Source organism: Uloborus diversus, unplaced genomic scaffold, assembly GCF_026930045.1.
Source record: "Uloborus diversus isolate 005 unplaced genomic scaffold, Udiv.v.3.1 scaffold_137, whole genome shotgun sequence".
Lineage (NCBI taxonomy): Eukaryota > Metazoa > Arthropoda > Arachnida > Araneae > Uloboridae > Uloborus > Uloborus diversus.
Window position 1 is genome coordinate 20,719 of NW_026558065.1, and position 144,179 is coordinate 164,897.

The following is a 144,179-nucleotide window of genomic DNA, read 5'->3' on the forward strand; positions in this document are numbered from 1 at the left end:
AGCCACAATGTTCAAGATGCTTTGTTCCAGCCTTGGAGTGCGTACAGCTCCGATACATTCGTAACGCAGCTCTGGCGTTACCATTTGCACGGCCGTACATGTAATGCATGTCTGCTTTTTCTGCATACGTAAAGTCACCCATCGTCTACGGCAGTACAATTGTGAATGGCGCTTTTCCCTACTGCGATGCATCATGTTCAACGGCGGCTAGAGATCTACTGCCCTCTACCGACAGAGATACCAACCGATCACTCCATTTCTCTTTCCTTTTATTTCCCCTGTTTACGCCTTAACGCGTCACTTGCGACTATACATTCCTATACAATAAATCCTTGTTACAATGTCCAGTACCTACCATTAAAGTTTGTACCATGAATTCGGGACCACCCTGTATTTGTTCACAATACGTTTTCATAAATAGTACAATTTTTATACAAAGGTAGGAAGTGCGGCAACGTAACAATATGTTTTCAATCATTTTTTGAGAAATTTCAAATACCGGTATTAATACCGGTATTCCAATACCACGTTTTAAAAATACCGAATAACGGTATTTAATTTTCGGTTCGGTATTGCAATCCCTAATCACAAGTGAAAAAATTTTTTATACAACAGACTTCCTTTAAACTCTTAGCACTGGCATCGCCGTGCGGGTACAGCTAGTTTTTAATATTTTAAAACAATTATTTTACCCGGTGCTCAGATTCAATTTCATTTTTTACGCTTCTGCACATAACATCACAAGTGGTGAAATGCCATTCACTGATGCCATTATCGCGGAGCGCAATATTTAACTCGCTTCTTTACTCACATGTACTGGCAACGATATGGTTGAAAGCAAGCGTAGAGAGCAATATTTAATTCGCTTCTAAATTTTCATAATCTGACGGCGTATAACAGCTAGCGTAAGCATTCAACGTGCCAGTGGAGTAGCGCGCTAAAAATCCTTAACTTGTGACATCATAAAGACCACGTCTTATTTGAAAAATCGGACATTAAAAAAAAATTAACTGAAAATTAAACGTTTTAAAATTAAAAGTTTTTCCTCGCTCCACCTTTTTTCTTCTTTTTTTTTTTTTTTTCTTTTTGCTTGTTCTATCAACTTTAGTGATTAAAAGTATTTGGGGAATGTTAGGCAAAGTGATGACTAAGGTGAATGAGCTTATTCAAAATGAACAAATTGAAAATTAGTTTTGAAAATTACAGTACAAAAAGGAAAAAACATTGTATTTTATGACAAAACTTTCATTGGAACAAAATTTCTTATTTTTGGCAATAATTTTAAGCCTTCAAAAAAAAAAAAAAAACTTATTTGGGAGGGGGGAATTAATTTGAATTTTGACATCTTGAATTCAAATTATGTTTTTCGCAATCACGAGTGTGTCTGTGTAGGCGTGTGTGTTTGTGTGTGGGGGTATGTGTATGTGTGTGTAGGCATGTGTGTTTGTGTCTGTGTGCTGGCATAAGTGTGAGGGTAGTTATGCATATGAATGTGTGTGTGGGGGAGGTATTTGTATGTGTGTGTAGGCATATGTGTTTGTGTCTGTGTGCAGGCATGAATGTGTGGGTAGTTGTGTGTTTGTGTAGGTGTATGTGTGTGTATGTGTTTGTGTGTGTGTGTGCGTGAGTGTATGTGTAGTTGTGTGTGTATGTGCGTGTGTGTAGGACATGGATGCAACCTGGAGATGGCTTTCGCTATAGGAGCAGCATCGTGAGGACCTGGTCGACGGTGATGGTGCGGAGGGTGGCGGTGGAAAAATAAAATGATAGCACGCCAAAACAGTCAAATGAAAGCAATAAGCAATAGTGATTGCTCAAAAAAAAAAAGTAGAAAATTTTCACTTTTTTTTTATGGGACAAAGTGAAAAATGAAATATTTTTCCGAGGAAATATTTTTGTTTTGATTATAAAAATTATTTTTGATCAAATGCATCGACAAATAAAATGCTGATTAAACAAATGAAGAGAAATTGGAGCAATAAACGAACAATTAATTAGTCAATATATGAAGAAAAATAAATGAGTAGGTAAAATAGTGAATGTATTAAAAAATAAGTGAATAAATGAATAAATAAGTGAATTACTAAATGAAGAAATGTAAAAGAATTAACTAATAAATGAATAACACGTAAGCGTTTTAATAAATGATTGAGTGAGTAAACAAACTAAGCTATTTCACTTTGCCCCGCATGTACTCGGCTACTTGAGCAAAATATTTCAAATATAAATAAGCTTAATATTAACTAAATAAATATTGCACCGTGTATTAGAAAGTTTCAATTAATATTCAAAATGTTAATAATAAAAACTTAATCATTTTTTAATGTCAAAAATAACTTTTGACTTACAACAAATATTACAATAAGAGTATCATTTTTCGAAAATTTCCTGTACAGTAAACCCTTGTTTTACGCGGTTTCGATTATACGCGGTTTAAGGTTTGACACATTTATTTTATTTTACACGGATGAGTTTCGGTTTTACGTGGATGCGGCAATGCAAACAGATAACATTTTCCCCTCTTTCAAAATCCAAACTCCTAAAGACGTGTAATCAACTGCATTTTGGCATGCTAATCATCGAGTTTGGGCCACTGGAGACATTTTATGCGACTGGTTCCAGAGCTCTTTCCAGAAGTAAAGTTATTAAACGCACACCGTTCAGAACTCACTGGAAGAAGAGCTTTTAGGAGTGCCAAAGGAGGACAAAACCAACGAGGGTACCAATGTCGTTGACGCACAACCAAAAACGTTCACAACGAAGATTTTGAGCCATTCCCAGACAATAGAAACGATCTTTCTGATTTGTTAGTGAAGAAAGATTCTATCGTGGAAATGACGCAAGTGATCATGGATACGTTAATGCTCTGCAAAGAATGACAGAGAAAAATTCTGAATGACTGCCAAAAGACGATCATAGCCAGCTCCTCTTTATCAACAGGACGCGAAATCAATTTATGCTTTCTCTATGCAGGTTGTGCTTAAAAGTCGATATAAGTACACATTAAACTTATTACACAATGAATCATCACTAGAATGAAGTACTTTGTTATCTACGGAACCAAATAACGGAACCCCCTATTTTAACACTAGTATTAGGTCTCCATTTACGCGGTTTCGATTTACGTGGCATTTCCGTGGAACGTAGACTCTACGTAAAACTAGAGTCTACTGCATTATCAAATGCTTTAATCTTTGGCGTTGATTTTTTTTCTTAAGTGGAATAGACTACATGTGCAACTACCTTGTTAAAACATTACTAGATATGTGGCACTAAATGGAGAGTAGATATTTCACCTTTTTACTACGTTCCGCTGCTTCACTCTGCCCCACATTCCCCTACTTTTAACTAATGAAAACAACCGCCTTTCTAATCGGCTTACCTTCATTGTTTTAGCATGAAATTAGTTAAAAACAGTTATAATTCACGTTCTGACTACTTTGGAACATTGGAACAAATTTTATCTGATGCAGAAAAATCAGGGATGTTTATTCTATGGATATTTATCCTAATTTTTGCGAGCATTTTTCCGTCCTGATATTAGAAAAATGCCATTTTCGGGACCTAAACTTTAAATTCGAACGGTTCGGTACTTTGTTTGGCGTTTGAAAACCCCTCTAAGTTCCTTCTCGGGTGCCCAAGTACCATGAAAACATGTCGACTTCTTACTGAGGTTCCATAATTTTAATTCCTTAAGAGTTTCTGTATAACTCGCTTGCTTAACCTTCACACTAAAAAAATTAGTTCCAGTAAATAAATTTTCTTTTCATTTTCTTTCTTGAAAAGTATATAATAAAATCACCAATACCATTTGAATACTTCGTGAAGAATAAATGCATAATTTTTGAAAACAAATGAAAAAAGTTGGACTTGATAATGGCAACTGAATATAAGAGTTCCTGCAAATCTCTGTCAAGTTTAAAGGTTTTCACCCATTGAAATTAGCTAGGGATAACCATAAGAAAAATAAATGTCAAGTTACCGGGGTAGTCGAGTTGCCAAAATTTCACTGTTGTTTAAATTTTTGAGTAATATTTTTAGCAATAAAAACAAGGTACAGTACGCACTAAGATATAGCTCATAAAAACAAACGAGCTGATGTGTGCATCACATGACTTCCTTTTACTCCGATTTAATGTCATTTTCTCATTATTGGCAGTTTTAATGTGATTCTATAGTTTACTCTCTAAATATCACCAACAGTGGCCAAACTGAAACCAGATTTAAAAAATAAATAAATAAAAATAAAAAATAGCCAAATTTGTCGCCCAGTTGGCAACAAAACTTGACGGCCAAAAGACTGGCGATATATTGCCAAGTGTACGCAAAATTGTAACACCACTTGAGTTTACATCGAAATTAACAATGACCCCCCCCCCAAATGGGCAAAAGACCCCCTTTGGAGCATCCGAATGCAACCAAAAAAAAGGTGCACAACTAGACCCCAATAGAAGTCTAAGTACCCAATTTCAACTTTCTTGGACATTCCGTTCTTGAGTTATGCGACATACATACACACATGCACACATACGTACATACAGACGTCGCGAGAAAACTCGTTGTAATTAACTCGGGGGATCGTCAAAATGGATATTTCGGGTGTCTGCACGTTCCTAGGCACATATCCACGTGTGATCGGGTTGAAAAAAAAACTCGACATTCATTTGGGGCTGAGCAAAATGGAAATTAAGGCCGATTTTTTGGTGAAAATTTTTCCGTGAATACAATACTTCCTTTTTTGTAAAAAGAAGTAAAAGGAAAAAGGTATGCTCGACCTTACCAGGTCACGTCCCAGTGTAAATTTAGAGAAGAGCTAAAACAGAGACAAAGGAAACTTCAAAACACAAAGTAAAAACACTTCTTGATACCGAAAAACAAATTTAATATAATTTCCTTATTGTGCAGTCTGATCGAACATTGAATATTTGTGCAGCCATCAAAAAAGGTATTATTTTGATAAAATTTCACAGTTCAGTTCAAACGTGCAAAAATAATTCCGTTGTCATATTTCCGATAGTTTTTGGTTGAAAAAGTACTGCCGTGGAATATGGAAGATTCTCATTCGGTTAGAACTAGAGTCAGCCGTCGATGTCGCCATTGAAATGATCCGAATCCATTCAGGGAATTCAGTCCCCAGGAAAGCACTCGAATTCTTTTCTTGCTAGCAAAACGGTCGACAAGGCGCACTCTCAGAAAGAATAGAAGACCAATTTGGAATTTGTGCTGAAGAAATTCTGCTCTTGTTGCAGAATTGTCCATGTTTCTTCTCCACGTTTGTTCTATACGGAGAATGTTTTTCAAATGGATGAGTCTTGTTTCATAATTATACTTTCGGTTAAGGTAAAGTTGAGGACAGAAATATAATATAATGGTTTATGAATGTTTTCTTTACTTTTTATGAAGCTGAAGTTCTGGATGCCTCGTAGTCTGGACGTCTGTGACGCGCATACCGCCTAGTTCTTTCGACAGATTTTCATGAAATTTTGCACAAAATTAGCTCGTAGCATGGGAGTGTGCACCTCAAAGCAATTTTTTCGAAAATTCGATTTTGTTCCTTTTCTATGATTTTATTTTTACCACCATTGGTGGATTTAATTCCTCTGCACCGAGCAAATTACCATAACGAAATGAATTGACGTAGCATATTGGCGAGAAAGTCATCATCCATTACTTATAAATATACAGGCGAACCAAATGACCTTTTATTTTTCTACTCCGGGCAATGCCGTGCATGTACCGCTAGTATATTATAGAGAAATATTGTTTTATGCTAGTCTTTTAAAAGTTTGCGTCAGTCTTGTCGATTACTTAAACTTCTGTAGTTTTCATCGGTGATGGCAACAGAATTACTTTTCTTTTCATAGAATGTTCTGCAGATGAGTCAGGCTTATTTTCAGTAAGCTGAATCTTCAGGTATTTTAAAATCTTCAAAAGAGATTTCTTTTTCGTCTTCCTTTGCAAATAATTCCGGCGCCAACTTGTACAGCAGTTCTATTCTAGTTTTAAAAAAAAAAAAAAAATACTAGAAAAAAAAATTATTGTTTGCCGATATTGTGTAGGTAAGAAGATTTTTTTTAATTATTTAGTAGGTGGGTGCAAGAACAACAAAATTTCAATTTTTGAGAGACTAAAGCGCGGAAAAGTTGCTATCGGTGAAGACTGTAAAAGCAAATTTTATTTGTTGAAAATGGATAATATCTTCCAATCACGCAACGAGCCTGAAAATTCGAAAAAAAAAATGTAGATTTTTTTAAATTTGAAAATACTCATTTTATTACATATGTATTTATTATATATGGGGGCTATTACATATTATTTATTTATGTATCGATTGTGTGCTAATTTTTGACGTACGTAGTAGTACGTCAGTATTATACGTTAGTATTATACTAACGTAAATATGGTTATTAAAAAAAATAACACAAATGTGTGTTAAAAAATTTACAAAAATTGATTTAAAAAAAAAATTTAATTCTACAGGTTTTCGAATTTTCAGACTCGTTGCGTGATTGGAAGACATTGTCTATTTTTTCAATAAAAAGGCATTGTTTTGAAGTCTTCACCGATAGCAACTTTTCCGCGCGATAGCGTCGCTAAAAGAAAAATTTTGTTTTTTTGCTCCGCTCTATTGAATATTTGAATAAATGGGTAGAATAATATAAAATAGAATAACTAAATTAAAAATATTAGTGTTGCCTTAAAACTCAAAAAAAAAAAAAAAAAATCAAAGCATATTTATAGTTATATTATTTTTTATTGAAAGAAAATTGTAGTTTAAAAAAAATGTTTTTTGCAGCAATAAAATTTAAAAAAAAAAGTTTTATTTTGTAATGTGAGGTGAATAGAAGTGCTGCACAAGTTGGCGTGAATTTTTGCAAAAAAAAAAAAAGAGGAGAAAATGGTGTAAAGTTTGTAGTTTGGTTTTTAGCTGGAATTAATGACTATTGTTCATCACAGGAAAAATATTCTTCTTCTGAGCTATCTGGGCTATTGCCTCTGGCTATTTGGCTCGCTACCTCAGTAAAGTCTATTAGGTAAGCTTTCAGTTCTTGAATGGTGTTGCGGCTTCTTTCTGTGGCTTCTGCAATCGATTTAAACCAAAAATCGTCTATTTCTTTAAAGTTTTCCGGATGGTCAGGTGTGCTATAAATATAAATGCAAGAATTAGCTTATTTTATCTTAAGTTTGAATTTGACACTTAAGTACGCTTGCATATCGGTATAAATAGTCATCAAAATTCTGCTTACACCACAAAAGGGTATTATAAACTATATTTGCTATAAAAAAAGAAAATAATTAAATAAAAGATATCCGTTCGTTTATATACACGTTGGCTATAACCAGAGAGCGGCAAAATAATAATAATTATAACAATAACATAATAATAATAAATAGATGAATAAGTAAAACAGTCAAAGTAATTTTTTTTAATATTAAACTTCAACAAATTATTTCAAAAATGGTCAGATCCTTTGTTTTTAAGCATGCTTTTTCCGAAAAACAAATACTTTTAAACTTTTGGAAACGACCCCATTGTTCTCGCAAAAGAGAAAGTTGCTGAAATGGTTAAGTTTAGATGCTTTTAAACTGTTTCAAGCTGTCAAGTTACCCTAAATCTGATTCCTCCAAATCTCCCCCATCTGATGACCCAAACTCCATTTTCTTTTTCTTCAATAAACTGGTTAGTTGAATAAAATGCTTACGCTTCTTCGGTTTGGGTTTGTTTATCTAGGGCTTTTGTCATTTTACTATCCGTTTCATTTTCGTTTTCATCATTCTGTTGTTGGTCTTTCTCATTACTTATTCCATTAGCCTTTTCATCATTAATTTCTCTCTTCACTTCAACGATATCTCTCTCAATCTCTTCGTCATTTTCTTTAGCCTCTCCCCACATCTTTGATGCATAATATCCTGCGAGGGCTCCCAGGCCAAATCCAGCTGCGAAAAAAGCGATTTCTGATGTCTTCATTCTGAAAACAGACATGTTAATTCGATTCAATGTCGGCAGAGCTAAAAAAAAAAGAACTTTGGAATCGTAATTAAAATCTATGCACTGAAAGATAGTTTAATGTATCAAGAAAATCAAATTTGTTAAAATTTGTCAGAGCTGTTCTCTATTAGTATAAATTATCATAATTTTTTAAGGTAAAGGTAAAAATTCCTAAAAGTCAAAATTTATTTTAAAAAAAAATATGTATTCAGAAAATATAACTGTAAACTGTAGCTGGTAATTCTGGCACTGTAAAGTGCAGATAATCTTTCCAGTCCGGGACAGAGGTAGATCCAAAAAATAAAATTAGAAAACTTGTCGGATGTAATGTTTTAAAACTTTATAATACTCAGACGTGACTGTAAAAGTAAATTAACTTACCTTAGTAAAAATGTGCCAAAATTAATTAGGAGGTTTTAAATTAGCTTTGAAAAAGTTCTTGGTTATTTTAAGGATGCTTCAGGTTTGATATTTGTGCGTGAAAGAAGGTTCAACAGTGTTTTGCATCGATATGTCAACAATGGATTTTTAATTGTTACTTATAACTGAAATATTTTGTTTTAAAACAATGTATCTATTGTAACAAAGAGCTCGCTTGCTGGTTGTTTGTTAGGTGTATCCTTTGTTTCGCCGACACGAAATACCCCTCCCCTGTTTTTCAATATTAATCATACTTTTTGATGTATTAAACGAGGGGAGGAAGTTTAAAATGTCGGCGAGACAGGGAACGAACTGTTTATTTTCTTTTTAAAAATAATTTCGGTTAATTTATTGATTATATTCAGTGAATTACCGCCCAATAGCCAGGGCTAAAGCAGAAATGCATGAAATATACAGCCAGCTCAGTCATTTCCAGCCGAGGACTGCAGTCTTCGGATAGTCTGCGCTAATTCTATATTCGTTACCAGTTTGTTTGGCTCTCTTGGCTCCCTTAAGAGGTTTCCCACCTCCAGATCAGTCAATTCCTATGACGGGCTGATGAGTGCTAATAAGCACGAAACTGCAGTCCTCGGCTGGAAATGACTGAGCTGGCGGTGTATTTCATGAATTTATTTATTGATTGATTGATGTCGTGTTCGCGAATCAGAAGGTTGAGGTTAAATTGCGCCATGGGAAGTAGTGGCCATCTTTGGCCAACTGCGGGATGTTGTGCTGGTATAGATCCACTCCTGGGGCCACAGGGGACTCCAGCGCTGCGAAAGCGAAACAAATATGGCCTGGGCAATCAAAACGCCGGGATTGGTCAGCACGCTGTCAGTACAGCTGCTGCAGTTTCAATAAGTCCTAGTGTCATCAGGGTTTATTGCCATTCCTTAATGAGGTCCTGTGTTGTTGTTGTTTTTAATCTCCCTTTGGTCTGACGGAGTCGGACCAAATCGATGAAGCCGTTGACCCTTATGAGATTTGACACTAACAGTGGACTGTCGAATATGTCGTTCCAGTCCAATCCCAGGCAGCTCAAGATATGCTGTGGTCATGCCTGGTCTTGTTGGCATTTAGGGCAGATGGGGAACCTCTTGGCGCTTCCAGAGAAAGTGAGACTTTTCAGATGTCCACTGGCGAGGCGAGACAGAAGGGTGTTAGTCTGCCTGTCACAGGGAAGGGCAAGAGATTGTCCTGGCCTATTGCCTTTGTACAAATTGTAAGATGGAGGTATTAACCATTTTTCTTTATTATTGGCTTTTTGCTTGGAGAACAGTTCTAGATAGGTGAGCTCCGAGGTGAAAGGTATTGGATGGGCAAGACTCTCTGTGGCAAGAGTATCCTGTGTTCTTAATATAACTACTTCCTTATGACACCACAAACGAAGAAAAGTGCGACTCAAGTCATGAAGAGAATTTCTCATCATTATCTATAGCTTTCAATCATAACTTTGAGTGTTGAAGCATGCATATTTTTCTTATTGGGAAAGTTTGGTACGAAATGAATAGAATCGCACTTATCTTCGTTTGTGGTGTCATTTTCTTGGAATTTTCAAAAACTACAGGCATTCTTTAATTGTCCTTTCTGACCCAGAAAAATTATTTTGTCCTTTTGAGTGCATTATGAAAAGTTGTTGATACTTTTTAAAAAAATCTGTTATTTTATTCTTTTTAGTGTTAATGTATTTTAGAAATAGAATAATTTCACCATCACGAAACTTCCCCTTATTTTTTCATATAAACGCTCGGTACTAAAAGGGAAAAAAAACCTATATTGGGCATTTCACAGTATTTGGCTGTTACGGACTCTACACTTTATAAGGATGTTTTAGCCTCCTACTTGCAAATAGGACAAATACCTCCTTAGTGCAAATAGTAAAGTTAAATTTTTTGTAAATGATTAGTCCTATATGTACTTATGTCATAGCATTGAAAAACGTTTAAATTTATGTTGAATTTCTAAAGATATAGGAAAATACGTAGCATGTTACGGACTCTACACTCAAAAGACATGGAAATTTTTGCTGAAACTATCTTCAAATTAACTGTGAAAGTAATAACTATTCTTACCTAATGAAGGTTTTCTACTATGTCTCAGTTTATCTATAATACATTTAAGCACCAAAATAATTTTTAAAAAGGTAAAAATATTTTTTACGGAATTATTTACTAAAGAGCTGCACGTTTATGAACATGTTACGGACTCTACATATTTGTCACGTTTGAATATTGTTTGAATTATTGTTTATAGATTCTAAACAGCAACAAGACTGTCTCATTGTTCAATAATGTCAATGATAGAATCAACTGCTATGGCTATTTCTTCATCATATATGAGACGGGTGCCTGCCTGGGGGGGGGGGTCATACTGCAGACTGTGCCATATAAGTTTTTTCAGGGGGTGTTTTGAGAGGTATTTTTTTCATTTTTGGGGAGAGGTTCTTGATATTGCGGGGGACAAAGGAGGGGGGGTCTGTGGGATATTTAGGGGAGGTGCACCCAAGTTCTAGTGGGTGGGGGGTGGCAGATTGAAGGTGGTCTTCTGTTGGAACAGATCAAGTGATATGCTGAATTCTTCAGTCTTAAATTTGTTATTTGAAATAATGGATTCTGATTAAAATTTTACTAGCAATTAAACTTTTACAGTAGAACTTTGATTATCTGAAGTGAGCAATACCGGACCGTCTTTGGTAAATCGAAATTTCTAGATAAACTTTAAGGGGGCGGGATATGTTAGGGAAAAGATCTTTGGCAACGATTTCGCTTAACCCTCGTCGGAAAGTGAGTTAACTTAACCCACTTTGGCAAACAGGGTCAAGCCTCTGATCTTAATTAAATCGGATCACGTGATCTCGAGCTGCCGCGAAACTTGTTTACATTTTGCATGGCCGCCGCGTCAAGCGCCATTCGAGCAATATGGGAAAAGTGTATCTTCAGTCTTAAATTTTAAATCATTTTAATTTTTTTCAACTACTGACAAAATGTCTACTTGAAATTTCACATTTCAGATCGGCATTTAAGATTGTTGAAAAAGTATTTTAGTGTGTTGGTGTTCATGAACACGATTCATTTTTATTTGCTTCAAGCTAAATGGAAATTTCATATGTCATTTATTTCTTTTTGAATTCCATTCCTTGTACATATTGACAGAAAATTCTGTTCGTTTTTTTCTGAAGAAAAGTTTCATTAAATACTACAATATTCTTCCAGTTTTAAAAGTAGCGAAAATCATTTTACAAACCCCCAATTTCTTATTGGAATAAATACATGTTTAACAGTTGTCAATAATTCGCCAATTATTTTTAATGCACGTAATAACTTTTGCCAAAACGCTGACATTACTTGACATAATTTTTTTAGTACCGCATATACAGTAGAATCTCATTAATCTGGACTAATAAAGGATACAGGTTGTCCAAATTAATGATAGTAATAGTTAAACAAAATTAACTATAAATTGAAACCAGATACCTATACTGTACACAGTAAAAATTACAATCCCCCAACTTCCTGTTATTGACACCATAATAAAGGCCTACAAAATACATAGCACATTTTTTCACTTTTCTTTTAATACAGTATGTACATCTAAATGACTGTTCGGATTACACGAAGTTCAGTTTAATAGGATCTGGATTTATACTTTATTACATTTTCCTGTGACATGAAAAAGTAGTTGGACGTGCTAGACTATAAAAATTTCTGGCGGGGGGGAAAAACGAGATTTTGAAATACGGTGAAAAAGTTTAACAAACTGAGAGAAGGGACCAAAATATATTTTCGTGTTAAAAGAATTGAATTAAATTACACAGTACTCTGTCCAGACTACAATATCATTTCGTGTTAACCATATTTTCTGTTAAGAGTTATCATGTTAAACTGTTTTCACTGTATATCCATAGATACAAGTTGGGGGATGATTCCTAGATTGAAAGTATCTTGATTATATGCATCCATCGAACAATTTCAAAAGACAGATTTTTGTCGCTTTAGACGGAGACTGAATGTTAGGACCCTTAAATATTTTTTAGTGTAATGAAGGACACCCATCAGCGGAATAACCTTTTCCGTAATCTGCAAGATACAGCAAACCAAGTTTTACTGCAAAACCATAACACCTTTGCATTTTCCAGTATTAAATTGAAAACAAGTCATTTTCGGTAAAAAAAATTCTCTCTCTTGACTTTTTAAAACTTTGATGGTAATCAGGGCTGCCGCTACCAGAAATGCTCCCCAATGCCAAATTTAATCCTACCCCCCCCCCCCTCCATGAGCCCCTATCTCCCCAATGCATAATTTTATTGCCCATCTGCTTAATTTAATCTCACACACACTTAAGAACTTCAAAATGAATAGTTTAAAATTGCATTCATATGTGACGTTGCATTGTTTACTTGCTTATAACTGAATATTGAAATTTTAATGTAAATTTTAAAATTGTAATTTGAAGTTAGCATAAAAATATATTTACAAATAGTGTAACCTTTATTGAGTAAAAATTGGATAATTTGTCATGTCTGAGGTAAGCAAAGTAACTATGAATTTTCAGTAAGGCAAAGTTGGACGGACCAAGGAAAAAGATCTGATTTCGAAATAAAAAGTTCTTTTTGTAAAAATTAAAGTAAAACTTGACTCAGGCACTTGTAAGATAAATCAAAATATCATTGAATGAAGTGTTGAAATTATTATCACACATACATACTACATTTGTCTTTTTCTACCCACCACCACCACCTTTGTATTCGCTTCTGGCGGTTTAGGTTTATCAGGTTGGTTTTCGCTTTGATCAGTTAGTTCTAAGTAGAATACCATATGCGACTCTAGTTTTAAGAAATTATGCCACCATTGTACTCAAAGATTTTTGCTATTTTTTCGTTGCCCAAGAGTATTTCATTCATATTTATACTATCGAGAAATGGTAATGTAATGCAAGTTTTTTTTTTTTTAGAAAGTAGCATAACTTTTTTGATGGAATTATTAACATTATTATTTGAAAAACAGCTTTATGACATGCGAGCCCCTCAAAGCTCCGGGCCCCGGTACTATAAGTCGACGGTAATTAGAAATATGGATCACACAAAATGTTTCATACCAGAATTTAAGAACATATACTTCATTTAGAAGATCAAAAAATTTGTAAATTACAGTACAACTATAATTGTTCGAATCAACCGCACCCCGTTCGGATTGTGAGATTTTTTTGAAAAGGGATGTATTTTAATCTACTTACTGTATAAATATTGAAAATCAGAAAAACTACTTTTAAAGAAAGAGCTTTTATTTAATCACTAGTGGTACCCGCACGGCTTTGCCCGTAATAGAAAAATTAAAAGGTCTTTTGGCTCGCCTTTATATTTACAAATAATGTATGGTGAATTTTCTCACCAGTTGGCTTGTACCCATGTTACGGTTCCACATTATGATAATTTCGTATCTCTCCAATTGGTTTGTGCCCGTGTTACGGTTCAGCGTTATGATAATTTCGTAATTTACTCATCCATCTTATGATATTTTTGTTCTTAAAATTGGAATAGAAAAAGAACCACATCGAATTTTCTAAAAATCGCTTCAAGGTGCACATCCCAATGCTACAAACTAACTTTGTGCCAAATTTCATGAAAATCGGCCGAACGGTCTAGGCGCTATGCGCGTCACAGACATCCTACAGACATCCAGACATCCTCCGGACAGAGAGACTTTCAGCTTTATAATTAGTAAAGAAGTAGATAAAGCTTTTCCTGCTAAGTACTAACGGTGGTGATGTTGCAGAGGGAAGGATAATAGCATGTGTCGAGACAGAATCGTTACTTTGCAAATCGCAACAAGTGCAATTGCCTTAATTAGTCATCATTAGTGATTCTTCATGAAAAAGTACCATTTGTTACTTGTCGGAAACCATTATGTATCAACTTATTTTTAATCACTTATTGACTTGAGAATATTCTCCAATATCTTTTTTTCTGTAGGGCAGAAATGGGACGGCGATACATTCTTGTTGAATAAGGAGGAAAAAGCAGCTCTTACTGATGCATTTACTGGACCAGCTAGAAAAGCTTTTTTACATTTTGTTTCAGAATTAATTTAGTGCTGTCTCAGTCCTCTTAATCTTTTTTTTTTTTTGCTATAGGGGCTCTTATTATCCTTAATGTCTAACGAAACAAGGCACAATTAACGAAATCAATAAAGATTTTTCAAATGTTAGATTAAGGGGCATACTCAACTGTAACAGAATTAGATGAAATCAAATACGATCGATTGTACTTACCAATAGCACAGCCAGAAATTTATTTTTCCCCACATAAAAGTAAATTTCTGGTTACTACTGGTCGACAGAATTTGATCAATTCGAACACAATCTAATTGAATATGCCTCTAAGATGGAATACAGGAACTGAAATATTGAATATTTAACGATTGATGCTGCATTATCTTTATGTATGCAAAATTAAGTAATTTAAGCTAAACATTAACTAGGAAGTAAAATTCAAGGAAAATGGACTTGGTTAGAAAAGAGCGAAATTAGCCAGCTCTGAATAATACATACGAAGAAGCAAATGCCATTCACAGGAAATTTTCTAAATTTGCAAAAATGTTTTACATCATTGAAACTAATTCTGTATAACTACTTTTTTGGCAAGTGCATGGCCGCAGAGAGCCAAGGCGGGCCCTTGTCAGTTTGGTTGCCAGGTCCCGATAAAACTTCAATAATTTCTCAGATTCCAAACTAGGGCCCTAGTTCCCGACTAGACGGATCCTCTGGTCGAGCAGCAAACGTTGTTCGCAAATTTTGAGATTCTCCCAACTAATAAAAGGAACAAATATAATTTAAAAAACATGCTAGTACCATTGTGATACTCTAACTCACTGACATTGTTGCTGTTGGCCATGATATGAGACTTGGGAGAAGTGCAGCGGGGTTTTGCAGAATGTTTTTAAAAGATAGTTTGAATTGATAGACAGTTTAAAATTTTATTAAGAGCCTGGCTGCAGTCCTACTGTTATTTCTGATTTGAACAAATTCTGTCAACTTTAAACAGCAAAGCATGCAACAAAAATTAGTTTCATTTGCTAATGGACAAAGCTCCTGATCCAAATGTGGAAAGAAAACTTAACCGATTTGAATAAGTCAAAAAGAAATCGGTTGATTTTTGAAAAAATTAGCAAAGAAATGTCGTTGTTTATCATCCGCAGTGCGGAGGAAATCAAAACAAAAATTGAAAACTTGATGAAACACTACAGGTTTGTGTCAATATTTGTTTTTTTATCTGTGTTTCTTACGTGTTAATTTATTAAATCACATGTATTAATAAATCATTGTAACATGACTGTGATTTTCGTTTTTTTCTCTCTTTCGTGCGATGCAAATAATCAATCATGCGTAATTGAGGAGAAATAAACTTTTGTGTATGCAAACTTTTTTTTTAATTTAGGCTACCAATTACACTACTACTTTATTTTGCACATTTAAAACGAAGAAACATGTATGGAAATCTTACTTTTGCATTCAGTTATTTTTTATTATTTTTCGCTAAGAATTGGGCTACTAGTTATTTAGTTCTTTGTTTTTGTTCGTGCATAACACAAAAACGCTTATTCGAACTAGTTTTTTATTATCAATGGAAAAAAAAAGAAATAACATGAAAATGAGGAATTTATTTTTCTCATTTTTTCTGTAGTGCACATAAGTTTTTAAAGTATTTTGTATTGATTTCAAATGAATGCAATTCTTGCAGCTATGCTTGATGATCACACTGTTTCAGGTCCATATTAAAATATCTTACCGGTGTTAGGAAAACAGAAAGTGTATATTCAGTGTATGTGTAAAAAAACTGTTACATTTCTATTTTTTAAAGCCTTAAATGTCCACTCTTTATTGGGAAAAATAATAGAGTATAACGTTATCTTATTTTCAACTGGTATGCAGTATTTAAAATTTGTATCCTGGCGGCCAATAAACATAAGTTTTTCGCACAGGGAAGCATAAAGTCCCGATGCGAAAATTCTTCGCCCACTCTTCATCAGACATTATATACTCCACGAACTGTCGTTTTTGTCCAAAGAATTAACACTTCTCAAATTAAGGGAGTGCATCTTATTAAGCAGCAAACTTAGAGAAGCAAAACGAAAACAAACTTTTGAATATTCTCTACACCAGTCAGTTTTCTCACTTAAAAACTGGTTCTAGAGTATTTTTAACCCGGATCAGCGGTAGCTAATGCGAACAGTGAGAAAAGGGAAATGGGTTAACTTTAACTCGGATCAGCGGTAACCTGGATCAAATGTTGCAGTGCGAACAGGGTATTACGCACGGAACATTTTTTCGAGAATCGCCCCATATATGTGGGTATATTTTTGTTTTACCAGGGGTGCCCTGGCCACCTGGGGGAGGGGGGGGGGGTTCATGGCGCAGACTGCACCATTGAAATTTTTAGAAAGGTGTTTTGAGGGGTAATTTTCTCATTTGGGGAGGGGATCTTGCTTTGGAGTGGGGTCATTTCGATATTTAGGTGGGGTGCGCTCTTGCTTTTAGGGGGTAGGCACCCCTAGTATAACTAAAGTATAGGCGATATATGAAATATTTGCACTAACGTGCAACCTAGCGCCACTGGTGAACTTCAGAGATGGCAACATTTCGAAGAAATTCAATAAAGGCAAAAGCAACAACTTTTACAATTGTTTTCAAACAGTAAAAATATTTACTCTAGAACTAAAGACAGGACACTTTTTTCAGTTCTATTATTTAAAAAAAAAAATTTTTTTTTTTTTTTATTTTACTTTATTTTTTTTAAGCAATAAGCAATCGTGCAGTCATGATTGCTTATTGCTTTCATTTGACTGTTTTGATGTGCTATCATTTTATTTTCCCACCAGCACCCTCTGCACCATCACCGTCCGCCTCACGATGCTGCTCCTATAGCGAAAACCGTCTCCAGGTTGCATCAATATCCTACACATACACGCATACATACACATACACACACATACATACACCTATTCACAGGAGCGGACTGGCCATGTCGGCTAGTCGGGGATCCCCGACTGGGCCAACCGTCGAGTGGGTCAATTTCAGCAATTTTTTTATTAAACTTAATACATTTAAATTCACACCTAACATTTTTTAAAGTGTCATAATAAAAAAAAATTCAAAACAAAAAACATGTAATTCGTTTTCTCTATGTGAAAAAAGTGTTTGGGAACAGGTTTATTTTTTTTTTCCATCCTTTGTAGGGACCAAAGAAAAGTCCCCCCCCCCCCACCCACCCACCCAAGTCTACATGTCCGAATGCTTTCCTCTCATCAACTTTCTCTCTATTTTTAGAGCTTTGGGGGCCATGGCTCCTGAGAAGTGGGAAGGGGTCAGATACATAGGGGTCCGGGACAAAAAAAGAGGGTTAAAATCTTATATTCGTACGTCTATTAACAAAAATTGAAGCGGCCTGCACCATTAAACAAGGCGGCCCCGGCCCTACCATAAATGCGTGGGTCATGTTTGGGATGTTGACACAAATGAGTAGGAGCATGCACAAAGGGGGGGGGACACCTGTCGGCCCGGTTCCGAGAGTGAAGGAGGCCCAAGATTTTTTTAATGAGGGGTGAAATGAAATCTATGCAGGGAGAAACAAGATGGAGGGGCACCCGTAAAAGTCATTTGTGACGAGCCCCAAAATTTGTTTACGCCCCTGGTATTTACTGGTTGTAACCGATTCAACTAAATACTGTCAGTTGGCAAGATATTTCATTGTCGTGAACAATTGTCCATACGGTTCCATAGCGGACATCCATCTTCAGCGCCAACATTTGCAATGTGACACTCCGATCACTTCTCATAAAGTCGTCTACCTTGTCTCTCGTGATGGCCTGGTCTCTCGTCATCACCTACACTCTCACGGCCTGCACGAAAACAGGCACAACATTTTCTGCAGAATTGTCATAGACACATTTCTCCTCATAAACGATCACCATACGCCGATGAATAGCTACCGGTTTCTCACCTTCCGCTGTCAGAAATCAGACAACATTTCGCTGCTCCTCAATCGTCGAATTTTGCAACGCGAACGCCATCCTGTCCTCATAGGGACTGCCCACTGATCTGGGACTGCCGCATTATTAGGACTCCGCTTTTTATAAGAGCCTTTGCTCTCTCCTGCGCATGCGGGGCTCCCGCGCACGCTCCGATCCCAGTCAGAATCTCCAATGGCATCCCGAGATGTCTCCCCACACTCTTCCATGGCGGAATATGCAAATATTTAACTGTTTCATTTTATGTCGTTTCGTACCTTTCATTTGATCACCCCTTGTAACAATAATTTATTCAAGTACATTCTCCCAAGCTATTGGAGGCTGTACATAAATTATGACATCACAGTTAAGTAACTCGTTGCATCTCCTCGCCTTTGTCACAAACTGCGACACTTCACCGTACCCTCGCTTTCTCAAATGTCACACCGCATTACACAACCATATTGTTTTAAAAAGTTTTTTCATCAAATCATGTGATATCCCACTTCTTGCTCCCTCCCTCCCTCCTTTTATTACAAACTGTAAAAACTTCGCGAACCCTATACCCCTCAAAGTATGACACAATTTGTGGTCGAAAAACGCATTTTTAATTATTAAAAAGATAAGCAAGAGCGGTTTATAAAGTTCAGCTTCTGTTTTTTTTTTTTTTTTTCCAAATCTTCCGTTCCACCGGAATTACTTTTATGCGTTCTGTTTTAAGTTCTAATCAAACTTCAATTATGTAATAAAATCTATCAATATTTTGACAATTGAAAAAACACATTCCTACGTACTACTTTTTTTAATAATGAAAACAAACTCTTCATTCACATTAGAATTAATACTATAACTTCAAAAATTGAATTAGGATGTCCTATTTTCTGTAGCAAACCTTTATTCAAAATGTACGGTTTAGCCCACGTATCAAACTTGTGCATATTTAGACCATTATATAACGGCAGAGAACAAAGAGATAATTATTATCATTATTTTTGACACGTCAAAATCGAAAGATTTCTCTTTTCAAGGACCAAAGTCGTATTTAAATTTGGGGATTAAAAAAATAATAATAAGTTCTCTTCATCAACTAAGAAAAACTGCAAGACGAACTTTTTAAAACACTACAAGATTCTCACTACAATTTTTTATACAATAGTTTGTAGCCAAAACATTTTCCAGTTAGAAGCTGACCATCGAGAAGCGCAAACGACCGACGAGAACTGCAAACATAGCGCTTGTCCTCTGAAAAATACGCAGGAAAAATATGCATCACAAAGAGAAGGAAATAATACCCGGGCAGGGCCCGATTAAGATATCGAGGGGTCCTAGGTCAAATACTTTTAGGGGGCTCAATGTATTCATGCTTTATAACTTTAGCCGTGGGCTGAAACAATTTTAGCCATAGTCCAAAGTAAATTCAGCCATTTGGGGACCCTTAAATATCGGGGGCGGGGGGGACCCTAGACCAGAGCATTGTTGACTTATTCAGTAATCAAGCCCTGCACCTGCGGAAATCGAACCGACGAGCTCCTTTCTTACACTAGAGTCCCTATATGAAAACATAGGGACTCTCTACTCACTCCGTGTAAGATAAAGCCCCCACCCCCTCTCCCTCAACTTTCTTCCTCCCTGTTTCGTACTCTCCAAGCGCTTTTCCCCTCCGCTTCTGAAAAATCTTTTTTCGGCTTCGCCTCTCTTTATGATGAATTCACGGGAAACGAAGCGAAGTCAGGAAGAACAATGATTGGCTGAGCTTATGCCGGTTAAATAGCCGTAGAAAAAGCGAGTTTCATTTGAATATGGCATTGGCATCTATAAAGGTATGTAAAAAAATTTAATTTTGTCAAATTTAAGTCTTCTGCCTCGTTGTTATTTTAACTCAATATTCAGAATTGATCGATTGATTTTTTAGCTATTTCATGCTCTTTGGTATTTTTCTGTACCTGAGCAAATGCTGCTGTCTGAACGTTATTCAGAATGTATATTTATTTTGCAAACTACTTAAACTGGAATTTTTAGATTGTATGGCAACTTTTATACATCCTTTGTATTTCACTTTTAATTACAAATTTGTTTCTTTTAACTGAAAAGTATTGATCTATCAGTTCTGTTACTGTTTACGCTAATGTTATCATTCTACGTCTATGTATATATTCTAAGAGCTATTATTTTGTCAAAAGAAAGCAATGTAGTGTTGAAGTCATGGAAGGTGCCAGGACTACAATATCAATGGCCAGGAGTGTAGAAAAACTTTAAAAAATCCAGAAAAAAAAACATGCGAAAATTGTTATTTCTTTCTTCTTTTTATGAATTTAATTATAGGGGCATTTCAAGTTATTTGACACGGGTGTCCATAACAAAACTTATTAAAAGGTTAAAATTGATATATATATTGAAAAAGCACATTCCAAAGGACATGAATGTCATATTTTTGTTTTTATTTACTTCATGTTATGCATGTAATCGCAATCAAAACTTTGATCGTTACAGACTACATTGAATTTTTCTTCAATAGTGACTTAGCTGAATCTCAAGCCAAAACTGGTGCTTGGGACAAGCAAAGTAAAGGATCATCTCTAATACAGATAACAATTTTAATCGAAAAATGCATTCCTTTAAAAATTATATAAGTTGTGAAAATGGTGATTGTCGAGGCCATAACAATAATTAGAATTGTAAAAAAGGTTTTGTTAAAATTTTTATTTATGCATTTTATGTCACTAAATTGAATATTTCCTAATTTCACCTATGGTGTTACATTATTCTAAAACAAGTTTCATGATTATTTAAATTCATTATTTTTTATTAATTTTCTAAATTTGGTTACGGACTCTACAAAACGTTACGGACTCTACATTTGGCTACTGTTTCAACACAGCTCTTTCTTTATCAAAATGAGCCTGCACAAAAATAAATAAATAAATAAATAAAAGTATAATATAAAATAAAAGAAAAAAATGAAAGAGAATTACAACTTATACTTTAAAAGAACGTTGACTTTCAGAAGAATTTCGACTACACAAGTGTATAGGGGGAGTCTCAGGGCACATGGGTCTGGCTCTCTACTTTTCTTTTTTTTTTTTTTTATCTCATCAAAAAATTCAGTTTGTAGTTTTATTTCTTACCATGAGTACATTAAATATTTCTCATCTCAGACAATAGGGAAGTTGCAACCTATTAAATGTTCATATTTTGGCTATTGCATATTGTTAATTGACCCTCAAAACTAAAAAATTCACCATCGCCGAATTTTAAAACACCGTGGTTGATTTTTAATGAATTTTGAAAAATCCACGCGCAAAAGTGCGCTCTTCTGAAACGTCACGAGCCTACGTCAGAGGGCGCGAATGGGCAGCCTTCCGCCGAAGATCCCTTGTTTTCGCTAGGGACATTTTGAGTGCGCTGATATTTTTATTTTTTAGAAATTCAATAATCCTTTTGAACACACTATGGAGGCCGGATTCGTTAAAGCACAATCTAAATAATCTTCCTCAAATAATATCAATGGTGAAATTCGAATATTTCCGAGAGGATGAGAGGTTTAATGTTCCAGAAACGCGAGGAGATAAGCCTTTTACGTTTCATCTTCGAAGTCGATGCACGTTCTTCGATTTCTCACATGACATGGGAACCGGTTCGCTAGCGTTTCTCTCCTATCGGACGTCACTTCCTATGCCATCTGACGTCACAGGCGCTTGAACTTTAAAAATTAATTAAAAAAAAACTACTTATCGTATCGCAAAAATTTTTTCACCTATGATGTTCATACATGTTACTCTATCATATAAAAATAAAATTGAAAAATCGAAAACTTCCCTATTTTCAATTCATTAACTTTTATCATATTAATATTCTAAAGGGTTACAGTACCTCAAAAATGATGAAACGATCAAAAAGAATTTTATTGCTTATTTCAGAACTAAAAACTATTCTGAACACAGGGAAAAAGTTTCATTGCTTTAGCTCAAATATTTTAAAAGTTATGAGTGGTTTTAGGCCATTCTTGCTATGTGTTCTTAAGCAAAAGAAAAACTTTAAACTGTTTTTTCTCGATTGTGGTATTTTTGTGTTTTCATGTCATTAGAATCCCTAAGGATTTTTTTCTATTAAAGATACCAGGGGTCGATCCAGCGCCAAATTGGCGCCGCTTTGCGGCCCCTTCACAAAATTCTGCATGGCAAAAGCGGCCCCATTCACAAAATTCCGCGTCGTAAAAGCAGCCCCTTCACAAAAATTTATAAAAAGGCAGCCTTTTCACAATATTTTTTAACCGCAAATGTGTACGCATCTACGCGGGAGCCTCTTCCACCTTCCCCCATCTTATCTTTTTGCATGAGAGCGTCAGAGGGGGGACGGCAGAGGGACACTTGTGATTGGTAGCTTGTTTTCAGGAAAATCTTAAATTTTACTTTGATTACGCAATATATATTTAGTATTAATTTGTGTTGAGTTTCAAAATCCAATTCTAAAATAACTTTACTTAAAATAAAATTATTTTACATGCTGTTTTTATATTTTTATTTGTTTTGAAGATCTTAATTTCCTTACATCGGCCATGGTAAACGAATTTTTCGCAAATAAAAAAAATTCGCGAATTTTACTGTACCTTGTTAAGAGGCAAACAAATAAAATTTCTTATATATTTATTAACATCATTAAATTGCAAAGTTTTAAACGAAATACCTAGTCTGTAAGAACGTCAAAAGTCAAAAAATTAAACGCTGAATGCTGGTGCAGTATTATTTTGGGTTTTAATTACTTTTAAGTTTTTCAAACACATACATGGAATCTTTAATGAGTATTTCACTTCTGTGTTAAGAAATATGTGATATCTTTGAGTCTGTTCATATTGTATTTATTAGGAGTTATCGTTACGTTCAGCAGCATGTGCAATTTTCATTGCTCTTAAAGTATTTGAGAGGGGCAAACAAGAAATCTGTTGTGAGACTTTCACCTTAAGAAAGTGTGCCTTGCATATGTATATTTGTAAAAAGCAATAAATGTAATGTATGTGTCAAATTACGAATAAAATGTTAAGGGTCTTACTTCCCCCCTCCCCCAGCGCATTTTCTCTTGACAGCTTTGAGGTATTCTTCAAGAACTTGCAATTACCCCTGAAACCTGTCTAGGGCTTTTCTATAACGATACCACAGCCAAAAATGCTTTAATATAATCTTTTCCAAGAAAAAAATCACAAGAAGGTCTTTTTTACAAAAATAAAGAAAATTCACAAAAATATTTTGCTTTTTCACAAAAATAACGAAATTTCACAAAAATATTTTGCCTTTTCACAAAATGGGGACCCAAAAAATAAAACCTGGATCGACCCCTGGATACCGCTTTAAAGTAATACTTTTTGCAATTGGGATAACATATTTGACAAAACTGTGCATTGGATTAGCATTTTATAAATAACTCAATTAAAATTACTCAAATGTTTAAAGCATGTTCGTTAAACCTTAAAAAACCTTTTTTTTTTTAAAAAAAAGAAGTTAAGTTTTTACATAATTAATCACAGAAAATTTTCTAATAAACTCATAAGCAAATGAATGCACAGACTTTTAGAGATGATAATAGTGATCGTTTAGCAAAAAAAAAAAAAATGTGTAATTAGTGCAAAAATAAAAAAAACCTTAGAGATTTCAAAAAAATGAAGTTTTTTTCAATTTTTTGAATTTTTTAAAAAAGTAGGCAATATTTTAAAATTTTGAAAATAAATTATTGATTAAGAAATAAGTATGCATGCTATGGTTTCAAAGAAATATAAAATTTACTTAAATTTAAAAAAAATGTTTGAAAGGTACTGTGACCCCATAACAGAACTTTGTGGACTGAACCAACCTGCCACAGTCCTGGGGTCCCCATATCACAAGAACAACTTCTGATACAATTTTAATGATAAATATTATCCAACATTTGTAACAAACAAATGTTGTTTTGTGATTAGAAGCAAAAACCAAAGTTTAAAGATCAATATAATCAAAATTGACAAACATCTATTGTTACATTTTTTTTTCAAGAATCAGCACAATTTGTGTTTTTAGCAACTTCACTAGTGCTACCTATTGTTTTTTAAGTTGTTCTAAAAGTTTTTGTGGGTTTTCTAAAAGTGAACCAACATACCCTAGGTTCTTGATCTAAAAAAAGTTATCCTGAATTTTTTCTTTACAACAAAAAATAAACTGCTAATACTTAAGAACTTCAAGAACTGGAGACGAATTCAATTTATTGCTTCATTCTTCACGAAAACCATTAAAAAAAATAAAGTTGCTTAATTATGAAAGTTAATCGATCAAAAATAGCTCTGCCAAAATAAGTTTCTGAAATTTGTTCACAATAATTGTACCATATGATTTCATCATAGGAGTTATAGACCTATAAGCGCTATTTTTTGTTCGTGAATTTAAAAAAAAAATTAATTAAAATCATCAAGGCTGGTCTAATGATCCCTAATTCTCCCTATTATATCCTGGGATGTAGACTGATCTGGTGGTCCTGAATTTCAGTATATTTTCATTGTTATATCATACAAAAAAAAAAAAAAAACACTTTCACAATAAAATAAAGGAACAAAGTAAGGCTTGTCAGATGTCATTTAGTATGTTAATATTAGCGCCATTAAACGAAAAAAGAGAGCTTTGGTGCCATACGTGATCATACATTTAATTAATTAAATGCAATTATTTAAACCAGAAATGAACAAAAATTTTGTTGCTTAAAAATATATGATTCCTGAAGCAAAAAATATTGCCTTTTTTAATTGGATTTACAGAAAATTTAACTTACCTTTAAAAATGCAATTTAAAGAGTTTTGGCTTAAAACATCTTCTCCCTAATGTGTCCCCCCCCCCCCTTAAAAATTTTTCAGAAATTTCAATTTACCGAAGATGGTCCGGTATTGATCACTTCAGAGTTTTAACTATTAAAGTAAAATTGCTAGTAAAATTTGGATTAAAACCCATCAGTTCTAATAACAAATTCAAGACTGAAGAAATCAACATATCACTTATTCTATTCCAACAGAAGGCCACCTTCAATCTGCTTCCCCCCCCCCCCTTAAGAGCTTGGGTGCACCGCTGCTAAATATCTCACAGACCTCCTCTCACCCCATGCAATATCAAGAACCTCCCCCCCCCCCCCAAAAAAAATAAATACCTCTGAAAAAACCCTCTTAAAACCTTCAATGGCACAGATTGTGACATGACCCCCCTTCCCCCCCCCAGGTGGCAGGGCATATTTTAAGGGAATTCGACTGTGTGGGTAACTCCAACTTCCTCGGAAGGGGGAGGGGGACTGTAAATGTGCAGTTTATGTTAGTTGAATAATCGTCGTCGTTTTGTTCAATAGGAAAAGAGTGTAAAGAACATAAATGCTGTGACTTAGTGTTTAAAATAGTTCAAACAGTCTCTGAGTTTTGAATTTTTTAAATTTCATTCATTATTATAGAACTATTCATTTTCATTTTAATACAACCAAATTCAAATAACATTGTCTTTTTCAAAGAAAGATTTCATATAAACCTTTCTTTGTAAAGTTCAACTACTGGTTTTCCTTCTTTTCGGTTTTTAATTTGCAGAAATTTTATGACGGATGGCCGCGGGTTGAAATAGGCCGTCCCACAGCCATTTAGAGCAATATTCAATCTTTTGTTTATTGTTTCAATTGTCATTCCAGCACGATGGTCAAATTTGACTATATTATGACAGGAAACTACCTGCTCCACCTGCATCGAATGGGGAGTTGCCACGATAAGTGTTTTAAGCAACTTTTTGAGTGGCCCTTTGGATATGACGAACATTTTCTTTAGTCTTGTGGAAGTGCAGGAACCAATGTCCGAAGAGTTGTCTGGGAGAGTTGAAATTTGATCAATGAGCGGCCAGCTTTCACGTACCGAATCCACAAATTCAGAAATTTCATTCGTTAACAATTTGGAAGGTAAATTTTCTCCGACGGAGATTATTTCTGCCACTGATCCTGCAACGCATAAGGCTTTGGCAGTTTCTAAAGTTTTGGCCTGTTTGTCAAAAACTCTATCTTTTAAGAAGATTCATTGATGATAGGACAATTTCTTGTCTTATTGATTCAAAATGTCTTGAAAATGTTGCGACATTAGAATTGACTTTCTCCCGACGTTCACTGGTGTGGTATGTAAGTGGGCAATTTCATTTGACTGTGTGGGCAATTGCCCAAAAATACCCCATTAAAATATGCCCTGCCAGGTGGGCACCCCTCACGTATATGATTGAAGAAATAGGCATAACAGTTGATTCTATCATTGAAACTATTGAACAATGAGGTAGTATCGTAGTTGTTTAGAGTCTATAAACAATAATTCAAACAATACTCAAGCGTGACAAATATGTAGAGTCCTGACATGTTCAGAAACGTGCAGTTCTTTAACCAGTAATGTTGTTTGCGGACTTGTAAATATTCATGTTGACTGGTCTGAAGAACTAGTCGGATTTTTTACTGATTTCTAACACTGCAGTATCTGTCGCAAGGTTCAATATTTCTATTTTATGCAAAGTAATTGTTTATGAGCTGTTACCCATTTGGTTTACAAGAATTAATATCTTTAGGGGATTCTGGATGACTTTCTTGAAACTCAAGATATCCTGGAGCTGGCAGACGGGCTCAACTTCGCTTCCGACGCTTTTCCCGAAGAAGCCTGGGGAAAAAAGTGTAATTGAATTTTCATGTCTCACTGTACCCACTCTTCCCCTATTCGTTGAAATGTAATCTCCATTTTGAAATATTTCAGAAGCAGGAATGTGTAAACGATCTAGAGACGTACCGAGTACTCGGTAACTACTTGGTACTTGGCCAAATTTTGATCAGATACTCGGCCAATACCGAGTAGTTGCAAAAAATTGAATATTTTCCAAGACAGATATTAAAATTTATAAAAAAGCGCAATCACATATAATATCCTGCAATCATTTACAAGTCAAATTTAAATTTTGAGAATAATGAAGTTTGTAATGCTTAAATGGAATAAATCTTTATTTTAATGTCCCCAAAGTTAATAAAACTTATTTATTAAAAATTGTGCGAAAAAGTAAGTATAGAAAATATGGAATTTTTATATTAAAAATGGATTTTTGCTACAAACAAAAATTAGTTATAAGAAATATAAAAATACCTTTGCTTAAAAAAAAAAAAAAAAAAAAAAGGAAATAAAACAACGTTAAAAGCACAGTGCAGACACATGTTTTGGCATTACAAGTAATTCCTTTTTCAATGCACAAAATGTGAGCTCATTTGAAGGCATCCGACAAAAGTCGGATTCTTTTGTCGAATGTCTTTACATTCTTTAGCTCACATTTTATGTACTGAAAAAGTCGTTCCTTGTAACGCAGAAACATGTGTCTGCAGCGTTCTTGCACATTTGTTTTATTTACTTTTAAAAATTATTTATGTTTGGCGGACAAGAACTATAATAGATTGGTATAATTTGTTTTAATTCCAACTTGATTAATCATGCCTTTTATATTTTTAATTTTAGAAATAACTTTTTTGTAAAAGTTTTGTCAAAAAAAAAAAAAGAAAAAAAAACATATATATATTTATACATAAACAAAATTTTTCAAATAATGCGTAATTAAATTTCAGCAGGAATTTAGTTTTAAAGACTATTATATGGACATGGAGGTCTATACAACAATTCCAATTAGTTCAAAATTCATCACATGTGTGTCGGTGGTTCTTCTTAAAACATAATTGGAACTTGGTAACTCGGCCGAGTAGTAAAAGGCTGAGTACTCGGTAACTCAGTACTCGGCTACTCGGCCAAAGTGCTATTCGGTACGTCTCTAAAACGATCTGTGCGAAACGATGTGTGTATTAGTTCCTTACAGTGTTTTTTGTTAGTTTATGTTACAGTTGAGAGTAGTGATGCGACACATTGATGTTGATGTTTTGGAAACATAGTTTTTTTTTTGTTGAAACATTGATGTTTTAATTTTGAACATCTATTTTTTTGAGCAATCACGATTGCTTATTATTCTCATTTGACTGTTTTAATATTCCTATGATTTTATTTTCCCAGTAATACTCTGCCAGCACCTCCATTTACCGGCCTCACGATGCTGATCCTCTAGCGAAAACCATCTACAGGTTGCATCCATATCTAACATACACACACTCATGCCTGCACACAGACACAAACACCCACGCATGCAAACACACACACACACACACACACTCATGCCTCGACACAAACACACACGCCTACATGCACACACACACTCGTGATTGCAAATTTGAATTCAAAATGCCATAATTCAAATTAATTTATCTTTTTTTAATTTATGATTATGTTTTCTTCTAATATGTATAAAATTTTCTCTGTGATTATGCAGTAGTTTGTATTTTTTATTTTATTTAATTTTTTATTGATTTATTTTATTTATTTATTATTTTTTTTAAAGCATTGATGTTTTTCCATCAATGTCCCACCATTAGTTGAGAGTGTATACGAACAAGGGCCTTTTGGTCAAAAATTTGCAAGAAAGTCTTGTACCTAAGGACTGACTGAATGCTTATTATTTCATGAACAAGTAAAAATTGCTTCTGCATTTGAACAAAGCCATTGCCTGTTTGGTGATGTTTTGACAGTGGAAATTTTAAGCCTAACCCCAGTGGATTAACCCTAAACTCCAGTAGATGGTGTTTATAGTTGACCACTTTTTCGTTTCCTCAATCTCCTAAAATGAGTCTTGCCAGTAAAACAGTTCAGGTACCAGATTCAGTTCAGCCTCCTCAAAATGAAGCATTTCCCTGCATGTCAAACATTATCAAAAAATATTATCAAATGTTAATGCCGCGAAGCTAGTTTCATTGTTGATGACATCAGGAGCATTACTCGATTATTGCCGATTATGTGTATGAGGATTACTAAATAACTGAATGAAATCATTTGAGATTTCTAACAATATGCTCAGTTATGCAAGAATGATCCCTAGCGCATTTCATTTTGCCATAAAAAGGGTTGCAAAGTAAGAAAAGAGTTACTCGAAACATTTTCTTAGCATTTTTTTGCTACATTCTTAGCATTTTTTTACTAGGGTGCTCTGCCCCTACTTGCTAATGCTCACCAACCCCCGAAGATTGCTTTGCAATCCTATTTGATTTGCAAAGATTTAAATTGTGAATTAGAAAGAAACAGATTAAAAACTCATTATGAGCTAGCTCTCTTTGGAACAAAAAGCACCCCTTCCCAAGGGTGCCCATATAGGGGGGCAAGGGGGAGCTCAAGCCTCCCTTTAGAAATGAGAACTTCCTTTCCAGGGTTCGTACGCCCTTGAAAAACCTTGAAAAGTGCTTGAAAAAAAAAGTTCATTTTCAAGTGCTTGAAAACCTTGAAAAAGTTTCTTAGTGCTTAAATTCTCCCAAAAATCAACGAACTGTGCTTAGAAGTTTTAAAAAAGTATTTCACCAATGCAATTTTCTGAACATGTGTTCATTATGCAACATCGCGAAAAATTGCTTCCGTGTTTGGGATTTCAATCCTTTTGCATCTTGTAAATATTTTGATGTTTTTTACAACCGAAAGATATTTTGACATATGGTACCTTAGATTAGTTTATTTTTTGTTTAATTTCATTAATTAACAAAGAAATTAATTTGGAAACCATGACAACATTGACCTTACTCGGGTTTCGCGGAAAATTGCTCTTGTGTTTGAAATTTCAATCTTTTTGCATCCTGCAAATATTTAAATATTTTGGCTAATCAAATGTTAGTTTCGCATATGCTACCTTAGATTAGTATATTTTTTGTTTAATTTTAATAAAAAACAAATAAATTTATTTCATGGGAAACATGCCACGTCGAACGAACTCAGACTTTGCGAAAAATTGCTTCTCGTGTTTGAAATTTCAATCTTTTTGCATCTTGCAAATATTTAAATATATTCACTAATCGGATGTTATTTTCATATTTTCATATTAGCATATTTTATGTTTAATTTCAGTAAAATATAAGTTTATTTTATGGGAAACATGACAACATTAAACTTAATTCGCGAAAATTTGCTTCCCTTGTTTGAGATTTCAATCCTTTTGCATTTTGTAAATATTTTTATATTTTTGGCAATTAGTAGTTATTTTGACACTGCTACATCAGATTAGCTTATTTTATTTTTTATTTTAATAACTAAAGAGTTAAAGAATTTATTACCTTGGTCTTGTTTAATTATTTGCTAATTTACTTTTGCAATTTTGAATGATTATCTTTACCTAATTTTTGGTCATAGCAGATTTTTTTAAAAAAAATTTAAATTTCAGCAGTTGAGCACCTAACAAATTAACTTAAAGTTTGTAATTTAAATATAAAGTTGATTTATATAATTTTATTTATAAGTACATCATTTTTTTATGTCTGCTAAAATAAATAAGGTGTATAACAGGGGTGGTTGTGTTATGATTATTCACTTGAAATCCAGTAGTGTTCGTTTTTATGCTTTTACCTCCCTATATCTCCAATTTTCCCCCTTTTCCTCAAATGTTCAAAATTACTACTTTATTAAGGTTGTGGGTACTTGGAGCTTACCGAAAGAGGCTTTAATCAGCAAAGGGGTAGATAGCTGAAGGAGGGTCATTCATCTTCATTTGGATCTAATAAATTGACCAGTACAAGCCTAGCTAGGCCTAGTGCCTGTTGCTGGTTATCAACAGGCACTGGGCATGGTATTTCTATGCAAAATATTTTGACTTAATAAACTATTTTATGAATTGTATGCATAGCAAAAGTTGTTGTTGTACATATGTATATTCAAGTAATAGGGGTCTTAGTTTTAAAAATTATTTCCCGCCCCCCCTCGCCCCATTTTGCTCTTTGAAACTTTCAGGTAATTTTTTATGAACTCACAAATCACCTGAATATTATTGCCTTTTTAAATTTAAATTCTAATTTCAACAATAACCCATTTTTTCCCAAAATAAAACTACTTTTGTCATAATATATGTCAACTTCTTGTGAATCTTTTCAATTTCGAAATATGGCTCTATAAATCTGAACTTGCACATTTATTGTCTATTGCAAGTTAATCAATGAAAGCTGAATCGGCTCAAGTTTGCATTCAGAGTATTTATCACTGCTTAAGCTGCTTTTGTTTATTTTGAAGTGTAGAGACTGGACTGTGGACTTTCATTAACTTTTCTTACTTCCTAATTTTTAAATTTACTCGAGGACAGTTGAAATGCCCTATTGTCTGAACAGCTAATAAATACATACGAATAATTGATTTGCATACTTATAAATGATTTGCAAACCTAATATTTTTAAAACTTAATAGTGAAAACTGAAATAACTTTCTGGGTAGTGTTTTTGTCCTAACCGCCCTTATATTGTAATAAACCACTGTATAGATATTGGAAATAAATGTTGAAACCTGGGGGGGGGGGGAGTGACTTCAAAACTCCTCTCTGGCAATGCCATTGAACTTGGGTATTTTAGTTTCTTCCCATAAAAGTTAAAAGCACTTATGAAAGTTTTTTTTTTAAGTATTAATTTGCTGATTCTAGAAAATATAAAAACCTCTGACTGCTGCAACCTTTGAAAAACCTCAAAATTAAACCTCTTGGTATCTGCTTCTCTTTATGACCAAACTTTTCAAACATTTTCAGAAAAAATTTCAACGCAGTAGATCTTTCATCAAAGCGTCTCTCGTTGTAGAAAAAGCAATTTTGCTTTCCTATACTTTTTTGTATTATTGCCTTATTTCTATGTGTTTGTAGTAAATGAAATCTGCATACAATATTTTTAGTACAAATTTATGATATTGCCTTGAAAACAAAATTTTTTACCTTGAAAAGTACTTGAAAAATACTTGAATTTTTTTCTGCCTAAAGGGTATGAACCCTGCTTTCCTTTAGTGCTTTTTTTCTTTGTAAAAATGTATAAAAATTTCCTTTCCAACCATTAATGAATAAGTTATTAAAAATGTCAAATTTTAATATCCCTAACCTATACTGAAATTAGTTTCCATGGGGAAAATTTTTGAGCCCCCCCCCCCTTAAATTTTGCATATGATCACCCCTCCCCCTTCCCCTGGTTTTAAAATAATTTGTACCAACTTGCAAAGCGATAAGGGCTAGGAGGCTCCTGAGCATTTCAAAACTGCAGTTGTGTACATTTGAGAAGTCGCTTTCATATTCGTGGTCTCTAGTAACATATTTTGTGCTTTAGCTGGGGGCTTGAATTGAGTTGAGCCTAATATTTTCCATTAAAATGGAAACCCTTAAAATTTGTGAATAAGAAGGAAGAAATAAATGAATCCTCAAGGCGTAACTATAGCAATGCCAAATAAAACATCAACAATTTGAATGGAGATGAGATTTTTCGAACTTGATTAGAACTGCTTGTAACTTTTTTTATTTGGAGACAGAAGCTAAGATTTTTAACCATAGATCGAGATAGATCTGGAATAAAAAAAATCAGCTCTTTCCAGTGGTGTCAAAAAAAAAAACTGTGAGACAATTCCTTTACGTTTTACTGATAGATTTTAACAAAGAAAGTAGTGTCTAAATTTCAGCTGAGCCTAAAAAAGTTCGAGCTAAAAACACATAACTTCCGCCGTATTTAAGTTAGAGCATTGAAACAAGTTGCGTAGAATGCGGAAAATTCTACCCTTTCCAACGATATATAATAATATGTGCAAGTAATTTTTACCCCTTTAATAAGCAATTTTTGGCAATTTACGCAAAATTTGAGCTGAAAAAATTAATTACAAAAAAACTAATTCAAATTTTAAAAACAAAACCCCAAGCACAAACCACCGGCACTCGAAGTAATTTTGTACAAAATTTCAAGGCTGTAGGTGCTATGGGGTCTATTGAACGCAGGCCTGCCACAGACTTCTTTTCAAAATTTTCTTTGACTTTACTTTTTTTTAATACAAAGAGAAAATGTTTGCATTGAAAGGGAAAAACAACATTTGTGCAACATAATTGCAGACATAAGTCAACATCCATTAACCTGGAATTTTTCTAAAATCAAGTTGGAAAACCTGGTCGGGGGGAAAATGTCAGGGAATTTCATTCTTGAACTTTTGTGGCAACCCTATTAAAGGCTTTGCGTTGATTGTTTTAAAGCATTTTCATACAAAGAATTTGAATCATGTAATTTTTAATATAATTATTGAATGTGTTTTGTTTTTGCCCTGCTGTGATTACTTAGAGAAATGGTATTTTTGATGATGAATAATTTGTGAACTAGCAAAAAGAAAAAAAAAAAACACACAATTGTATGTCTCGGTTCTTAAAGCAGTTTTGGGTGTAAAAAAACTTAATTGTATGAGATTCTGTTGAGAATTTCATCCTTATTTATAATCAGCACCAAATGTAATGTTAGAAACAGGGTTGAGTTATTTAAATCAACCCGATTTAAATCGTGATTTAAATCAAGATTTAAATCAAGATTTAAATCAATTGATTTTTATAAAAAAAAAATCAGTTGATTAAAAAAAATCATTGATTTCAATCATGATTTTTAAAAAAAATGAATTTTTAAGTTCAAAAGGGGGGGGGGGGGGTGAACTTAATGTGTATAAAGTTCAGAGTATTTTTAATAGAAAAACCAATAAAAAAGCAAATATTAATTGTAAACAACCTTACCAAAAGAAAATTGAACGGTTCATATAGTTATTAAATAAAGTAAATTAAAACCAAAGAAAAATAAAAAAAAATCATGATGCCACTAAAATTGAAACAGAAAAATTGCAAAGGATATATGAACTAAGATGTTTGTGCTCGGAATTAGGAGGGATTCATCTGTTAGGAGTTAAGCTATTAAAGGATTCATCTAAAAATGAGCTTGTCATACAATCCTCTTCAACATTCAGTAAGTCAGAACAGTGTTAAAAAATAAGATATGTATATTAATAGGACAAGAATTCAAGGGAAAAAAGGATTAAATAAAAAATAATAAAAAGCATTATTTGAAGGAAATAATTCAATGTTCTATGTTATTTTAAATTCTTTATTTCTAGAGTTAAAAAAAGTCTATATTATTTTAAAATTCATTTTATAATTTTTTAAGTAGAAAAGGCAAATATTTTAAATTTGATAGTTAAAAGATGTCTGGGGAATAAATTCATCTGGATATGGGGCTTTATATTGAAGCAAGTTTTTGTCAAACTCAGATATGCACTTGCAGTCCATGGTTGCCAGATGTGATTAACTACTCTTTTTTATATTTTTAGTTTTATGTATTTTTCAATTTATATATAAAAAACGAATCTGATTTAGACAAATTGAATAATTTAATTTGTTAGTATTATAAACATGCTTAATTAATCTTCAACTAAAAAAATCTATTTAAATAAAAAACATCCGATTTTTTTTTTATTTAAAAAAAAATCGTGATTTTTATCAACCTTGGAAATCCATGCATTGAAATATATAATACTGCATGAAATCTGTTTTCAAGCGTTCGTTTCTGTTCTTTTCTATAACAGGCATAAACTATTAAAAATTGACTTTTTCTTTAATATGCATGCAGTTACTTAAATTTGTTAACTGTTCTGTTTGTAAGAGAAATAAATAGCCACTTAATTCATCATTCATTTATGTTGTTGTGCTGATAATTACATCTATTATTTATCCTTTACACAGTGATGTGATTCCTGCCTTAATATATCACCAAAAGAAGAAAGTAAGGCCTTTTCCATGGAATGCTAACTTGAGCACAGGAACAACTTTGAAAATTCCTATCACCGCCTACATTAAGGTAAAATTACATTCATTTATTGTTTATACATGTTTGTTTAAAAAATATTATTAATATAAAGCGGTTATGCTCCAAAGTAGTAATGAAAGATACACACTGTGTGTGTGACATCTATGATTCATAATATTAGTGTTTCTTTCAAATCCAGAAAGGACAAAGAGCACTTCACTTCAACACAATTAAAAGAAAGCTTTTTTTATAATCGAAAATACAAAATATTTTGTACTCTTCCTACATCATTCTAGTGGACAAGGGAAAAGGATAGAATAACATTTCAATGCTTGCTGGTGGGAGTTTTTACCTTTTAAGAAAACAGATTGCTTTTGTGATTAAGTGTTGATAAACTTCAAAGGGGCTAGAAGGGTGCATTGAGGGATGCAAAAAAAAAAAAGGTTCAACAAAGGTTGCCTTAAAGGGGGTACATGTTACACTTTTCATAGCAGCCTCCGACGAATCTTAAAATGTGTATTAAATATTTAGAGGTAAAAAATGCATTCAAATCATATATATTGGCATTTATTTGTATTTGGAGCAAATTAAAACATACTGTAGGTAAAAATTTCTCGCCTATTCCTTTCTAACCTATGTCTGCATGATGGGAAGATAGGAGAGATTAACTCTAGTATATATTTTTAAATTACTTTTTTTTCTGCCTTTACATGTATATTTTTAGTATTTTGATATTGGTATAGTACTTTTTTAAAAATCTTTTGATAAGTTGCCTTGGCCTAAAAACTTAAATGTGGATGTTTTGCCAGATGTTAAAGTTCCTTTTTTCGTTACTGCACAACAGCACATGTAAAATATGTTAAACTACCTAATCTTCTTTTTGTTATAAAATCAAAAAATGATGTTTTCTTGAAAGCTTATAGATAATTTGAGTGGGAAGTAGAAATTTTTCATATGCCGGGAAAACTCTCTAATTGCTGTGTTGCTTCAATTATGTATGAGATAACAAGTTAATGACTGATGTATCAAACTTTAAACAATTATTTTTTATTGTGATAATACTTTTCTTTTATTTGATTCTATAACCACACATTTTGATTCTATTCCTTTAATCCCATTAAGCAGACAAATTTTGCCCACTTACTCTTTTTAAATCATCATAATGTTTTCAATGCTTTTTGTGAAAAATATTTTCCACACAGATAAATAAATAAGTAAAATAAAATAATAAATAAATAATATTAATTACTAAATAGATTTAAAAAAGTAACTAAACAAATCAATGAGTAAATATAAAAGTAAACAAAAAAGTGAATGTTTAAAAAATAAATTAATAAGTAAGTAAAACAAAATAAACTAAAAAATAGGTTGCAGAACTCAAAATTTTTGTCTGATATTATGGACTCCCTAAAACTACTTCTTGTATTGTTTGGGTTGACGCGTTTTGTTGCTAAAATATATAAAAATGCAGTAGCAGATTTTAGGGGGGAGGGGGGACCCGGGTACTCCCCAAAAGGAGAAATTAATTTAAGTATTTCACTTTTTTTTTTTAATTGACTGCTCTATATAACATGAAGAAATGTTTACAGTCATTTAAAAATAACACAAATGAGACAAATCTTATTTGAATAAAAGCATTTTTGTTTACTAAAGAAGTAATACTGAAGTCTGAGACCAGAGTGGCAATTTAACTTACTGGTTTCGAACTCAAAGGAATGTAATACAGCTATTGGTGTCTATTAATTCTTTGATGTCATCAGTAATTGACTTTAAAAAAAAAATGTGTAAAAATGTGCCTACAAAAGTCAGTTTAATCCAGGAAGCTATTTGAAAAATATATATATTTTTTCAATTTATAAAAAATGTAAAATGAAGTAAATCACGTGGTAGTTTCTTGGCAAAACCAATTGAAACAGTATGTAGTTTTTAAATTTTTAAGAACAAAAATCATCAACTGCTTTGAAATTCGCCAAGAAGTAGCTACTGAATTCTTCAATAAAACATATGTATTATAAAGCTATAATTTTCTTATTTACATAATATTTTGTGGTTAAAATATAAATTCATTTAAAAAACTCATATGATGTATGGGTTTAATTAATAACCTTGTCCTTGTGTCATAATCATTATGAAAATGTTCCTAATTAAAACCACTCATTTTCCCATATCTTGGTGAAATATATAGTGTTTAATTGACTTGAAATAATAGAAGATATTTTACCTCAACATTCAAAGTAGAAAAGTGCATAGTATTTATGTATTTAAAAGTATATTAATTTGCTTTAAAGGATGCTGAGGAAAAAAAGAAAAAAAAACATTTGAAAATCAAGTCATGAAAACTTCGCTATGAAAAATTTAAATTAGGGAGGGGGGAACTCTTTAATTTCTTGGGCTCCCTCCCAGGGTTCGTGCACTCCTCAAAACTCCTCCAATACTCCTTCAATTAGGAAATTTTTTTGAAGGACCCTTCAAACTCCTTCATTTTAGTTTTAACTCCTTCAAAACTCCTGCTTTTTTAGTTCGAGACTACATAATCTTCCTAATGACAGTAATTTAAAATACTTTGATAACTTTATTTTGTCAGTAGGGCGATTGATGAGTAAGAGTAATTTTGTATATTTATTTTTTTTTTCATGAGGATGTGATTTACAAATTGATTATAGACGTCAAAAAAAGTTGAAGGTGAAATTATTATTAGGTGACTAAGACATTTCATAAGTGAAGTAAATGTAGTTTTATGATTATTGCTTTTCCCTCCACCTCACTCTCAGCAGCAAAAGTCATTTTGTGTAATTATTATTTTAATATTTAAAAATACATAAGTAGATCTGATTGTGTTAAAAGAACAATTATTTAGTAAATTGCAGTTTTGACAATGTAAAAAAAAAGTCATCCACAAGTGATGTCATACCTTGAGGGGGAGACGGGTTTATAAAATTGTGACAAGGGGGAAGTGAGAAGGTGATAAAAAGTGAAATCAGGCAATTATTATAACAATATATGAAAAATTTGACATGTGACAAGGGGAGGAGTAAGGTGAAGTGTGACATTTTGTGACACAGGATGAAGTTGGTCAAATGTGTCGGGAAAAAAAGTGTGACATCATTTAAGGACAGCCCAAAATTACTCATTCGAAATCACATTTTACTCCTTCAAAACTCCTCTAAAACTCCTTCATTTGATTTCTGGAATTTAGTACGAACCCTGCCTCCAAAAAATATTTCTGTATCCGCCCCTGTAGAAATGAAACGTAATAGTAAATCCTATTCTTTGAAACTTACTGCTTAGAAGTCAAAAATTAATTCAAAGAGAAAAACTAAATTTACTTTGTCGTTATTTTGTTATCGAGTTAGATTATAACAATATTTTGATGTATTACTAGGAAACATTTGATAAACAGTTTAAACTTTTAGTTGGTTCTACAAATTTACTGAAACTTTTAACTTAGGGATGCACAACCGTTTTTTTTGAGTAAAGGTCTGACTTAGCAGGCATACTAGTGAAAGTGCATGCAATAAACCGACCGCCCAGTTATCCCATCCTGAGACTACAGTTTTGTCCTTGTTATGTACTCCTCAATCTGGAATAGGAAATAATCAAGCTGTGGAGGCAGATATCATCTCATTGAAGCTGAGAGGGGCCTGGCTTAGGGATGGTAGCTTACTGCTAAATACAGTAAAACCTGTTAAGTTGACCACCTGTCTAAGTTGACTGCTGTTTTTAGGCACAGAATTAGATCTTATCATATAATCAACCTCTATAGGTTGACCAGGATAATAGTGCACCGCAAGTGGTGAACTTACACAGGTTTCACTGTACCCAAGCTTTGCCTTCTATTTTAGTGTTTAACTACACCATGTCTGTGGACTCTCGCTGTTGAGCTAAATTTACTTTATCTACCAGTTTGTTGGCACTCTCAGCTTCAATGAGATGACATCTACCTCCAGCTTGGTTATTCTCTATTCCAGGCTGAGTTCATTACAAGGGCAAAACTGCTGTCTTTTGATGGGATAACTGGGCTGTCAGTGTATTGCATGTAGCTCTGCTTTAGCCCTGGCTTAGGGTAGTAACTTACTGCTAAATTAGTGAAAGGTTCCCCAAGTCCAAGAACCCAAAATAGACAAAAATTCTGTATAGGATTAATTAGCTCATTTAGGATTAATTAGCTCTGCTTTCAACCAATACTTGAAATTGAATGATGAATGTTGAATTAAATAATGAAATGAAAATTTAGGAACAGAATAACAGCCATAATGGTACGGCTATAAGAGTTCACTCAAATGCAGTAAAATTATAATACAGTGAAACCTGTGTAAGTTGACCACTTGCGGTGCAGTACTTCGGCGGTCAACTTAGACAGGTGGTCAACTTATAAAGGGCGGTAATGATTTTTTTTTTTTTTTTCATTTCTGGCGCCATGTATTTTGTTTTTTGAGTAATTTGCCCTTACTCTTTCTGTTCAACTAATTTTCATTGCTTAACATCATTGAAAGTGAAACAATAATTAAAAATACTATTCAAATAATTTTGATATTTTTTCCTTGTTTTTAACTATATTAGACATTGTAGTTTTAGGAATTCCATGTGTGCCAACTAATTTTCTCTGGCTTTCTCTATTTTCAAATAATTTTAATATTTCATACTTTTTATTAATCTCAAGCTCAACTAATTTTCTTTTTGAAGCCTTTTTATGTAAAACTTATAGCACAAAGAGCAACAAGCTCGACTCTCCCAGTTCATAAAGGCAAAATTAAAATGTATCTCTTAATCCCTAGCACCAGAAATGTGTAACTTTACTCATTAGCAGACCCAGATCTGCGTATCCGCAGTGCGAGGGGCCCGCGTCCTTAAAGTGGCTAAAGGGCCTAGAAATTGAAGGAAAATAGAAAGAAACTAGCACTTAAACTTTACAAATAGACACTGCTGGCCATTAGGGAGGGGCCCTACATATTTTGTAGCAGGGGGCCCAAAATGTATAGACCCGGGCCTGCTCTTTGTAGCACAATTCCTGTATTGCCACAACATATTGCAACTGAGAGAAAATACTTTGAATTTTTCTACTGACACCTATTTTCATTGAACAGAGTACTAAAAGCTATCTCAAATAGAACAAAAAACGAAAAACAAGTTTGGAGAATAAAGAGCAGCATAAGCTTTATGCTGCTGTTTAGCTAGTAAGATGCTAGTCTGTCATCAAAGCATTAAAAATATTCTTGGAAAGCTATCAAAAAGAAAATAATAATAATAATAATAATTAATAAATAAATAAATAGATAATAAAATAAAATGATTTTCTGAAGAAAGTTTAAGAAAATAAACCAAGTGGTCAACTTACAAAGGGTTTTTTACAATACTGCAAACCAAATTCGGCGTACATTAGTGGTCAAGATAGACAGGTGATCAAGTTACAGAGGTTTTCCTTCATTATATGAGATAGGACTAATTCTGTTCCTGACAAAAGTGGTCAACATAGACAGGTGGTCAACTTACAAGGGTGGTCAACTTTACAGGTTTTACTGTATTTATACTACATCTGTTACCATTTCGTAACACATTTTTCTACTTGGTGAGCCGAATTGTCTACGCAGTAATATTAAAGTTCATGACGTTCTTCAAAGGAAAAGCTTATATTAAAAAACACATTTATTTGAGATTATTTACACATTATTTACTTCTATCTAATTAAGCTTCTTTCAACAAAATAGGTGAAATTCTTCTCATGTCACCTTCATCGTAATAAACAAAATCTCATTCTATTTTTTCGCTGTTGCCACAAGTCAAAAGTAAATTCTTTGTTGCCTCGAGGCGGAAAGGATGATCATTACTTGGTTTCAAGGCTTATCTCCATCAACATCAGTGAAATAGTTGAGACTAAGTTAAAGCTCCTTAGTTGCTAGTTTACATATTTTGGACTCATTGTTGGTATTCTTATTCTTTCTTGATTGTAAAAAAAAATATATTTGTCTGGAAATTTCCTTTTTAGTCTAGGAGAAATGGCATTTTTCAAATGTACCTGCACAATACAATGAAACATAATGCATCAAATATGCTGTATGTTAAACTTTATGCAATGTTAAACATTGTACAGGGTTAGCATAAAAGAAGATCCCAGTTTTAAAAATTCATATTTTATAAACTATTGCACCTAGGGCTGTAAATGATACATAAAAATAAAGATAAACTGAATTTTTTTTTTGGGCTGATAAATGGGGTATGGCTATTAATGTTGGGAAATGTCAAGTGTTACATTTAGGGCATGAAAATAAGTGTACAAGTTATTGTTTGTAAGGTTCAGCCATTAGTCCGGCAGAAAAAGTTACTGATCTGGGAGTCTTAATAAGTCAGGATTTAAAGTTTAGCCAACAGTGCAGCATTGCTAGTAACAAAGCCAATAAGATGCTTGAGTTTATCAACAGATGTATTTCAAACAAATCTAAAGAAGTTCTTCTGCCCTTATATAGAAGTTTGGTAAGACCTCATTTGGAGTATGCTGTTCAGTTTTGGTCTCCTTATCTTAAGAAAGACATTAATGTATTGGAAAGGGTTCAAAGGCGGGCTACAAGGCTAATAAATGGACTTTCTCATTTAGACTACGATTCCAGGCTTAGAAGGCTAAAAATGTACGATCGTGAGCAAAAGAAGAGACCGAGGGGACATATGATTCAGTTGTTTAAATTTATTAAAATGAAAGATGTTACGGGGCTGAAGTTTAGCACTGAAAACAGGACGAGGGGTCATTGTTTTAAGCTGTTTAAATCTCAGGCTAACATGGATATTAGGAAAAATCATTATTTTAGCAAGGTAGTGGAACCTCGGAACAGCTTACCGGAAGAGGTGGTAATGAGCAAGGGAGTAGATAGTTTTAAGAGGGCCATTGATCTTCGCTGGGCTTTGTGAATTGACTAGGACCAGCCTAGCTAGGCCCAGAGCCTGTTGCTGGTCGTTGCTTTTGTATTTGTATTCGTAAATACTTAAGCATGCACATTCCGCACTAGCGCAGCCAGAAATTCGTTCAGGAAAGAGTTTTTTTTTGGGTCACAACAGTCCTTACATGCGTATTAACTTCTGTATTAAGATTGGCAACCAAGACCTCTGGTGGAAATGTTTTTACTCCCAACCCCTCTGCCTCCACCCACTTTGCTGGGTCACTGAACTTTATTCTTTTTTGCAGCAGGACTAAAGTTACTTTTATCTCTATTTTATTTTCACTTACTAATAGGAAAACTTAGCATTATTGGAATTAAAATGATTGAAATGCGTCTTTTCAGAAATTCGGAAAGTACCCGTGAAATGGAGCTGTCAGAAGAGAGTGGTATTGAGGGCAAGCTCAGCATTATTGATGACTTTATTGATCAGGTCACAAAAGTAAGCATTTTAAATATATAATTTTTAGCGTTAATGTCGTGCAATATAACTGTATTATATCTCTACAATTTCAACCATTTGCATTCTGCTGAAAGGATAAGGTCTATCAGTAAGCTGCCGCTTTTGATTCACAATTAACTGACATAAAACTCCTTGATTTGTTAACAGTAGAAAGACGGTGTTTTGCGTATACCTAGAAAGGCTAGCAGCGGTAACTTTGACCGCCATACTTAAAAGATTGGAAATTTCCTCCTTTCGGGATTTTTAACCATGGAAAAGATTTGTTTCAACATGTCAGAGTTTAATTTAACAATTTAATTGTAATATAGTCTGCAAATAAGTCTCAGATAGCTTTTTTTTTAATTTTGTGTTCGATCAAGTGAAATACACATGCTTTACACAATTGGCATTGAGAAAGAGCAAATTTGCACAAAAAAGAGGAAATTTTCTTAACATGTAATAACTAACAAGATACTTATTTATATGTAGCAAAATTGATCAGTGGAAGAAATTTCAAAATCATTAGAGGAAATTGGAGAAATATGAGTTCTGTTTATGGAATTTTCCACTTTTTTTCTGGTGTCGGACCCATTTCCCCTTTTCTTTCACTGCTTTTTATATTCTGAGCATCAGTTTTTATTAGTAAGGTTTCTTCTGATTCTAACTCAGAAGAACAATCCTTTTCTGCAAATCTAGGCTCCGAAAGTATTCGTAATAATCTCATGAAAGTAAATTATTCTCATCGCTAGGATTATATTTCTGTTCAGATAAGTCAGACTGTTCATTCGAACCATAATCTGTTTTAGATAAATCTGCAACAGTTTCAGGAATAATGTTCCTGTAAGTTTTGCTAGCCAACGGTTCTTCTCGACATCATAAAGATTAATTATGTGACTGAGCACTTCATTATCATCGGAGAAAATAAACGTCAATGCTTCAAGTGTTCACATGTTTTGTTGCACAAAAGAATTCCAGCAAACATTTTTGGAATTTACCTGTTTATATTTACATGTTTTTAGACCCAAAGTAATTTCACGTGTCCAGTCACATGCTTTTCAAATTTACCTTTCTCAACTTTGCTCCCTGTGCAGATAGAAGAAAACTGAAACCATGAAACCAGCAGGTGTTTCACATTTTCCTAACAGTTAAAAGAATTAAACCTGACCAGCAGGTACTACTCAAGCTCAAAAGAACATTACTCACCCTGACAACTAACAATAGTCCATAGTACACACAACTGATAAGCGAAAAAAGAAGAAAACGGATGCATAAAGAAAAGTTCACTTAGTGGTCAAAATGACCGTAGTCAGTTTTTTTAGGTAGAAACATTTATAGCTACTATAATAATAAACCTAAAGAAAAAAATACTGCTGTAAGATCTTTATAGATAGTTAGGAAAAGTCAATGGAGCAAAAAGAGTTTGAAAATTAAATGCAGCAAATATGAGCATTTGAAAATCGTTTGCAGTCAAAATGATCGCTTCCGTCTTTCTAGTGTTAACCCGTCTGACATGATTCTTTTTTTACTAGAGCAGACCATTTAATGGAGTTTTTCTAATTGTATTAACTATGAATTGTTTTGATGCAAAGTATTATTCTAAATTAACTTAGTGTAAATTTTAATTAGATTGGAATTTTAGATTGACCTCTATTGACCGATTTCTGAATTTTAAAATTATCTGGAGAAAAAAAGGCATGAATGCTGGACTTCTAAACACCTGCCATTTAAACTATGCTATTTTGCATTCATTTCATTTTATTTTTGAACTTTTTAGCTTGAATAAAGCTAATGTGTTGGGTTTACAATGACTGATCATGAGGCACATGAATAGGCTTCATGATATTAAATATTTGATTTTGTACGTAAATATCACAAGCAGGCTTGGAGTAATCGTCGATTACGTCATAATGATCTGCGTAATCGATTACGTTTTTGTGTAATCATAATCGTAATCTGTCAATGGGATAACTCTTGTAGTTGTAATCAAAATTTTAATCAAGCTTTTCTTGCTTAATCGTATCCGTAATCCAACGAAAATAAATAGTAATTAACACTAAAATTACAGCAGTTTCTCTATACCTAGAAATACGGCGGGGGTTCATTTTGACCCCAGCTAAAGAAATTGGTGTAGTTTCCTACATAATGTCATATTTTTAAAATGAAGGTGAAATAAACTAATTTATAATAATTACTGTTTATTTTTAGGATAGGGAATTTTTAAATCTATATAATGAAATATTTAAAAATATATATATATTTTTTAAATGAGATTGAAATATGTAGTGTTGTTTCAGCTTCATTAAGAACATTTTAGATATTTACAATAAATGAAGTGAATATTTTATCAAATGTTGCAGAAAACAGTTTTGAACCCTAATATTTAAGTAGATATATGTTTTTTTTTTAAACTAAAAGTGAAAATAACAAATAATTGTACGTAAAAGGTTATTCGTCTGCACAGCATTGTTTGTACAAGCTAATCTTTCCAATTTTCTACGCACAAATCGACATACAGATAACTTACAGTGGCACAAAGTTAAGTTTTTTTACCCTTACACTCCTTTGTTTGACATTTGTTTCTTTTTTTTACTCCATTGAATCTTGCACGTACATAAATTTACTCACATCTAGAACAAGTTCGTTTACATTTGGTATGTGTTCCTCTCTGAGTTCTTCTGCTGAACGTAATTAAAAATTCTTTCCTCGATACCTTCATTTGTTCTTGTCCTGAACAAAATTCAGGCATTTGTAGCTGTTCAGTCAAAATATTGTGGAAGATGTATAATATACTGGCCAGAGGCTTGAATGAATTTCCTCCCCATTTGATCTAGAGTGTCTAGTTCTTGCTGTCTTTTTACAATTTCGTCTTGCCTTAGCCCTCTTTTACAAGACAATACAGTAGAAGACCGTTATAACGCCGACCTATATAACGCAATTCTCTATAAAATGCACAACTTTTCAGAAGTAAACAATATGTTTTGAAGTTTAAAAAATCCCTCTGTTTTGCTTTGCAAGCATTAAAATTGTTAGGCAAATTAAATTTTAAAACAGTTTTTCATCTTTCCATCTTAATTCAAATTTTAAAATGAAAATTAGTGTTCGCAGTGAAAAGAAAATATCAGATGGCTCTTGAAAATGCAGCTGTTATGCAAATCATGAAGCTAGCAGAAGTGCAGGATTTTGATTGAGAAACATATTTATTTGTGAATGACTAATTGTAATATTGGTGCTTTAATACTCATTGCAGATAAATCTCATTTTGAAGTGCTAATATATAGATATATTCTGAATATTAGTTTCAAAATTTGAAATGATCTATATAAAGCAAAAACCTGATAACGCAAAAGCTCTGGTCCCAAGGTGTGCGTTATAACTGTCTTCTACTGTAATATGCTTTTTCGAAAACAAAAAGCCACGTAAATAAAACGAAGTGTTATACCAAAAATGAATAAAAAAACAAATCATCACCTACAATCATTCATATATGCCTAATATCTTTTCACTGTTCTCTTCCCTTTAGAAAGTATATTTCCAGTATTACGAATCATGTGACAGGTAGGTGTGATGTACCCTTTTATTACTTTTTGTTCGTTGCTTAGTTGGCAAAAACAAATAAAGCTTACAAAACAAAAATGTATTGCAATGAAATGTACTAGCATTTCTATTTTCTCAAAGGGGTCAAAAGGACACCTCCCGTAATTCTAGGTATAACCTTCCAATTGGGGTTCAAAATAATTTTTTTCCTTCAAATCTATATGGTAGCCTCAGAGCAACAGTAAAATATCTTAGTGTTATTCCTCGGATTAGATGTTTTAATGTCGCTCTGAGGCGACAATATAGTATCACACAGCATAATGATTTAGGAAAAGTCAAGAAAGGATTAAGAATTTAGTAAATATATAGAAGAGCAGTTAGCAAAAAAAAAGTTTGCTTGGGGTCAAAATGACCCCTTCCATAACTTTAGTGTTAAAGCCTTGTAATCGTGTAAACTTGACTTGCTGAAAGGGAAAAAATCAAAGTCACGTTTCTACGAGTAGTACTATTGTATGGAGTGAGTTCAATACAACACTTGCAAAATACTTCGAGTTGCTCCTCAAAGGCGGTTTGTAAATGAGTCATAAAATCGAGACCTATCTTATCTGACCTAGGATCCCCGGTGCCGACCGAGCATACAAGCTTTGAACAACAATAGGAGACGACTTGAATCCAGGACCATTGAATAAGCCATTAGGTTGTTAGTACCCCCGTGGGTGCTTTCAGCAAAGTCTTCCCTAATGCTCACAATTGGTCATGTATCAGTTTCCCTTTTCATCTGTTAACGGTTGGCAAAGTTAAAGACATTTAAAAGTAGAATGAGAGTCTTTTTTGTTGAAATTTAACTCATTGCGCATTTTAAGTAACGTTCCTGTTGCTGCTGTTTTCAAAAGAAACCATTCATTTATGGGCTTTTTTAAATTATTATTTTGAACTTGTAAAACTAGAAAGAATCTTCAGTGAGCAACTTATGTTTCGAGATTGATTATGGACAGTCAAGAATTTCCATGATAGACTCTTCCTTCACTAATAAATCAGAAAGATCAGTTCTATTGTGTAGGAATGGCTCAAAATTTTCAATGTGAACGTTTTTGGTTGTGCGTCACCGACGTCAGTATCCTTGTTGGTTTTGGCCTCCTTTGTCACTCCTAAAAGCTCTTCTTCCAGTGAGTTCTGAACTGTGAATTTAATAACTTAACTTCTGGAAAGAGCTCTGGAACCAATCACCTAAAATGTCTCCAGTGGCCCAAGCTCGATTATGAGCACGCCATAATGCAGTTGATGACTCGTAATCTGAAATCTTTTGGAGTTTGGATTTTAAAAGAGGGAAGAATTTTATCTGATTGCATTGCCACATCCACGTAAAACCAAAACTCATCCGCGTAAAACAAAATAAAGGTGTCAAATCTTAAACCACATATAATCGAAACCGCATAAAATAAACCCTTGTAAAACGAGGGTCTACTGTACTTTAAATTATCTAGATGTGCCCATCTTTCATATTTTGCTCTTTTCCTGCAACAACTCTATAATTCAAAATAAATATATAATTAATATTAAAAAATTTCAGGTTAATACGACACAATAGTCGCAATCATCATTGAAATCATCTCCACAATATTATAAGAAAAATCTCAAGTTTAATTAAATGTTGTTACAGCAAGTATGAGTATGTATCACAAGTCTGTAATCGTATAATCAAAATTGTAATCGATTACATTTTTATGAACTGTAATCGTTTGCTGTAATCGTAATTACTTTTTAGCAGATGATTACAGACCTCAAAGAATTCCTATTTTTCCTACTTTTTCAGTTTTTAGTATAGCACTTCTAATTGTGCATTGATTCTTATTTTTACAATGCCACACCGATAATTAAATTTTCTGCATGTTTTTATGCTTAAATTTTCTGCATGTTTCAATTTCAAAAAGAAAAGCAAAAGAAACAAGTGGATAATGAGCTTTTCATTGACTGACTACAGTAATTTCTGGAAGGAACACTGCCGCGTTTGCGTGTTTAAAAGTTAAATTTTCGTAAGTGACTTTTTTGCCTTTGCGGCGTTTATGATCGACTTTTCTTTTTATCGCCCCGTCTTCAGTCCTACTGTTTTAATGAATCAATAAAGAAATAGAATCTCCCGAATTCCGATGCAGTTATACATGGTGTCCGAATAGTCCTTGACACATTTACAAAAATCATAGAAAAGCAATAAATTGTCGTATGAATATGCAGTTTACGCCATAATACTTTACAAGTTCAAGAGTTTTTTTTATGACATCATAAAAAAAAATGTAATAATAAATATTTAGTTATAAATATTTAATAATAAATACTGCTGCCGTTTAGATATTTTTCATATTTCTTTATTTTTGCTCTTCATACATTGCTATATAGCAATGTATGAAGAAAACTTTCAACAACCTCAAAAATAGCTTACGAACGGTAACTTCAGAATTATTAAATGCTTAACTGTGCACAACAATGTCAACCTTTTTTGTGTAAAATACAAAGTACGAAATGTATTTTGTTACCTTACCGGGAGAGTGCAGCACTAGGTCTTTTATTATTACAAATTTTTTATGGTGTTATAAAAAAAATACTCTTGAACTTGGAAAGTATTTTGGGGCAAACTGCATATTCATATGACAATTTATTGCTTTTCTATGATTTTTTTAAATGTCTCTTCCTATTTTTTCCTACTTTTTTTTATTGATTTTTTTTCCTACTTTTTTAATTTTTGATTCTTTATTTCCTACTTCCTTCCTCCCCCCCCCCCAAAAAAAAAAAACCACTTCGGGGTCTGTGATCATAATTATAATTTCCTATTTTTCATGCTTGTAATCGTAATCGATTTCTCGTAATTGACTTCAAGCCTGATCACAAGCAATAAGCATTATTATAACAAATATTCTTTGAGTTATAATTTAAATATGTTTTTTGACCAAAGTAATTACAAGTCCTTTTAATTGGTAACTCATAGTTAAATTATTCCTTATTATCAAAATTTACTACACAGTTAATACATCTTTGATGTATTTTCTATTGTATTGATTGTGCTGTTTAGTTGCAGTTAAATCTCTCTTCCTCAAATAAGTTTATTAATGGGAAATTTCGTTTCTGTTCTTTATGAAAAAACTCCTAAGTTTTTTTTTTTTTTTTTTTTTTTTTAAATTTTTTGAGCAAGGCCCTTCTAATTTCCAGTACTTTGGCATTCTACAACAGGGGTCCCTAACCTTTTTTTACCCAAAAGCACAATCTAGAATATCAGCCGGATGGCGGGTGCCACTTTGTATGTTTTTTCTTAAACTGATTTATTAATAAGGCAATGTAATTAAACCTATAAAAATTGTTGGTTATTGGTAATATTTTATGTAAAATAAATAATTAATAAGTATTGTACACAAAATCTACAAACAATTATATTTTTAACTAAAAGTCTGAGTCTTAAGAGTCAATACGATTTTTTATCATTGCATTTCATTGGCCATTACTTCGTAATTAGGAGATATAATGACATTCCCTGCTAGTAAATTTGTATTTTTTCTTGAGGTGCTCACTGAAAAGGAAAGGTACAGTAACCGCCGCTCATATGAACCACGTTTGTTCTAAGCACTGATTCAATTGACCGGCATCCACTGTATTACTAGCATGAATTTAGGTTTAGATACTTCTGTAATACTGCAAAGGTAATGCAACTCATCTCAGGACTCCCCCGAGAAGTGTAGTCTCAAGCTCAGACTTAATCTTATCACAACCATACTATGTGAGAAATTTGGTTAGCTACAACTTGGGGCGGTAGAAAAAAAGAGATTGGTCGTATTTCGCTTTGCTTATAACAATGTTAGGTGTCATTTCTACTTTTGCATAGCTAATAGTTAAATGTGAGAAGTTTCGCACTGCATTTCTTTAAAACTGACATATTTTTATCCTCATGCAGCGGTAGGAAACATAAGACGATCAGCCGGTGCCGTGGTGCCTGTGGACATAGGGTTGGGGACTCCTGTTCTACAGCACATGAATTAGGAGGATCTCTTCCATTTTTTTTATTAATATAATCTAAATTCAGGAGTAGACTTGAGTTATGAAAAGTTTCAAAACCAGTATTTTTTATTGCATCCTTTGGAGGGGAAAATACAAATGTAACAGTATGAAAATGAATAAAATTGAAATATTTTATTAGTTGCAATTTCACACCTTGAATGACACAGGGTTTGCACAGGTCATGGATATCCTGAAAAGACATGGGGGAAAAAATTTCATGCCTGGGAAAGTCATAGAAAATAACAATTTTCATTCAAAGTCATGGAAATTTGTTCCAAGTCATGGAAAAATGCCCTGGGCTGAGAGAAAGTAACAATAGCTAAAAGGGCATTCGAAATATTGAGTGAGTTAACAGTACTGCACCATAAACGCTATTAAAAAACTGAAAAATTGAACGATCCTGAAATCACCCCGTAAAACAAATCTGAATTTATCAATCTCATTGCATCCACTTCTGTAGCAACCGCTCGTCTTTTTTTGCAATGTGATTTTACTGCTTGGACATCACTCATTTTGAATTTACCATTATTTTCAACAATTCTTATATTTTATATTCTGTAGTAGCAAACTTGCACGTTTTTGATTTTGCCACGCCCACTTAAAAAACGCAATTCAATTGTTTCTCATTTCTATCCCTCGTAAAAGCGTTTTATTATAGAACTTATCAGAGTTTAACTAAATTTGTTGAAGGTTTTAGAAACTAAAAATCTTTAGTCAGGCAATAGAATGCAGATATAGGGGAATTTTAATACGCTAAAACACTAGTGCCCCACATACTGTTGGCCTGTATTTGACATTCAACACCATCATAGACCCGCACCTGCCAATTACTTGGTCGGTCTGCAAAACTAATTCATGCACCTGACTGCTACGTTCAATGTCAGGAATCAAACACTATGTTCTGGAATTTCTGAGTCTATTAATTTATATGCATTTGAAAATGTTCAAATAAGTAAACAAGTACATTTGAATCAGAAGATTTATTCACTACTGAATTTTTTTTAAATATAACTATCTGGTTTAGAAACATGAATTTACCAAAAAATGTGGCGTTAGGTTAAAGAACCAAAATATTGTTAAATTATGTGAATGATTAAGTGCACTGTTGACACTGAATGGCAACTTTTGAAGCAATTTATTGAAACTTAGTAAAGACTCATTCAACTTGTCCTATTCATTATCATTGCCTGTTTACAAAAAAAAAAAAAAAAACCCTAGCAGATTTTATTTTAAGTATTATTATATTCCATTCACTATCTTTCCTTTACGAAAATTTATATGATGAAGACAAGGAAGAATAGTTTAGTTTTTTAGGTGTACACTGATATTTTTCAATCACAAGTAAGTGCTTTGAAAAAAAAAAGTGGCATTAACGTAGAAGATTTGCTAAAGCTCATTTCCGAAAATCGGCAAGTTTGATATTAAATAGTACCATTCTCTTCATGTAACGAGGTCATGGAATTTTTTCATTCGAATAGAGTATGAACCCTGATGACAATAAATGTATTTATAATTTTCAATTATTTTTGCAGCATTTAACAATTTTCCATTTCATATGATCTTGTTAACCCAAAACTAGGTTTTCGGCTTTGGATAGAATATGTTCTTTTTAATGTTTTAAAACTTATTTAAGTGTCTAAAATCAAAAGTATGAGAAGCTGTAATTGTAAAGCTGTTGTTTAAAAAACGTTTTACAGCTTGGGTACAGGGTATTAAACTTTTGACAGTTGTATAAATTATGTGAAAAATATGTTTTTTGCATCGTGATTAAATACCAAATAATAATGTCAAAAATTCACCAATCCTGATATAAACATTTTTATTCAATCATATAGATAAGGAACTGTCAATCCTGTTTGAGGCTTTCAAGAGATGATGAAAAATGGTGATCCTATGTTTTTTGTGAGGGTAAGCTGTGCCTGTTTATTGCTGTTTTTTACTGCTCTGTATAAAAATATTCAACCCATTTGTATGCCTTGAAATTGTGTAAGGTTTTTAGTAGAGATGTACCGAGTACTCTGTAACTACTCGGTACTCTGCCTACTCGGACAATTTGCCGAGTACTCTGTACTCGGCCCAATTTTGATCCGATACTCGGCCAATACCGAGTAGTTGCAAAAAATTGAATATTGTCCAAGACAGATATTAAAATTTATAAAAAAGCGCAAGCATATATAATTTTCTGCAATCGTTTACAAGTCAAATTTAAATTTTGAGAATAATGAAGTTTGTAATGCTTCAATGGAATTAGTCTTTATTTTAATGTCCCCAAAGTTAATAAAACTTATTTATTAAAAATTGTGCAAAAAAAGTAAGTGTAGAAAATATGGAATTTTTATATTAAAAATGGATTTTTGCTACAAACAAAAATTAGTTATAAGAAATATAAAAATACCTTTGCTTAAAAAATAAATGGAAATGAAACAATGTTAAAAGCACAGTGCAGACACGTGTTTTGGCATTACAAGGAATTCCTTTTTCAATTCACAAAATGGGAGCTCGTGGATTTAAAGGCATCCGCCAAAAGTCGGATTCTTCTGTCAAATGTCTTTACATTCTTTAGCTAACATTTTATGCGCTGAAAAAGACGTTCCTTGTAATGCAGAAACAGGTGTCTGCAGTGTTCCTGCACCTTTGTTTTATTTGCTTTTAAAACTTATTTATGTTTGGCGGACTAGAACTATAATAGATTGGTATAATTTGTTTTAATTCCAACTTGATTAATCATACCTTTTATTTTTTTATTTTTAATTTTAAAAATTTTTTTGTAAAATTTTTGACATAAACAAAATTTTTTAAATAATGCGTAATTAAATTGCAGCAGGGATTTAGTTTTAAAAAATATTATATGGACAAGGAGTACTACTATTCCAATAAGTTGAAAATTCATCACATGTGTGTCGGTGGTTCTTCTTAAAACATAATTGGTACTTGGTAACTCGGCCGAGTAGTGAAAGGCCGAGTACTCGGTACTCGGCCAAAGTGCTACTCTGTACGTCTCTAGTTTTTAGTTCTTAATTTTGTCTCTTTTTTTTTTTGCTAATTCTTCTAATGTAAGTATGTGATGCAATTTGGAATTATTGAAAGTAAATTCTAAAAACTAGCATGACCGAGCGGACTAAATATATTTTAACGTTATTCATTTCATAGTAGTTATAAAAGAGCAAAAATACTACCATGTGTTGTAGTCAGGGTTCACTGATATATTTCAGTCAGTATATATCATGATATGTATCGCTGTATATATATCTGATATTTTGATATTTTTTCATTAATCATATGAATATTATTCATTTTTTACTGAAAATATACAAAAGGAATATACCATATCTCTATATTATATTTAGATATTTTATTGATACAATGTATAATTATATGATATATCTTTTTTAAATTTATTTTCATAAAATTGTTAGTGATGTAACAATTTCAATATAGATTAAAAATGCCTAGTTGAATAAAAATAGTTGGTCAAATAAAAAGGAAATGTATTATGGCTGTGCACTAGGGTGGAGTGGAAAAAATCAAAATCTGATAAACTCTAAGTAATAGTGCTGCCTTTTGTAGAGACATTTGGTTATGCAATAGGATTTCGACTGCAAAACATATCTTGCGGTGTCGGTCGCCTTGAAAGTGGCCATTATTGCATAAAAACTGGAAATTTTTTTAAAAATTTCATCAAAATTTGATAATTTGAAAAAAAAAAAAATTACATCAATTGTATGCTTAAAAAATTACAGGTCGCTTTTCTTGAATGCTTTATAGTTAAAATTTACATATTGTTGTTAAAGATCTTCAAGCAGTAATTATTCTACGCATGGCAGCCATCTTGTAGAAACCTTTTACAGTATTAGAAAATTAAAAATTATCTCTAAAATGATGTATAAGACATTAATATTGATTGAGTTTGAAATTTTGGCCTACAGGTTGACATTTTGGAGGAATGACCCTATAATACAATGATCCTGAATCATTAAAACACATTTTTAAATTAAAGGATACTAGAGACGTACCGAGTACTCGGTAACTACTCGGTACTTGGCCTACTCGGTCAATTTGCCAAGTACTCGATACTCAGCCAAATTCTGATCAGATACTCGGTCAATACCGAGTAGTTGCAAAAAATTGAATATTGTCCAAAGCAGTAATAAAATTTATAAAAAACAAGAGCAAGCATTATATTCTGCAATCATTTACAATTAAAATTTATAAGTCAAATTTAAATTTTGAGAATAATGAAGTTTGTAATGCTTCAATGGAATAAATCTTTATTTTAATGTCCCCAAAGTTAATAAAACTTATTTATTAAAAATTATGCAAAAAAGGAAAATATAGAAAATATGGAATTTTTATATTAAAAATGGATTTTTGCTACAAACAAAAATTAGTTATAAAAATACCTTTGCTTAAAAAATAAAAGGAAATAAAGCAACGTTAAAAGTACAGTGCAGGAACACTGCAGACATGTGTTTTGGCACAGTGAAACCCCTCCTAACGGACACCTCTCTTATTCGGACAATTTTTAATTCCCCAGTTCCAGTACAAATAACATTATTAAACCGCTATCCTGCGGACACCTCTCTATTGCGGACAAAAAAAAATTGTTCTGTTAGTGTCCGCATTAGAGGGATTTTACTGTAATTTGTTTTAATTCCAACTTGATTAATCATACTTTTTATTTATTTATTTTTAATTTTAAAAATAATTTTTTTGTAAAATTTTTGACACAAACAAAATTGTTTATATAATGCGTAATTGAATTTTAGTAGGAATTCAGTTTTAAAAACTATTATATGGACAAGGAGGTCTATACTACTATTCCAATAAGTTCAAAATTCATCACATGTGTGTCGGTGGTTCTTCTTAAAACATAATTGGTACTCGGTAACTCGGATGAGTAGTGAAAGGCCTCGGTACTCGGCTACTCGGCCAAAGTGCTACTTGGTACATCTCTAAATGATACGAAGGGTGGAAAGACGTGATGTAATTTAAAATACAAAAGATTGAAACATCAATGCTAGTTAATAGATGTTATTTCATGGCAACTTTTTTGCGTAAATGATACTAAAACTAAAGATGTGATTCTATTCTCAATAATTAGTCTATATCTTTCAAGCTGAATTTCATGAGAAATAAAACAGCTTAAAAATTTGTGTAGAGAGACTCCCCTGTGTACTGCTGCTCATAGCTCTTAACAGAAAGTAGAATTTAAAAAGTGAGTTTTCCTTTGCAGCTATGAGCAACAGATTCTGAACTCATGCGATGTTTTCTTCCCTTATGTTCTTCTCGATAATCACTTGAAAAACTTGTATTTTAGTTCATTTATGTAACATTTTCATCTGCACCAATTTCTAACTATACAGTTGGCTCTCTGTTTAACGACTTTCAAGGAACCACAAAAAATCTTCCTAAGTAGAAAGCATCCTTAACTAGAATGCTTTTAACACTATAGTGAACCATCTGGGACTGGGAAAAGCGTCGTTAAATAGAGAAAATCGTTAAATAAAGCGTTGTTAAACAGAGACCCCACTGTATAATTATTTTATAATGCAATATTTATTTACAAAACTCGGGACCACAAAAAAATCTTCCTTAAGTAGAAAGCATCCTTAACTAGAATGCTTTTAACACTATAGTGAACCATCTGGGATCGAGAAAAGCCGTCGTTAAATAGAGAAAATCGTTAAATAAAGCATTGTTAAACATAGACCCAACTGTATAATTATTTTATCATGCAATATTTATTTACAAACCTCTAAGTAAAAAGATGAAAACAATGTCCCTCTTTCAGTGTTCAAGACTAGTGGATGAACAAGCATCTGATAAGAGCTGTATTCAGATATTCTTCTGTATTGTTAAAATGATTCCTTGTAACTCTGAAACACGTGTATGCAGTGATTTGCAATTTTCGTATTTCAATAACATTGCTTACATCTTTTTATTTTCAGCAAAAAAGCATTGCTTTATTGACGCAACCATACTGAGGTTTTGTTCGATGTTTTATCTTCCTGAAAGAATAATCAATGGTCTTTATTTTTTTAGCTGTTAAACAAAGAGCCGAAGTTGTATGAACTTATTTGAAAGATTAAAAGGATGTTAAGTTATATAATTTCAAAATCTTTGAAGTTGGTAAAGAACTAAGGGCATCTTGACTCAAAGTAAGAGCCAATTATAAATGTATTTTCACAATTTTGAAACCAACTCTTTTTTTCCATTGTCATTAGGCTTTGTTCTAAAAGATAAATATCATTTTAAAAACATATTTATTTTTAATCAAAAAACATATGCTTTTTAGGTTTTTAAGCAACCTAACCCTGTTTTTTATTGACTTATTAGTTTTATCACTTGTAAGTTTATCATGTAAAAGTCTTTTACATCTTTGCGAAGGTTTTCTTCTCATGACCATGGTGTCATACCACGATATAAAACTAAATTACCACCAAACTACTTTAGGTAAATTGTTTCTAAAAATTGTCAAGCTACTCTAGTTTCTGTTTATTGCAGTTATAGAACGTATAGATTAAAACTATGAATTTAAAAAATAAATTACACAAATTTTAAAATATCAGTGCATGTATTTAATCATCAACTTATTGCTCTTTAGTATATGCAGGGGTGGAAAATCTGCCAAACTGTGCCAATTTACAAATTCTGATACACCTTGATACAAAATGGCCAAATTCGCGATTTTTGCGCCAAAAATGCGATTTTATTTCCCAAAAACATGCACAACAAGAAAAAAAAGCCTTTGAGTTACTTTTTGTCATTCAAAGGTAATAAGAAGCAAATAAGTAAAAAAGGGGGTAAAGAATCGTTTATATTTGCCAAAAATTGCGTGCTGTGCTTTAAATTTCAATCCTTTTGCATCCTGTAAATTTTCCAACGATTTTGAAAAGTGGAAGTAATTTTCACCTATGTCAACTTAAATTGGCTTATTTTATTTCTTATTTTATAATTATTTCTTGTTTTGGAATAAAATTAAGGTGTTAGGGAATGTGGGGAAAAGTGAAATAGCAGGTCAAAGTGGAATGGGGAATCTGCTTTTAGCTCCTCTATCTAGTAATATTTTAACTATGTACTAATGTATGTAGTCTACTCCAGTCAAAAAAAAAAAAAAAAAAAAAAAACCCTCTGAAAATCAAAGAATATGATAATACAAGCCATTTATCAAAAATTGATACTCATATTGCAATATTTTGTTATAAGTCAAAAATTAACTTTGTCATTATAAAATGAGAAAGTTCTTATTATTAACATTTTAAATATTAATTTACACCTACCAATATTTGGTGTAGTATTTATTTGCTTAATATTATGCTCATTTATATTTTAAATGCTTTGTACAGTTAGTCAAATGCATGCGGACAAAGCCTATGGGCAAAGTGTAAAGTTTGTTTCATTTACTTATACAATCCTTTATCAAATCACTTAGATATTCATTCATTAGTTATGTCCTTCACCATCCTTCATTTAATAATTTCCTTATTAATTCATTCATTTTCTTATTTTTTTCTTAAGTCACAATTTTATTCCTTCATTTACTTTTTCTCATTTAATAACTTATTTATTCGTTTATTGTTTCACATTTCCTTTTCATTAATTCTTTTCTTTAATTTTACTCATTTATGTAATTAATGATATGTTTAATAATCAAATAGAAAATATTTCAGTAGAAAAAGTATTGTTTTTCACTTTGCCCGATAAAAAAAGTGAAAAATTTCCACCTTTTTTCGAAGGTACAAATTTATTGCTAACAATAAAAAATAATGTTTCAATGCAGGTTCTGTTTTCAAATACATTGTTCTTCATGCACCCTAATTTTCAGCACGTATTTCCAATTTGTTCATTTTGAAAAAAGTAAAAAATTATCTTAACTTTCACTTTGCCCCACATTTTCCTACTTATAACTGAATTATTATGAATGAAAAAAGTGTCTTAAGAGTTCATAAAAGTATTAAAATTTATTTTTTAAAATACTGCATTTAAACAGTATTATCTGCCGCATATAAAAGCATCCATTTCTTTTAAAATATTTTTGAAAAACTAGTTTATTTTGCACATTATCTACTTGCTGCCATTCATACCTGCATCTATTACGTTTAAATTACAAAACAAAACATAGTTTATTTAATACATTATCTATCGGGTACTACCGATGTTAAGTAATAAAATTTTCTCTGGTTCCTGGTGAAATTCGAACTAATCAAAAGTGACACATCGACATTGAGTGAGGTTAAATGTAATGCAAATATATGTAGTCACGGCAGGTAATGTGTAAATCGTCATACTTAACAGTAACGTGGAGTCCACATCTTTTCTTTTTTTTTAAATTTTGTTCAGCCAATGAAATGTTACTCCTGAAAATGAGCTGCTTAATAAAACTTAGTAATGTTAGTCTGAAAAAAAATCAATGATTTCTCTTTTCATATAAATGTTGATATTATTTCTGACTATTCATCCAGTTCTTGTTTAATCCACTACAAAATTGCCTCGTTACCTTTTTACACCATTTCTAAAACCACATATTTATTTTCAAACAACAATAACAACACATCTACACTTAACAACACAAAGTTCTATTCTACAATCGCAATTACGCACATCAGAGATCGGGAGCAGTCAGCGCCCTCTATACTGTCATTACTTTGATTTACAACAGTTGATAAGTAATTTCTTGAGTAGTTGTTTATTTAAATTTTAAAACTTTTAGTTTTTTTTAAAGGATTTTTAAAATCTTCAAATTCTAAGTCCTGAAGTAGTCTTTAAAGCTTGAGGAACTTTTATCTATTTATTTATTTATTTATTTTCTAGTATTAAAAGTAAAATTTCAGATATTGATACAAGACTAGAAAATTTAAACAGGGTCTATAAATTTGGTTATGTACGTGTGAACAACTTACTGATGTAATGGTTTCTAAATTTAATTCATGGGGGGGGACATGTTGAGTTATAAAAACTTTTATTTCTTCTAGATAAATCTCTAATTCTTGGCATTTTTTTCACTTTTATTTTCAAATCTTTCTGTTGAAGAAATGCCTTTTGCACCCAAAAACTTAGCTTTTCAAATCAACTAAATCAATTACAAAAAAAAAAAAAAAAAAAAAATAACCAAAGTAAAAGAGAATCTTTATACTAGCATCTCCTCCCCCTCTCCCTTCTGTTTTTTGTAATAATTAGAAGCTGCTTATAAATATGTTTTTTGAAGGGTTTTTCTCTCTCTTTAGCTTTGTATGTAATAAACATACAAAAGGTATTTTTAAATTGAAATGCTTTAGTCATTGTCTGTGTCATGTAATGCTATATATAAATATATGACAAATGCAACAACTGCTAAGAAACAACTCTGTAGCTGTTTGCTAAAAGTTAATATGCTAAATTTGTTATCTTTTCAAGAGAGTAAAAACAAAACATGATATGTAGAGTTATCAAATTTTGGTGTAGAATTATATGAAAGTTTTTATTATATCATGTTTGGTAGTTCATATATTTCCAGCTTAACAAATTCTGAGTGTAGAAAAATACCACTCTAAACACATATCATGGTTGGTAATATAGAACATGGTCAAATTTGGCCTATGGGTCATTATACAAAAAACGTAAGTTTTTGAAGTTGGAATTCATAAAAAAAAATCTTCAATTTTTTAAAAAAGTTACTTTATATTGTTCCTTTTAGGCACCTTTTTACTCTCACATAGTTAGTCACATTCTTGATTGATTATTTTAGAACTTTCTTTTGTAGCTAAAATTTTGGGTGGGAACGGAGGGTAATGGATAGAGTAAATATATATTTAAAATGTTATTTTTAAACTTTTCATATAAATAAACATTACATCTTGTATAAGGAAAAAGATTTGAACTGATTAAAATGTACACATATTTCTTAAAATGGATTTAAAGAAAGTTGTATGCTCTATTTCTCATTGTATATCCTCCATTACATCTGTGATACAGAATATCATACAGAAATGGAGAATACAAATACTTATGTAATTTACTTTAAAAAAAGTGATTCTTAACTATATTTTTTTTTTTTTTGTACAGAAACAATTCTTTCTTTTGTATCCTAGTTCTTGAGTTAAAAAGTTAAGGACCTATTTGACTTCCAAGAGAATAATGCTGAAATTCTTTCACACTAATTTCTTTAGCTTCACTATGAAGACCCGGAGTTGAAAAGGGCTAACTTGTGATTCTAAACCTCTGTAATGAGCTGCCAGTATTGCCGTCTATAGGAAATTCTATTGTTTAATTAAATTCTGAACGGAGGATACAAGAAAGACTGTGACAGTGTTTCAAAAGATTATGAATGCTATATATTTCTTTATTTTGCAACATAATGCTTTTAACCTATTAAAAAAATATCAAATGATGTGTATTTCACTATTAAATCTGTTATACTTTTTGTATTGAGTAAATAAATGAAAAAGTGCGTGGGAAGAGATGCGTTGGGACATGTATCCTTCCGTTCAGTGAAAAAAACATTTAAAAATTTTCATAACATCATTAAATTTGTATTGATCATTTTCAAAATTTGTTATACTTTTCTAAATCTTATAAAAACGTGCTTAAAAATAAATATTTTTGAAACTAACCACCCTGGACGTAAAAAAAGGCGTTTTTTGTAGAATGACCCTATCAACTTTAGCAAATACCACAGAACTAAATTAAAATTCTAAATAGGTATGTATTATGATTAATCGAAAGTAATTTTTGCACTTTACCGGATTACAATATTGCTACCAAATGAAGCTTTAATTACTTATGTTTTTTTTTTTTTTTTTTTTTTTGCTACAAATGTTTTGTATTTGCTTCAAACTGTGTAGTGACAGTGTTCAGAATTAAAAATTTTGTTACGAAACCATGAATTCACCTGATACAAAACTGATCAATCTGATACAAAACTGTTCTTTCTGATAAAAAATTGGCATTTTTGCTGATACAGAAATGAATTTTTGATTTTCCACCCCTGTCTATGATTTAAAAAATAATTTTTGTTAAAGTATCATGTAAAACAACAACCATTAAAAAATTAATCTTTTTAAATATTTACCAAGACAAGTACTGAAAGTACTTGCCTCGATAAATATTGTGAATTTCCTTTCTTAACCCTACCAACTATTACATAAGGAAGTTTTTTATGTCATTGGTTTATATTAACATTTTTTTTAAGCAAAATATTTTTTAAATGAACATTTCGGAGAATATCATCAAATGTTCATTAATTAAAACTCTTCAATATTTATTCATTATTTTTTTGTTTCCAATGGGGATGTATAAGATACCCTCCTCAAGAATCGTCTGGGCCACAACCAGACCTAGTGCGCTCCCCAACAATGCATCAGTCTTTCATGTGTCACCATTAAGGCACGAATGCATGACACAGTAGTTTTTTGATGCCCAGTTCTCACCAGATGGAGGCACCTAGGATTTGATGCGAAATTGCACTAGGAATTTAATTTTGCCTTGAGAATTTTAAGCCAAACAAATACCCTAGGGATCTTTTACGTGCTGCATAATCATACGACATGAGCGCTGATGATTTTCTGCATCTCGAAAATCCACCGACTGGTTACCTCAGGCCGGCCAAAACCTGGGTCCACAGGCGTAGAAGGCCAACTTTATTTAGTGTATCATTTGATTAAAAACATTTTTTATAATCATAGAAAATATCTCATGACAAAAATATTTTATTTCTCGCTTTGTCCCATAAAATCAATAAATAAAATCCACTTATTTGTAAAGCGAAAGTTAACTGCCAAAAATGAAAAATACTATTTCAATGCAAGTTTTATTATAAAATACAATGTTCTTTCTTTATGTACTGTAATTTTCAAAGCAAATTTCCAATTTGTTCATTTTTAAAAAGCCTCTACTAGCATATTTTTAAAAAATGTAAATGTAGCATTAGAAATTTTATAAAAGCATATATATTTTTTTTTCTGTCCGGAAAATGATTGCTATTCTGATTATTCATTTTCTGTTTCAGGTGGATGAAGTGTGATGTGACTTATTGTTACTGAGAAGCTCTGAAATTCAAATATTGTGATTGGATACAGTTTCGATTCATATTTTTATAACATATTTTCTGTAATTACGATGTTATGGAGGTTTTTTATATAAATTGGCTTTTTTCTGTGTGATAATTCTTTGTAATAAAATAACATAATGTATACTTGCTTCGTTATTGCTGAGTTCAAGTTTTTTAAGTAGTTACGAAAACTTTGTTTAGTTCAACCCACTCTCCTATATTTCACACTTTTCTGCTGCAGCTGCAATATTCTGAAGATGATATTTAATAAACATAGAGCATTCAGCCTTTTTACTATTATTATTTTTCTGTAAATGTAAATAAAACTTAAGAGTGTAAAAGTAAATAAAAAGTTAATGATTGTTTTTTTCTGCAGAAGTAATAAGTTTAAGCATCATTTTTTTTTTTTTTTTTTTAAAGCCTGATGTATGCTACAGTATGTTAGCAACACTTACCTATGAAAAAATCTAATATGTTTTACATTTGTGAGTATATTTAAACCCTAATAATGATGAAAAGTTTCGGGAAATGACTTGTTAAATGTTTTCAACCACATGCCTATTAATAAATATTACATGGGTGCTAATTACAGGTGTGACGATGTAAGGAATTACAACATCGATGGTGTTTATACTGATACATAGACCAAAAAAACATGGATGTTTTCAAACACCGATCTTTTTATCAATAAATAGGGTCAGGTGGGGTGGAATGGGTAGTTTATTAATCTTTGAGTTACGGGGGGAAAAAAAGAAAAGGTAAAAATCAAAATTAACAGATATCTTTGAAACTTTGTTTCCAGCATTTTGTTTGAATTTGATAGCATTATATTACTATTATTTTCATTTAAGGAAGTCGCCTATGTCAACTGAAAGAAACAGAAAAGAAAAATCCCATACATTTTAAGAAATACAATGTTACAATTTTTCCAAGTGGGATGGAATGGGTATAATATGACATAGGCTGTGGAATTGATATTTTTTCTAATTAAAAGTTTTTCTTTGAAGTAAGTTGTTCATTTTATCGAAAGTTTTATATTCTGAAATCCTTATGCTATGGAGTTGCTTATGGTTGCACTAAATCTGGTTGGATAGAAGACAATCTTTGAAGAATGGTTCAAACTTTTCTCAATTCATCTGAAAAGACATGCAAGCCATCTGACATACTGTGACACTGTAAATCATGCTATTGATTATCATTTGCCTACCGTCAAAAGTGAGTCATGCCCTGCAGCCACTAGACAAAGCCTGAGCTGACTAATTAAAATTCTCTCCTGCATTAATTTTATTTGGAAAAAAATGGGGCTAAAAATACTTGGAATTTTTTTTTTAAATAAATACTGGTCCATATTGGAACCGAACCTGTTAACTTCTTCTCGGTCACCAAGCGCCCTAACCACTGAGCTCTTTCGGTTCTTTGTTGGGGGGGGGGGGGGGGGGCGAGATCTTAAACCTTATAAAAACAAAAAATTCATCTTAGTTGATATTGGTTTAAGCACTAAAATATAGAGGTAATATCATTGAGTCAACAAAGAATTTTCTTTCCTGCATAAGTTAGTACTATTCGGAAAAAATGGGAATAAAAAATTGTTTGGAATTGTTAAAAGAAAATTATGATGATGAGTCGCACTGGGATCAAACCCGGGAACTTCCGCTTGGTAGTCAAACACCCTAACCACTGAACAATTTCGGTTCCGGTGGTCGAAATCTTGAACTATATAAAAAAAAAAGTCCAACAATCTGTTTCGGTTATGGTTGTCGAAGTTTTAAACATAACAAAAAAAATTAACCTTAGAATACATTGATTTAAACACTATAAAATCTAGAGATAGCATCGTTGAGTAAACATTAAAAAATTCTCTCCGGCATAAATTAATATTATTCGAAAAAAAATGGGGCTAAAAGTGTTAAGAATTGTGAAAATTTTCTTTAAATTGCTATTGGTTCATACTGGAGTCGAACCTGGGACTTTCCACTTATCTGTTTCGGTTCTGGGGGGGGGGGGGGGGTGAGATCAGTGGCGGCGCGAGAGCAAAAGTAGACGTCGGCGATGCAGTTTTGCGAGGCCCTTTTAATCATAAAATATTTTCAGACAAATCATTGAATTCACGGAATTAATTTTTGTACTAACTATTGGCACTTATAGTTTCCAATTCACTTAATTGCTAGGACAAAAACATTTCGTGACTAGTAGCGCAATCAAAAAGTTTTTCTTGGTGGTGGGGGGAGGGGGCGGCACATTGAAAGAGGAAAAATGACCTGATAGAAAGGTGGGTCCGGGGGTCCTCCCCCGGAAAAATTTTAAAATTTTTAGTTTAAAAACGCCATTTTAGGCTTTCTTTGCTGATGTTAGGGGAAAAAATTTACAGAGGTCTCGGTGGAAATTTCTAGAAATTGAAGCCTTAAAAACGCAATTATAGGCCACTTTTATTGACTTAAAGGGTCAGAGAGTGTCCCAGATCGATTCTTTTGTTTAAAAAAAATAGGTCAAAATCAATCCCCTGCAAATTCTCGAAATCGAAGTTTCAAAAACAGAATTTTAGACTAACTTTGATGATTTTACGGAAAGGGAGGGAGCTCTTCCCTCGAAAAATTTTGAAAATTATGCTTCTAAAAACTTTAGCAATATTTTATATTCAGGTGCCAGTCCACCTAAACTTTTTGTTGATGTAGTTTAAAAAACCTAATTGCTAATGATATAAAAGAAAGGCGGTATGGGGACCCTTGCATGAATATTTTCTGATATTCAAGCCTTAAAAATGCGATTCTAAGGCCATATTTTGTAATATTAGGTTCGGTAATTTTTGAAATTCAAGCTACAAAAACACAATTTTAAGCGATTTTCGATGTTGTTTAGTATTTGGGGGCTTTAAGCTGGATATATCGCGAAATTTAAGATCTCGAAACGAAATTTCAGATGCTCCATAATGCTATCGGTGCGCGCGTGTATGGAGGGGTGTGTGTTCGGAGGAGCAGCATTTTGAATATTTTCTAATTTTTCAACAAGAGAAAAAGAAAATAAATACAACGGGGGGGGGGGGGGATCAATAAGCTGGTAGCTAGTGAATATTTTAAATTCAGATTCCTACAGAATTGGGCCCCGCATTTGCTAAAGCTGGCTCTGTGAAGTCTCCGCTGCACGCACTATTTTGATTACTTTTGTGTCTGTTGCATTTAATAAGAGCTTCAATTGAAAACATGGAAATTTCTTAAAACCTTTGAGAATTTTGCGAGGCCCTATCTGCGCGAGGCCGTCGGCAGTCGCCGACGCCTAGCGCCGCCACTGGGTGAGATCTTAAACCTTATAAAAACAAAAAAAATCACCTTAGTTGATATTGATTTAGGCACTATAAAATCTGGTGGTAGCACCATTGAGTCAACGTAGAATTTTCTTTTCTGCAAAAATTATTACTATTCAGAAATAAAAAGTTTTTAAATAAAAACAAAAAACCTGACTGCGTAAAAACTGAAAAGAAAAATGTATAAATCCAGTAGTTTAGAATGTTATTAAGTACTGCTGCATCACTACGCCGTTGAAATAGTTTTATAACTGTACACAGATAAGGCAAAGCATAAATTCAAAAGCAGAATAGAAGGATCAACAGTCGGGGCCCATTCCTTTCTGATTCAAAGAACTCTGCAAAATTTGAATGGGCCCCGACTGTTGATCCTTCTATTCTGCTTTTGAATTTATGATTTGCCTTATCTGTGTACGGTTATACAACTATTTCAACGGTGTAGTTATTCAGTAGTACGTAACATTCTAAACTACTGGATTTATACATTTTTCTTTTTAGTTTTTTTGGTTTTTACGCAGTCGGGTTTTTTGTTTTAATTTTAATAACTTTTTATTTTACACTTTTTAGTTAACTTTCATTGACTTAGTTATTATAATTATAAGACGGTACATTTCGCAACCTTGTCATTTCATTGGGAGAGTTTGTATCGTGAGGCTTATTAAGTAACTTGTGGTGGTCTAAACTACTGATAATTAGTCTCTCTAGGGACCTAACTCGGCTTAAAGCAACAATGTGCGTGACCTTCGGCAAAAATTTAGTCAACCACAGCACAGGTATATTCTATTCTATTCAAGAGTCACAACTGACTACAACTGTATTTATGTCGAGGACTGCATACTAAGTGCCTTGCCTCCATTATTTTATATACCGATAGATGGCAGCACCATCACCGGATCGAACAGTTAATGAGAATTTAGAACTAGTCCAAGAGCTAATAACTACCTGGTACTAGCACCCCCAGAGGTATCGTTTCACTTGGAGGACATTGAGACCACGAGCATATTTAACGTCGCCCAGTCCCCTTTAATGACGACGGTGGGTCTTCGACCAGCGGGGATCGAACCCGAGCCCCTCCGGCCCCGAGTCCAATGCCCTACCGATCAGGCTACCACGGCCCCAGCACAGCTATATAAACAGTCTGTATAACTCATGATGACGCGAAATCGGAAACGTCGTCAGTCAAGTCTTTCTCGCAAAACTAAAAAAGCCTCGCAGAAGCCTCTCAAGAAAGTACACGTCGCGAAACTCAGTCCCTTGAATCAAGGCAAAAACAAATGCAACATGTTAGAAATGAAAATTAGTAGACTCGCTTTCTTTTGGGGCTTATTGCAAGAGTTTTTTTTTTTCATGAGGACTACAATCTGAGTGTCTCGCCTTCGTTACGCATATTATATTTTTTATTACAGTACAGAATAAATATAAAGAACACATGAAAGAATTTGCATCAGAAAGAGCGGGAAGTACATTCGGAGCGAGGGTGTCTTGACCTACCGCCTCAAGTGGGAGAAGCAATCACTTAGACCACTCGGCCAATGAGAAGCCCAATTAGTAGACTTAGTAAATAAAAAAATTCAGGCAGCGAAAACTACCTGCATTTGTCGCACGCAGGTAGCGTGCGACACAGTGTGCAACACCAAACGTGCGCCGATCCCGAATTGCCATGTTTTGTCAACTGGTTGTTGATATGGTGAATTTTGATTACTGTCATGTGTTTAGTGACGCTCCCAAGGTTAAGACAAATCGATTGACGTAAGAATTACCAAAATTGGCCAAGGCGTTTAGCCTGTAGAACGCCACATAGAAACGAACATACATACATAGACTGATAAACACATTACGCTCCTTTACGTCGCGCACGCGCAGTCGGGTACAAATGGAGGTAATAAAATATTTGAAATTGTAAAAAGAAAATTATGATGATATTGGCTCACACGGGAACCGACCCCGGGATCTTCCGCTTGGTAGCCGAATATCCTGATCACTGAACTATTTCGGTTCCGGTGGTCGAATTCTTTAACTTTATAAAAACAAAATTCATTTTATGTATTGGATATTGATTTTAACGCTATAAAATTTAGAAATTAGCGTCATTGAGAGTCAACATAGAATATTCTTCCCTGCATAAATTAACTTTATTCGATAAAAATAGGGCTAAAATATATCTAAAATTGTGAGAGAAAAAAATTACAACGATTATTGATCCCCACTGGAATCGAACCCGGGACCTTTCGCTTGGTAGCCAAAAGCCCTAACCACCGATTAATTTCAGTTCTGGTTGTGAAAGTCTAAAACATTATAAAATAACGAAAAATTCCCTTTAGAATATATTGATTTTAACACCATAAAAACTAAAGGTAGCATCATTAAGTAAACATAAAAAATTTCTCTCTTGCATAAATTAATACTATTCAGAAAAAAATGGGCTAAAAATATTAAGAATTGTGAAAAAGTTTTTTAAATTGATATTGGTCCATACTGGAGACTAGCCTGGGACCTTCCACTTGGTCGCCAAACGCCCTAACCACTGATCTATTTCTGTTCTGGGGGGGGGGGGGGGGATCTTAAACCTTATAAAAACAAGAAGTTTAACTTAGTTGACTTTGGATACATATCAACTATATACTCCATACTAGAGTTGAACCTGGGACCAAAACAGAACTACTCGTTGAAGTTTTTCGAAGTGATCTGCAAACCCTATCAGTGCTGAAAAAAAATACTGTGAAATTTTCAGCGAAATCGGCCGGGTAGTTCTCGAGTTTTGCGAGTTTAAACAAACAGACGCTTTTTGGACACTTCATATTATACTATGTAGAGATAAAAGTAAGGTTTCAAAGAAATTCTGGAAGTCTGTGGCGGGCCTGCGTCCAGGAGACCCCATAGCCTTGAAAATTTGCACAAAATTACTTCGAGCCCCGGAAGTGTGCACTGGGGTTTTGTTTTTTAAAATTCGAATTATTTTTTTTAAATTAATTTTTTAAGCTCAAATTTCGCGTAAATTGCCTATTGAAGGGGTGAAAAATTACTTACACATATTAATTTTATATATCGTTGGAAAGGGTAGAATTTTCCTCATTCTACGCAATTTGTCTCAATGCTTCAACTTAAATACGGCAGGAGTTATTAGCGTTTTTTGGCTTAGCAAAAATTTAGGCACTATTTTCTTCACTAAATCTATCATTAAAAAGCGAAGGAATTTTCCCACAGTTTTCTTTTTGACACCACTAAAAAGAGCAGCTTTTTTTACTCCAGATCTAATGTGACCCACGGTAGTAAAACTAAGCTTCCAACTCCAAAGGAAAAAATGTTACAAGCCGTTACAAATAAAAATCGAATAATATCATCACCATTAAAATTATTGATGTTTTATTTGGCGTTGCCATAGTTACGTCTTTTCGATTCGCATGTTTCTTCGGTCTTATTTACAAACTTTAAGGGTTTCGATTGTAACGGAAAATCTTAGGTTCAATTCAATTCAAGCCCCGACCTACAGAGCAAAATATATTACCAGAGACGACGAACATGAAACGATTTTTCAAACATACAAACCGCAGTTTTGCAATGCTCAGGAGCCCCTTAGGGTTCTGCAAGCTGGTACAAGGTATTTTCGAACCCAGGAAAGGGGTGCTTTCTGATCCAAAGGGGACTTATGAGTTTTTAATGTTTCTTTTTAACTGACGCTTTAAATCTTTGTGAATCAAATAAGATTGCGAAGCAATCTTTGGGGGTTGGTGAGTGTTAACGAGCAGGGCGCAGAGCCCCCTAGTATCTTAAAAAAACCCATAAAAAGAAATTAATCGCATCAAGTTTAAGGCTCGATCTGAAAATCTGTTCACATCACATTTCTCAATGACTCAGATGAGACGCTAGAGCTCTTTACTTTATTAATGTGTGTGTAATAAAAATGATGACAAAAAACAGATTAAAATACAATAAAGTAAGAAAAAAGTCAAAAAAAGCTCAAATTGCCAATTACAGCAGACAACTGTTTCTGCGTTACAGGGAACGCCTTTTTCAATGCAAAAAGGCTCTTTGCTTTTGTCGGATGTCTTTTCATCCATAAGCTCATTACTTTTTGCATTGAAAAAGGCATTCCCTGTAACGCCGAAACACGTGTCTGCTGTAATTGGCAATTTATGCTTTTTTTTGACGTTGTTTTTTCTTACTTTACTGTTCAGCACAAAGGTATTTATTTATCTTAAAAGACAATATTTTGCTCTCAATTTCAACAAATAGAAAAAGAGAAGGTTCAATTTCGTCCGTTGTTCAATTTTCGGAGGTATCATCATCGGGGATGCTGCAGTTTTCGCTGTCGCACGCAATGGCAGAAAGAAATTTTCCACGCAAGTACGAGGTGACTCGAGGTTTGTAGGAATCTTTAGCTTCTTTCGCCTCTATCAGCGATTCCGGACATTGGCCCCAGCAATGTAAGGATTTATCTAAAATGAGAAAAGTTTCACATTGATATAGAAAACTTAAAATATACATATAAAGTCAAACTCAGAACTATACTGAACATATAAATTAACTCAGGGTTATCTTTAGCTTACAGAAAATTCCAATCATAACGGCAAATTATAGCAAAAGAAAAAGGGGCAGAAATTTCAACAAACTCGATCTTTATGAAAAAAGGCTCATGTCACAGTTTTCAACATGAAAAGAGTAAAATTTGGACACTTATGCATAATATAAGGAATCGTGAATGAACAAATTTTGGGACAGAAATCTGAGGGTAAAAGGGATTTTTAAAATAGGAGTCAGGAACTACATTAAGCCAATACAGGCCCAGAAATTCGGAGGCTGAAGTTGCCATTTTTTTTGGAAGTGAAAAGAAAAAAAAAAAAGGGGGGGGGAGGGGAGGATTTGGAAAAGAAATGTTTGGAAGATTGCATAAGTTTCGACTTAAGTTTTGCCATATTTTTTATTTTGTCAAAAAAAAAAAAAAAAAAAAAAACATGTAAATTTTAAAACCGCAAGTGCTAAAGGGTTGTACAGTAAATAACAATTAAATATATCTGTCAGACACAAAATTACGCTACAATAGAGGACTGAAATGCATAACATATGACATAGCAATGTACAAAAGGAAGAAAAGCAAGCCAACTTTTAATCTGAACCTAATAAAAAACAAACATTTTACTGAAACACAGATCCTTAGTACAGTAAATGAAATAAAAAGGCATTACAGTATGTTTAAAACAAGAAGTTCTGTCTAGAACTAGACGAGCCTACTTTCCCGTACATACTACTTTCTAGTACCTGATCAATATTCTCAAAAATAGCTAAAATCGCAAATGTTTTCAAACATATTTTTTATTGTCAAAAAAAAAAAAAAAAAAAAAAAAAAACCGTCTGCGCATATCTTTATGTAGAAACATAAATGACTTCGAGTTTATTCGCCGAAAATTGAATTCGCAACTCCAACAAACTATAGGGGACGCTGCAGTCACTGTCTAATGGCGAATGAAAAAACTAAAACAAACGCACGCCGTAAAGTACAAATTGCTTCTTAACTTAGGAAATGACAGAAATTTTTGTTCGCATGTATGGTTTTTTGTTCTTTATTCATTTGAAAAGATTTTTCACAGTCTTTTGGTTATTCTGACCCATGTAGAAAGAGATTAGAAATCAAAAAGTATTACGAAAGTAAAAAATTAAAGGAGAACACACAATAAGTTGTTCTGAAGCAGCCATTTTCACGATGTTGAATTCGGTATTCATAAATTTTTGGTTCGCTTCGAACGGCATTTTCATTTTGTACTGTTTTTCTATACATTAGTACATATTATGTCCAATTTCGTGACATTTCCGGCATTTGTTGACATTTTTGTCACATAGTGCACATACGTGACAGACTGTCTAGAGTAACATTTAACGCTAGATAATTTATTTCTATGACTATATAATTGGATATCAAAAAAAATCATCATGCATTTAATTCACTCGTCATGGAAATGATTTAACTGATATGCAAAATCTTGTCAAGACAGATTATTCTTTCGCACAATACTAAAACCATAACCCTATACGCAGATTTTTGGCGAAACTCTTCTACCGATAATGACAGCTTTTGCGGAGCAGTAAAATAAAGTTTGCGCGATATTTTAGCGATAAAAACTCCAAGCTTTTATTTTTTATTTTTCAAATTCTTAACGTTCTTTTTTGGATTTTTCAATCTGTTCTGCGATAAATGTTTTCAAGAAAATTTATTTGCATGCTGTCCATTTCAGTTGGATGCTATAGTAACAAGGTTATTTAAATCATTTATGTGGAATTTGGTTGAGGAAAAGCAGTAATTTTTCAGCATGGCCCTAGTGTCCAGTAAATGTTGTTTATTCCGCTTTTTTTCATCGAATTGAAAAACTGATATTTATTTAAATTCACTCAGAACAAGATAAATAAAATGTGTACTCACAGTTTATATCAAATATTTTTGATGTTACGCTGTTGCGAATGACGGTTTCAAATGATGAATTATGCAAATAAAAAAAAAAAAAAAAATACACATAACAAACTGTTTGTTTTGCCCAAAATGAACACGTGGAACACAATGTTTTAGTTTTTTCGGCAGTTTTGTAAATCACCGCAAGGTAGCGTATTCGAGCTCTGGAGTTGCGAATACCTAAATTAAAACTTTAGCGTAAAAATCAAAACAAGTCAAATCAACAATAATTATTTCACAGTCAAAACCATAGCTGAGGAGTCAGAGTCAATCTCATTTTGGGGTAAAGGAGTCGGAGTCGAATATCGAAGAATCGGAGTCAGTCATTTGTCCTCCGTGTATAAATTTTTGCCAAAGCTACGAAGTCAGAGTCGAAGTCGGGGAGTCGGAGTCCGATTAATTGTCGGGCACAGGAGTCGGAGTCAGGTGCCCCTAAATTCTCGGAGTCGATGTCTGGAGTTTGGCGTCAAGAGCTATTTCCAACAAATTTGTTTGAAGTAAATCCGCCTTCAAGTACGGAATCTACATTGACTTTCAGTTTCCCCATAGGCGCTAATGTTAAAGGATTTGAACTGTTCAAAATTGAACGGAAAATTGTTCAAATCGAAAAGATATTTTATAAACAAGTTTTTCATTAAAAGCTTTTCGCTACGAAGCTTGTTTGAAGCAAATTCGCCTAACAGTTCGGAATTGCTTTGAATTTCCCCGTAGGCGCTAATGTTAAGTTTTTTTGAACTGTTCAAAGTTGAACAAAAAATAGTTCAAATCAAAAGTGAAATATGGGAATGAGGTGTCCTTGCTGAGATCTTTCGAACAAAAAAAGAGTTTTTTCGAATCGGACTAGTCATTCAAAAGTTATTAAGGGGGGGGGGGGGCAGACAGACAGACCGACAGACATTGTTCCCCATCTAAATACCTTACTTTCCAATTTTTAAATTTTCGATATTTAATTATTTTATTTATTTTTGACCTTTTTGTTTTTCGCGATATTTTTAAAATGCATTAAGCCTTCTTTCATGCTTTTTTCTTCTTTTTCTGACTTTTACTGGGAAAGTAGGCTACAAAGGCATGTCAACAAAGAAATTGTTGACTCAAGAAATTAATCAATGGACTTTTTCATTTACAGAGGTCTCGGTGGAAATTTCTAGAAATTGAAGCCTTAAAAACGCAATTATAGGCCACTTTTATTGACTTAAAGGGTCAGAGAGTGTCCCAGATCGATTCTTTTGTTTAAAAAAAATAGGTCAAAATCAATCCCCTGCAAATTCTCGAAATCGAAGTTTCAAAAACAGAATTTTAGACTAACTTTGATGATTTTACGGAAAGGGAGGGAGCTCTTCCCTCGAAAAATTTTGAAAATTATGCTTCTAAAAACTTTAGCAATATTTTATATTCAGGTGCCAGTCCACCTAAACTTTTTGTTGATGTAGTTTAAAAAACCTAATTGCTAATGATATAAAAGAAAGGCGGTATGGGGACCCTTGCATGAATATTTTCTGATATTCAAGCCTTAAAAATGCGATTCTAAGGCCATATTTTGTAATATTAGGTTCGGTAATTTTTGAAATTCAAGCTACAAAAACACAATTTTAAGCGATTTTCGATGTTGTTTAGTATTTGGGGGCTTTAAGCTGGATATATCGCGAAATTTAAGATCTCGAAACGAAATTTCAGATGCTCCATAATGCTATCGGTGCGCGCGTGTATGGAGGGGTGTGTGTTCGGAGGAGCAGCATTTTGAATATTTTCTAATTTTTCAACAAGAGAAAAAGAAAATAAATACAACGGGGGGGGGGGGGGGATCAATAAGCTGGTAGCTAGTGAATATTTTAAATTCAGATTCCTACAGAATTGGGCCCCGCATTTGCTAAAGCTGGCTCTGTGAAGTCTCCGCTGCACGCACTATTTTGATTACTTTTGTGTCTGTTGCATTTAATAAGAGCTTCAATTGAAAACATGGAAATTTCTTAAAACCTTTGAGAATTTTGCGAGGCCCCTATCTGCGCGAGGCCGTCGGCAGTCGCCGACGCCTAGCGCCGCCACTGGGTGAGATCTTAAACCTTATAAAAACAAAAAAAAATCACCTTAGTTGATATTGATTTAGGCACTATAAAATCTGGTGGTAGCACCATTGAGTCAACGTAGAATTTTCTTTTCTGCAAAAATTATTACTATTCAGAAATAAAAAGTTTTTAAATAAAAACAAAAAACCTGACTGCGTAAAAACTGAAAAGAAAAATGTATAAATCCAGTAGTTTAGAATGTTATTAAGTACTGCTGCATCACTACGCCGTTGAAATAGTTTTATAACTGTACACAGATAAGGCAAAGCATAAATTCAAAAGCAGAATAGAAGGATCAACAGTCGGGGCCCATTCCTTTCTGATTCAAAGAACTCTGCAAAATTTGAATGGGCCCCGACTGTTGATCCTTCTATTCTGCTTTTGAATTTATGATTTGCCTTATCTGTGTACGGTTATACAACTATTTCAACGGTGTAGTTATTCAGTAGTACGTAACATTCTAAACTACTGGATTTATACATTTTTCTTTTTAGTTTTTTTGGTTTTTACGCAGTCGGGTTTTTTGTTTTAATTTTAATAACTTTTTATTTTACACTTTTTAGTTAACTTTCATTGACTTAGTTATTATAATTATAAGACGGTACATTTCGCAACCTTGTCATTTCATTGGGAGAGTTTGTATCGTGAGGCTTATTAAGTAACTTGTGGTGGTCTAAACTACTGATAATTAGTCTCTCTAGGGACCTAACTCGGCTTAAAGCAACAATGTGCGTGACCTTCGGCAAAAATTTAGTCAACCACAGCACAGGTATATTCTATTCTATTCAAGAGTCACAACTGACTACAACTGTATTTATGTCGAGGACTGCATACTAAGTGCCTTGCCTCCATTATTTTATATACCGATAGATGGCAGCACCATCACCGGATCGAACAGTTAATGAGAATTTAGAACTAGTCCAAGAGCTAATAACTACCTGGTACTAGCACCCCCAGAGGTATCGTTTCACTTGGAGGACATTGAGACCACGAGCATATTTAACGTCGCCCAGTCCCCTTTAATGACGACGGTGGGTCTTCGACCAGCGGGGATCGAACCCGAGCCCCTCCGGCCCCGAGTCCAATGCCCTACCGATCAGGCTACCACGGCCCCAGCACAGCTATATAAACAGTCTGTATAACTCATGATGACGCGAAATCGGAAACGTCGTCAGTCAAGTCTTTCTCGCAAAACTAAAAAAGCCTCGCAGAAGCCTCTCAAGAAAGTACACGTCGCGAAACTCAGTCCCTTGAATCAAGGCAAAAACAAATGCAACATGTTAGAAATGAAAATTAGTAGGTAGGTACATTGGTGGCTGGTAAAGGGTTAAACCAGGGGTAGAAGAGCAAGTTAGGTGGAAGGCACATTTATTTATTTTTTCATTTAAAGGCCATAGCCGAGTTTCTATGTTAAATCTGCCCTTGCAGCTTTTTCGACTCACACTTGATGGACCATTTTGGTGTCGAGTAAAAATAATTTAGCCAAATTTTCAGCTTTTTTTAATCAATTGATCTCCGAGTTTTTCAAAAAAAAAAAAAAGTTTTTTCGATTTTAATTTTTTTTTCCCAGTAAAATTCAAAATTAATGAATGGTAATTTTTTCCCTTATTCTTAATAATAAAATACATGAACATTTGTACTCGCAGTAAAAAAAAAAGTAGATAGTGGAAAAAAAAAACAAAAGGGGGAAATTTTTAAATATCTCAATTGCAGGAAAAGTCTCAAAGCAAATGCAAGAATTTTATTTGTTTTCACTCAAGCAAAAAATGACAACAGCATCAAAATGTCTTATTGACTTTATTCACGCTAATTAAAGCTGAGCTTGCTGTAATTCTATGAACAAAAACTGCGGCAGAGCCGTGTCCAAGGGGAGGATTTTAGGGGTTAAACCCCTCCCATTGGGGAAAAATAATAAAAAAAAAACCAAGTGAAGAAAAGTGTACAGCTGGCTTAAAACTACCTTTAATATTAAATTTTGTGTACAGCATTTTTTAAATCATATTTTGAAAATCAGTGATGGAGGAACCCTTAAATGGGTTGTCAAACAAAGCATTCACTGTGTTTAATATTGCTTTTTATAAGGAAGTTATGATGACCTGGTCGTTTCACAAAAAGAGATGAACGTTGCCGCTATGAAGATGCATTGTAATCTCGTTTTGGTAATGTAATTTGCATATGCAATGAACCCTTTCTTATTTAGTTTGCTTGTCCTAGGATATAAACCCTGAATACATAGTATGTTACAAAAGAAATTGTGAATTTGTTTATAGTACTTGTTGCTATGTACCGCGCAGTAAACAGATAATAAAGTTTGAATCTAAACAAGAAATAAAATGAATAAATACTGAAACTACTAGCACAGCCAGAATTTGCCTTCGGGAAGGTGGGTTTCATTATTGTCCTTACATGTACAGAACAGCCTCGTTTATCCAGACTAACTGGGTCCAAAAGCAATCCGAAAAAAACGAAAATCCGCATAGTTCGAGTAATAAGCAAGAAACATTCTCAAATAAGCAGACTTATCTTTTACTACAGCAAAAAAACAATGTTTTCTACCAAAAACCTTCATAGTAACATTTCTCACAAATACTTCATCATTCATGGTTCAGATGCGGTGGCTTCGGACTGACACTTCAAGTACGCCATATTGTTTGTTAAATGAGTACTATACTTTATTGTATGTTGTATGCAAGAGTTCTACATTTAATCGAGACAAAACCGGAATATTTGGCGTATTTATATGTAGTTTCGTTCTTGCAATCATAGTTTAATATAATTGTAATAGTAAATATATTTTTGTTTAACTTAACAAATTTGATCCGAATAAACCGGAGATCCGGATAAACAAGGTTCTACTGCATATAAAATGCAATAAATGATTTTTTCGTATTAGCCCCCCCTCCTCCCCACTAGGCCCATCAATGTGACCATTTAACAAAAATGAAATATTTGACACACTGACACACTTGACAATGAGTTATAGGTATTTGTTGTGTTTTCCTGACAATGCAGGTAAGAATTATTAAACATTGAACCCAAAACCCCTCCCCTTATGAGATCCTGGACACGGACCTGAACTGCAGAGAATACTTTAAAAATAAAGATAAGCCTTGTTTTAAAATATGAAATTGACTTCAAATGAACAATAAGGTGTTGTTCTAATCGAACAAATACGACCATTTTTCGATGACACACACCCAAATTTACGATTATCTTTAAAATTGGAGTAAAATCATGCATTACTTTTTATCTAAACAAAAAGTACTCTATGTTCGCCCTCGCATCCCTGACGACATGTGTAGCAAATTTGATGATGATCGGTCGGATAGTTAAGGTGTGAAAAAGTAACAAACAAAATCACTTTCGCATTTATAATCTTAGTAAAGATAACTTGAGGAAAAGATAAAACACACTTGTGAAGTTGATTCTTCTATCTTTAAACACGTGAATCAACCAATTTTATCATTTCTTCAATCAATGGCTAAATTTGAACTTAGAAACTTTTGAAAGTGATTGGGCAATTGCACTTCTTCCCCCCTCCCCCCTGGTACGAGCCGCTCATGTGCTATTACCTCATTTCATCAAGTACAAAACACCCAATTTGGGGTTTGTGCTCTTTGGTATTGTTCTGCGTAATTTATTGAATTAACTTATGATATGCTTTCTACAAAAGCCATTGTGAACAATTTTTTTTTTAAATCCAAAATGAACTGTTACTGCTGCCATGAATAAATTAACCAAATTTTTCTTCACAAAGAGGGAGATGAATTGTCTTGCACAATTTGCCGACCTATTATATTGTGTCCAAAATGGTGAATACATTTCTAACTTATGGGTCATTGTTTTTAGAGCAATTTTGCATTGAAATTAGTTTAAAGCTTAAAAATTAAATGCTTTGGCTTTTGAGTCATGAAAGAAAATAAACAAGTACAGTGCTTCAATTTTATGGTAATACTATTTAATTTACAAAAATAAAAAGTAAAATAACAAAAAATATGAAAAAAAAAAAAAACTGCATTGATGGAATTAAAAGATTACTTTAAAATAGTTTTAGTACTATACAATTACACTGAAAAAGGAGATGGGGGGGGGGTTGGGGGTGTTGCACTCATGTTTTTAAATAAACTATGGACAGCATAGCTCATATTAATAGTTGCACAAAGACTGAAACTATCGCTTTATACTTACCCTGATTGCTGAACATGCGTCACGTGATGCAACTTTTACTTTTGAGGTTGACCGTGCAACGCTGGGCAATGCTGCTTCTTATAACATAAATACAAAGCCACCATTCAGCATCGTGCAACAATTAAGAGCACTGAATTTAATATTTTTTTAAACACCCTTTCCATCAGATAAAATAAAATACTCACAAAAAAACAGGTGCTTTGAGGAGGCTGTTATGGCTCATGTACTAAACACATTCAATAGACCACTTTATTTTCTAACTAACTTATGTATCATTATTCAAAGACATATGAGCCGCTCAGAAGCCAATGTGGTTAAGTCCAAAACACAAAAATTGAGAAAATTAATGTTTTTTAATACATTAGTTTTTAAAATTCTTGGTTTATTAATTTAATTAGAAAAGTGCATAAAGTCTTTTTTCGAGGTGTAAACTCTGCAAAAAAACAAGATATGTACACGATGTGTAAATAAAAACGTAAATATTTATTGAAATAATGACAGCATCTTAAAAATTTTAGGACTTATACCTTTTGCCAGCTGAAAACGGTAAGAAATTTATGTAAAAATAATAAAATAACATTTATTGTCATAAGTTTTATGTTTATTCATCATAACAAACATAATCTTCTTCTGTGTTATTTAAATGTAAATCTTAATATCGACGTGTTGTCCTTAATGTCATGTAAAAGACGTGTTTAATTATAGGTATATACTTTAATAACACATGGATGTCTTTTTTGTTTTTCTTTAAATTGTTCTGCCATAGGTTGAGTTATATTTTTTAAATTTACTGGTCTACCCTTTTTTTTATGAATTACATGAAATTTTGCTTATGATGATCATTGAGCTTGTAAAAAAATTTCATCGCCTGTTTTCTTTGATAAAAGTTTATCTAGCGAATACAAAGTTGTAAACAGTTACAAGGTTTATTATCAAATTTCATTGCAGGAATTATTATTTTATTTCTATTTAAAATTTTTTTTTAAAACTTTGTATCCTTTTTTGTTTCTCAACATTTCACGACCATTTCCCAGGATTCCTGCTGCGTTTTCTACCAACTTTTCCGTTATTTTGATTATTTTCTATATTTTCATGATCTGATGATCTATCAGAATCAATATGGTCAACTCTCCTTCAATTAGAAAGAAATATCGTATCACTTTCACAGTGTCTATTTCCATTGACATTTTTTTATACCCTTACAATAAATCTTTTTTATTATTTTTAAAAGTCAGAGTTTTTACAGTTATTAAAGAAAATTTATTTAATGTTTTTGATAACACAGTAATTTTCGCAAACACTTCAACGTAATATTTTTGTGTTCTGACGCACATGCATAAAACTCAAACAATTCTAATTAGAAGGTAACAGTTACAGTTACTATGAATTTCTTGTTTTTCAGTGTTGCCAACAAATATCGAAAGAAGAAGAATAATTTAATGTTTATTTCAAAGTTTATGTAAAAATTATTGATAAAAGGTGGACTTATTCACAATGGCTTCAGAAATTACTATACAATATATTCAGAAGCTATTAAAAAAAGGGCTGTCTAGCCTAGAAAAAAGTAACCAACGAGTAAATACTTTAATAACTAAAAAGATTATTATTTATTTCAACAAAATTTCCAAATATCAGAAAATATCAAAAAATGGACTTAACCGCATTGGCTTCTGAGCGGCTCATATATCAATAGAAAAAAAATAACAAGCCCTGGTTAATGAAAGAGTGTTATACTAGTTGTACACATATAATCAATCATCATTTCAAATACTAATGTAAAAAATATACTACACTTAAATATACTACAAAAATGTATACTAACTACCAGTATCAGTTTCAGATAAATAACCAAGACAGCCGGAAATCTATTTTCCTAGGAAGAACAAAACACCATTTTCCTGAAATTGCAAAACAGAGATAAGCAACATACAAGAACAACATGTACTAACAATATTAAAACATCGAAGATTTTTTTTTACTTCAAATGGCAAGTATTTAAGACAACAATACATCAATGAAAATACAAAACAGAAAAGAAACTGACAAAGACTTAAAAATTGATAAGAGTGATTCTATAAACCAAGAGAGTTTCTTATCCCCCCTCAGATCGGAATACGAGGATGCGAAGGGCATTTAGATAGATAGGATAGATAGGGCAAATACACATCTTTCAGCGAAAATGCCAGTTTGCAAAAAAAGCTGAACTCCATGTGGATTGAAAATTACCGCAATAATAACCAAGGTTTGCCTATGTATATATATCAGTCAATACATATCCAATATTAATTTTTAAACTATCATGATATTTCGATATTTTCGATACTTATTTCGAACTGCCAGATTTGCAAGATTAAAATAAAATGTATTAATCATATCAATATTATCCATTTATTACTAAAAATAACTGAAAATAATACATTATATACATATGATACATTAATATATCAGTAAAATAATATTCTGTTTTTATTTATAAAATTATTAGTAATGTTACAATATTAATATAGTTTAACAATGCTTTGTTAAAAATTAATGGTTGGTAAGAAAAAGGAAAATGTTTTATGGCTGCGCACTGACTAAAGCATATTTTTTATATCTGCATTATATAGTTGTCAGTTGGTTTATTTATTTAGAGAGCGATATTAAAAGTAGGAGCCAAACATGTACAAAACAACACAATACATTTATTTAAAACCAACTCATAATTTAAACATTTGGAAAGCGACCGTACGTGCATTACTATTGCGTGCGGTTCACAGTTACATCTAACATCCCCCCTTTTAAGATAATAAGTTATTTGAAATTTTAAGTACAAAAGCAAAATAAGATTAAGTTACATAATCTTTTAAATAAGCAGGACGCCTTGATATTCGTCCACTTCTGGTTCGAATACAGTTATCATTGTTCACAGTTGTTCTATTGCTGACATCAGTGTGAGTATCTCCATCATCATTAAGGCTGCTGTTATTATCAGGAATTTCATTGATGTTATCATTTGATGCGGAAATATTTTTATATGTTTGTTCTTTAAGCTGCAAATTTACTTTCCTGATGTCTCTACGGTTTCTTCTTAACGTTTTACCATAACTATTTTTAACTATATAGGATCTTGGAACAGATTTTAACTTATGTACTATTTGAGCTGGTTCCCAAGTCTTATTTGCGTAATTTCTTATTGTCACATTATCTCCTGCTTTGAGATCTTGTAGCGAATGAGTATTTTTGTCGTAATAAAACTTCTGCTTATTCTGTCTGTGAACTAATTTTTCTCTTATATTACTGAAAAGCTTTGCGTTTAATAATTTACTGGTTATGGGTAACTTAGTTTTGAGCCTTCGGTTGAACATCATTTGAGCAGGAGAGAGATCTATACCTGCAATGGGGGTATTTCGGTACTCCATTAAACCTACATGATAATCTTTGTTATCCTCCTTTGCTTTTCTGAATAAAGATTTGACTATTCCTACTCCTCTTTCCACCATACCATTACTAGGTGAATAGTGTGGACTTATGAAAATGTATTCAAAATCCCATTCTTTGGCAAATTGCTTGTATAAGTAGCTATTAAATGGAATGTTATCTGAGACTACTTTATCTGGAACACCGAATTTTGCGAAAATAGACTTCAGCTTGTCAATAACTTCATTTGCAGACTTATCATTAAGTTCACAAACTTCCAACCACTTTGAATAATAGTCAATCAAAACTAAGAAAGACTTGTTTCCAAAACTCATCAAATCAGCACCAACCTTTTCAAATGGTCTGTGAGAAATATCGTGAGGATGAAGTGGCTCTTTTAGTCTACCCTGTAGTTGTGGTACCCGTCTAGGAGGATGTACAACTGGAACAGCATCATCTTTTAAAACAATCTTGTATGGTTCATCAGGGAATTTACCATTTCCACTGAATACACTCTTAAATTGGTTAATAACCTGTTGTTTACTTTCAATTTTCATTACGTCAACTCTTTCAATTAACATTAACTTGCTACATGCATCTAATCCCAAAATAGGTTTTGACTCAAAATTCACAATGTAAAATTCTAGTTTAATGTCTCTAAACTTATCTGTAGAGCATTTAAATAAAGCAATTCCATCTGGAATAATTTTATGATTCCCATATGACAGTAGAGTAACGCCCGTTGGCTTAAGATCTCGTTTCCTCACTAGGCTTTTAATTTCCCTATAAGAAATTATATTGGCTTCAGATCCAGTATCAAGCTTAAAATTCATACTTAAACTTCGCTTATCATTTGACAAGATTACATTCTTATTCCATGAATTTGTCTCTTTTACCTTTGCGGAGTGTACTGAATCAATAAAAACACAAAGTTCGCTTTGTTCTTTAACTTCGTGAACTTTTCTTCCATGTGATCGGCAACCAATAGCAAAATGGTTTTCCTTTTTACATTTGGCGCATTTCTTTCCATATGCCGGACACTGTCTCGCTTTATGACGTCTTCCGCATTTCTTGCAATCAAACTCAGCATTTTGTGACGATTTAACAGGCAAATTTTTCTTAGTAAACTTTTTCCGCTGGACGACATCCACGCTAGTTTCATTAAATATCGGTGCTTCAGCGCCTTTCATCACCCTTAAATGCTCTTGGCTCGTTTCTGCTGCGCGGACAAATTTAGCTGCTTTGATTAGAGTTAGGCTTGGCTCCCTTAACAATCTTTCTTTAAGTCCTTGGTCACGTATCCCAAGTACAATCCTGTCACGGATTAGTCCATCTGTTTGTTCTTCAAATTCACAAGTCGACGCTAAGGTTTTCAACTGAATTAAATAGTCATCGAATAACTGTCCCCCTTTTTGGCTGCATGAAAAAAACTTGTAGCGTTCAAAAACTACGTTCTGCTTTGGCGAGCAATAGTCCTCAAATTTTGCAATAACATCTTCAAAATTATCACTTTTGGAAGAATCGCTGTCAAAATTGAACGTGTTAAATATTTCTAAGCCTTGATTTCCCAATAAATTCAACAAAATGGCAATTTTCGTTTTGTCGGATTTGGCGTCTTTTTCTGTCGCTACCAAGTAATTTTCTAACTGTTGTTTCCACTTTTTCCATGATTCTTTTAAATTTCCTGATGAGAAATTAAGTTCTCCAGGAGCACGGAACGAATCCATTTTTAATTGTGGTTGATTACTTCTTAACAAAATTTATCCACTGTAGGATCTTCAACGTTTAATAATTTCCTTCGTGAAAATTAAACGCTCATTTAAAGAAAACCAAAACGTCTCTAATGGTTTTGCAATCCACTTACTATATTGGTTTTAACTCCTGACACCATGTCAGTTGGTTTATTTATTTAGAGAGCGATATTAAAAGTAGGAGCCAAACATGTACAAAACAACACAATACATTTATTTAAAACCAACTAATAATTTGAACATTTGGAAAGCGACCGTACGTGCGTTACTATTGCGTGCGGTTCACAGTTACATCTAACAATAGTTATGTAAAAGTAGAGAACAAAAGAAAATTCAGTAAAGCAGCTGCTGTTAAAATAACTCAATTCAAATAAACAACATTTTAAAAGTAAAATATAATTACTGAGATACACATAATTGTGTGCTACAATAATCAATAAACAATGTAACATATGATTTCAAATAAGTTTTTCATGTTTTAAGTTTACATAAAATTTTATATTTGATTATATAATACAGTGATGTTTTTCTGTGATTTTTACAGGGCTCGTGTATAGTAATCAATTTATAGGGTAAATGAATATAATAGTCAATAACCAATATAATATCCAGTACCAACTTTAGTTATGTTATATTTTGGTCTTTAGCATTAAATTATCCTATTTCACAAATTATTGTAGATATCAGTCACATGTGATAACATTTAAAGTACGCAAATTTTTAACATAAAATGTATATTATGTATAAGTAAAGAAAGAAACATTTATTATAGTTCTATATATTTTAATTATAATTTAAGATAATAAACAGCAGTGATTTGAGGACGCAGTTATTATATAATGACTTTAGTTTGCGCTGATTTAAAATATTGGATAGATATCAAAATACAGGATATTTTCAAAAATATCACGATAGTTTCAAACCCTGATAATAACAAGCAGTTAGAACTACCTACATAAATCAGGACGTTATGAAATGCATTAAAAAATTCTTAAATATTCACAGCAAAATGAATTATTGAGATTAATTAAAAACTACCAATCATTTAACAGCACAGAAAAAAAAGAGAAAAATGAAGAAATTACTAAACTAAATATTGAATTAACAAGATAAAGGTATAACAGGCTAAAATAGCCCAAAATTTTCAAAAGAAATGAAATATTATTTTTCAATAATTTATTACTTCAGTATGTTTAGTAAAACATTCTTAATGCTGTAAATTGATTATTTATTTTTTAAAAATAATTATATTCAAAATTCAAACCGGAACAATTGATTGTTTAAATTTTCTTTCAATAAAAATAACTCTTTCGAACCCTGGAGGCAAACTGTAGAAGAAAAACTTTTTCCATTAATAATATAAACTTTTAGAAACCCCAGAGATGGTCTCCAAAATCCCTTTCATTTTCAATATAATCACTACTGCTAAACACTTGAATAAAGAGTGTCGAAAAAATCCTTTTTGTTTTGATTTTGTACTTTAAATGCTAAATTACCTTATTATCACTAACATCTACTTGAATATTTAAAAAAAAATAGAAAAAGAAAGAATAAAGTTAGAAATCAACGTAAAATAAATAATATTGTAGCACAAAGTTTATTTGATCGTTTTTCATTTAGAATGATAAATGTTAGCAAAGTACAGGGTGTTTCAAAATGAATAGCGGAGTTTTAACATGTTATAATATTTATTACACCAAACTTACAGCCACAAGTGATATATCAAATGAAAGAGAAACTCAAACAGTTTTTTACATAATAGCCTACAAGTGTTCAATGTGAGCGTCACTCGGCACACGTCAAGACGATATGCGAGTTCTTCCCAAACTTTGATGAAGGTCTCATTAGTCATTGCTGCAACAGCTGTTTCAATCCTGTTCCTTAATTCGGGAAGGTGGGCTGGCACACACACACAGTCCTTGATAAACCCCCAAAGACAGAAATCACACGGCGTCAGGTCGGGTGACCGTGGGGGCCATGGGAAACAAGCCCTGTCATTAGGCCCCTTACGGCCAATCCAGCGGTCGGGTACAGTTACCTTAAGCCAATCGCTTAACCTAACGTTGCACAAGTAACAACAGAGTCCGTCTTTGCAAACTGTAAGACAAAAAACGCTTTCTGTTCTTTAGTCGCCATCTTTGCTACAAGCGCTTTCTAGCGGATTGCAGCTGAAACATTCCACGTGCATGCGCACTGATGCCAACAAACAAAAAACTGTTTGAGTTTCTCTTTCATTTGATATATCACTTGTGGCTGTAAGTTTGGTGTCATAAATATTATAACATGTTTTAAAACCCCGCTATTCATTTTTAACAACCTGTACTTTGAGCATGTCCTATTGATTGTGGCAGCATATTAGTTGTGCCACATGAATATTCCTATTGTTAGAATGTTTAAGGTTACTCAAAGTTAGGAAAAAAGTAATGTTTCCTGTTTCATACCTTGTGATGAGTCTTATTCAAATGAGCTTGACTTTGCTGAAGACACTTTAGTAGCGGCTGGGGACCTATGTGGAGCAGAAAACGAAAATGTTAGAGAAAGAAGCTGAGAATGAGTCACAAAAACGATATAAATTTGGTAATCTCAAGAGAAAATGTCATAACTAAATTAATTCAGTTTTAGGAAAACCTTAAATGCAGATTCTGATCGAATTACAACAAAGCCTCGCTGAAGGAGAGAGTTTAGATGTCAAACCTTTCTAAATTGATGAAACAAAATAACTTTTTAAAAATGAACTTCTTTTTACTCTATAAGCTGTGTTCGTGGTACATCACTTGCAGATACGAATCAGATCTTTAAATTTTTTCATAACAAATACAGTAAAACGGCAATGGGTAGTAAATCGGATAAGTGGTCACTCCGCTTAAATTTTTGTATTCCTTTGGTCTCAACAAGGTCTATCATTTGGTAATGAAAATTATCCTCCTTTACTGGTCACCAAATTCAATTTTGCTCCGGTTAACCAGTCACTCAAAATTTGATTTCTAAAGCTCTCTTTTCTTATCGGATCTTAGAAAATAGCGTTGGACTTAGTTGAAATGCTGTGTGATAACCATTTTTCCTTGAAATCTTGCTCCTCGCTTCTGGTCATTCAAAGCATACTTCTTGCTATAACTGTTCCTAGTGCCAAGAATATAAATCAAACTCCACCCAGCAAGACCGACAGAATCTAATTCCTGGCGAAAGGTTGTCAGCATTCAACACCCTTTCAAGGTGCAACAGATGCCGAATTCAAAAATTTAAGTACATCAAAAGAGTTAATTTCAGTAAGCAATAATTTCATCAGTCAACATTGATGGAATGTTTTAATGTACCATAAGTACATTAAAATAAGCTGTTATTGATGTTATGTAATGTATAAGTAAGATAAAATAAAACAAGATTAAGTAATGAGTTCCCCCCCCCCCCCTCTTACACATTCAAAATGTATACCTTAATTTTTGACGTAGTCGCCATATTTGATCATTCTCAAGATTTAAGCACACAAAACTTTAAGTGATCAAGTTTCCAAAAAAAGATTTGGATGTTTATTGCAATGCACACTATTGAAAATAATGCAAAACGGGCTTCTTTTTTTTTTGGATAATTCTTAATTATTTTCTTGAAAAATGCAAAGTTTTTTTATTCAGAATATTATTTTATCCTCATTGATTTTGACGCTAATGTACTAAAAGTAGACTATTTTGTCTAAATTTGAGATTGTAAAGGATTATTTATTACTTATAATAAATTTTATGCCACAAATTAAAAATCTATTACCTTAAATTTTACGTTTTGATATGTGGCGACTAACACCATGTTTGGTCATTCGCAAGATGGAAATAGACAAGAGTATTAATTATCCGTTTCTGAAAACAGAATTGAATGTTTACCTCAATGAAAACTGTTGGAAAAAGCACAAAATGTGCAATAATTTTTTTCTTGAAAAAGGAAATTTTAGCTGTATTTCATCCTCATCCTTTGATTTAAACTGAAACTATTTCATCTAAAATGCAGTTTCCAGCTGACTTCTCATTTATTTACTTATTTATTCATTTTTTTTTTTTTTGAAAATAAAACTTAAAAACATTTTTTAACTTAAACTTTCCATAAATAAAAAAAAAGTACTGAATAGTTATTTTTTAGAATGCGCAAAGTTTTTTCAATGTAAAAGAAATGAGCTTCATGACAGTGTAGAAATACATATTTTGCATATTGATTGAATTAAGATCAATGATACAATATTTAAATAAAAATCAAAACTGTTTTGCAACCAGAACAGGCTTAGGCTTTTTTTTTTTTTTTGTCTATTTCAAAATTTTTTAGAGAACAGAAGAACCCGAAAACAGGAATTAGCTGACATTCCCACATTTTATGACAAATTCCAATTCAAGCTTCAACTTTTTCGTTCAATAAATATTATAAAGCTATCTTTCAATAATTCAATTTATATGTAAATGCTTTCACTTTTTTTAACATGAATTAAGGATTAAAAAAAATTGATTTTTAAGTTTTTTTTTCTTCACACCAACTTTTAACATAGTGCCTCAACCTGATTGTTTCAATTCAAAAAAAGAAGAAAAACTTAGTTAGAGAGAAAGCGGCTACTAATAATCAACTAATTAAAATTGTCTTCTACTGGCCACTTGCTAAAATCTAAAAAACTTTATTTCCAGGTTGCATAAGCAGAGGAATTACATTGATTAAAAGGATCAAATCAATATCCCAACATCCAAAATCAAAATTTCTCAAGAAAGCTTGTTGCTGTACTGAGTAAAAAAAGGGCAGAACTTATGAAATTTAGAAATTCCAAGAAGAATGACAGGGCCCCGAGTTAAAAAATGATTTTGATCAAATGTATGAAAAATAAATAAATAAGTAAAAAATAAACTGACTTCAAATTGATTGATTTTAATCAACACCTCGGTTATAGATAAAAATCCCTTTTATAATGCTGAAGAATTTAAAAATCTGAAGCACAAAGTAACACTTCAAGACTACTAAGTTTTGAAAAAAACAGTTCCTCGTTCCTTATAACCAAAATCGGAAATACATGCAGGATGTATTTTGTGAATTTTGTACAGTAATAAATTTCTTAATTGTTTAGTCACAAAACAAGCAAATGAAGAACAGATATACAAGTTCAATATTATGTTGCCCTCACAAATATATTCTTACCTAAACACTGTGATGAAATTATCAAATATATGATGAATCTAGAAATTCTTTCATCAGCCTTAAAGGGTCTTTTTAGAGAAATCAACTCATAGAGAATGCAGCCAACCGCTCATATGTTACCCTTCTGATTATTTCTTATAACAGCTGAAGGAAACACATAAACCCGACAAGCATCCAGCATCAAAAACAGAAGGAAGCAAGTTAGTGTCATACAATGGTACAGAATCTGAAAGAAAAGAAGAGTAATTAAAAAAACCATACACTCAGATTTTTGAAAATAAAACCTGAGCTCATATGATTTGATGTAAAATAACACTAATCCATTTTTTCTTTCTTTCTAATGCTGCTGCGTTAAACTACTTGAACATTTTGCAGACCTAGTGCAATCCCCCAATATGGTATCCAGGCTTTCATGTGCCCCCATTGAGGCGCGGGCGTCAATGGCACGGATAATTTTGATGCAATATTTTCCAACATATGAACGCACCTGGGCTCTATTGGATGCAAAACTCCACTAGATTTTAATTTTGCCCAGGGCTTTCAAAGCAAAACAAATAGCCCAAAAGATACTTTATATACCATTTACAAAGGATACTTTACATACCATTTACAAAGGATACTTTACATACCTTTACATACCATATAATCATACAACATGGAGGCTGATGATTTTCAGCACCTCCAAACTCCACCGATTGGCCACCACAGAACAACGGCGCAGAAGACAACTGCCATGTTATCCAGACCCATACTACTCTTAACACATACTAACAAAGCTAAGGTTCTGGATAGATTAGAGCAATGGCTCCCAATATTTTTGAGCTCATTGACCCCCTCTAGAGATTGAATAACTTCCTTGCACCCCAGGCCCCATTTCCTTGTAAGAAACATAACTTGCTAGTGTACATCGATACAATTGAAAATGTGAACGGAATCTTAAGTTGAAGTAAAATGTTTTTCATAGACCCATTTCATCCAATCACTCCCAAACTATTAGGAAAAAAGGTCATAAAATAAATAAATAAAAGTACCTTTTCTTAAGGGTGTTTTTTTTTCAATCATTTATTTTATTTTAATTTTCTCTCTTTTCCAAAAAGAACTATAACAGATATTTGAAGGGAAATACTTAACTGAAATCATTGACGTACTTTTCAAAAACAGCAGTGAAATTTTTATGAAATTATTATACTTTTTTTAATTGAGAAGAATAACTGAGGGAATTAAAAACACTGACAAAAAAAGGGAAATTTGAGAGTTCATAAACTTGGTGATGAATGATGTAATACATTGTTCAGGTTCCATCAAACTTTATCTATTTTATTTTTTAACTAGTGATTATTTGCCTGAACTTGCAACAACCGGTCTCACATTCTGCAGTGGGAAGGTAAGCACTATCTGTAGAAATAAGTTTTTGAGATATTTGAAGAAATGCATTTACTATTCCAATACTAACAGGAGGGAAATGTTGGGATTTGACACTATTTAAAAGCTTTATATTCAACAGAAACTGAATAAAGCAAGAGTGTACAGTAAAGCTCAAATACAATAGGTGACAAAAATGCAAAATAATAACAGTGTCATTCTATATCAAATCATCCAACCACAAACAAAAATGAAACCCGTGGTCTCAGATTTTAATGATGTTTTTTTCATTTGTTCTGTTCACCATCACTACTAACCCTATAAATTCTATCGCTGATATCTTAAATACTTTCTGAGATAATAATTTCCGAAAATGTGTTGAAAGACATGTTTTTGCTTTTCCGAGAAATGTTGCGCAAGTGACGTAATTAAAGCAAAAAAATTCAAGTCTCTGGTAATTTTCATGATATCACAAAGATTTTTTCACTAGAATGTTCAAAGTAACTTGCAGAATAAGGGAAAAAAATTTGAAAATATATTCAGTGAATATATTTTTATATTCAGTTAATTTTTTATATTCAGTTAATTTTTTTATATTCAGTTACCATTAGCTCAAACTTTCATTTCTTAAACATTTTGAAGAAAAAAATACGAAATTTTGAAAAAACATTAAAAAACAGCAATCAACGTATATATTTATAATCCTTAAAGCATAAACTAAATGTTTCTAAAAATATTGGTGGTTTTTTTTACTGCCAGTAACTTCACAGGGAAACAATAAACAAACTATGTACACAATAGCTTTTACAACATAACTATTTTTGGCTTACTACTACGCAATACTAACTGCTCTAAAATCACAAACATGAACTATATAATACAAAAAGAGGCTGTTTTATAACACATCAGTTCATAATTCAATATTGATAAATTTGAAAATAAAGAATTTAAAAAAAGAATTTGCTGAATCATGATTTTGTACTAAATATTTAGAACCTAATACAGGCTCATTTACTACAGTAAAACACCTCTAATGCGGACAATAACGGGACAAAAAATTTTGTCGGCAATAGAAGGGTTTCGCAGGACAGGAGTTTAATAATGTTATTTGCCTTGAAATCGGGGAATTAAAAATTGTCCGCATAAGAGGGGTGTCCACACTTGAGGCAGGGTTCCCACTCCAAAATGGAATTCAAACTAAAGCACTTTAAAGTACCCTATTTTTTTTCCAACTACAGTGATTTCTTTCGTGTTCTCAGCAAATCATAATATTTTCATATTTTATGTATTATCGGGTCTTATACCTGGTTCCAGGGGATCCCAATAACAAATGGACAAGTACAAAAAATATAAATTTTAATGAAATGAAATTCAAAAATTAAGACAACAGGGTAAATGAATCTGAAGAGCAAAAATGAAAATTTGAAACTTAGTGCAAGATAGAAGTCTCTACCTTTTAAAAACCATCTACAGTGGTTTCGTGGAGCATTTTGCGATTTTGAAGAGTGGGGTTTAATATTATGTTTAAAAATTTTAAAAATTGCATAAAAATAATTCTCAGAATTTTAGTAATGCAATATTTATAAAACTAAATCAAACTCTGAGCATAATGAACTTTGTTTTCTCATATTCAGATATATGTGATCTTATCTTAAGGTTAAAATAAAAAATATAAAATAAGAAAAGAAAAGACTGAATAATATTAACAGTTTTGAAGTTATTTAAAGAGCCATGACTCCAAATTATTATTGAAAATGTATACAAGGGAAGGGACCAGAAAGAGAAAAATACATGGATCTGCAAAATCGATAACATAAGCACAACGCTAGGCACGTATTTACTTCACAATACGATCAAACACAATGGCAAAAATTACAGCACTAACAACTTTTCAACAGAGCAACAAAACAGAGCTCTTCCCTTGTGCACAGTCAACTGATAATTAGACATTTATACATCAAAACCCCTAATATTATCTTGCATTGGAAGCTTCTAGACAGATTCACGATGATCCATAAGGTTCGAAAAGTCGGTTTGGTGACATTTAGCAATTTGTCGCCAAAAATAAGTTACCAAAAATGATGCCAACTTGACAATAACCAAGCCCATAGACTTTAATGTCAAATGCACAGAAAGCTTGTCACATTGCTAAGAGTACAAACTAACGTAATTTTGAATGAGAATGAACTCCAAATTAAGCAAGATTACAACAAATTATGCATGTAAAAATGCATAAATGATAAAAATTTACTAAGTTTATAACAATACTCTTTCATTTTGTGAAAGAATAAGGCATATTCAACCAGTATTTAATTCCAAAGGCTATTAAAGAAGGGAACTTTAATAGGCTATGTTTCAGGAGAAGGATTATATAACTCAAGGTATTATTTTTAAACTTTTTTTTTTTTTTTTTGCTAGACTTGGATTTTTTTCTTATTAGTAGAAAAAAAATTATTTAAAAGAAAAATATAAAACATATTTGGTCTACCATATGTATTTCAAGCAGAAACCTGACAGCTCCAATTGATAACAACTATAGGTAACAACACATTTATGAAAGTGTCATTGAAAAGTTATAGAAGCAAATTCTGATATAGCACTTAATACCCTTATAGTACAGTAAAATTAGGCCAAAAAATGGCCAAACCCAAACATTCCAAAAAAAAAAAAAGGCGGAAACCTGTTGCAAATTACTTCTGACCCTTCCAGCAAGAAGGGGTAAAAAGTCCCAGCACTTTGCGCGTCGGGTTTTGGGGGGAAAGGGGGGAATGAAATAATCTTCTATTTAAAAAATAATAATTTCTATTACTTAAAAATAATTCTCAAACTTCGCAGAAACCACTCTATAATAGTAAAATAATAAACTCTCACAGAAAAAATTCTAATTAGCAGGGGTGGACAGGTGGAGGGGGGATGGGGGGGGGGGTCCATGGAGCAGCTTTGCGCCATTTGAATTTTTAAGGCAGTTTTTTCAAGGATTATTTCTTTCTTTTTTGAGGGCTTTTATTCTGGATGGGTACTCCGTCACACTTAAGGGGTGCGCCATCTCTATTTTTTTTGGGGGGGGGGGGAAGGGGGAGGACCCTGAATTTACATTCTAAAATCAACTATTGCAGGTGAAGTTCAAGAAAAAATTTCCCTGATTTAAACTTTTCCGAAGTACAAAATGTCACACAATGATATGGTAATATCAGACTAATAATTCTAAAAGATCTAAGCGAGCTCAGTAACCAAATTATTTGTGACTGGAGTTATTAAACTGTTTAGAGCGCTGGAAAACCAAATTCCTGTGCAGCATAAAAAAAGTCCAAATTGACAGAAGTTTTCCCTACTTGTTCTTGATTAACTTACTTCAACTTTTCTACAATCTTTTGCCATCACCGTAAGGGGGGGACAAACCGAAATTGCGAATAGTGAGATGGGCAATGCTGCAATTCTGCACCCTCTAAGTCGGTGGGGGTTCTCATTTGCAAACACCGAGCTACCTCTCTTTTACGCAGCTGGTTATGCGAAATTATGCTAAATCTGCGAACTACTTGCAACACTATCTGAAACTTTTGAGTACATTATGCGATAAAAAAAATTTGATCACATTAAACATCAGCTAAAACATCAGCTATCCGGCGATATAACGCAGTGACAAATTCGGGTGGTCTAGAACCTGTAGTGATTCAATGATGGAAACAAGTCTTGCTGAGAGCAAATGAGCAATACAACAATAGAATGCTAAATATTTTACACCTTTTTGTCTCTCAATTTGGAAATTACAATCTGTTTCTAAAGCCCCCAGAAGTTTCTTCCCTCTCAAGATGGTAGTAGTATGATGATAAAGTGAGTTTGCGATGAGACCTTTAACGTTCGTGTAGTAACATCAAAGGATATTGATGGCAAACAATTTTGTGGCATTTCTTTGTAAAGGAGGTAAGCAGCTATGTCTTCAGCTTCTGTTATGAGAGTAGTTATTATCTGTAAAGATGTGTAAGCCCAAACCATTTTTTACACCTAATGGTATGAACAGTAAAGATGGAATAACAAATTGTTAAAAACTTCTGGTACGAGTTATGCGCTGATCCTCCATTAGTATTCGATGAATCTGGTTTCAGAAGGAAAGAAATACTGTATCGTTAAAGTGCTATTATCTGAAGCAAAAGGTTCATCTACCATCACAGAACGAACAGCTGGTGTCATATATGAGGCAGTGAGAAGCAAAGGGATGTAAGAGGACATTTTCAAGTTTTGAATAAAACGCGTTCAAAGATAAGATCCTAGGTAGGCTTTCATTGATTTTCTTTTCTAAATCATGCTGTATAGAAGCAACTACCACGTCTACTAGTACCATCTCTTGCCCCAAGATAGAGGAGAGGTTCACTAACCATTTGTACTGGTTATCTCCAAATTTTTAATTTTGCCACTGACATCCCTTCGCTTCTCACTGCATCATATGTAATAGATGGAAGCTACCTGCTTGATCATATTTTTGGTTCTGTAAGCTTCAAGGAAATATGCCAGCAATGCAGTGTATAGGTCACTTGTAAGTATGGGAAAGCTAGTGCCATTTTTGATGGGTGCAAAGAAAGCACCACAGAAATATAATTTGCGTCTTATTACAACAGTCAAGCTACAGAAGACTTTCTGCGCCTCAAATCTTGTGCTTGCTCTGAAGTCTGAAAGTGGACTGAAGTGTGCAACTATATGCACAAACTGTGCTAGACATAGCTGCAACAATAACGATTTTGCTGAGAATCTAGATTCCAAAAAACATTTTGATAACAAAGACTTTTTGTTACAAGCTTAGGAGAAATCATTTGAAAGCAAAAAACAGTTCAGCGTAATTTTTCTGGCCATTGAATCAAATGTGCATCATCAGAGGGGGTGGGGGGGGGAAGGATAATATTTTAGTATATAATTTCGTTTTGGGAGGTGAGCTACTGTTCTTATGGGGTGGACAGTCCTGATTTACTGCATTTTAGATTTGCATGAAATAATACTTCTACTTGAAATAAAAGGGGGGGGGGGTTGAGTTCATTTTATTTGGCGGAGGGGGGGGGGGTTGCTGTAGCTTTGAGAGGAGATGTACCATCGCTCTTGGAGGATGGACACACTTGATTTATAACTTTAACTTATTATAAAATAATGTTTCCATATGAAATGTATGGAGGGGGGTTCGGGGGTACTGCTTCGTTTTACGGGGATAGGGGGGCTCTGTAGCATTGATGGGTTATATCATCCCTCTTGGGGATCAAACACCTATAATTTCATGCTTTTAAATTTAGTATAACATAACATTCTCACTTTAAATTTACTCTAAAAATTCTGGAAAAATGCCCAAAACAGCAAGTTTTAGATGCCCCCCATTCCAAAACACGACGCACAATGGGGTGGAACTTTTTACCTGTTCTTATTGGGAGGGTAATAAACAATTTGCACCAGGTTTAGTTTTTTTTTTTTTAGATGTTTGGGTCCGACCCCTATTTTTACTGTACTATTAAGACAGATCCTCAAAAATTGAATTTTTTAAAACATTTTTTTTTTTAATGATATCTAGACGTTTTTAGAATGTAGAGCTATATATTTCTTGCGTAAAATATTACTGCCAGGGAAAAAAAGAAGAGAGAAGAATCCTCTTTTTAGAAAAACACTTTCCCAAGAGTGAGATTTGAGTATTTTGTGTCCAGGGAACTGCAAGGAATTCATATTTTCTTTTAATAAAGCGTGCTTCTTTTTTAATTATTGATTTGCAAGCAGCATTTTCTTTTCACTTGTAAAAGTCACAATATGTTATGAGAATGTGTTTTGCACAAAAAAGAAAGTATGAAATTAAGGTGAAATGGTGTAAAATAAAAAGTAATATTAAGTAATAAAAGTATATAATAAGTCTGTGTTAAACTTTCTCTAAAAAAGAAATTTTTGGTGCTCCAAGTGCAACATATGATCTCCGATTACTGTTGAAGTAGTACACCCTCTTAGCAAGCAAACCAAGTCTAGCTTTGAAGATAAACTATGTCAGCACACAATTAGGGCACACAATGAGTGCCAAAATAGGAAATAGATTAATACAAATCCCTAAAGTAACGAATAACAAATTGGAGACAAATTGATGCAAATTTGGCAGCTATAACAAATCAAACTATCTTACATCTTCGGAAAAAAAGACTTAAACTTTAGAAATATTTTGCTGTGTATGGTGATAGCAATAGCGACCCATTCTACAATGGGAAAGTAATTTAAATTTTGCACAAGGAAAAAGCAGAAATAAAATTTCTGGCACAAGGTGTCAGAAATTTTCCCTTGTCCAAGAGAGATACTTTCAGCAGTAATTTCAAACAAATTTACATTTTGTAAATTGAAATGAAAAAAAGAAAAAAGTTGCAGCTGAGAGTAACCCAAAAGTAGCATACAAACGTAATCCCAGTATCGAGGATTTGGAGCAAAGAGAAAAAATAAATTGTTTTCGACTAGTAAGAGAGGACGATCAAATTATTTCAGTTATAAAGTGTTTTTCTTAAATATGACACTTTTTATCATTAAAAAAATCTGTTTGTGGGTTAAGAAATGATAACTTAGAATACTCAATTACTTTTAATGCATATTACTTTCTTAAAAAAAGGGATAACCCATAATTACCTGAATCCTGGGTAATTCTTGTCATTCAATTTAAATAAAATAAATAATAATGCAATTTTAGGTAAAGGGATGTTTTGAATAATTTCTAAACCGTTTAAGCTTATGCCATGCCAGATTAAATGATTTTATCTTCCATACTTTAAAAAAAATAAGATGTTATGGTTTTTTGACCCATAATTACCCTGTCTGACCCTAGTTGTATTCCAGTGCCTTTTCTATTAAAATATGTTCAGTATGCAACCTGAAAACACTCATTTTGAAATCGCAAGTAGTAAGATAATTTAATTTCCCTGCACAGCTAAGTACTTGGCTACTTTTCTTATCAACACTAAAAATGTGCACAAAGTATTAGTATATCGAAACAGCCAATTAGTGGAAATATGCAAGTAAAAATTTAAATGTGTCTTAATTTAATGTAAGTAAAAATGGGTATGGTCAAATAAAAATCCAAAAAAAAAAAAAAAAAAAATGGGGGGGATTTTTTAAGGAAAAAGTAGATTTGCTCTGGAGAAGTTTATTTCCACTTGGGAAAAAACAAAAATTTTGGCACAAAATAAATGTATGCAGAAAGTAATATGCATAGTCCTTTTTTTGTGTGTGTGTGCAAAAATTTTTTTTTAATGTTCAGTATCCCACATAAAACTTTGCTAATGGAAGGTGTAATTTAAACTCATTGAGAACCCAAAGTACTTTGTGCTACTTTTGTCAAATTTAACTGTAATTTTCATTCTGAAACTTTGCATCTAACAGCTTTGTTTTTGTACACATTCATGCAAAAAACTCTTAACGATTACTTTCTTTTATTACACCAAGAATCCAAAATTTAATGAATCTGCTAGGATAAGCAAAACAGTATTAGCATCACTGCTAAGTGACATCCTACACTCGTACTATTAAGTTTGGCAAAATATTTAGCAGCAAGTTTTTTAATTAGGATTTTGTGTTTGCAAAAAGTTATTTGTTAATTCTAAATCGAATCAAATCACCAGCACTTTTCAACAAAACGACTTCTTGACAAGGTTTTACACTTTATAATAAAAATTGGCTTCATAAACACTATGGAATCTAAACAAAAAACCAGACCCAACTACATATGTTGTCTTTAGTAATTTATACGGGAAGACGGACAAAACAAATTTTACATGTTAACTTTCCCATGAAATATGGCTTACAACTACAAAATACAATTTTAATCATTACTGATGCTCTAGAAAAGATATGCGATTTTTCTAACGATAGCAAAGTTCTTACGATGCTCAATCCAAAAATATGACAAATAATATTTTTTTAAAACTTACAACTTTAATACAAACACAGTATCATATTATCTTCAATTAAAAAAAAAAAAACAATCAACACCAATTCTTGCTTTCACAAAGAAAGAATAGAATTTGAACGCGTTACATTATAGTTGATGCGATAGCGCGATAACAGAGAGAGATTCACGCTCTTGGTCTTTCCTCTTCGATGTACGCCCTTACGGGGCCCAACCATTGAGAAGGAATACTAATGGAGAGAGCCATACCCAATGTTTCCCAGGTCAGGTGACTTGTTTGACTGGAAAGTTGTCGCGTTTTGGCACGCAATCGCTCTTTTGGCATTAAATATTTTTCAGACGACGAGACGGCGCTTATTATGAGGTCGGAGCTACAAATCAGAGCAACTCTGGCTCCAACTCCTTTACCGCATAATAATAAATAAATAACGGATACAAATACAGGCCTATCATTCAAACTCCCTCTCCCCACTTCTTTTCGGATTTTAAAATATAATGTAATTGCATTTTTCATGTATTTTGATGTTTATTCCCTGAAATGACGGGCATGTACAAATAGTTTAAAGTGTTCTGTTATTGACTGAAAATTTATGGATTCATATGTATTGTAATCAATGTTTTGAAATGATTTCATACGCAAGCATACTAGTATTTAAATTGAAGCATAAAAATAGCAAATCTTTATTCTTGCGCATCTGCTGTTCACAGGAGCTTGGCGAGAAGATACTCGCCAACAAAGCAAATGTACACAAAATGCTTAAGAGCCGTTAAAATAATTACTACTTAAGTAAAAAGTGTTTTTATGGAACTAAAAAGTTATTTGCATTCAAGATATACAATGTTTTACAACTTTTATAGGTAAAATAAGTACAAAAATTTAAAAATTATAGGCAACTGTGGAATATGTACTCGTTGAATGCATATAAATGTTATTTTTTCTTTATTTAGAAGTAAAAAACATTCGTACATGCTAGGGAAAAGTTACTGGACCTCCTGGTGTGGCTTTTTCCTCACAGTTTACAATGCTAGAATACTGCACTATTACTATAAATCTAATTTTTCCCTTCTACAGTTAAAAGTTGTCATCATGCATGGTTTCAGCTAATGAAAACTTCTTCAGCGGTTACGGTCAACTCGAAATGGCTCCCCAGGTTACATGGTACTGTTGCCGTATCGGGATAGTAGGGTTGCACTCTCTCCATCTATTCCTTCTCAATGGGCCCAACGGCCCAAGAAATTGAAGAAAAGTATGGAAAAAAAAAACAGCATCAAAATATATTAACGTTACAAATATTGGCCTCTGGAGAGGTTCCGTACAGCTTTTGTTGCGGGAATTGGGGGAGCAAAAAGTATAGATCGAGGCTTGCTTCTAATCCCAGTGTATCACAAAATGTGTGATTTTTAGCATAGACTTAACAATATGCAACATAAAGCAATACTGGAAGCTTTCCAGGAGAAGGAAAGATTGAAAAGTATTGGAGGAACGAGTAATGTCGCTGCTTTGCAAGGAACTAAAACAGGAAGCGGCAAGGCGCAAAAACTGCTATATTGAAATTTTTGAAGGGATTTTGGAGCGTCTGAACGACTCTCATTTTATAAGGGTTTTCATGGTATTTAGGAGCGCACCATTACTGTTTTAGGGGGTATGGGTACTCTGTGATAAGTAGCAAATATATCCTATCCAGACAAGAGCAATAAATATTGAATTGTAGTCACTGAACCATGAAAACTGAGGAATCAGGATCCCCAACTCCCCCTCCTCCACGCATGTAAGCATCCCTCTTATATGACATGGGTTCAGGAATTTTAAAAAGCTGCATTTTTTAAGTTGAGATAAGAATATTTATTATCTTATCAGGATGTTATCAGTTCAGAAGACATGTTTCTGTTATTCGGCAATAATGTTTTCTGTACACTTTAGCGAACTAGCATATTGGGAGATGTCTGATCTTTTTTTGCCCCCAGTGAAGTCTTTCAATTTGGTTTATTATTGCTTCAATTTTTCTACTGTTGTACCTGCTTTTCACAGTCTGGTTATTGCTCTTCATACTTCAATGTCGGTGATTCTCTTGCGGGTGCTCAGCATCCGCAAATATTGAGAGAGACTAGTACTCGAGTACCACAACACCCTCAAAGTGTCAGCGCCCCTGTAGCTATTAATATTTAAAGTAACCAGTTGTGGATACCGCCGCCGGGCCGGTCATGTTTCGGGCTGATTAGTTATATTGTGAAATATAAATACTGCACCTATGTGTTTGGAATAACACAAATTCGCAAAAGACAACCTCATCAGCCCTTCTGAACGCATACGCTACAGCCCGAGGGTGGAGGGGGGCTGGGCCTTCACCAAGGGGGGGGGGGAAGCTTCCGAAATGCGGGCGCCAGTATCATTAAAAATATATATATATTAAAAAAACATCCTCATATAAATAATAACCAATGATCGAGTAACCCACGAGTTTCAACAATGAAACTCGCGCCATGGCATTATAATTTTAAAATATGTTTTGGCGATGTTTAACATGCAGGGAAAGGCTTTATTGCGACAAGGCTGAACTTGATCCGTTACTTGTTTTACTGGTAAAACTGTCATTTCAGGGGAATGAAGAAACGAAAAAATGGTCAACAATGAACGCTACCTACTGCAGTTAGGGTTACAATTTCAAGTATCAAAATATCACCAAACAGGCAATGGCTTCGCTCAAATATAGAAACAATTTTCACCCGTCTTACCTTGACGGACGATTTTCTAGTTACAAAGTAACAACAATAATAATAACAATAAAGACTGAAAAGAGGCCGAACTTGAACAGAATAGGGCCATTCAACGCTTTGTCCCGCACGTGACAGTTCATATCTTTCCTTAAAAAAGATTTTAATTTTGAAGGGTAATAACGAAATTTTTCGTTTAAGAAATCATACATAAGTTTGAAATTTGTTAAGTAGAAAAAAAATTGTTCATTATTACTTTAAAGTATTATTTTAATGAAATATGTGGGGCGTCACGCGCGTGACAAAATGATCATTTTCCGTGGACATAAATGACGCTTCTCATAAAATATATGGACGAACAAGTTTTTAGAAAAACAAGTAAGAGAAGAAAAAAAAAAGTGTAGAAGTACTATGACAGATGTCAAAACATTGAAATAATGATTCAGCATAAAAGAGATGACTCTAATCTTGTTTGGCAGGGTGCAGTAGACGACGTGAAAAAAAAATAAATAAAAATAAAACGTGAAAGTTTGGAAATAATCGCACAGAGCTGAAAATTGGTACAGACTTTTAGGACATCATTTTAAATGAAATGCCAAAAATCCACATCGATCCCGGGGGAGTAAAAAATTTTGATTAAGAAGATCAAAGTTTAAAAAAAGCGATTTTTTTCGCAATATCTCTTAAACACAGGGCAGGCTCTAGTAGTTTAACCGCTCCAGACAAGAAGGACCAGGAATGCCAATCCTCCCCAAAATAAAAAATGTACTACGTTCTTTTCCTGACAATCTAATATTTCTTTATTAGAGAAGGAAAGCTGGAAATGCAGTGCATTTCTAGTAAAAAAATGGTAGCCGAGAGATACCAATCGACGAGAATGTCTTCGCTTCAACAGAATCGATCTATAAAGAAAGGTTTTAGAATAATCACTAAGGGAAAATAATTCAATTAAACAGTACTTGCTTTGTGTGTACTCTTTCTCGACAACTTAATGAGATATGTATTGCTTGTGATGTACAGAGTTTGAAAATTCAGATAGAACTGTGCAGCAGTCTTCCTCGAGCGAATTTGAAAATCGTCTCAATATTCTCACGACGACAAAAGGTGCGCACGTAGAAACCAACTTTGTGAAAAATGACCGTTTTGAGGTAAGGATCAAAATGAAAGATTTATGTTTTAATCGGAAGTAGTTCCTTTTAATGAATTTCCTTTATTGGTACAGATTTTTACTAGTACCCAGTATTTTTTTACGTAATTTTATGTTGTTAGAACAAAAAAAAAAAAAAACAATTAAAGTGTAAAAGTATTTAAATTATTTTCTTTTATCCAATACTACTTTTAAAAAAAACAAGAAAAGAAAAGAAAAAAAAAACACTGTGTCTAATCCGGCATACACTGCTCTAGCATCAGTCACCAGAAAATCTGCAAGAAATGAGATCAGTGAAGCTAATCCTTTATTCCTTTGAGGATATCCTTCATTTAAGTCTCCATTTACTTTAGTTTACGTTTTTTTTTTTGAGCAATCACGATTGCTTATTGCTTTCATTTGACTGTTTTGAGGTCCTATCATTTTATTTTCCCGCCGCCACCCTCTGCAGCATCACCGTCGACCGACCGCCTCACGATGCTGCTCCTCTAGCGAAAACCGTGCCCAGGTTGCGTTAATACGCAACCTGGTCCGCCAGGTCCTACACACGCACGCATACAAACACATACACCTACAAACATACACACTCAAACACACACACGCATACATACAGACACCTACACATACACACACACCTACACACAACTACCCACACACTCATGCCTGCACACAGACACAAACACATATGCCTACATACACATATACATCCCCCCCCAAACACACAAACACTCATACACACAACTACCCACACACTCATACCTGCACACAGACATAAACACACATGCCTACACACACATACACATACCCCCTACACACAAATACACATACCCCCCACACACATATACACACACCTACATACACACACACTCGTGATTGCGAAAAACATAATTTGAATTCAAGAGGTCAAATTCAAATTATTATTTGTTTTTTGCCAACTGAAGTCAATCGATCAGTTGGGGGGAAAAATATAAATAAAATAATAAATGGTGGAATCAAATAGAGCCACTGTGCTTCAAAGGGTTCAAACTGTCATCAGTAATGACCATTCAAATGTGTAAGTGTTTGTACACATTTGTTCAAGTGTTAAAGATGTAATAATAGTAACTCCTTCAGAGAAATCCTTTTCATTCTTTTTAAATATTCACATTCTGTTTCTTTAATGAATGATACAGAAATATAGGCAATTCAGATAAGGATTACCATTTTCCATTCCAGGTGCCACAGTCTCACATGTGACTGACTTGGATGTAAATAGAAGCCCATTGGGTCGCCACAGAGTCAAGAATGTGCCAACACAATTCCTGTTCCGTGAAGAATCTTGTTGGCATAAATATTTATAATATAAGAATGGTATATAAGAATGGTAACTCATATCTATATTCATTATTAAGTATTTTGTTATTATGTATATGAAATAGTTTGCTTATCTTTCAAATATGCCCTTTCTAAAGTAAATCACTACACGATTTGTGTCAATGCAGTTAATTAATTTGTCAACAGTTTGAAACAAATTTTTGCAGCAATGAAAAAGCGCCAATTTTTCTCCTCCATCGCTTCTTAACGTAATATGTAAGCTGTAATGGGCGGGACAAATTTGGCGGATTTTTTGTATAATGGCTTGATACCCCCTCCCCCAGCGGTTTAAAAAAAGTATTTCACAACAAAAGAGATATGTTTCCTTTACATTGGAAAATTAGTTTTCAAAATCTACAATTTGTTTCGTCATTGCTATATGAATAGGGTAAAAGTATCAAATATTTCGTACTAAAAATCACAACAGGTAGCCTTTGGGTGTAAGCATGAAGTGACACAGGCAATTAAGTTTTAAATAAAAAAAATATTTAGCGAAATAAATGAGTCATCGCTATCTTTGTATTAAATGTAAAAATTAATTGTGTTTACTCCTGTTTAGCTAAACTTGTAAAATGTATAACAAAATGTGCATAAAATTATAGATTCTGATTGGCCCGCAGGTGGCAACGTAATGCTCCTAATTTATCCCAGATAGCGCACGTTACGTTTCAATGTTTCATAAATGTTTAAAAGGGGTCGTTACAAAGTTAATAACCGTTTTAAAACATTTATTAAGCTAAATGTTCCTTTGGGGAAATTATGCGCTTGGGAATTATTCCATTAAGAATTGCACTTCAAAAAGTCACTGATAGGTGGCGCTATGCACAGAAAGTATTTAATGCGTTCTAAATGTTAAATAATCTTTAAAAAATGTTAAACTAAAACTGCTTTTTCCCCAAGTAGCAAGCACACTTAACCGTTCTTAAACGTTTGAAAATAGTTTTGACATCTTTGGTAAGTAAAATACCATGCCTTGCCTTCAATCTTCGAGCTGAACCGAACCATTGCGTCGGTCACTCGTCTGGTCAGTGCTAATTCTATTTTAGCTGCCAGTTTGTTTGGCATTCTTGGCTTCCTTAAGAGGTTTTCCACCTCCAGTTCATTCACTTCCTATGCCGGGCTGATGAGTGCTAATAAACACGAAACTGCAGTCCTCGGCTGGAATTGACTGAGTTGGCGGTGTATTTCATGTATCAGTAACTTTATTACGAGCAATAAAGTTACTTGTAGTTTTGACATCGTCAACACAACAACCGTTAAACTTTTTGTGAAAGGAAGTGTGCTTGTTACCCGGGATGTCCCCCATCCATTCAACATTGTTGTCCACATCTGGATAACCATATTCACTACCACTACCCGACATGAGCAATCGAACATACCGACAAATGTTGTCCTTTAGAGTGGAAGAGTTGCCGGTTATACTGCCGTGTGCAGGTAAACGGCAGTATCTGCAGAAATGAGGTTTCGAGATATTTGAAGAAAAGCGTTTGGGATTCAATACAAACAATAGGGAAATGTTGGAATTAGACGTTTTTTTCACGCCTTTTTTTCAGCGGAAACCAAGTAAGCGAGCTTGTACAATAAAGATAACGCTCAATAGATGAAAAAGTGCAAAAAAATGAAAAATGAGAAAATTGCAGTTACTGCCCTTTACCTGCACACGGCAGTATAGACGTTACGTGGTACTCGAGCAGAGTGCGGAGCGGACTCTGAGTCTGAGTTGAAGAATTGCATTCGCACTCATTTTTGAGTAAAAGGTCGGAGTCAAGAGTCGAAGGTTTAAAATTTTAAGAGTCGGAGTCGATCATTTTCCTCCAAAGTCTCTGCCAGTGCTTGCGTAGCGAGAGTCGAGCTTATTTGCGGTAAGGGAGTCGGAGTCAAAGGCTCTGAAATTCTTGGAGTCGTAGCTGTTTCAGTGACCGAGAGTGAACAATAAACTTGAGTCTGCGCTGCAAGCCAGCAAGATTGCATAATTACCAAATGCTCAGTAGTTTTTGTGGTGCTGCCATCTACTGAAACAAGCACGAAACAACTCCTTTTATGTTTTAGTGCTGCTATCTTTCAGCAGTATGCATAACGATATCTCCTGTTGGAAAAGAGTAGGATTTAATTTTTCGAGGTGAAACTAAAGAAAGGATTTAAAATCAGGGGAGAAATGACAAAAATACTTAATTATGCGTAAAACTAGAGCAACAATGCACGGTTGTAGACACACTGTTACAACAATTGAAACAATCGTCAAAATGGTTGCTGTTTGTTGAAACCTGCAACAATGCTTTTTTTTCGACAACAGAGCGAAGAAAATTTTATCCCTTCACTTTTGAGTGGATGTGAAACTTGTAAAGTGGAATTCCAACTCTGAATAGCAAAAAGTTGTATTTTTTGCAGTTTTTGTGGAACATTTATGAAAGATTGTAAATATAAGCTTCTCTTTTTTCTCTGCACACATACAGAGACTATTTAAATTTTAAATTCAGTATTTAAAAAAATTGTTAGAAATGAAAATCATAGGGGTCTAGGAATTTCAACTCCTACGAATAATTCCACGTCAATATAAATCAGTACGGTGTGATTAAAAAAACACTTTAATGTGTTGAAAGTTTGCAGTGCAAAAAAATTGCAGTTTTCAAACGAACCAAATTCCAGTTTTGGATAGTAAAAAATACATGCGTTTCTGATTCATCCAAAATAAAATTGGTAATTTAGGTCTGATAAAATTTAGGAAAAATTCCTAGACTTTGCCAATAGTCACTTGTTATTATACCAAAACATTGTGAGAAATTCGGAATACTATCAGTTAGTGTTTGTGAGTAAAACGTTCTTCTCGTTTTGTCAAAAAAATATAAAATTGGATATGTTTGAAAGTAACTCTTCTCAATTAGATATGCTGAGCAGTTTTTGTGGTGCTGCCCTCTACTGAAGCAAACTCGAAACAGCTCCTTAATATGTTTCAGTGCTGCCATCTTTCAGCAGTATGCAAAACGAAATATCCTGCCGGAAGAGTGTCGGCTGCGAACCGTAGTGCATGCTGAATAATATTTAATCCGAAATAATATTTCAACTGAAATTAAAACTCAGTAAAAAAAATTTTAGCTTATTAGAAAAATATTTTGATCCTGCTTTGATGAGACCTTTTTAGGTTCCTCCCCCAACAAAAATATTTCGCTACTAAATTTTCGCGATTAACTACGAGCTCGTGAAAAAGGCAAAAATTAAGCATCGAGTAAAAAGGGGTTATAAAGTTCTTCACAGCAAAGAAGAATCAGGTTCAATGCAGCTTTCGTTAAAGTTCCTGGTAGCCGTAAAGCTAAGAGCTATGTTAGCTTGGTTAAGATACGCAGCAAGAAAGGCAACCAAGCAAAATTTTCAGAGTCAAAACTTCTCCCTAAACCCTTGGTTATAAAAATCTGGCGGAATCCTAGTGTATACATACATATATGTAAAAATATATATAAAACTTTTGAGCAAAATGACACAATATGGGGAAAAAAGTGAGACAACTACGAATCAGAGTCTCTTGCAAGAATCTCAATTAAAAAAAAGTACAAAAAATAAAATGAACTCTTTTTATTACCGACTAGTGATACCCACACGGCTTTGCCCGTAATAGAAAAATCAAAAGGTCTTTTGGTTCGCCTTTATATTTACAAATAATGTATGGTGAATTTTCTCGCCAGTCGACTATTACCCATGTTACGGTTCCACGTTATGATAATTTCGTAATTGACTCGTCCATCTTATGATATTTTTTTTCTCAAAATTGGAATAGAAAAAGAATCACATCGAATTTTCAAAAAATCGCTTCGAGGTGCACACCCCCATGCTACATACTAACTTTCTGCCAAATTTCATAAAATCGGCCGAACGGTCTAGGCGCTATGCGTGTCACAGACATCCTACAGACATCCAGACATCCTCCGAACAGAGAGACTTTCAGCTTTATTATTAGTAAAGATAAAGATAATTACTGCATTAAATTTTGATTTCAGCAACACTACCTTTGAATTTTTTCACCGAAAACAGCTCGCTCTCATTATTTTTTACTTTGAAGCTCTTCATTTTTCACCAGAGCTTTGAAGTTGATTGAAACGGCGTCATATTACGTTGAAGAAATTTACAAATACAGTAGATCCTCGTTTTACGCGGGTTTATTTTACGCGGTTTGGATTATACGCAGTTTGGGATTTGACACCTTTATTTTATTTTACGCGGATGAGCTTCGGTTTTACGTGGATGCGGCAATGCAAACAGGTAAAATTTTCCCCTCTTTCAAAATCCAAACTCCTAAAGATTGCAGATTACGCGTCATCAACTGCATTTTGGCGTCCTAATAATCAAGCTTGGACCACTTCAGACATTGTATGCGAATGGTTCCAGAGCTCTTTCCAGAAGTAGAGTTATTGAACTCAAACAGTTCAGAACTCACTGGAAGAAGAGCTTTTAGGAGTGACAAAGGAGGCCAAAACCAACGAGGATACCGACGTCGGTGACGCACAACCGTTCACATTGAAAAATTTGAGTCATTCCTAGACAATAGAAATGATCTGTCTGATTCGTTAGAGAAAGAAGATTCTATCAGATTCTATCATGAAAATGACGCAAGTGATCATGGATGCGTTAATGCTCTGCAAAGAATGACAGAGGAAAATTCTTAATGACTGCCAAAAGACTATCATGACAGCTCCTCTTTAGAAACAGAACACGAAATTAATTTATATTTTCCTTACGTGTTGTGCATAAAAGTCGATATAAGTACACATTAAATTTATTATACAATTAATCATCACTAAAATGAAGTATTTTGTAATCTACGGAACCAAACCCTTATTTTACCACTAGTATTAGGTCTCAATCTACGCGGTTTCGATTTACGCGCCATTTCCGTGGAACGTAATCCCCGCCTAAAACGAGGGTCCACTTTATAATAAACTCTTTATTTGGTGTCCGCGTAAAATAAAATTAAGGTGGCACAAGAAAGAGACATTCAGACAGTTTATGGTAAGGTAACCAACTTCTTTAAGACTTGACAGAGATTAAAAAGAGGAAAAAAGCAACTATGATGAATTTTTATGAGTTTTTTCAAAACTTGCTTTTTAACAGCATTCGATTACAACGAGCAAATATCGCGGTCCCTTCGCGGTCGTTATAAACGGGTTCGACTGTATCTTTAATGCTAAAATAATGCTCTCTGCCCTGAGGTCATCAGAGAATAGCATTTCATCCCTTGTGATGTCATGAGCAGAAGCTCAAAAAATGAATTTAATTCGGCGGTTTGATTTCAATATTTTTTTTAAAAAATACTATTAACTTTCAGTAAGTTACGGCCCTCTATCCAGGGCTAAGGCTGAGTGCTAATAAGCACAAAACTGCAGTCTTCGGCTGGAATTGACAGAGCTGGCGGTGTAACTATTAACTTTGTAAAATGATTTAAAGAGTGGTTAAAACCTATGTTTTGAAGCATGCTCTTTCGGAAAAAAAATACTTTTAAAATTTCGGAAACGACCCATTAATGATGCGGATTTCGAGCATTGTTTAATTTTCTCGTTGCTTAAAATTTGTTTTATTCATTAAAATATGCAATTTTGAGGTGAATATACGTAAGGGAAAACGTGCGGGTTGAATGCAAAGAAAAAAAAAAGGATCAAAGTTTTATCTCTATCTTATGTCTTTATGCTCCTCATTTTTTTTTTCTATTTTTCTTTAAATCTTTCTTTTTCGCTCATTTAAATGTAGTTTTTGTTTCAAAGATGGTGGCTCCATTGGGCTTTTTAAGAACAATAATCCAACAGTAAATATTCAATGTATTGTTACCAAAAAAGGATAGTTATAGCAATACTAACTGATTGGACATCATTTCTTTGTTGCAACAATAGAGTAGTTCTTCAACAGAGGGAACAAGATGGAATCTTTTCACTTTTAGGTGGATGAGATACGCATAGCGTTGAATTCCAACCTAAGCGCTTTGAAATTTCAATTTTATTTTGAATTTCAGAGACGAACTTCTCCAAAAGTAAGACAATATTACTTTTTCCACTTTATCTCTCAACAGAGATCTTTAAATCTAAAATTTCAAAGAATAAATTGCAGCATTTTATGACAGTAATGATTTCACCAAACATGGTTAAATTGATGGCGATTTAAGATACCGTTAACAGGATGAACATGATTAAGACAAAAAAAAAAAAAAAAAAAAAAAAAAAAAAGAAGAAGAAATGAGTTGTTGATGTTGATCAAACGAGAAAAAAACTATTTTAAATATTAAGATTGATTTTAGGCGTAGTAATAATAATCGTATTCCATAAACATATAACTTTGCTGTTGAATGAAAAATGATCAAGTTAACTTTGCGCTTAAATAAGATGTGAAACCCCATCATAAATAAAGCTCACATTGTCAAGAATATAGCAATTTGTCTTGATAATTTGTGGTTTATTTTCGTTCGTTCTTCACTTAAATTTGTTGTTAATTTATACCTAATTTTCAAGCTATCAATGAAATTTCTTCTGTTGCAGAAAATGTCGTTTTTCTTTACATTAATGCTGCCTATTCTGCAACTGTTCTTTTATTATTGATCTAAAGTATAATTTTCATACTTTCAGATGAGAGTAACTGTGTTTTACACCGGACTCATATCCGTCGTTACTGCCTGCTTCTTCTACAGAAGGCGACAAAATAACGGGTAAACTTTTAATCTCATTAATCTAAAGCAATTTCAAGCAAATTTATCAGTTAAAAAAATACTTTTTAAAAATAAAGTCAATAATGTGACTATATGTTTACATTAAAAAACAAAATAACATTATTTGAAACTTTTCTTATGTTTAAGACGGTAAAATATTTAATCCTTGACCGAAGATGCTTTGGCTTATGACTAAATACACTATTGACGCATGCTCGTTTTCTCTTGCTACGATCACATTGTGTTGTTTAGCAGAGTTCTATTTTACCACTATTGGCACGATTTTTTCTCTTTTTTTTGTGTGTGTGAAATAAACCAGGGTGGTACAATCGGCGCAGCGGAGTCGGAGGGAAGATGACCGACTCCAGACAATTTTAGACCCTTCGACTTTTTTACTCAAAAATCTGTTCAACTCGACTCATATGCCGTAGCATTGACTGAGTTAGTGACTCTGGGGAAAACTAACGAACTCCAACTCATATACATAAGATGTACCGCCAGCTCAGTCATTCCAGCCGAGGACTGCAGTTTCGTGCTTATTAGCACTCATCAGTCTGGCATAGGAAGTGACTGAGCTGGAGGTGGAAAAACACCTTAAGAAAGCCAAGAGTGGCAAACAAACTGGTAGCTAGTATGGAATTAGCGCTGACCAGACGAGTGACCGAAACGATGGTTCGGTTCAACTCGAAGATTGAAGGCAAGGCATGGTATATATATTTTCGTGGTAAATATATATTTTCAGCTCATATACCCCAAAATTAGTTCGACTCCGCAGCCCTGGATTTTATTCGTGTTCTAGATTAGAGGAAAAATATTTTAAAGAAATTCTAAGTAAAGTATGCATGGTTAAGCATAAAAGAATATCCCGGTTTTAAAAATTTATATTTCATTAACTATTCCACTTAATACTATAAATGATACATAAAAATAAAGATAAGCTGTCCAAGTGTTTGTGAACGTTACTAACTACTTAAACGCGCACGTTCCGCACTAGCGCAGTCAGAAGTTCCTTCTGGAGCGAGGGTTTTTGGTTAGAACAGTCCTTACACGTGTATTATCTGCAATCTCAGGAACTTGGATTTTGAAAAAGGGAAAAAATTATTTTTTTGCTATGCTGTACTCGTGTAAAATCAAAATTCATCCGCGCAAAATAAAATGGAAGGTGTAAAATTTAAAACCACGTATAATCAAATCTCCGTAAAATAAACCCTTGTAAAACGACGGTCTACTGTATATGATCATGGAAATCAACATGTAAAGCGCAGTACACAATTAATAAAAATAATGTACCTGTGTATTATTTTCATTCCGGCACCGCGGCATTTTTATCGGACTGCAGTTAAATATCTACATCGCGGTTACTCATCAAAATTTTCGAGAACATATTTTTGATAAACAACTGCCTTTAAACTGGTCAATCTCCCTCTCTTCCATTTTTTTGCTAAAACAAAACATAAAATAAATATTCAGTAAAAAAGAAAGAAAAAAACATTAGAAGAGAAACTGCATAGCGACACAAATTTCTGTCAAATGGTTTTGAGAAGATTATTTAGGATATTCGACACAAACTGTACAACCAGTAACAGAAACACAAAAATAAACCTTTTATTCACTCATTATAACTTTTATTCGTAAAAAAAAAACCCCTCCTCAAAATAGTTTTTTTTTTTTTGTATTAAAAGCCCACTTTTCTTCCAACCCCGACAAAATCAACAGTCATTATATAACGGGAGCGAATTTCTTCTCCTTTTCCATTCCTTTTGTAGAAGCAAGAAACAAAACAAGCGGTGAACTATTGCGAAAAATTACCCGCAGAGTATTTAAATTTGGCGCTTTTCTTTTAAAAGTTTTGGCAGACTTTAAAACTTCATTTCTCGATAATGAACAGACAAACGCAAATAAAATTTGGGACAAAATACACTGTCACAGAAACAAATGTAGCTAGGAAACATTGAGTGGCAAGCAAGAAACCCGGTAGGAATGTCGTTTGGTAGGAGACATGCTTTTGATTTAAATTTTGTCGCCAATCAGATAAGGATAAGCGCACTATGCACATACGAGATGCGCAGATAAGTGAGATTGAATATGTGGCAGCTCGTGCCAGAGGACAGTTCAAGTGCTTGTATTGTGTAAGCTTGACTGTAACTGACGCACGTGATCTTCATTGATGAATCCCGATTCGGTCCTAGTGGTCTTGACCTCCTCCTCACACGCAGCACAAGCAGTGGAAGTAGCCAGGTCAGCAGTCCAATTCGGCATTTGCTATTAAGCGGCATACGCCAAAACACAAGTTGTGACTATGTGGGGGGCAATTTGTTCGGTCACACGAAGACCTCCACTGTCAACATAGGCATTATGACTGCTCGCTGTCAAATGAACGACATTTTAACGCAGGTTGTACTTACAGCCTGTGCTATCAAGTCACTCAAGTGAGATTTATCGACAAAACATCACTAATCTTCACGTTGCATGACTTTTCTGATAATGTGTTTAAGAAAATGTAGTGCCCCCTACGGCCCTCTAGATCACCAGATCTCTCACCTATAGAGCACGTTTGATCGTGTTTGCTAGACGTATGCATCCAAGAATATTAGTTAATTCCAAGAATTAACTAATATTTGTTATATCCAAGATTATTAGTTATTTAGCTGCACAACTGCAAATCTTATGGCATAATTCTCTGGAGGGGTCATATTTGACTTACTTTTTTGTTTTGTATAGCCGCCAGAGGAAACTATGCCGCTCGTGGTTTTGTGACCTTTGTCGTGTTATAACTTCCTAATAAAACGATCTTTTGTTCTGAATTTATAATCATTTACTTACATCTTCGTGGGCCACATACTTGGTTAATTTCGTTCAGATAGCTTGTTTCCGATTGGGTGCATTAGTTTTTTTGTGAGAGTGCATGTCTCAAGATAATTTTTCCATTGCTATCCATTTCGACTTTTTTTCGTGCAAACTGATCACGTGGTTCCCTGATAAGAAGGTTTAATATTGTCGTACCTATTGAAGTTTTTAAAAATTTAAAATAAATATTCTTTAACCTTTTGAATATGCTCACGTTATTTTTATTGCTCTACATTTTTGTTCTAGACTAGTCAAACAAAAAATAAAAATACCTGAAAATTATGAAAGAAATCAAGATGAAAGAACATTTGAAATTGAAAAATATTGCAAATATAACTCAATATTTCAAGCATCTAGTTACTTCATTTTCATCATCATACTTCAAACTCAAAAAACAAAGCTCACTTCTTATTTTGGACTACATAATTTTTACGCAGAAGTTGTGATTTTTTCGTTATGCATCCTTAAAATTGAAATTCCTAACTTGAGACTCCAAACTGCAGTTTTGTATGGAATATATTTCAGTATTAAAACATTGAACCAAATAACAGTCAACCATAAACTTGAAATAAACAAGATCCTAAACTATGATGTCAATAAATTGTTACTACTCCAAAATAATCAACCTGAAGAAAACTACCATTATCATAAAATTAAACAAATAACTTTTGTCTTCACCCCAATTCAGCAGGACTCTAGAATTCTACATGCATCATTTCACCAAGGCAACAGGGAAATATTCAACTCAAATACAGCTGGAAGACAATGCTGTGCCATGGCCCTCGCAAGCATTATCAAAAGTTCAATTCAACCTCCACACCAATGGGAAACTGCAACTCTAGATGAAATATTAACAGAGGGCAATAAATTATATCAAAATATCACAAACCTCACCAATAACAACTCAAACTTTGAAGCTATCAGCAATACAGGATTCCTTCTTGTCCGGAATTTTGATGCCATTAAGACAGATGTCAATATTTTCAACAATAGCTTTGAAATTGACTATGCTCCAGATCCACCATATTATGGAAGTTTGCGAGATGAAGTAAATGACAACATTATTGGATTGACTCTAGAAAAAGCACTCGACTCTCTTTTCGAACATCATACATCCGGTATTCTAATAGCCCGGTCTTTTTCATTTGGAGTAATACATTGCAATAGTAAATTCTACTTCACCGACTCCCACTCTTGCAATGAAAAAGGTTCCAGAAATCTAGATGGAAGAGCTTGCACAAGAGAGTGTGATACCCTTCAAGAACTAACAAAAATATGCAAACAAGCCATTGGCACAGCTAACACCCAATTTACCATTGATTATATAGATGTGCACATCAAAAACAATAGCGACATTAGTCAAAGTACAGACGAATCATTACCTACAGCACATTCCAGCAAAACATTTGAACCTTCAAAGCAAAAGAAAAATAAATACTCCTTTAAAGAGAAATTCTTGCGCTTTTTTAAGAAAAGTTTATGTCTAAATTGTTTCTGCTGTAAGAAGAAAAAAAAAAAAAAAGATAAAATGAAAATGTCGGATTTAAATAAATACTGAGATTGTAGACCGAATGAATCAACTTACCCCACTGGACTAAATAACGAACTTGACTCAAATGACAGAAAAAATAACCTTAAAACAAAGTTCAAATCCAGTACCCAAGAGCATTTTGAAGGTAAGTTAGATTATTTTTTTTGACAGACAGCTGCAGAAATATTTTGAGACTACAATAAAACTAAACTGAAAGCTTTTGCGAAGTATCGTGGCTTTTCGGCAAGGTTAAAAAAAATATAACAAAACTTAAGAAAAATATTTTGCTGTAAAACATCTTTTCTCCCGCGGTACTTACTTCAAACATTTTACTGTAGAAAACATATGTGACTCAGAGGTTTTCTTTGCTTATGTGTTTCACTGAGTGCTGAGTGTTTCAAAGACAAATTCAAACATTAGCTCTGGAGCTTCGCACCATACCGTGCATCTAATATTCACGACTCTGACATAGTTCATTCATGTTTAAGGAGTAAAACTAAAATGTTTTTGCAATTAAACCTATTTCACAATGAATAAATAAATAAAAGGCTTGATGTAGTTAGTTGTTATAATCACATTTAAAAGCGAATCCTCTGACATATTCAGTATTCAGATCATTTCTAGGCTGACGGTTAACGTAGTGCATCTTCCTATATTGCCACTCAATAGATTTGTGGCTTATTACAAAAAGCTGGACACTTAATAGTTGATGTCTTCAATTTTCGTAAAAATTTTAGGATGTGTTAGTGGTACTATGATAAGAAAAAGTGAAGTTTCTTTTTATAAAAAACTGATTTGTTTGTCTTCGAGTAGAGGTCAAAGTTTAAGGTCATGGAAAAAAAAGAGAGATAAATATATGATTGTTTTGTTTCAAAAGCACTGAGTAAACGGCAGTTCTTTTCATAAATACTTTGGTGGTTCACTCATGGTTTTGAGGGCAAAGGTCATTTGAAACTGCTACTTTTTTTGCCTTGTTTTGGCCCGGATATCTGCTAAAGCCTTGAGTAACCCTCGAAAATAAGTATATAATTAACTACTCACCACGGTATTGTACTAAGAAAAATATAAAATAGCTTTCGTTTTTCTTGGATTTAGTAATTAAACGGTCTCAAAGTCGAGGATATTTTTTTAAATGCCCAAGTTTAAAGGTCAATAACTTTAATCGCGACGGGTCAACTACTTTGGGACACAGCTGCAGTTGTAGTCCGAGTGGTGTAGTTTAAGATCCAGGTTAGAAACTCATGGCAACTAATCTTTTTTAATTACGCGGTCTCAAATTTGTTCATTTGAAACAAAAAGAATCACAGTTTTAGGTCAATTACTCTAAAACGCCTGAGTCATTAACTTTGAGCAAGAGCTGTAATTATGCTTTACGTGATGTAGTTTTATACTCATGTCAGAAAACCATGAGATCTAATCATTTTACTTCATTAAACGGTTTCAAAAATGATGATTTCAGTATAAAAGATTGTTTTTTCGCGAATTTATATAAGTGCTACTCAAAGTCTTATGAGCTCAAACTCGCATAAATACTAGAACGAATCAACAACCAAATGTACTTTAAGCTCCCAAAATTTCATGCTTCCAGTGTAATTTTTTACTAAATTAGTTTGCATATTGAAAATTGATAAATCAATTTACCAAGAAATTCTGTCATTTTCACACATTTATTATTATTATTTTTTATAATTCAAATCACCAATGACAAGCCTTACAGACTTTGTGTTGGTCAAGTTTATGAAATAAAATAGCATTTTGCACTCTGTTGGACGCGCCTCTTGCAAAATCGTAAGCAAACACCGTTACTTCACATCTTTTTGAAGAATCCTTGTAACAACTTTTCTTGAATTTAGCAACTCTGTCAATCGGTTTCGGAATGGATTCACTGAAACTGATGCCAACAACTGTGCACTGAACTATAAAACTATTTGTTGTTATGAATATTTATTTTATGAACTCAAAGTATGTCTTTTTCATTATTTGTAGAATCAGACACAAATTCAGGGGAAGAGAGGCTGCATGGGACAGTTGGATTAAAATGTGACCTTGACTACCGACTGTGACGACCGACTTTGATAACCGACTATGACAACCGACTTTGACAACCGACTTTGACAACCGACTTTGACAACCGACTTTGACAACCGACTTTGACAACTGACTTTGACAACTGACTTTGACAACTGACTTTGACAACTGACGTTGACAACTGACTTAGACTTACCTGACCAAAAATTACTGAATATGACCTTTGCAAACTAAGACTAAGACATTACAACAGAAGATGCAATGTGGAAATCTAAATTTCCCTGTGATGGCTGCTTTATTTTAAACCAAACATTTCTCTTTCTTCCAATGTGATAAAAAAAAAAAACACCCAGTGCAAAAAATATTTTTAAAAAATCGCCGATTAGATCAAAAAGTTTTGCTTGAAAAGATTTTCCTTTTCTTTATATTTTTTTTACTTTTTTGGATTAATAAACATAATTTTACTTGGAAATTTTATTCTGTTTACTTGTCATTTTATTTTAACGTTCCTAACGTTGTTAACTCAAGCTCAAGGGACTTCTTAATTGAAGCCACTGGGTACAAAAGTCAACAAAAAATTGTTACCACTTTTTCACTTTTAGAAGCATTTAAAAAAAATATTTGCAACTCAAGAAAAAAAAAACATAATCTATACGCAATTAGCAATATTTATTACTGATTAAAAGATAGTCGCAATTAGCAATATTAATTACTGATTAAAAGAAGATAATGATACTCTACAAAAACAACAAAAAAAAAGTGCCAATGGATATATGTTTCAATATAAAGACATAAACATACAACTAAATTAAACCGCTTTAAACGTAATACAAATGCAGACATTTATAACTAAATGAAGGCAAATGGAGGACGAGTGCAGGTTTTACTTTATTTATTAGTCAGAAAATTTCTGTCGACTGACACGATTGTTTTGAAGGGAACTTCGAATTGTAAAATGTCGTTAAAAAATCGATTTATTTTTTAAAAAAATGTTTCGATTCACTTTAATAAACACGCGCAAACTCCCAGATGGAGGCACCTACTCGCGAGGTTTGTTGTTGGTGTTTGTCTTAAAAAGATTGTGTAAAGTCGGAAGGAATGGATAAAAAAAGTCGACTCCGCTAAACAGGCGTCATTTGTGAAAACAAGAAATTCAACATGTATGTCAACAAGCATGCACTTAACAAGATACGTAAAAAAAAAACATAATTACAACTACGTTTCTAAACTCTAAGTTGGTAAACTGATCCATCCCCCATTATCGCCCAAATGAACTAAAGGTTCACCTACCATTTGTACTGGTTATCTCCAAATTTTTTATTTTGGCACTTGCACAGGGCCGGACTGGGTGGTCAAAAGGGCGCGGGAAAGCCGAGTTGAAGGGCGCCGATTTTGCCTCCATAATATCTAAGGATTTAAGAGATAGTGCGGACATTTTAAGGGGATAAAAAAATCATTGAGAAGTAAATAAAGTCTTTTTTTTGTTACAGAAAATATCCAAAAGAGAAGTCTTATTTTTTGAAAGTTCAACAATAGAAGGAGAGACCTCCCCCCCCACAAGAGTGTTGGCATCCCCCCCTTAAATATTACTGATTACCCCCCTAGAAATAGTCCCTCGCTAAAAAAGAGAGGAAACCACCCCAAAATACCCCCTGAAAATTTGAAAAACGCTGGGGGGGGGGATATTTTCTAGTTTCTAAGAATGAGAAATTTTGCTAAATGTTTCTCAATAGGCACTTCTTCCGAAAATTCATTGCTTGTTCGTCTTTCTTCTGGAAATGCAACATTCACTAGTTCAATAGCATTAGGAGACAACATCTCTTGCCGTGATATATTATTTTTTGTGTTGTCGATTGAATATTTTTCACTGGTATCTGCTGTCGTTTGAAAACATGATGCTGTCATTTTGTCACATAAATTTGTCGATTCTTTTAGCTGAGGAGCTTTTTTCTCCGTGCGATCAATATTCATGCCCAAGTTGTTGTTTTTTTTTTTTTTTCGTATTTTTCTTGCATATCATATGCCAGTTGGTTAATTTCAACAAAATGCTTCTGCAGTTCAAAACTAAAAAGAGATGTACACCACATTTGAAACTGTTGTCCGTTTTCAAAGACTTAATTTTTTTTTTCACTTTTTAATGTGTTAAAGTATAAAACTCAAAAAGAATCAATTAAAAATATCATTTCACTAGAGCATTGTTAAAAAATCTTTGCATCTCTGCATGGTGCTTTTTTACAGCATTTTAGTTATGCAATTATTTTGAGAATAGGAGCGAGTGTTAATGAGTATCACAGGTTATAAGGTTAAATAGGTCATTACTAGTTTCTATAAATGTACTTAAAAAAGAAGTAGTAAAAGTAGTCATACCAGCACTTTTGAACAAAACTGAGTTATTATAACCAAGTTGTTCTCTGTTCTGAATCAAATATATGGAAGAGCCAAACTTTAAAACACAATCTCAGCTTGAGCCCAACTGCAGATTCCACTTTTTTGCTTAGCACGGCAGTATACAGGATGCGGCAAAAAAAAAAAAAATAAAAAAAATAAAAAAAATAAAAAAAAATTGTATCATCGAATAGAAGAAAGGTAATTTCATTTTAATGAGTGCCTTATTTATTTTTGTCTTTCACTTTATTAGAAAGTAATTTAGGATTTATTTCCTAATTTGTATTGTTTTTCGGTTTTCTTACAATTTTAAGCAAAATAATTGCTATTTTAAGTTGTTTAACCAAGTAGAACGACAGTTCGTTTGCTTGTTGTGTCTCTGCAAACAGTATTTGAAACGGTATGCCGTTTCAAGTGACTTGGAAATGATAGTCGATGTCCGGAAAATGTACAAAAACGAACAGTGAACATTTCAGTTAATCGTCAGGTCATCCAAAAGCGAGTTCAATGAAATCCTTGGGTTTCCACGAGAGAAGTCGTTTGTAAGACGGGAATTTGCAACCGATAAGTGCGACTAAGGGAAAAAACAGCTCAAACAGAAGTTTTACGAGTTATAAAAAGTTTAGGCAATCGTACGACTCCAAATTATGCCAGAAACGTTTGAGATGGGCAGCAAATTCACCTTGGAAGAGATAACTTTCACTGATTTACCGTTCAACCAGCTTAGATCCCCAGAACAATAGGATTTGGTGTGTAGACACGCCAAGCACCTTAGAAAATGTTAAATATCGCCAAAATCCGAAGTCAATCTTGATCTGTGATGGAATCAGCACAAGCGACAAAAATCTAGTTTTTTGTGGATGAGTGCCGTAAAATGAATCAAAAAGTAAACCAGAAGGACATTTTAGAAGTTATTGTACTTCTGTGGGCCCCTAAGAGCACTTCAGCAATGTAGACTGGACATTTTCCTTAAACTCCACACCGATTCATATGGCCAAAAAGACAAGAGTGGTGTAAGGCGCATTGTTTTTGACATATGATTTTTTGAGGGGGCTCTCTACTCGCTAGAGCTCAATCCTATTTATTACACTGTATGGCCTAGAGTCAAAGGTCTACCCTAAACTACACATAAGTTTGAACTCTCTAAACCAATTGCTTTATAGGGAATAGGATTGATTAAAGGATTTGCGGCCCTTGAATGAAAATTTCAATAAGCAGTTGCATCTGTGTATTACTGCAAAAGGGTGCCAGTTTGAAACCAATTAAATTTATTGATTGCTGAAGGTCTTCTCATATTATTTTTTGTGTTTTGTTAATTTATTTATTTTTAATAAAGATTCATGGAAAATTGCTTGTTCTTTTTTTTTTGTCGCATCCTGTACATTTGGATCGCACAGTAAGCAGAAACATAGTTTCGTGATTTAAAGTTATGCTTGTTTGTTTTATGGAGAAGGAAAATAAATTCTTCACTAAGGATATTGGTTTAAGCTTTTTTGAAAAAAAAAAGTATTATTAAACGTTTTTTGATCTATATGGAAATTATATCATCGTACCGCAACTTGCATTAAAGTTACACAGTATTTTAACATACAAGGGGGAGGGGGGATTGCGTCAAAATTTAAGTGTGAGAAATTTCTAATCACTTTTTGCTGAAAATTTCAATTAAAACTTCCTGAAAAGTTAAAAAATTCATTTTTCAATTTTTCCGCAGTGGAAATAAACTCCTTCGAAAAAAAAACGGTTTTTTTGCCTTTTTTTCGGAAATTTTCCGGTTTTTTCCGACTGTTTTCATCTCTAAACCTATCAAAAATGAAAATTAATAAAGAGTAATTAAGATGAAGAATTTAGTGCGGATATAACATGAAAAATTACACTAGTGGTTAATTAATTTCAGCTCTTTAAAAAAAAATCGAATTATGTTTATTCATTTGTTCTGTACTCAAAGTATAATATTATTTTTTTGCATCTCAAACGTCAAATTTAATACGAATTATGCCTTTGTAATGAAATAGACTTATTTATGCTAGACCTATGATTATTAACATGATAATGTCATAGCAAATATCTTGGGTCAAAGTTACAAGAAAATACAACCAATCAAACTCTTAACTCATCCAATGCACCTGATTGCCTCTTTGCAGTACGTAATAAATAATATTTTGATAACACTGCACCTATTCGGAAAAGCTTGAAAATTAAATTATTTGAGAAATCATTTTATGTATGGATATACATTTAAAATTGCTATTGTAACCATTATAAGGAATAAATGAATCAATAAAATAAATAAATTAATTAATAAAACTTTTGCAAGAAAACTCAACGATTTCAATTTAAATGAAACAAATAAATTTCTTGACCATCTTGTCTAATTTTCCCCTTGCCTCCTTTTTACATTTAAGAATTCCTTAATTTTTTTCGAAGAAAAATTAAAATTACAATGTTTTTGTTCCGCAGGGAAAGAAAGCAGGAGGGTGTTTCGTGATGATATTTTCCCCCCATTCTTAAAACAGGATCTACTGAAAATTCGTTTCAGAAATTCTCGCTAACCAAAGTGTTATATTTTAAAAGTACATAATAGCAAACGAACATTTTTAAAACGTTTCCACTTATTTTTATGGGATTGTTGTCTTAAAATTTCGAAAACTTTTTGAGTGTTAAATTTGGTTTTAGAAAACTGACTCGAATTAGAAAGAGCCGTCATGAAATAAGTTTTCAGTTGATAACGCAAGTCACTTAGATTTTATCTTTCAACTTATCCAAGTACGTTTTTTTACGTTTTTTTTTTTTTTTTTTTTTTAAATAACTATGTGTTGTGGAACATTTTGCAATCATTTATTTGTCATTTCGCAGCTCATAGATCATATTACAGTTTTTTTTACGAATTATAGATTGTATTTCTATAATTTAAGATTATACATGAAGGAAAATATTTTCGCAATAAAAAGAAAATGAAAACTGAAACGAGTAACCTACTGTTGAAAAGATTCTTGACTTGATGTATCCAATTTTGTTGCAGCTTCAAAATCACATGTTTACTAACGCTAAAATCTGATCCAAATGACTCGTCGATTCATAACAGCAATCGGACCTCTGTCGTCTAACTGGATAAAATTTATGATAGTTGTCCTTCCTTGTCCAGCAGAAATCCGTTGCCACAAATCCCCAAGCATCGCAAATCCTTATCCATAAAACGCATGTTAAAAGGCGTCATTTAAAGCCATAAAACCATTAAAGTCAACATGTGTGGTCTACATGTATGCTCCTTTTTTTTCTACTTATCATTAAGATAGTTTGTCAAAAGCTCTTGTACAAGAATGATGCGAAAGACCCTCATAAAACGCTTTAATGGTTAGAATCTTAAGCTTTTTTTCCGTGAAAAAGTGCTTTTTATTTTTTAAGCAATCAAGGGCGCCCATATGCAAAATTTTAAGGGAGGGGGGGGGGGGGCTCAATAATCTTCCCCATGGTTCAGCAGAATATTTTTCCCCACGGAAACCGATTTCAGTTTAGATTAGAGATATTAAACTTTGACATTTTTACTAACGAATTCACTAATAGCTGGAAAAGAAATTTTTATACATTTTTGCAAAGAAAAAAGCACTAAAAGCAAGGAAGTTTTCATTTCTAAGGAGGGAGGGGGAGGCAATATACTCTCCTAATATGTGTATAACTAACTGTGCAGATAGAAAACGAATAAAGTTTTCGATATTTCTCGCATTAGATTTCTAATATAGTTTTTAGTGACCCTTATTAATATTTGTGATACCAGTAGCGTACCTAGCATGGGTGACACTAGTAGCGGTAATTTGTGATATCACTCCTCCCCCCTTTAAAATGAAAAAAAAAATAAAGTTTTAAATTCTATGTAAATATGAAAATTTTCAGAAACAACTGCATTTGTGAAAAACAAAGTGTTTTTAGTGGGATAATATACAGAAAAAAAAGAAAAAAAGAAAACTATGACTGCTTTTTATGTAACTTGCCTCAAACGCGTGTGGGCGTCGAGTGGTATAATTACTTTAAACGTATCGCACACACAGGGAAAGATAATGGGTTTTCAGTTTGGTGGTATAAGAGGTCACTATTATGCCTTAGTACTGACAATATGAACCTAATTCTGAGTATAGTAGTATTAATTCCATAACACAGATTAAAAAACTTCCCAAAGTGATATAGTTAAAGGAAGGCAGCATAAAAGGCAATAATATAACGATTTTATGCAGAAATTCAAATATAAATATTTTTAAGGTAGTACTGTAGCTTACACAAGGGTTACCCCCCCCCCCACGGCAATGAAGAAGTCTCTCCAAATGCTACGCAGCGCGCCCCCCTTCCCCGAAAACGTAACCTTTAACATGATATTTAAAAAATCCTATGTGATCCCCTAAAAATTTCAATGCCAAAGGTTATGCCATGACCCCCCTTTTTTGTGCACACCTCTGGCTAAAAGACTAATACAGTGAAGGGATTAAATTTAGTTGCAAAAACTGGAATACGTTTTGAACACAAAGCTTGCCGACGGCAAAGAACTTTAACTTTTGTTTTGATTTTAATTGACAAAACTTAGTTTAAAATCGAAAAATGTTTTATCTTTTAAAACTTTTCAGCACCTTTATTGTGTTTAGTCCAGTAATTCCCCAAATGTGTCCCGGGAAGCCCTGCAATCCTCCTAGAACCACTTCGAAATTTTACTATTTTTTTCTCAACTAATTTTTAAGGTAGTACTGTAGCTTACACAATTTATTATTTATGAAACTTTTTTCCATTTTTTGCAGATCCTCTGCAGGATAAATAAGGGCTATTCAATGCAGATAAAAGACTCATATTTATTTTTGTCTGCCAGTTACGAGTCACACTTTTATTTTGGGAAGGGCGCCATGCAAAAATCCAGGTTCCGAAAAGGGCGCCTTGACTCAAAAAGTCTAGGAATCACCGTACAGTACCGTCTTTTTTTTTTTTTTTTGAAGCGACTAAAAATGCGACATCTGTCATTGTGTTCATCCGTCCACTAAAATATTGATTTTATGCGACTTATTTCGACATAATACTATTTTTAATGCGCCGATTTCAAAAATTAACATTATTTGTAATCTTACTTGCTTCTATTGCACTCATGATCATTATCAGCCAGCTATCCGCTTTGACAGCAACTTAAGTACGGTCAATAAATCAAACCATTTTTGACCATAGATATTTGTGCTGTCACTTTCACCCTCACATCCCTTTTTTAATGAGGAAACACCATGGGTCCGCTTTTGCCCCCAGAACTGAACCTTGGAGCAAAAGATAAGCCACAAACGGGAGCAGACCGTTTACGAAACGAGGGGGGACTAATTGCCTTTATGAGGGTAATAAAAGGGAACGTTTATATAAAGAAGAAGAACATTGCTTTTGCATCTGAAAACATTCACATGCAAAATCACTTCTTGATTCTACATAATTTATTTCCATAATGCTAAAACATTGTTTTGGAAAATAAGAAAACAACAGAAGGGCGCCTTTCGAGAGGGCGCACCGGGAAATGTCCCGGTCAAGTCTATGGCCAGTCCGGGCCTGCACTTGCATCCCTTTGCTTGTCCCTGCCACGTACGAGGCAGTGAGAAGCAAAAGGATGTCATTAAAAATTTGGAGACAACCAGTACACATGGTTGGCGAACCTCTCCTGTGTCTTGGGGCAAGAGATGGTACTAGTAGCCCTGGTAGGTGCTGCTATACGACATGATTTAGAAAAAAAATCAATGAAAGTCTACCAAGGACTTGATCTTTAAACGCGTTTTACTCAAAACTTGAAAACGTCCACTTACATTTCTTTGCTTCTCACTGCCACATATATGGAATTTTTCTGTGGCTTAAACTATAGCACCTTTTTTAACAGGATTTGTTTAGAAAAAAATCAGGATATTCCTTTAACGATGCAACGCCTCAACCAAAACCATTCTCCGGACTAAAATTATTTCATGCACACGTGGAGGCAGTGAGAAGCAAAGTGATGTAAGTGGCAAAATTCAAAATTTGGAGATAATCAGTGCAAATGGAAGGTGAACCTCTCCTCTGTCTTGGTGCCAGAGATGGTGCTAGTAGCCCTGGTAGGTGATGTTATACAGAATGGTTTAGAAAATTTTATAATGAACGTTTACTTAGGACCTTATCTTTAAATTCTTTTTTCTAAAAACCTGAAGTGTCCTCATAAATCCTTTTGTATCTTACTGCCTCACATGTATTTTAAATTTGTGGAAATTAAACGATGTGTTAATCTTTTTCTCTTCACAACACTCTTAGCTTTCAGCCTTAGGTTTTCTGCTCTTATTCCTCCTCCCCTACAATAGACGAACAGAAGTTATCAATAGTATTTAAAGATGAACAAATCGAAGCATACTTTTAAGCAGATATATCAGTAGTCTTATAGTAAGTGCAAGGTACTTATAACCTATGGAAAAAATTTGCTAGTTTTACAATGCGGTTGCTTCCTTCAGTCAAAAGTACTACTTTTAGTCACTGAAGGTTGAATAAGCAAACATAATAACATGGAGCAGAAAAAGCTTTAATTTCCTAATGCTTAAGTTTTAGTTCATTTTTTAAAATGTCCGGTTCCGAAAATGAGGCGTAGTATTTGTGACGTCACATGTGATGCACTTTGGCGCAGCTCCAATGGCGCACTGAATGTTCAAACTTGCTGTTTACCGTGTTTCCAGCTTATGATAATTCAGTAGCGAATTAAATATTGCGCTCTACGCTTGCTATCAACCCTATCGTTGGCAGTACACGTGAGTAAACATGCGAATTAAATATTGCGCTCTGTGCTAATGGCATCAGTGAATGGCATTTCATCACTTGTGATGTCATGTGCAGAAGCGTAAAAAATGAAATTGCACCGTTTAATATAATTGATAAAAAATATTAAATTTTATGAAATTATTTAAAAAGTTAAATCCTCTGTTTTTAAGCATGGTCTTTGAGAAAAAAAAATACTTTTAAAATTTCGAAAACAACCCCATTCTTCAACAGCTTCGATTGAATTCATATTTTCAATAGTTTCGCATTGAAGTGACTTCTGTTTGAATTTCGAATACACTACGGACTATTCAGTAAATTACCGCCCAATAGCCATGGCTAAAGCAGAAATACGTGAAATACACCGCCAGCTCAGTCATTTTCAGCCGAGGACTGCAGTTTCGTGCTTATTAGCACTCAACAGCCCGGCATAGGAAAGTGACTGAGCTGGAGATAGAAAACCATTTAAGGAAGTCAAAAGTGCCCTGGCTATTGGGCGGTTATTTACTGAATATACCTTGCCTCGCGTTCAATCTTCGAGTTGAACCGAACCATTGCTTCGGTCACTCGTCTGGTCTGCTAATTGTATATTAGCTACCAGTTTGTTTCGCACTCTTGGCTTCCTTAAGAGGTTTTCCACCTCCAGCTCAGTCACTTTCCTATGCCGGGCTGTTGAGTGCTAATAAGCACGATACTGCAGTCCTCGGCTGGAATTGACTGAGCTGGCGGTGTATTTCACGCACTACGGACTATTCTATAGTTACAGAAGCCTTTTTTTTTACCACAAACGTACTGGTTTCATAGGTACATTCGCACACGAAATTAGAAGTAATAGAAGGTTCAAAAACCGATTTGAAACGAGTGCTGAATGTCAGAGTTCATGTCTACTGTAATTCGTGTAAATCAAACAAAAGCTTCACGCATGCGCAACGCGTCAAAATGTAGTCGAGAACTATTTCAACAACTGTTAAAATTCTTAAAGGCCATTATGGAATACATTTGCCTCCAAGTTTAAGTTTATTTCATAAGTTACATGTATGCGATAATTTATACAGTACATTATATTTCTTGGACTGAGATGGCAGAAAATAAGTAACAGAACAAGTTTTAATTAATTTCTTGAAAATAATGCATATTTCTGCATGCTACTTCAGATCTTATGATCCAGTGGGGGAATTCTAACTCATAAAAAAACACGACGTTTATTTAATATCTAACTTTTTAATCCCAATTAAAGTAACTGTGCTACTTTTGAAAAGTTAACATTAAACTTCTTTCCCTAAAGAAACCTTCAAATCCCATAAAATTTTAATGAGCGCAACTTAATGAAGTCCATTTACAAATACGAGGGCAAATCAAAAAGTCTTTGGGCCTATATTTTAAGCCAAGTTAAGAAGTTTTAAGTTTAAATACTAAATGTAAAATAAGTTAAATTTTGCGTAATTGTACTATGTTTTAGTATGTGTTGGTTTTAAGTAGAAAAGAAATGGGACGACTGCTTTACTTTTTATAATCTTGCGAGAGACTTTTTTTTTTTTAGGTTGACTTAAGTCTGCTTGATTGATTTTTTTTTTTGGAGTGTGCTTTTTATTTTCCGTCAGCATGCTTTATTATCATAACCGTTTAATTTCTCTGCACGACAGTTCTTCATTTTCACTGTCCGTGGTTTTTTGTTCTGAAATTTGTGTTTCATCAAATATTAATCTGTGCAGACTTATACTTTTTTTTTTAATTTTACTACTTTATGTGCTGCCTTAATTTTGTGTGTTTATTCATTAAACACACGACAAAACATTCACTGTACGTGCCTTCTTTAATTTTACTGCCTGCTTGCTAAAGTTTGAATCCATTTATTTTGGATTACGGTTCTATGTTGAGTATGCGTGTGTTTGCTCACTGTACAACCAAAAAAAAAAAATGTGGAACTGGACCTTATCCTTCATTTCACTAGTTGAGTAATGACTGATTATTTTTTTTTTCTTCATACGTGTTCTTTATTTTTCCCGACGTTCTATACCTTGTTTGTCTGTTTTCTCTAATTTCTTTATTTGTGGAATTATTGTACAACTTACAGTAAGTGTATTTTCTTCATTTAACCGTGTCCGATTTATTTTTCAATGAGGGGGATTTTCACTATGCCATTCGCGAGTTCTATAATTTTAGTGCGTGGATTTATTATTTTTTTTAATGTGAGTACAGTTGTTTCCTGATTTTGTTTGTTTCATTTTATTTTTTCCTCTTTTTATTTATTTAATTTTTATTAAATGTATTTCTTTCTTATTACCGTGCGTAAAATTATCTTACTCCGAGTATGCCTAACTTCCTGTCGTTGTATTTACAAGCTTGACTATCTGCGTATTCTTTTATTTTACTGTCTCTATATTTGCTTCATGCATGCTCTTCAATTTACATCTTGATTGTGGACATTCAAATCGGTTTTATTTTGCACCATGGTACTATATTTTCAGCTTGTGTGTTTCGGTCAGTTTTGAATTCGGAAAAAGTATATTTTTAAGGACTTATTTTATTCTTTGTCATCGTACGGAGCCACCTTCTTCATTTCTCCTTGTGCGTTTGATTTCATTTTTGTTCTGTGTGTGTGGGTTACTTATTTTTTCTGTTGGTGCGTACTTAAATTTTACTCTGTTCTTTACCTGTATTTTGCGCTCATAATTCTACTATCTAGAGAAAACGTTTGATACTATTCCGGTGTTTTTCAATTCTCCTAAAAACTAATTTTACTGTATGGTCTTGCTACATTAAATGAACTGTACATTCTGATGTTGTGTACTTTTAGTTTGTAGAAATATTTTCCTGTGAACGTCTTTAATTTGTTTTGCAATTTTCCTAAAAATTAATTTTACTGTATGATCTTGCGTCATATATTAAATGAACTGTATGTTCTGTACTTTTAGTTTGTGGAAATATTTTCCTGGGAACGTGTTTATTTACCCCTTATGTTTTCTGTTATTTTACTGTATTTACGTAATAACCTTTTTATTGTCTTTTTTTTTCACTTCGTGTATCTTCCGTCTAATTACTGTATCTGGGATTACTTTACTATTTTTTTTTTAATTTTCCAGATTGTCGTCAGAGTGTTCTTTATTTTTATTTTGTGTATACGTTTCATTTTACAGGCAGTTTATTTTTTCACTATATATGAGTGAGTTTAACTTTTTTGCCTTTAATTTTACAGTGTCATTGTTCTTTTTTTTACTGTCTGTTTTTTTTTTACTACACCACTTTCATATTTTACCAATTTTACTGCAGGGTTTTTTTTTAAAACTCACCTTGTGCTTTTTAATATTACGATATAAGTAATATTTTACAGCTAGTAGCGATTCTAATTTTGCCGTGTGTATGTTCCTTAATTTTACAGTAGAGGCTGTTTAAATTTTACTGTCCGCTAGCCTAAGGTTTAATCCATTTAGTTTCGAGTTACGGTGCATGTGTGTCTTAAATTAGAGTCAGGAAAAATAACTTTTTTAAAGGATTGAATTTATATTTTGTCATATTGTTAGAAGTTCTTCAATTCTCTTGTTGAATAACTAGTTTACCCAAGCGTGAATCACCGGTTGGAATAAAACTTTGCACATTGATACTACACTTAATAGTGAACGTATATATATATTTTTTATCGGCAACTAGCTTTTAACGGGGTGAAATTTATCCCTAAATATTGGATAAGTGGGTCTAAACTACAGTTTCAGGATTTTTCTGAAAATACAATTTATAGGGGTAAACCATCCATCACAATATTACTTCGTCACAGTGAATAACACCAAAAAATAAATCTATCGGTTTTCGGTCAAGTTATATTACAAAAGAAAGCTCTATATTTTAGCTTTACAATGTTTTTTGAATTTTCATTCTTCTGTAATTAGGAGGTAAGTTAGTCATTTGTAAAAACTCTTCATTTTTTAGCCCATTTTGAGTTTTTTTACAAGTCTACATTTCAAACAATTTTCAGAATAGAAATCTAAAAATTTGCAGGATTACTGATCTTGTCACTTGTGTCCTTCACGCCAAATTTTATAGAAATCGGAAATGTTGAGGTCAAGAAGGTGATTTATCTGACATGGAATGGCTCATCGGCATTTAGTCGCGCGACGGGTTAAGATTGCTAGGATGGTTCACCCTATAAGGTGTACTTTCAGAAAAATCCTGAAACATATCAACTTTAGTTTAATTTTTTTCAACTTTTCAGTCGTTATTTCAAATTTTGTAATTAAAAATTAAAATAAAAGAATATATTGCACTCTCAAATACATCAACTATACAACATTTACGGGTGAATTTCACAGCGTTGAAAATATTTGTTGTCGATTTAAAAAAAAAACAACACAATGTTCAGATGTTTAATATTTAAGTGTTCAAAGACGTGCAGGTGTGCAACGATGTGCATAGTTTTATTCCAATCGGTAATTCACACTTGGGTAGTTTTTTTTTTTTGCATATGTGTACCTAATATTTCCTTTCTGAGTGTTCCTCAATTTTACGGTGTGAAGGTTTATTTTATTGCGAGTAATTAATTTTCCTACCTTTAAAGCACTCAATCTGCTCTAAAATTTTTACCCCATTGGGTGTTATTTTAGTGTTTTTCTTGCTGGCTTTGTTACTGTTTGATGTACAATCTTCAATGTTAACGAGTGGGATTATTTTACTTTAAATGTGTTTATTTTTTGCTAGTCTTTAAATTTACTGTATCTAAGTAGTACGATTTTATTCTTTTTCTTTTTAGTGTCTGTTTATGCCATCTATACGTTCTATCTCATTACTGTGCATGGGATTATCTTACAGTAAATGTTTATTTTTCGCGTGATAATTTTACTTATAAGTTCTTTATACTGTTTGATTGGAGGTTTTGTGTTTCCATTTCTTTAACTGCCTGTTTTTTTTTTCTTTTCTCGCTGTGAGCTGGATCATCGTACCAAGAGACCACTTTTCTCTATGTTTGTAGAATAATTTTAAGCGAGGAATTATTTTCCCTCTCTCTGTTTCCTTATTTTACCGTCTTCATGATTTCCGTTTTTAGAACTTTTGAGTAAAACGAATAACAGACTGCGCTTTTAAATTTTTCCATGTGTGAGATTATTTTTATGTGTTACTGGTGGTGTATATCTTCCTTAATTTTACAGATTGGGATTATGTTACTGTGAGTGGGTTTATTTCTCCTGTCTGTGTGTTCTTTATTTTACTGTACGCACTTTGTAATTTTACTCTCCTTTTCTTTTTACTCTGTCTTTTTTCACTAGTTTACGTTCTATCTTATTACCATATGTGGAGTTATCTTACTGTGGGTGTGTTTGCGTTTTCTATATTATGCATTTCGGATTGATTATTTTACTGCGAGGGATTATTTTTCTTGTACATTTGTTTCTTATTTTACTGTCGACGCGTCCTTCACTTTTCCTGTTTGCAAGTCAAATAAAAGAGTGTTACACAAGTTTACAATGTGTGGGATTATTTTAGTTTTTTTCAAATCTCTCGTTCGTTTTGTTACTATGTGAGTATGTAATGTATCTTTTTAAAACCCCAGTGAGATTATTTTACTGTGATTAAGTTCATTTCTCCTGTGTGTCCTTTAACTTTACTCTATGCAAATAGGACCTATAATTTTATTATGTGTTTCTCCCCCCCCCCCTTTTTTTTGTCTTTATTACAATCAAAACGTTTTATCTAATTACTGTGTGTAGGATTCTCCAACTGTAAATGTTTGTTTTTCCTTTGTGTGCGTTCTTTATAATTTTGACTGTAGATTTTTTTTTCTTAAGTGCGTTTTGTTACTAATTCTTTATGTAATATTTGATTTTACTGCGCAGTAGGATTTTTTTTACAGAAAGTGTGTACTTATTCTGTCTGTGTGGTTTTTATACTTATGATCGAAGATTTTTTTTTCTCTCATTATTGTAAGCCGGATCATCGTACCGTAGTATTTTCCCCTCTATGTGTTTCCTTACTTTACCGCCTACACGCTTCCCGTTTTTAGATTTTTCGAATAAAACAAAGCTCTTTAATTATTCCATGTGTGGGCTTATTTTTGTGTCTTTAATTATCTTGTTTGTTTTGTTACTGGTTGTGCTCGTCTTCCTTAATTTTACCGAGTGGGACTATTTTACAGTGAGTGCGTTTATTTACCATGTGTTTACTGTACACAAGTAGTGTGATTTTACTCTCCCTTTCTTATTTTCTTTTAATTTTGTTCTTTTACTAGCTTCGTGTTCTATCTTATTACTACATGCGTGATTATCTTTCTGTGAGTGTTTACTCTTTCTGTATATGTGTAGACTTATTTGTCTGCGAGTAATTGTTTGTCATGTCTGCGAGTCCTCCGTTTTCACTGTTAGAGTGTGAAACAAAACACAGAGTGTGCCCTAAACTTTCACTATGTATGTGATGATTTTATTGTGTTTAATACTCTTTTGTTTTGTTGTTGTTTGTGTGAGTAAACTTTGATTTTACCGATTGGCACTATTTTACTGTTTTATCTTCTGCTGTGGGTTCTTTGATTTTGCTATACATAAGTAGTATAGTTTTACTTTCTATCTTTAATTTTTTTTTCTTTTACTGCCAATACGTTCTATCTTATTACTGTGTGCGGAATATCATACTGCAAGTGTTTATTTTTCATGTGTGTGAGTATATGTAACTGCTTGATTAAGATTTTTTTTTATATTTCTTTTAAAACTTTGCTTAATCATTTTAAGTTTTTTCCTCAATACTGTGAATGTGTTTACTTCTCCTGTTGGTGTGTAGGATTATTTAACTGCGAGTGATCATTTTTCTTGCACATTTCTTATTTTAGTGTCGACGCGTCCTCCGTTTTTCCTGTTTGCACGTCAAAAACAAGAGAGTGTGCTATACAAGTTTACAATGTGTGGGATTATTTTAGTTTTTATCAATTCTCTCGTCCGTTTTGTTACTATTTGTGAGTAATCTTTCTTTTTACCCAGTGGGATTATTTAACTGTGATTAAGTTTATTTCTCCTGTGTGTCCTTTATCTTTACTATATGCAAATAGCGCCTATAATTTTATTATATGTTTCTTTTTATTGTCTTTGTTACTACCAAAACATTCTATCTTATTACTCTGAGTGAGATTCCCCTACCGTAATTGTTTTTCTTTTGTGTGTGTTGTTTATAATTTTGATTGTAGGATTTTTTTTCTCTTTAATTCGTTTTGTTACTCTTTCTGCATGTAATCTTTGTTTTTACTGTGTATGATTATTTTACTGAAAATGTTTATTGTTGTGTCTGTGTGGTTTTTATACTGTTTGATTGAAGATTTTTTTTTTTTCAAACCTTTGTTTTTATTGACTGTAGTTTTTTTTTTTTTTTCTCTCATCACTATGCGCCGGATCATCTTTTTTGGAGTGTGCTTACTTTTTCTGAGTATGTCAGATATATTTACTGCAAGTAATTATTTTTCCTGCCTTTATGTTTCCTTTTTATACCTTTACTGTTTGCACGCTTCCTGTTTTTAGAACTTTTGAGTAAAATAACGCAAAGAGCATGCTCTTAATTTTCTCCATGTGTGGGACTATTTTTTGTCTCTTTATTAATCTTGTTTGTTTCGTGATTTTTTTTTTTTTTTTTTTTAGTTTTCTTGCTAGTTGTGTTCCTTTTTGTGAACTTACATTTTTTTTCGATTGTTTTATTCCTGTGATCGTGTTTATTTCTCCTGTATGTGTGTTCTTTATTTTACTGTATGTAAGTAAATTAATTTCATTCTCCGTATTTCTTTTTTTTTTTAAAGATAATCAAACGCACATAAGAGAGAACGTATATTTTTCGTAATACTGCTTTCTTTTATAATAATTGATTGTATTGTAATTTTTTTTTGTTCGTTTTGTTAGTTTCTGGGTATGATTTTTTTTTATTACTGCGTCTAGGGTTATTTTACTGTAAATGTGTATATTTTTTTGTGTGCCTCTATGATCATTATAAATTTTGATGCGAGGTTTTTTTTTTAACTGCCGGTATGTTTTTTCATTGCTTTCTGTACAATCATCTTATTATTAGTGTACTTAACTTTTCGGCATGTGTGTAGGAAAACTAGACTGGAAATAATTATTTTCCCTGCCTGTCTGCGTTCTCTCTGCTTTTACTGTTTAAGAGTAAAAGTACAGCATGCTCCAAGATTTTTAGATTCGCAGAATTATTTAAAGTCTAAGTTTCCTGTTTGTTTCGTTACTGTTTGTGTGCGCTTTATAAATTTTACTGAATGGGGTTATTCTACTGTGAGTGTTTGTTTCTCCTGTCATTGTGTTCAAAATTTTACTTTACGTAAGAATCATATATATTTCTCTGCCTTTATTATTTTTTCTTTTTGTATTTTATTAATACTTGTTTATTCTACCTTATTACTGTTTGTGGAATTATCCTGCTTTATGTTTTTGTTTTCGTGTGTCTATTACCGAGTGGGATTACTTTTCTGTGAGTGTGTTTATTTCTCCTGCTTTTGTGTTCCGATTTTTACTCTTCGTAAATAGTATAATTTTATTTCCTCTTTTTCTTTTTATTGTCTTTTTTACTACCTATACGTCATATCTTATTACTGTGTGAAAAATTATCTAACTGTAAATCTGTATTTTTCTTGTGTGTTCTTTATACTGTTTAATTGGAGTTTTTTTTTTTTTTTTTTTGCTACTGTGTATGGGATTATCTCACTGAAAGTGAGTTTACTTTTCCTGTGTGTGAGAAGGATTATTTCCTTGCGAGTTTTATTTTTATATATATATATATATATATATATATATATATATATATATATATATATATATATTGTTCGTGCGTGCTTCCTTATTCTATGTTTGCGCGTCCTGCGCTTTTACTGTTTGAGAGTAAAGTAAAACACAGTGTGCTGTAAAAATTTATCAAGAGTGGGATTATTTTAGTTTTTAATTATTCACTTGCTAGTTTTGTTCCTGTGTTTTTTAAATTTTCCGAGTGGGTTTATTTTGCTGTGATTGTGTTTATTTCTCTTGTTTGTGTGTTATTGATTATACTGTATGCAAGTAGTTTAATTTCATTCTCTGTATTTCTTTTTTTCTTCCTATACGGCCTTTTTCATTGCTGTGTGTGCGATTCTTTTACTGTGAATGTATATTTTTCGTGTTACTGTGTTCTTTATAAGATTTGATTGTTTTATGATTTTTTCCTTCTTTTCGTTTTATTACCGTATCTGGGTTTATTATTTTTTGTTTTTCACTGCGTAGGATTATTTTACTGTAAATGTACTTATTTTTTGTGTCTTTGATATCTTAATAAATTTTGATTCGAGATTTTTTTTTTTACTGCATGTATATTTTTTCATTGCTGTGTGTAAGATCATCTTACTGTGAGTGAAATTAAAGTTTCTGTACGTGTGTAGAAAATTCGACGAAATTATTAGTCTGCGTTCTCTCCGTTTTTACTGTTTAAGAGTAAAAGCACAGCGTTCTCCAAAATTTTTAGATTTGCAAGACTATTTAAATTCTTTAATTATCCTGTTTGTTTTGTTACTGTTTGTGTGCGCTTTCTAATTTTACCAAATGGGATTTTTCTACTGTGAGTGTTTATTTCTCCTGTCAGTGTGTTTTTTTATTTTCCTCTGCGTAAATAGAAATATTACTCTCTCCTTTTATTCCTCCTTTTTATTGCGTTTTGTTACTATTTTATGTTCTTTCTTATTACTGTATGTAAGATTGTCTTTCTGTATATATTCATATTTGTGTGTGTATTCCTTATTCTGTTTCATTGGAGACTTTTTTAAAATTTTTTTCAGCCTTCATGTTTCTTCTTATAACTGTGCGTGCGAGTATCTTACTGTGAATGTTTGTTTTTCCTGGACATGTGCAGAATTATTTCACTGCGAGTAGATAATTTTTCTGCCCATGCATTAGCCATTTTTTACTGTGTCCCCTCTGTTTTTTTCAGTTTGAGAGTATAATTGTGTTTATTTTTACTATAACCGTGCAGTTTTTTTTTTCTTTTTTTTTACTGCGAGTGAATATTTTTCCTGTCTATGCGCTTGATTATTTTAATGTTTGCGCGTTCGCCGTCTTTACTGATTGTTACCAAAGTGCAGTACGTACAGAGTTTCAAATAAAATGAATCATATCTGGGACTTTTAACTGTGTTGTCTTCATTATTTTCTGTGTACTGTTTGTGTGTGTGATCTTTAAATTTATCGAGTGGGATTATTTTCAGTAATGTGGAGTTGGAGTCTAACTGGTTTTGGGGTAAAGGAGTTGTTTGAAAATAGGCCGACTCCGGGCTTCTTATTTTTTCTTTATCTTCACTGAGTTGCTTAGCATTTTTTTAAAAAACCGACTACCAGTTGTTTCGATTACGTGCGTAGAGGCCTACTAATAAGAAAATAACTGTCTTTGGCAACCAGCTGGCTTGATTGTCGAATTTTCATTTGCTTGTTTTTCAACTTCCCTTTACTAATAGCAACCGTCAGCAAACGGTTTTGTTACCTAACATTTTCGAAGTAATCACTTTCAAATAAAAATATATTTTTTACTTCGATCTCAGGTATAAAATAGTAAAAGGAATGTATCCTTTGCGCAAGTCGGGGCACGGAGCTCGGGCGGAAACTTTTGAGGGTATTCGGTAAATTGAAAGGAATGTTGGCGCGAAAGCGCAAGTCCAAAAGATGCGATAAAATATATCTGTTTTGGGGGAAGGGGAGTATGCCATTTTGGGAGTTACCGCTGGAAGTTGGAATCTGCCATTTTCCTCTCGAATCCGCAGCCTTGATTGTTTTAATGTGAGTTTGTCAGTGTGCTTTAGTTTTTACACCATGTAAATAGTATAATTTTACTTTTTTTTTGATAACTTTTTTTTTAATACTATCATATTTTATCATATTCCTGTGTGTGTTATCATCCTACTGTAAATGTTTTTTAGGTGTATGTGTGCTTTCTTCTGTTTAATGGAGGAGAAAGGTTCTCTTTTTTTTAAATAACTTTTTATACCGCCTGTATTTTTTTTTCCATTACTGCTTCTCAGACTCCCTTACTGTGAATGAAAGGCTTAATGCCATCTTAAAAATATTGCGAAACACAACAAAAACCAAAAATGAACATTATAATTAAATAAATATCGAAAAATTAAAAATTGGAAAGTAGGGTATTGAGATGAGGGAAAATGTCTAGCGGTGTGTCTGTCTTCCCCCCTCCCCCTTTCCCAACAATTTGAGTGAATTTTAGGATAGACGACTCCGAATCAAACTCCTGTACCCTAAAATTTTTCGAACTGCTACTATGACTCCGTAACTTTAGCAAAAACTAAACGCGGAGAGGAAACGACCGACTCCCCAACTCCGACTTCTTTACCCCACAATAAGTCGAATCCGCATCTTTGAATTCAAAATCTTCGACTCCGGAATCTGACACTTATACCCCAAAACGAGATGCAGCCTTAGTTTTTACTTCGAAATAATTATTATTGACATTATTTGTTTTAATTTTCTCGCTGAAGTTTTAATTTATGTATTCAGAAAATTATGCGCAGACTCCTTTTTTTTTTTTTTTGATAAAATTATTTTTTTAAGTGGACATTTTGTAGTTCATGATAAATGTATTTGAATGAGCTTAATTTTCATTTTTTTTCTTTTTGAGAGCGATTAAAGATTTTTTTAATGGATAAAAATACATTAGCTGCTTTGTTTAAAAGGTTCTACTACTATATTTGCTAATTCATTTATTTGTTCCGCATCTATTTCTTCTGATGAGCAAGGAATATTTTATTTATAGAAATCAGGCTTATATGTTAAAACTGTACGTTTGAAATAATTTGCGATGTTAGCTAATTTTGAGAGTATTCATCAGATACTAGAAAGTAGATATTAGTAAACTGGGAATTACGGACGGGATTTCTTGTTTCTGTATGTGAGTAGAATTATTTCAGAGCGAATTATTTTTCTTCTGTATGTGTTGCCTTTTTTCATTGTCTACGCGTCCTCAGTTTCTTTTGTTTTAGAGTAAAGTAGTACAAAATGAGCTCTAAACTTTTAACCTGCGTAAAACTGGGATAGTGTGTTTAAATCTCTTACGGTTTTTGTTAACCGTTCCTGTGTGGGATGTTTAGTTTTTCCGAATGAGATTATTTTATTGCGAGTGTTTATTTATCCTCTGTCTTCTTTAACTTTACTGTAAGTTATATTGTTTTACTCTCTCTTTATTCTTTTAAATTTTTCTGTCTTTTATTGCTAGTTATATGTTCTATTTTATTGCTGTGTGTGAGATTATCTTACAGCAAATGTTTATTTTTCGTGTCTGCGTTCTTTATACTGTTTAATTGGGAAAACGCGTTTCTCCCCTTTTCTCTCTCTTTTTTTTTTAACTGCCTGTGTTTTTTTTTTTTCTCTTCTCATTTCTGTGTGCGGGATTATCTTTTTGTGAATATGTTCGTTTTTCTGTAAGTATGTGGGTCAGTTTACTTCGAGTAATTATTTTTTTATGCGTTTGCGTTTCCTTATTTTACTGTTCGAGAGTAAAATACAAAACAGAGTGTGCTATAATATCTGAAAATGTGCGGGATTATTTTTGTGTCTTTAATTTTCTTGTATGTTTTATCATTGTGTGTGTCGGCTTTAACTTTACCAAGATGGATTATTTTACTGTTTATTTGTTTTTTTTTCTCCTATGAGTGTTTTTCAGTTGGACATTGTATGTAAATAATTTTTGCATTATATTTCCTCTTTTCTTTTTCTTATATTATTTACTGCTTATACGTTCTATCTTACAACAAGGTGTGAGATTGTTTTACTGTAGATGGTCATTTTTCATGCCTGCGTTCTTTATATTGTTTGATTTGAGAACATTAACTTAGACAATTTCCAACTCTTATATAATAGTGTCATTTTTTTGTTCATTCTGTTTCATTTATATGCTTATGTTTTTAACTAATACATATTTTTTACGTTCACTTATTTATTTATTGTGTTATTTATTACTCGTGTGTTGGTGTCTTCTAAAAAATCAGGTTCTTTGTCTCAGAAAGGTGTACTTGGCTCACGCCTCATTAATGCCAAACGCCACTGACTGCAAAATTAAGAACAAGAAAAAAGCTTAAATAGATTGCGTTTTTTTGCGCACTACTAAAAAATTTCAGATTTTAGTTCCATTTTCAACAACCCAGTTTTGAATAAGAATTTAGAAACCTTTAATTGCATTACTTAAAAAAAAAACATACATTTGCATAAAGTGTCGTTTGGCAACAAAGCGACGTTTATAAAAGCCTATTTCGGTGCATAATAATCAGGCATCAAATGCCCTACTTACCTTTTTACCTTCGCCAGTTATCTTCCTCTTCGACTGCACCTGCCACGACAATTATCCATCTTCGGTCAGCCTAGGAAAAATTGAAAATAGATTGAGACTTCGTTTTAATTGGTGGTTTAACCAGGAAATTATACAGTAGGGTAACAATGAAAAAAAAAGCAATCATAAGAACACAATAAATGTTTTTGAGCGAAAAGATAATTTGCCCTCGTGTCTAAATTACCTAAATATGAGATCTTAAAGTTTGCCGAAATTTTAGGAAAATTCGCCACATTTGGCGAATTTCGGTAAAGTAATGGAAAATATCTTTCACGCGCTATGCAGAGGGATGTCGTGCCACATACAAACAGCGAAATCGTCACAAGCTATTTCAGCGTCAAAAAAGGTCAATATTTTCTTTCTATTGCTACCTAGCTTAAATTTTTCCCCTCCATGTTAAGTCCAGTCCCGACTTACATGAGGGATGCGTTCCAAGACCCATCGCGTAAGTCGAAACTTTCCGTTGCGGAAAAAGGTACGTGTAAAAGTTTTTATAAACGTACCCAAATATTTTAGACACTTTTAAACACCCCTTCAAACTGTTAAAACTATTTCTCAACTATAAATTACTGTTTATTACATATGGAACCGAATGTTTACTTGTATTTAAAAAAACCTTTTACTTATTCATCACAAATTACTGCTACGATGCACAAAATCAATGATTAATGGGAAAGAAAGACATACCAGTTTACGGTACGTGCTTCAGTATATAGTAAAAAATGCAAATGCACTATACTTGTACTGTACAGTAGATCCAGTAATGATATTTATAATTTAAAAAAGTGAAGAGGATGATGATTTACGCTGCCTGATCAAAAAGTTATTCTGATATATTTTTAAATACAGTTGCTTCACTAGTTCTTTTATAAAGTTTCCATCTATGGCATTACCCCTGTTCCTGGTTTCTTTAATTAACAATACAAGAGCAGCTTCCATTTTCGTAATTTTTTGCATTTTACTAAGACACTACTCTGTGAACTTTTGCGGATTTCCTTTTTCTTGACTTTTAATTGTTTGTATGGAAGGTTCATTCATACATAACTGTCGTGCTACCTTCGACGCAATTTTTAATTCAGCTTCAGCTTTTCAAGAAGCTTTAGCTTTTCTTTAATTGTCAGAAAAACTTTCTCTTTCTATCTTCACAAACTTAAGATGAAACAGCGCTCTTAGATGTCATTATATTTTATCATCTTTTGCATTTAGAATGAAAAAAATAAATGGAAAATGAACAGTTTGTAGTTATTTGTGTAAGCAATGTTCACACTAGTACGGAGTGTGTTTATGTAACTCTGGACAAGCGGTCTTTGACAATATCGCTCAGCACTAAATATTTTTAATTGGGTCGTACGGAGATATTGGAAAGCCTGTGGTCTAATGACGCAGCGGTCAATTGACCAGACTAAAAGCCGCTATATAAATATATATAGGGACCTTAGACCAGGCATTTGAGATAAAAATTAAATAAGGTCTGGAGAGTTAAAATGATCAGTGGGATAAGGAGGTCATACATTTAAGAAATGACTGCAGCTTAAATTTTTCTCACTCTTATGGACATTTACTTTATTTTCGAGTTTAGAAATTAAGAAATCTGAATTCTAAATTTTGGTACTGGAAATATTTTATTTCGTGTATGTATACTAGGGTGGGCCGAAAAATCGAATTTTTTCAAAGCACTTAGCCTTATTGCGGAAAATTTGTGACTCCCTAACACTAATTTCTGTGCAAAATTTCATGACTCGAAATAATTGTCTTCTGCTCTGGCAGGAGATTTGAATATTTGAGATTTTTAGGAAAAAAATCCAACAAAGAGAAATTTTACAAAATAATTTAAATTCCGCTGAACTTTAAGCCTTAGGGCAGTATTTTTTTTTAGCTTTCTAACACAAACTACTTCGTAAAATTTCAAGCCTGTGAATTAATTTTTTTCTGCTCTGACAAGTTTCCTGAGTTTTGAGAATTTTACGTAAAATTCCTTAAATACAAGTGACACATTACAAAGTAGTAGCATACCTAATACCACTGCAATACCTCTAATTTTTAATCTCATCGACGACATCAGACGGTGAACCAGGTCCGCCATTTAAAATTTTAGGGGGAATGGAGTCAATGCTTCCTCTACTTTTAAACACTAACGTTTTCACATATAAAGTGAGCGTGGTTTTGTGGTTTTCCGATAAAATTGCATTGAGTTCACGCGCTTTATCCCCCCCCTCACCCCCGAAAACAATAGAAACAGCGGGCCTGCCTCGAACTGAAATATGCTCTATTTCGTTTTGTTTATGCGGGGAAAGTGATTAAGTCACATAGTTTAAATATTTGTTAAAAGTTGTTTGTTGTACCTCTGATGCATATTCCAAAATATTTTCAATTCACTATATTCAAAGCTATAATTCGCCAATTGGACAAAAAACTTCGCAGATCCTCTAGTTATTTCTTTATTTTACATCTTAATGAACTCTCATTGCGGCATCTCTTCCAGTTTGTTAATGGTTCAACGTCAGGCCCAAAATCTTGACTCCAGTAAAATGAGAAAAAGGCTGTGCGACCCTCAAAAGCGTCCCATAGTTGGTTTTAAAGCCATTGGATTGCAAGTCGACCGGACGATATTGAGTGAAGACCAACAATATTTATAACTAATATCACATGCCGTGAAATAAGGCGTATGCTCTCCTTATCTTACTAATCGCGATCTGGGTGCGCTACATATGACTCGCTAACCAAAAACAGCTAATAGTAGAATATTAATATCGTACATTTCAACTATAAAAAACCAAATCAGTTCCAAATTTTGGTCAAGTTAATTCATGTATATGGGTCATTCTCCAAAAAGTTTAACTTTAAAGTCACAAGCACTTTACAGTAAAAGCGTTAAAGAATAGTTCATTTCACAATATTTTTACATTCCCCATAAATGAATAAATTTAAATCTGTCAATATTTTTTGAAAAAAAAAAAGATTTTTTTTTCTGAATTTTTTTTTTTTTTTTTGCTTTACAATATGCGAGTTCTCACCTCCGTGGCATGTCACACACCTGGTGTAGCTCATAATGATGCTTAATAACTTGTTTAAATAAAATGAGTTATTTTTTATAACTTTTTCCTCACAAGTGTCTCAAACACTAAATGCTCGAGTGTATATAATTTTTTTTCTATTGTGATTTAATCCGTTTTAGAAGGATAATGGGGTTTGTCACACGAAAAATTCTCATCTCCGTTACCTAAACTAAAAATGCTGTTCCTCATTAGCACGTGGCAGTAATAACATCGATTTTTATTTTCCATGATACAAGAGAGCCACCTTGTTTATTTTCAAACATAGTTGAAGTTGCGAGATTTTTGTCGAAAAACGAAGAAGATAGATTTTGCTTTAAAAACTTAGTGTGGTTCTTCGCACTTCTCCCCTCCGTGAACTTGAATTTCAGGGATGTAAATTAATGTAAAAAAAGAAGTGAACACGTTTTCATATGCTTTACATGTGCAGATTGTATCAACGAAGAAAAAAAAATTTCCCTGAAAAATGTATCTATTAGACCTCTATTAATGGCTAATTCCTCACCTCCGTGACAGACCTTATCAATGTCATTATTTCTGAGGTGAAAATAAATGCTGGAGGGAAAATACATCAATAATTGACATTCTACCAAAATTATAAATTGCCTGTATATCCTCAAATTTACTAAATACTATTTTTAACATACATTTGAAAGTACTAATTAAGCCGTACTTTAAGAGAGCTTAATATTATCTTTCCACTAATCATTAAAATAGCCGATTGTTTGCACAATTAACAAATTTACTACTTTGATGTTAAATTGGCCTCAATTTTTAAATATTAAAAGTTTTTTTTATTTTATTTTTTTTTATTTTCGTGAACAAGGCATTTTATTACTTTTTATTTATGAGTAAAATAGTTGGAACTTAGCTGGGCCATTGTTTATGGTTACTTTTAGTAGATAACACTTTCATGAAAAAATGAAAAAAAAAAGGTTTCGAAATTGAAAAATATTTGCGTTTAAAAGTTACGTTTTCTGGAGAATGACCCATATAATCTATCCTGGTTTAGAATTAAAACCAAACATTCTATTAGAGACGGAGCTAAGCATGCTGGGAATTCTTTCATGCATCAAGATACTTGCCAAAAAGGTATCAATGTAATTGACTCCGTCAATTGCTCGAAAAAGTTAAAAAGTGGGTTTTAATAACGCATAGTTTTATAAGTCATTTTATATTTTCATCGATAAATAGAAATCTATACCCTAAATGCAGTTCTAGTTTTTTGCATATTTCTCAGAAAGTTTTGTAACCTTATAAAAACATTGATTTTTAATAAAACTTGTTCTTCAATGCAATTCGATTATAATTAAAGACCTTGTAAATTTTGAAGCTCTAAATCAGTCACACGATTAAAACATTTTTTGTTTTTTTTTTTCATTTAAAGTTACGACGTCTAGCCAAAGCAGAGGATAACAACATAGAGATAAGAAACTTTGCATTGTGGTAAGAGTTTACAAAATTAAAGGCAGGCCCGTTATTTAGAATTTTTCCAAGGAGGGGGCATAAAGGGCGTGAACTCAATGCAATTTTATGGGAAAACCACAAAAAAAAAAACACACACACACACACACACACTTCATATGTAAAACCGTTAGGTAAGGGAGGCACCTTCTTCCTCCTAAAATTTTAAATGACGGACCTGGTTCAAGGGGTGGACTGATGTCGTCGATGCGATTAAAAATTCGAAATATGGCAATGTATTAGGCTACTTTGTAATGTGTCAATCGTATCTGAGGAATTTTATGTAAAATCCTCAAAGTTCAGGCCTCTTGCCAGAGCAAGAAAATTTAACTCACAGGCTTGAAATTTTACGCAGTAGTTTGAAAAAAAAAGAAAAGAAAAGTTGTTAAAAGAAAAGAAAAGTTTACACAATTTCTTTTATTCATTATCCAACTAGGTTAAAAACTCTAGGACTTTATGACCACTTTCCGCACCAGAACCTACGCTTATTTTTAGCATAAAAGATGAAATTGTAACTTAATTACCTGTGACTGCGGAAGTTTCAGTAAGTATTCAGATCGTCGTCTGAGGCTATAACGATTCCACTAGAGGGAAGAAAAAGAAATGAAGAAAACTGGCCAAACTAAGAATTTCTCCTTCAGCCCAACAGTAAATGAGCACACCATTAAAGAAAAAAAAAATTGAACCTTTGACTATTTCCTATGGGGGGAAAAAAGATAATACATCAAATTTGTTATATTTTCTTGAGTAATTTGTTATTAAGTTTTTTCGTGGGGCACTTCTGCAATATAACCTGTGTGATGCAATAATGGTGAGTACCTTTTAAATAACAGTAATTATGGCGCTTCAATTTTGTATTTACATTAACTGAATCAGATGTTAATGTAACCTCATACTCTTCATATCAGTTGGTGTAAGGCTAACTAATGTTTAGTAGACTATAACATAACACTTATGGAACGCCTAAATTTTATAACAACTTGCTTGATTGTGTTTCAGGCTTGTGGACCCTATGTGCGTGTCAAGTGCCCCTGGGGGCTCAAGTAGTTGAAACTTAACTGTAAGCGGCACTACTGTAGCACATAAAAGCCCCGTGCTGATACGATGATTTGTCTTCTTTTTATTATTCATTTATTTCATTGTTAATATTTGTGATGCGTCGTTTATAAAACGCGTGTCTAAATCAGTGCAGTTTAGAATTCTTGACCCTCCAGACAAGGGTAGAACTATTTTGTCACATATACTATTAGCTATTTGAATGAACTTTCATTAGAGATTGA

The 144,179-nt window shown here is 33.1% G+C and overlaps 3 long non-coding RNA genes across 3 annotated transcripts; 2 read left to right on the top strand and 1 right to left on the bottom strand.

Annotated features, from left to right (window-relative positions):
• Nucleotides 1–26,990: 26,990 nt before the first annotated feature.
• LOC129232759 (uncharacterized) lies at nt 26,991–42,439 on the top strand. The gene is made up of 3 exons (XR_008581388.1): nt 26,991–27,093; nt 35,028–35,142; nt 42,360–42,439. It is a non-coding gene; the product is annotated as an uncharacterized LOC129232759 (long non-coding RNA).
• An 8,952-nt stretch (nt 42,440–51,391) lies between these two features.
• Nucleotides 51,392–62,154, top strand: LOC129232761 (uncharacterized). Its single transcript, XR_008581390.1, has 3 exons — nt 51,392–51,939; nt 56,074–56,189; nt 62,015–62,154. It is a non-coding gene; the product is annotated as an uncharacterized LOC129232761 (long non-coding RNA).
• A 7,234-nt stretch (nt 62,155–69,388) lies between these two features.
• Nucleotides 69,389–88,571, bottom strand: LOC129232760 (uncharacterized). The gene is made up of 4 exons (XR_008581389.1): nt 88,352–88,571; nt 85,636–85,700; nt 79,870–79,942; nt 69,389–69,790 (listed from the first exon to the last, which is right to left on the bottom strand). It is a non-coding gene; the product is annotated as an uncharacterized LOC129232760 (long non-coding RNA).
• Nucleotides 88,572–144,179: the final 55,608 nt, after the last annotated feature.